This window comes from Canis lupus, chromosome 21, assembly GCF_003254725.2.
Source record: "Canis lupus dingo isolate Sandy chromosome 21, ASM325472v2, whole genome shotgun sequence".
NCBI lineage: Eukaryota > Metazoa > Chordata > Mammalia > Carnivora > Canidae > Canis > Canis lupus.
The window spans coordinates 7,155,618-7,299,300 of NC_064263.1; the positions used below are offsets into that span (position 1 = coordinate 7,155,618).

At 39.4% G+C, this 143,683-nt stretch overlaps 3 protein-coding genes, 2 long non-coding RNA genes and 10 other non-coding genes across 61 annotated transcripts; 11 read left to right on the forward strand and 4 right to left on the reverse strand.

Moving 5' to 3' along the window:
- Positions 1-2,296: 2,296 nt before the first annotated feature.
- Positions 2,297-21,853, reverse strand: C21H11orf54 (chromosome 21 C11orf54 homolog). 3 transcript variants are annotated; one of them, XM_035704180.2, is made up of 10 exons: positions 21,467-21,851; positions 17,757-17,964; positions 16,953-17,103; positions 13,147-13,245; positions 11,954-12,027; positions 11,675-11,776; positions 10,587-10,763; positions 9,746-9,895; positions 4,444-4,560; positions 2,297-3,492 (listed from the first exon to the last, which is right to left on the reverse strand). In XM_035704180.2, the coding sequence occupies exons 3-10, from the start codon at positions 17,038-17,040 to the stop codon at positions 3,319-3,321; spliced, it is 981 nt and encodes a 326-aa protein (XP_035560073.1). In that variant the 5' UTR covers positions 17,041-17,103; positions 17,757-17,964; positions 21,467-21,851; the 3' UTR covers positions 2,297-3,318. The 3 variants fall into 3 exon arrangements, with proteins under 3 accessions (XP_035560073.1, XP_025275078.1, XP_025275077.1); XM_025419293.3 differs by lacking the exon at positions 10,587-10,763 and having other exon boundaries at positions 21,467-21,853; XM_025419292.3 differs by lacking the exon at positions 17,757-17,964 and having other exon boundaries at positions 21,467-21,849.
- Positions 21,854-21,968: 115 nt separating this feature from the next.
- Positions 21,969-32,086, forward strand: TAF1D (TATA-box binding protein associated factor, RNA polymerase I subunit D). 39 transcript variants are annotated; one of them, XR_007404763.1, is made up of 13 exons: positions 21,969-22,123; positions 23,554-23,668; positions 24,403-24,778; positions 25,575-25,750; positions 26,255-26,315; positions 26,687-26,862; positions 28,015-28,048; positions 29,262-29,311; positions 29,528-29,562; positions 30,340-30,387; positions 30,731-30,763; positions 31,698-31,739; positions 31,979-32,086. XR_007404763.1 is itself a non-coding variant. In XM_049099135.1 (8 exons), exons 2-6 carry the CDS (start codon positions 23,631-23,633, stop codon positions 26,852-26,854), a joined length of 819 nt encoding a protein of 272 aa, XP_048955092.1. In that variant the 5' UTR covers positions 21,969-22,123; positions 23,554-23,630; the 3' UTR covers positions 26,855-26,862; positions 28,015-28,048; positions 30,340-32,086. The 39 variants fall into 39 exon arrangements, 8 of the variants coding, with proteins under 8 accessions (XP_048955092.1, XP_048955088.1, XP_048955090.1 ...); XR_007404786.1 differs by lacking the exons at positions 29,262-29,311; positions 29,528-29,562 and having other exon boundaries at positions 27,110-28,048; positions 31,698-32,086; XR_007404788.1 differs by lacking the exons at positions 29,262-29,311; positions 29,528-29,562; positions 30,731-30,763 and having other exon boundaries at positions 27,110-28,048.
- Positions 27,725-27,850, forward strand: LOC112642188 (small nucleolar RNA SNORA40). Its single transcript, XR_003125096.1, has one exon. It is a non-coding gene; the product is annotated as a small nucleolar RNA SNORA40 (small nucleolar RNA).
- Positions 29,083-29,213, forward strand: LOC112642185 (small nucleolar RNA SNORA18). The gene has a single exon (XR_003125093.1). It is a non-coding gene; the product is annotated as a small nucleolar RNA SNORA18 (small nucleolar RNA).
- On the forward strand, positions 29,357-29,428 carry LOC112642191 (small nucleolar RNA SNORD5). Its single transcript, XR_003125098.1, has one exon. It is a non-coding gene; the product is annotated as a small nucleolar RNA SNORD5 (small nucleolar RNA).
- On the forward strand, positions 30,130-30,268 carry LOC112642181 (small nucleolar RNA SNORA8). The gene has a single exon (XR_003125089.1). It is a non-coding gene; the product is annotated as a small nucleolar RNA SNORA8 (small nucleolar RNA).
- LOC112642183 (small nucleolar RNA SNORA1) lies at positions 30,505-30,639 on the forward strand. The gene has a single exon (XR_003125091.1). It is a non-coding gene; the product is annotated as a small nucleolar RNA SNORA1 (small nucleolar RNA).
- LOC112642180 (small nucleolar RNA Z40) lies at positions 30,940-31,012 on the forward strand. The gene has a single exon (XR_003125088.1). It is a non-coding gene; the product is annotated as a small nucleolar RNA Z40 (small nucleolar RNA).
- LOC112642184 (small nucleolar RNA SNORA32) lies at positions 31,361-31,486 on the forward strand. Its single transcript, XR_003125092.1, has one exon. It is a non-coding gene; the product is annotated as a small nucleolar RNA SNORA32 (small nucleolar RNA).
- Positions 31,772-31,900, forward strand: LOC112642182 (small nucleolar RNA SNORA25). Its single transcript, XR_003125090.1, has one exon. It is a non-coding gene; the product is annotated as a small nucleolar RNA SNORA25 (small nucleolar RNA).
- Positions 32,053-84,908, reverse strand: CEP295 (centrosomal protein 295). 7 transcript variants are annotated; one of them, XM_025419285.3, is made up of 30 exons: positions 84,741-84,908; positions 80,313-80,446; positions 79,113-79,313; positions 72,659-72,783; positions 71,851-71,944; positions 70,056-70,151; positions 64,448-64,588; positions 61,813-61,996; positions 61,428-61,592; positions 59,214-59,435; positions 55,040-55,132; positions 54,787-54,890; positions 52,721-52,855; positions 52,149-52,246; positions 48,763-51,940; positions 47,132-47,300; positions 46,853-46,996; positions 42,602-42,754; positions 39,051-39,148; positions 38,415-38,517; positions 37,832-38,002; positions 36,888-37,027; positions 35,600-35,771; positions 34,369-34,991; positions 33,577-33,717; positions 32,941-33,013; positions 32,670-32,834; positions 32,482-32,587; positions 32,312-32,402; positions 32,053-32,227 (listed from the first exon to the last, which is right to left on the reverse strand). In XM_025419285.3, exons 1-30 carry the CDS (start codon positions 84,874-84,876, stop codon positions 32,189-32,191), a joined length of 7,494 nt encoding a protein of 2,497 aa, XP_025275070.1. In that variant the 5' UTR covers positions 84,877-84,908; the 3' UTR covers positions 32,053-32,188. The 7 variants fall into 7 exon arrangements, 5 of the variants coding, with proteins under 5 accessions (XP_025275070.1, XP_025275071.1, XP_025275072.1 ...); XM_025419286.3 differs by lacking the exon at positions 37,832-38,002; XM_025419287.3 differs by lacking the exons at positions 32,312-32,402; positions 32,482-32,587.
- On the reverse strand, positions 38,605-38,674 carry LOC112642186 (small nucleolar RNA U2-30). Its single transcript, XR_003125094.1, has one exon. It is a non-coding gene; the product is annotated as a small nucleolar RNA U2-30 (small nucleolar RNA).
- On the reverse strand, positions 38,854-38,933 carry LOC112642187 (small nucleolar RNA U2-19). The gene has a single exon (XR_003125095.1). It is a non-coding gene; the product is annotated as a small nucleolar RNA U2-19 (small nucleolar RNA).
- On the forward strand, positions 62,176-63,873 carry LOC118351838 (uncharacterized). The gene is made up of 3 exons (XR_004807983.1): positions 62,176-62,238; positions 62,346-62,442; positions 63,759-63,873. It is a non-coding gene; the product is annotated as an uncharacterized LOC118351838 (long non-coding RNA).
- A 16,065-nt stretch (positions 84,909-100,973) lies between the features above and the next one.
- Positions 100,974-107,493, forward strand: LOC112642011 (uncharacterized). Its single transcript, XR_003124975.3, has 4 exons — positions 100,974-101,067; positions 101,783-101,903; positions 103,487-103,653; positions 104,449-107,493. It is a non-coding gene; the product is annotated as an uncharacterized LOC112642011 (long non-coding RNA).
- The last annotated feature ends 36,190 nt before the right edge of the window (positions 107,494-143,683 follow it).

Genomic DNA, 143,683 nt, shown 5'->3' on the forward strand with positions numbered 1-143,683 from the left:
TCATGCCTGAGTAACGGAGAATAGGTCATACTTTAAAAGATTAAGAAGCAGGGAAATAGTTTCAGTCTGAGTCCCTGAAAGGATGTTATTGGTCTTAATTTCACAGAGGAGGATACGTTATTTTATATTACAAAACTCTAATTTAAGGACTTACGTATAGAATTTATCATTGATGAGAGATAGAAACAAAAAGTTTCACCTTCAGGCTGGGACGCTGACTTAACAGCCTCCATAGCTCTGTGAGCATCAAATAGATGCTGGCTCCTACATTCTGAAAGGGTCCTGTTGACTGCCTTTACGTTTCACTCATAGTTAATATCAAGCTGATTGATAAGCACCAGGGAAATCTGGCAAAAATAGTGACTTTTTATCTTTTTTTTTTAATAAAGATTTTATTTATTTATTCGTGAGAGACACACACAGAGAGAGGCAGAGACACAGGCAGAGGGAGAAGCAGGCTCCATGCAGGGAGCCCGACATAGGACTCCAGCCTGGGTCTCCAGGATCATGCCCTGGGCTGAAGGTGGCGCTAAAGCGCTGAGCCACCGGGGCTGCCCCTATAATCTTTGTTAAATGAAAATATTGCTATGTACTTTTTAAAAAAAAAAATTTGTTTATTCATGAAAGACACACACACACACACACACACACACACACACACACACACACACACACTGAGGCAGAGACACAGGCAGAGGGAGAAGCAGGCTTCATGCACCGATCCTGATCTGATGTGGGACTCCATCCTGCGACTCTAGGATCACGCCCTGAGCCAAAGGCAGATGCTCAACCACTGAGCTACTTACGCAGTTATGCGTCCCTGCTATGTACTTTTGATAACATTGTAATTGATATATTTTTAAGATTTACATTTTTAACAATTTCTTACTGGTATGAAGAAATGCAACTCATTATTATACATTGATTTAGATTTTGGAATCTTCTTAAATTCAGTCTAGTAATTTCACTATAATTTCTCTTGGGTTTTCAAAGAATCAGTCATGTTTTCTGCCAAAAAATTGTGTTTTTCTTCCTTTTCAGTTATAATTCTTTCTTGCTTCCTTTTCCTGGCTAGAACCTCCAATAGTTGATGTTATTAGGCATACTTGTTATATTTTTTTAAGATTTTATTTTTTCAAGTAATCTGTACACCCAACATGGGGCTCAAACTTACAACTCCAAGATCAAGAGTTACATGCTCTACCAACCAAACCAGCCAGGAGCCCTATCACATTTCTAATTTTAAAGTGAATATGGCATTAACATAGGACTGTAAATACATATAGCATCAACAAAACTGCTTCTTAGAGCATGCACTAGGTGTTAGCTGCATAGAGTCAGGTGATCGTATTTTGTTCAAAACAACCTCCTTCTTGTTTCATCAACATACTAAATCTCCTCCTGCCTGTGCACTTTTAAATCTGCCAGGAGAGATGTTTCTCCAAATAACTTCATGGCTCACTTTCATTTCTTTTAGGTCTCTGCTAAAATGTCTCTTTATCAGAGTCTTTTCCTGATCTTCCTAATATAAAAGGTGTAGTAAAGAGTCGGATTCCATTTTTTACGTTTGACTGTGGACATCTTTTAAGCCTCATTCCTCCCTTTTCCCATTCTGTTCCATGTTTGATGAGCAAGCTGATAAGCCAGCTGCTCCTTCTCTGACACTTGTGGGAAACTTAAACTCCATGTGGAACCATAACCCTAGCCCTAATCCTTCACCACCATAAAAACCTCAAACCAGTCTCCTTTCCCTGTTTTCTCAAGCCATTTTTGGACCTACTTGGTAGCTGTCCTGCTTTCCCCAGAAAGCCTCATTATTTGAGCAGTAATCCCTTTCAGACACCCTGCAGGGTGTGCCTTTATCCATCTTGACATCCAAATTGAGTTTTGGGTGGTAAGTCCATCCTGTTTCATGTGAGATGGAAACAACAAAAGAGTCTCCTCCTTTACAGCCTGTCCTGTGCTTTTTCTTCACAGGACTTAATACGACCTGTCATATATTTGTTGATTGTTAGTTTTCCCCCCACTATATAAATGTCTGAATGATAGAGCTCAGCATCTGGTGAAGTGTCTGGCATTATCTTCTACACACTCATTCATTCAACAATTATTTATTGAGTTTTTACTTTGTCCAGGCACTGTTAAAGGCATTAGTACTACACTAGTAAACAAAGCCCTTACCCTTATGGAGCTTACATTCCAGTGGGCAGGGGAGGTGTTCAATACGCTTTTGTTAAACCAATAAACAGTAATATTTTTTTCTGTCTGGAGGTAAGATATTAAAAAGAAACATCACTGTGCATATAAAATTTTTATTTTCAAATTGAGGCTTATTTAAAAATAACATTTAGGAATTTATATTCACAGGTCCTGTTATAGGTAATATCCAAAGAAGATAATCAAAACACATTTTTTTGAAGATTTAGTATATGTTTAGTATTAAAACTAAATTTTGTTACTAAATCTACACAAGGTTGGCATTAGCAAGATTAAGATTAGACAGTAGATTTCTGGCTAATGATTATTATAGACAAATATTCAGGAAAATTTCAACAATTACCATCAGTAAAAGAACATAACTTTTTATTTTACAAAGGACGATTATGTTTAGCAATAACCTCACTTATAAATTAAAGTATACTCATTTCAGTGCTGTATTTTGATGCTGTTTCTTTTCCCTTTACTTCTGGCAAATAATTGATATGGTACAATGCTTCCAATTGGTAAGCCGAACAAAGGAGGCATCATGGCTAACTCCCTAGTTGCCAATGTTTGTGAAAGGCAAACTGCAAACTTCTGAGTATGATTCAGCCCCACCAAAAGGGGTAAAGTTGCTTCCTTTGCCCACCTTATTCCATGAAAAAGAGTATACTCTGATTTCTGAAATGGATTTTTTAAAGTTCAGTACTAAGATTCAACAACTATCAACATTTGCAACCCTGATTTTTCTAATACCCAGAAACATCCACTTGGGAGTTTGAGACTAATTTGAAGAATTTAATAATGTAAGTGATTACCAGTAGATGGTAGGAATAATCACAATTCCTGACTATGTTTTTATTTAAGGTATAAACATAAAACTGATTTTGCTGTTATTAAAGAATAAAAACGAAGAACATTTTCATTATGTATCTTTGTTCCCAATAACTTCTAAGATATATCCATGAAATAATACAGAGTATAAATGTCAACATACCTTCCAGTTAAAGGCCAGAAAAATGGAATTTCAGTAGTGAGATAATTTCTATTGAGTTTTATATTAGCATCAATTGGTGAGTAATAAGTTAACCTTAGTGAATTATTTCTCTTTCATTTGATTTAATCTCGGCCAAATAAATGAGTCTCTTTTGGTTGATCAATGCGATACAGAAACTCTGCAGGCAAGAAGTATCCAAGATATTCCACTGTGTCTGGGGTTGTATCTTGATGGTAGTGTCCACCTTCCCCATGATGACTAAAACAGTGAGTGTGCTCCAAACGCAAATCAAACCCCTAGGACAACAGACAAGCTATTGGTCAGTTTTCAAAATATTTTGGATAGGATTCATTTAAGGGGGAGGGAGACCTTTTTATTAATATTACCATGGTTTATATTTTATTTTTAAGTAAATAATATATTCACTTAATTCAAAATTCAGAGGGTGGAAAGGGATATTAACACCTTAAAATGTGTCTATCCATCTCCTGCCTTTACTACTTACTCCCTTTCCTTGCAGGCAACCAATGTAAACAGTTTCTTATGTATCCTTCCAGAAATATTTACTTTTATCATTTTTACTCAAATGGTAGCACCTTGTATGTACTGTACAAGTATTTTTTTTTTCATTTAACAATATAGCTTGAGATCAGATTATAAAAGAGCTTCCTTTTTCTTTTATACCTGCATGGCATTCTATTTTATGTACACACCACTTCCCAACTGACGTTTAGATTATTTCCAATTCTATCACATTAATGCTATCATGACTAACGTTTTAACTAATAATTTTACATACTTATGCATATATTTAAGAACAAAGTCCTAGACATATCTGTAATTGCTAGATAAAAAAATATGACTAGTCATTATTCTGGTAGATACTTTCTATGAATTGGTCTATATCATATCTTTTTCTAGTATGTAGTATTAAAATATAATGAATAGTATAATAAGCAACAAATAGGATAGAAGACATGAATCCTGGTCCTAATTCTACTGTTTAATAACATGACTTTGGGTGTTAGTTAAAATACATGTACTTTCATTTGCTCAAAGGTAGAATCAACCCTGCCCTAACTCATAGGGTCGTTAGCCACCTGCTGTCTTATCTTCCAAGATAATCCTAGAGACTGCCCTAGTTCTTAAACAAGAACACAAAAAGTACCTTATTTTAAAAGAATATCCTAAAAATTAAGCATTATCACTCTATTATACTGCAATATAAAAGATGGACATAAACTTACCGGGTCTTTGGAGACAAAAACTGGCAGACAAACCAAAGGAGCTCTCATCTCATAAAAGTGCAACCATTTATTCACCTCTTCATCAGAGTTCAATGGGCAGGAAGAAAATTCTGCAGGCTACAAAAAAAGATCATTTGAAATATATAGAATATTATGGAGAGTTAAAATTTTAAATTATATATAACTTCATGAAGTTAAAAATTTAAGCCTTCCCATAGATTTGGTTATTTTTAGAATCAAAACAAGTTACACATCCTAGTTTTCAAAATGATCATCAACTAAGTGTATAAGCTAAAATGTATGAATGAATAAACGAAGGAATGGGTATATTACTATCTTTTAATTTTTCATAGCTTCTTAGTTTTATTGGAAATACATCCTCATCCTAATTTTAAGTCTCATTACTACTACTGGTAGATGGGTAGGGGGAGGGAGAAGCAAGGCATTTGAAATTGGCAGAAGCATCAAAAAGAATAAAATAGTAAGGAATAAACTTAATCAAGGAGGCAAAAAACTTATACTACAAAGCATTACTGAAAAATTTAAAGACTCCAATAGGAGCACCTGGGTGGCCTAGTCCGTTGGGCAACCAACTGGATTTCGGCTAAGGTCATGATCTCAGGGTCTGGAATTCAAACCCACATGCAGCTCCCCATCAACACCCCTCCTTGATCTTCCCCCATGGAGCCCCACAAGGAGGGCTCTGCAGAGTGCCACAAGGAGCCCTGAGGAACAGCAAGGAGTCTCCTTCTCCCCCTCTCCCTTTGCCCCCAGCTCCCGCTCATGTGCATGCACACACATGTGCACTCTCTAAAATTAATCTTAAAAAAAAAAGATTAAAAAATAAAAATTCCAATAAATGGAAAAATATCCTGTTTATGGATTGAACTTGATATTGTTAAGATGTTAATACTACCAAAAGTGATGTAAAGATTCAACACTATCCCTATCAAAATCTCAATAAAGTGTTTTACAGAAGTAGAAGAATCCATTGTAAATTTCATATGGAATCACACAGGACCCCAAAGAGCCAAACCAATTTTTGGGGAAAAAAGGAAGTTCAAAGTCTAATACTCCCTGATATCAAACTGATTACAAGAAATCAAAACAGTGACACTGGCATAAAGACAGACATAAAGATCAGTGGAATAGAGATCCCAGAAATAAACCCTTGCATAGACAGTCAAATAATTTTCAATAAGGGTATCAAGACCATTCAGTGGAAAAAGGATAGTCTTTTCAAAAAATGGTGCTGATGTATAAAAGAATGAAACTGGACTCTTAATTTATATATAATATATATATACAAAATATATATATACAAATTATACATGTATACAAAAAGTAACTTAAAATGAATCAGACCTAACTCTTAAGAACATACACACACACACCTTGCGTGTGATTTAATATATATATAATTGTGTGTGCATGTATATAAAATTGTGAGATATATATATATATATATATAAAACTAATGTTATTCAGGCTTGAAAAGGAAGGAAATCCCACAGTTTGTGACAACATGGACGAACTTGGAGGACTTTATGCTAAGGTGAAATAAACCACACGTAGATAAATACTGCATTACATCATTTATTGTAATCTAAAGAGGCCAACTTAGAGAAACAGAGACTAGAATGGTTGCCAGGGGCTGAGAGTGGGGAAGATGAGGTGTTGGTCAAAGGGTACAAAAACTTTTCAGTTATAAGGTGGATAAGTTTCAGAGATATAATGTACATTATGGTAACTACAGGCATACCTTGGAGATACTTTAGGTTCAGTTCCAGACCATTGCAATAAAGTGAATATTGTAATAGAGCAAGTCAAACAATTTTTTTGGTTTCCTAGTGCATGTAAAAGTGATGTTTACATTATACTGTAGACTTTTAAGTGTGCAGTAGCATTATGTCTAAAAAAAGTACACACCTTATTTAAAAACTCTTTATTGCTAAGAAATGCTAGCAATCATCTGAACTTTCAGTGAATCATAAACTTTTTGCTGGTGGAGGGTCTTACCTCAGTGTTGATGGCTGCTGGGTGCTCAGGGTGGTGGTTGCTGAAAATTGGGATGGCTCTGGTAATGTCTAAAAATAAGGCACAGTGAAGTCGGCCATACCAATTGACTCTTCCTTTCATGAATGATTTCTCTGTTGCATGCAATGCTGTTTGATAGCATTTTACCCATAGTAGAACTTTCAAAATTGGATTCAATCCTCTCAAACCCTTATAGCTGCTTTAGCAACTACATTTATATAATATTCTAAATCCCTTGTTGTCATTTCAATAATCTCCACAGCATCTTCACTAGGAGCAGATTTCATCTTAAGAAACCACTTTCTTTGCTCATCCATAAGAAACAACTCCTCATCCATTAAAGTTTTATCATGAGATGGCAGCAATCCAGTCCCATCTTCAAGCTCCACTTCTAATAATAGTTCTCTCACTGTTTCCACCACATCTGACATGACTTCCTCCACTCAAGTCTTGAACCCCTTAAAGTTATCCATGAGAGTTAACTTCCAAACTTCTACTTGTTATTTTGACTTCTCATGAATCACAAATGTTAACAGCATCTAGAATGGTGAATCCTCTTCCAGAATGTTTTCAATTGACTTCGCCCTGAGCTGCCATATAGCTATAGCCAGCTATAACCTTATGAAATATATTTCTTAAATAATAAGACTTCAAAGTTGAAATTACTCCTTGAGCCATGGGCTGCAGAATGCATGCTGTGTTAGTGGGCATGAAAACATTCATCTCATTGTACATCTCCATCAGAGCTCTTGGGTGACCAGGTGCATTGTCCATGCGCATGAAAGGAATATTTTTTTCTGAGCAGTAGGTCTCAACAGTGTGCCAAAAATATTCAGTAAACCATGTTGTAAACAGATGTGCTACCATCCAGGCTTTGTTGGTCCATTGATAGAACACAGGGAGCGTAGATTTAGCATAATTTTTAAGGGCCCTAAGATTTTCAGCATGGTAAATGAGCACTGGCTTCAACTGAAAGATACCAGTTGCATTAACCCCTAACAAGAAAGTCACCCTGTCCTTTGAAGCTTTGAAGGTAGGCACTAACTTCTCTTTACCTGTGAAAGTCCTACATGATATCTTTTTCTAATAGCAGGCTCTTTTGTCTACATTGAAAATCTGTTGTTTAGTGTAGCCACCTTCATTAATTATCTTAGCTCGACCTCTGGATCACTTGTCACAGCTTCCACAACACGCTCTGCTTCCTCTTGCAATTAATTGTATGTTAGGGAGATAGCTTTTTCCTTCAAACCCATGAACTATTCTTCTGCAGCTTCCTCACCTCTTACAGCCTTCATGGAATTGCTCTGGATTAGGCTTTGGTTTAAGGGAATGTTGTGGCTAATTTGATCTTCTATTCAGGCCACTAAAACTTTACCCAAATCATCAATAAGGCTGTTTTTGCTTTCTTATCATTTGGGTATTCACTGGACTAACATGTCTAATTTTCCTTTAAGAACTTTTTCCTTTGTCTTTATAACTTCACTATTTGGAAGGAAGTCTAGTTTTTGGCCTTACTTGACTTTTGACATGCCTTCTTCACTAAACTTAGTAATTTCTAGGTTTTAATTTAAAGTGAGAGAAGTTGACTCTTCCTCTCCCTTGAACATTTAGAGGCCATTGTAGCATTATTAACTGGCCTAATTTCAATATTGTTGTGTCTTAGGGAATAGAGAGGCCCAAGGAGAGGGAGAGAGATAGGGGAATGGCCAGTTGGTGGAACTGTCAAAACATACCAACATTTACTCATTAAATTATTCATCTGATATGGACACAGTTTATGGTGCCCCAAAACAATTATGATAGTTACATCAAAGATCACTGATCACAGACCACTATAACAAATATAATAATGGAAAAGTTTCAAATATTGCAAGAATTACCAAAATGTAATACAGAGACAGGAAGGGAGCAAAAGTTGTTGGAAAATTGGTGGCAAAAGGCTTACATGATGCAGTGTTGCCACAAACCTTCAATTTATAAAAAAAAAATGCAGTATTTGTGGAATGCAATAATGTGAAACACAATAAAACAAGATATGCCCATGGTTAGTAATGAAATATTATGTACTCGCATTTAAAAAAAATCCTACAATTATTTGGTATTTACAAATAAATTTATCTATAATTCTGTTTTTAATAATTTGGAAAATTAAGTATTTTCACAATGTTGTGTTTTTCTTTGCAAAATTAGCTGGCTTGCCATTTAGAATTATCAGGATGGGGCATCAGGGTGGCTCAGTCAGTTAAGCATCTGACCTGATCTCAGGTCATAGGACTGAGCCCCATGTTGGGCTCCACACTCAGGACAGAGTCTGCTAGGGATTCTCTCTCTCCTTCTCCCTCTGCCCCTCCCCCTGCTCATGAACACACTGTCTCTCACTTTCTCTCTCTAAAATAAATAAATAAAATCTTTTAAAAAATACAATAAAAAATCAAATTATCAGGATAAAAAACATTAAAATCACTTTTTTGATGATTTTATTGATAAAATGAAAAGGAAATTGAGTTGTAATTACTTTTATACTATTCATTTATTCACCTCCAAAAAAATGATTTTAAAACCTGAATGCCCTAGGTCTTGCTTCATATAGTATTCCATCCTTGATGTCTTATAAACTTGTATAATCAGCCTGTAAGATTATAATTTTCATAATGAGTCCTTTCCCCAAAACCATCATGTTTTTTTGTTTGTTTTGTTTTTTGAGTGCAAGGAGAATGAGAAAGAGAGGGAGGAGAGGAGGAGAGGGGGAGAGGAGGAGAGGGGGAGAGGGGGAGAGGGGTGGAGAGAGAGAGAATCCCAAACAGGCTCCACCCAGCACAAAGCCTGATGCTGGGCTTGATCTCACAACCCTCAGATCGCAACCTGAGCCGATAACAAGAGTCGGACATCCAAATGACTGAGCCACCAGGCACCCCACCACAACCATCTTAATAGCAAAGTCTATGTATGGAGTTTGGGATTCTGGCAATAAAAATGATTATCCATTTCTAAGGCTTATATTCAAGTCTATCTAGATCTTAAAAGCAAACACAGTGAAAAGAAACTTCTAATATATTAACATGAAAAAGGACCCTAGTTAGACATTATCTCACAATATGATTTACAGTATTGTTTGTTATTTAAGTTTTAAAGTAATACAATAAGAAAAGTATTCAGGGTGTCTTTAAGGGTAGAATTCTCCATTCTACTAAATTCTATTATAAATCCTAAGATCTTAAGTATGTGCACATACATACCCACATACGCATGCAACGAAGGCCCTTACCATTATGTGAGTCTTTGCTTTTCCCTTCTCAATTACGAAAGTCCCTCCCATCCCTACAGGTTTATCTCCATAATGTTTTTCAAGAGTCTGTCTCATACAAGTCACGAAGTTAAGTTTTCCAGTTCTTCTTTTGGCTTTCACCTCAATGACCTAGAGAGGATATAAATATGCACACCATTGTTCTAAGCTGCAAAATATTATGTGGATAACTATCAAAGTGAAGCATATAATCAAGACCTGAGCTGAGATCAAGAATCAGATGTTTAACCAACTGAGCTACCCAGGTACCCCTTAAACATATCTTTTTAATTCACTACCTCATTTCTCAAAGTAGCTAAAGTAGCTACTCTATTTAAAAATCTGAGAGTTCTCACAATTGCTAACACTGTTATCATCTTTTGGTGTTCTAATAGGAAGTAAATACGAAGTTTCCTAAGCTCCTTGCTATATTTTGCTACCACCATTTCAGTCTAGATCAACCAACATCCGATCCATCAGGAATGAGCAAACTACCTACAGACTAACTAGGGACTGGCATTATCTATTTACTTCAACTGCACAGCTCATATGTTTGACTCACTCCCCCATGAATATTGTTACCTTTTATTCCTCAGAAAAAAAGGTATTGCTTACTAAGTATTCCTAACCTCAGTTTTAAATAAGACTTCCACCTTGCCTGTAGTACTATAGTAATCTTTCATAACTGGGTTAAAGAAATTTGACTTAGCTAGTTTTGAATTAAGAAAACCATATTTGTGACAATAAAAATTCAACTTTTTTTTAGCTATCTGAGAACTTCTGGAGAATACTGTGTTTTGTGAACAACAACAAAAAAAGTCACCTTTCCAGGTTGGCCCTCACTGGCAAAAAGATTAGCCAGTAATGCACACCCAAAATCATGGTATTTCTCACTGTATTTCTCTAGCAGGCACCCTCCATCTGCAGGGTTAATATGGGCAAAGTAACTTCCATTCATTGCAGGTTTATGTTCACTTCCTATTTGAATAACTGGCATAAACTGAAAAGTAAAATAAGAAAGTAAATTGGTCAACCCTGGCATCAATATGCAAAGAGAGTATATTGAGTAACATAACAAAGGATCTTATCCTTGACTTTAGATATTTTATATCAGAATCTAGTAAGAAAGCATGAAGCATGAAATATTTAATTTTAGATTCAAGATGTTAAAGATTTATAAACAACAAAAAATTGAAAAAATATCTTATAAAATGTTCACAGTATTTCTTAGTTTCTAGAACATTGTAAATTGTGCTTTAAAATGTCTGTCTTTAGATTTTAAACTTTTTTTTCTATATTGAACACTGGGTAAATTATATTCATCTTTCTACAAAAGAACTTGTATGATTATTGACTAATGGTTACATCAGAAGAGGTGAGGGGATAGGCAGAATGAAGAGGTCCTTCATTCTTCTATTTAAGAGATGTGAAGAAACTTTTTTTTTATGTTGTAAACATACTAACATACAGAGTAATAGATAGTACCTTTTGTAAATAATCATCATACCACTGGCATAGGGCCTTACTAAGTCTGAAAGAGGGAACTGATGAGATCATTAATTATTCCATTCATTTCATCAAAAGCTCCTCTTGTATCAAAAGAAAAAGAACTATAGTGAAGCTAGGAATTCTCTGATGTGTAAGGATTAAAATTTTTCACAATCCAGGGTTCTCAGCAGACTATATTAGGTCTCATTTAACACTGAGTGCATACCCTGAGAAAATGTGAAATTAGAGGTTAGTGCTATGCTATAGTCAAAATCTGTATCACACAGTACTGAATCTGTAAAGAAAGATGACATCGACCATTTATAATACATTCAGAAAGCAGACTTTCTGATAGGGCAATAAAAGAAAAAAGATAAACCAAATGTCAAATCAATAAAATAAAATAATTATATGAATGCGGACCTCAGCGTTGAACCCAAGAGTCTGAAATGGGCCTGCTCCTGCTCCAAGAATAAAAGCTCCAGGAAGCTTGATTTCTTTTGCAATCTTATTTAGATCATAAACCTATATAAGAAGAAAAAATATTATTTAAATAACTTAAATCTCTTGGTTTATTATTTTTGAATGAGTCCACTAACCCTTCCTTGACACACTGGTCAATGGATCTTCTAATAATGTAAAGAGAATCAACCCAACTTCTTATAATCTTCATGTGAATGTGAGGAGTTAAAGTATACTTACTTTTTCTTTATTTACAAGAGGCAATAAGTAAGGCACACCTCCTACTTCTGCAATTCTAGTTTTCCCACAGATGCCTAAAAAAAAAGAAGTCATCTTAAAAATAGGCAAACATCTAATTTAAGTATAAAATGTCAAGAGACACTAATTTAATTTATTAAGAGTATGTAACTTCTCCATTCCCTCGGTTTTACAAATAGCAGAGATTGGAAGATGAAAGTAGTTATGATCCCTATCCTATTCTAATTACTTGTGTTTCCAATATTGTCATAACCAAGCCTGGCTTGATATAGTTGGTAGCATAAAGGCAATAGAAAGTTGATAATAGAGCAAGGCTAGAATTGAAGCCAAAGTTTGGATAGGATGAAATTTCCAGAATTAGTCTATAATGACCTATTCCTTTAAAAATCTGTGCTTTTAGGGGTGCCTGGGTGGCTCAGTGGTTAAGCATCTGCCTTTGGCTCAGGTCGTGATCCCGGGGTCCTGGGATCGAGTCCTGCATTGGGTTCCCCGCAGGGAGGAATATATAGATGGAAATGTCCTGTGGACAGCTGGAATTACTGATCTGTAACTAAGAAAATGAGAGACCTAGGTGAGATGTGCAGATTTCAAATTCTTGTAGCCAAATAGTAATTTAAAACCAGCGGATTCTATGAAGAAATGCAGAGATTGTAGAGTAAGAAGAGGCTGAGCAAAGATTCTAGAAAATGTCAGGATTTCAGAGCCTGCCAGAAAGAAAAGGAATCAAGGAAAATGAAGAACATAGAAGTAGGAAAGGTACCCAGGAAGTACAGGCAAAAGAACCAAGGAGAGAGAATGTCAGGCAGCAACAGCCAGATACTATGTAATATGTTAGAGATCAGATAATACTAGTAAACAAACCAAAATCGTTGGTGACTTCAATAATACCAGTTCATTTAGAAGCTACCTAACAACATTTATAAGACATCATTCATATATAAACATACATATATAGCTTCCTTAGTGTTGCAATTTAAAGGCTTACAAATTATTTATTAGAAAACTCTTTGGATGACAAGAATTAAGATTAACCTTTTTTTGCCTTCTACTGTGTTTTCTGATTTCTTAATTTTAACTAATTTATTAGTTATTTAGTGAGGAGAATAGGTTACTTTTATAATTGGTTTTCAGAAAGAGATTAGGACCAAAAACAGTAAACTGCAAAAATCGTTTACCTTTTACAGGAAAGGTAAATGGCTCCTTAGTCAGATCAGGGCAATCAACCACAGAGACCTGGACATCAGCAAAGTTACCCTTTAGCCCCTTCTGCAGAACTGGTAAAGACAAGGAAAAAGGTTATTAAACATTAGGTGAGGGACATCTGAGTGGCTCAGCGGTTGGGCGTCTGCCTTGGGCTCAGGCCATGCCCTGGAGTTCCAGGATCAAGTTCCACATCGGGCTCCCTGCAGGAGACATGCTGCCCATGTCTCTGCTTTCTGTGTGTCTCTCATGAATAAATAAAATCTTAAGGGATCCCTAGAGCCTGCCTTTGGCGCCTGCCTTTGGCCCAGGGCGCGATCCTGGAGACCCGGAATCGAATCCCACATCGGGCTCCCGGTGCATGGAGCCTGCTTCTCCCTCTGCCTATGTCTCTGCCTCTCTCTCTCTCTCTCTCTCTCTCTCTCTGTGACTATCATAAATTAAAAAAAAAAAAAATTAGGTGAAAATTTGCCACCATATATCAAATCTTCCCTCAACATTTTGGGTATCATGCTCCCAATCTAAACTTGTATTTATAAATGTTGGGGTGGGGGTGATGTGCATCTAGCTAGCTCAGTTGGTAGAGCAAGAGACTCACTTATCTTGGTTCAAGCCCCAAGTTGAATGTAGAGCTTACTTTAAAAAAAAAAAACAAAACAAAAGAGAGGGCAGCCCCTGTGGCCCAGCGGTTTAGCGCCACCTTCAGCCTGGGGTGTAATCTTGGAGACCTGGGATCAAGCCCCATATCAGGCTCCCTGCATGGTGCCTGCTTCTCCTTCTGCCTGTGTCTCTGCCTCTCTCTCTTTCTCTCTCTCTCATGAATAAATAGATAAAATATTTTAAAAAAAGGAGAGAGAGGGGGAAATGGTCTTCTTAATGAATAGAATTAAACATTAGATAAACAATTAATCACATGTGTTATATCAAATACCTCCATACAATACCTCCATAAAAATCTCTGTAAATCTGTAGAGATTTAAACCACTGAAGATAAACAGTAAAGTGGGTATTACCTCCCTTTTGGGGAGAGAATTCCAAAGACCTACAGAAATGTATATATTTAAACTGTTAGAGGGACCCTGGTGGCTCAGTGGCTGCCTTTGGCTCAGGGCGTGATCCTTGGGATCTGGGCTCCCAGGAGAGAGCCTGCTTCTCCCTCTGCCTATGTCTCTGCTTCTCTCTCTCTGCGTCTCTCATGAATAAATAAATAAATAAATAAATAAATAAATAAATCTTTTAAAAAAATAAACTGTTAGAAAGTAAGCAATTACATGTAACAACTTCACTGACACTTGAAGACGAAATGTTGAGCAAAAGGAGTAAGACACAAAAGAATATATATGACTTCACTTATATGTGCTTCAAAATCAGGCAACTAATCTAAGGTGATAAAAGTCAGAACAGTGTTACCTCTTAGGGTAGAGATATTGACTGGAAAAGTAAATACAGGAAGGAGTCTTCTGGGATGCTGGAAATATTTTATATCTCAATCTGGATGGCAGTGACATGGGTATGAACATGTTAAAATTCATCAAGCTGTACACTTAAAGATCAGTTTGTGTTATTGGAGATATGTTATAACTCAATTAAAAAAAAAGCAGAAAAAGCAAACATATTTCAAAGTTATAAATCTAGGAGCAATGAACTTCTCTCTTTCTTTTTTGAGATGGAGAGAGGAGGAGGAGGAAAGAGAATCTTAAGCAGGCTCCAACCCAGTGCAGAGGCCAACATAGGACTCTATCTCATGACCCTGAGATCATGATCAGAGCAGAAACCAAGAGTTAGATGCTTAACTGAGCCACCCAGAAGCCCCTAAGAGCAATGTATTTCTTTTTTTTTTTAAGATTTCATTCATTCATTCATTCATTCATAGAGACAGAGAGAGAGAGAGAGAGAGAGAGAGAGAGAGAGAGAGGCAGAGACACAGGCAAAGGGAGAAGCAGGCTCCATGCAGGGAGCCTGACGTGGGACTTGATCCCGGCGTCTCCAGGATCACAACCCAGGCTGCAGGCGGCGCCAAACCGCTGCGCCACCGGGGCTGCCCAGAGCAATGTATTTCTAAGGGTGATAAGTTTTCACAAAAATTTCTCTGAGAGTAGTTAGCCATTAGTTTAGGTTTTATAGAATCAGATTCTCCAAAACATGAAGCCGTCCTAAATCTAGCCATGTAGACATCCCATTCCAGATGTTTGAGTTAAAACATTATCTACACGAAAACAGAAACCAAGTTGCCTGGAAAATTCTCCTCCCTAAACTGATGACTGCAAACTTATGAATATATAAAGATTTCAGCATGTAGAAATACAGTAAAATCTATTTTTTTAATCAGTTACAAAGAGACAAAATTCTAGCTATAGTATTTTCTGTAAAACTGAAAATAAATTTTAAGCCAAGAAACTCAGATTCCGTTTCTACTTTGTTCTGAATATGTCCTGTACATATAGAAGGAACATAAAACATAAACACTTAAGAGAAGATAGATGTAGAAAGGCCCTCAAAGAAATGATTCCTAGCTGTCCTGTCATATCAGGGAAAACAGAAAGACAAAAAAGAGATACAGGCAAAGACTACTAGTAATACAGATTGTTGAGCTGCCATCCAAATTAAAGAAAAAATAGGAAGGTCAGAAGCAGAGAGCCATAACCAAGCAAAACCTGAGTATACTTCTTGACCTATCAGACATACAGATGAACTGTCAGGATGGGTGCACTTTGCAAAGGGTGGGTTTTATAGTTACCGTCAGAATAGAACCAAAAGGTTGTCAAACAAATGTTAGCTTTCTGACGGGCTACATACATAGTTTTGGGTTAGTACTAACCCAAAGTATCCTGGTTTCATTTCATATTCCTATTTCTATTTACTTTTTCTTATCTATCACCCCTCTAACTAATTTTGTGAAGCTGCCTTAAGTTCTTGTTTGAACAAGGGGAAATGCATAAAAATATACACAGAGAAATCTAAGCAAGTTCACTGGCAGTCTATCAGAGACAGTCTATCATAGAGAAAAAGTAGTAATGTTAGGAAAATGATTAATATGCCACAGTAGATTATATATTTAAAGAATACTGTGACTGGTAAGAAGTTAAAATTGTGTGACTTTTTGGGCATCACATATACTTAAATCTTCGATTACTATATTCATTTTCATTCTGTAAAGTTGGTATCTTAACAAGAATCTTCAAATGGTGAGTTTAGTTTTTTTGGGGGGGATAATTTTGGACTCTGAACAAAAATAGTACAAAGAGGGGCACATGTGTGGCTCTGACAGTTGGGCATCTGATCTTGGTTTTGGCTCAGGTCAGGATCTCATGGGTCATGGGATGGCGCCTGAGGCTCAGCGCCACTTAAGGCAGAGTCAGCTTGGGATTCTTTCCCTCTTCCAGGTGGAGACCTACTCATATTCTCTTTTTCTCTCTCTCTGAAATAAATGAATAAACTTTTTTTTTTTTTTTAAAAAGGACAAAGAGGAAAAGGAAAATGAGTTCTTAAAAAAAAAAGATTTTATTTTTTTGAGTGAGAATGAGCTAGAGCGAGAAAGAGCAAGGGCAGAGGGAGAGGGAGAAGCAGACTCCCCACTGAGCAGGGAGCCCAAAGCAGGGCTTTATCCTGGGATCCTGACCTGAACCAAAGGCAGACGCTTAACCGAAGCCACCCGAGTGCCTCAGGAAAGTGAGTTCTGCATTGAAAATATTATTGCACAAATCATATCTTAGAATGTTTATATTTTTAAATTTTTTCCTTAGAACAATCTCAAAATACTTAAAGTTAATAATTTATTTACCTACGACAAGCTCCTCAAGACTTGGCACATGAAAAGAATACTCAACACAAGCCATTTCTTTCTTCTTTAGGTGCAAGACTATACCCATAAAGCTATGGCAGGTCAGTGATCACAAGAGTTGGTCGTGCACCATGCATGAACAGTTGTTTCTCTGGAAAGGAACACTGAGAGTTTAGTTATATAAAAAGGGCAAAAGGGCATTTACTTTTCTTTCCTCATGGAAAGGCAACCAGTGTTTCCTGTATTTAATATTCTAAGTGAGAAATGCCCAAGTAACCTTTTTTAATACTGATATTTTAAAGTCAACACTTCAAACAGACAAAAGGAAACGTCAAGCTAAGAAGGCACAATTCATTTTCTTTGGTGGTATATGTGGATTGAACATGCAGTTGTCTGATGGTTGGTCTAAGGAATGTAGGTCCTGAAGCAAAAGATAGTTTTAAGGGTTTATAAGTAACTGTTTAAATGGTTGTTGATAGTAGTATAGGACACTCAAATAATTCGCTCATAGATAATTTGTGTTTTCTCTTCTATATATGACATTTGGGCTAACACACAAGTTTCTTAGACTATATATTTTACAAAAGAAAATTTAAATGACTAAGAGAAATGCACACTTCTACAAATGAATAGCTATTGAAATTTAAATTATTACTTTTATTTACAAATAAATAAATATACTTTCTTGGTAAGCAGCTTTCACGTCCAATTATTCTGATAACCTAACCAATTATAGTGTCAAAAATATAGGCTAAGCATATTTTACAATAAGTAGACATATATACACAGAGATTAGTACCTTACCTTAAGTGTTCAGGTGAGAAGATATGCAAGCAGAGAGAAGTAAATAAAATGAAGAAAAAAAAAAACTCAGGGGGATCCCTGGGTGGCTCAGCGGTTTAGCGCCTGCCTTTGGCCCATGGCACGATCCTGAAGTCCTGGGATCTAGTCCCGCGTTGGGCTCCCTGCATGGAGCCTGCTTCTCCCTCTGCCTGTGTCTCTGCCTCTCTCTCTATCGTGAATTAAAAAAAAAAAAAAATCTTAAAAAAAAAAAAAAAACTCACGCAAAAATAATGTGAGATGGGCAGGGAATCCCACTCAATAAACTGCAACAAAAACTGCAGGTAAAACTTTTTTAAGAGTGTTTCTAAGAGCATTATTCTGATTCTCATTAACATTGTTAATGGAATACCTTATTAATTATTAATCTAGGGACACCTGGGTGGCTCAGAGTTTGAGCATGCATACCTTTGACTCCGGGCATGATAATGCAGTCTGGGATCGTCAGGCTCTTGCAGAGAGCCTGCTTCTCCCTCTGCTTATGTCTCTGCCCCCCCCCCTTCTCTCTGTCTCTCATGAATAAATAAATAAATTTATAAAAAAACGAACATGGGGTAGTGGAAGGGGAGGTGGGCAGGGGATGGGGTGACTGGGTGATGGGCACTGAGGGAGGCACTTGACAGGATGAGCATTGGGTGTTATACTATATGTTGGCAAATCGAACTCTAATAAAAAAATATACAAAAATAAATAAATATTTTAACCCAAAAAATTAATTATTAATTTCAATAGTCTCTGATACAAGCTTATTTACCAACTGAAAGGTGGTCTTTCAATATCACTTAGAAAGTCCCCCCACCCCGGCTTTTTTTAATTTTCCAAAGATTCACAGGTTTCTTAGAAACTGGTTTTCTGGTTTTGATGACAATTTTAAACACATCCTCCACAAACATACTACCTATACATTTAGGACTTAACATTTACGTAAGAACTTCACCAAATACCAACTTTTAATTACATGATATGCACAATCTAGTCTCCCAAATAAAATATCTACTGTTGATAATGGGTCCCAAGTCCTATATAATCATATTTCAATGATCTCCAGTATATCTTTCAGTTAAATAATCTATAACTGTTCAGGAATGAAACATTTTAATTTTTTTGAAATTAGTTTCAGATGGACAGAAAATATAAATATTCTTACATATTCTTCACCTAGATTTTCCAAATGTTAGCATCTTATATTTTCTTTATAAAAAGGTACTAATTAAGAACATGTCAACATCTGCTCAATACTATATATATAAGGAAAATAAAAGCACTCTAGGTATTTCTGTTTCTAGTAGAAATAATAAAGACAAGTTTAAGTTAAATACAATTCTTTGCCATTTTTAAAGGTTAGATTTGTTTGTTTGTTTGGTTTTTCCCCCACGAAAATAGAAACAAAGTCCAAACCTGGGAGGCTACATTTGGAGAACTGGTTTGGAAATGTAGACCTTCAGGCAAGCCAACATCCCAGAAGGCAGTGTGGTAATGTGTGTATAAATGTGTTTATGTAGGAGGGAGGGAAGGAGGTTGGAGTTGGAGTGATGAGAGAAGGGAGTTAGTAGAAGGTTCTACTATATGGGGCACCTGGGTGGTTCAGTTGGTTAAGCGTCTGTCTTCCGCTCAGGTCATGATCCCAGCATCCTGGGATCAAGCTCAGCATTGGGCTTCCTGCTTGGTGAGGAGCCTGCTTCTCCCTCTGCCTTTGCTCAAGCTCACTCTCTCTCTCTCAAGTAAGTAATAAATATATAAGTAAAACCTTAAAAAAAAGTTCTAATGTAAACTCAAAAGTGGCTCTAGGAGGACGGCTTTGGGCTGTAAGGAGGTACAGGATATTCACCCTCCAGCTTCAGTTACTGGGAGTCAGTGGCCCAGAAGTTGGGTCTGGAGAATGGAAGAATATAAATGGGACGCAGTTGGATAAGTGGAGCTGAATAGACAATGCCTAATGGGTAGACCAACTGTAGCAACCAAGCTGATAACTACTGACAGCACGCTATATAACCCATACTATGTTAGGCATTTTACATTCTCTCAGAACCTCTCGCACTGAATAGATATTATATTTCTTTTACAAAAGAGAAATAGGCCAGAGAGAATATCCTATTTACTTGAGATCCTTCAGCTGTTAAAGTGGCAGGAATAATTAAAAACCAAACGTAGCCCACTCTAAATCCAGAACTCCTCACATTATACATTATTATCTGTGGGTTAGCCTGTGATAAAATGACACATTTCAACTCCTAGAAGACAGAATTTGTACAGTACCATCTTAGAGCTCTCAGAGTTATCATCTGTTCACTTTGTTTCTTTCACCTAGGCTGTGATCTCTTTGAAGACAGGACTGTGGTTCTGTCTTCCAAGTGCCTTCCTAGTGGGCACCAGTGCAGCCTTAATTATTTATCGAAAATTTACAATTTATCAGACTCATAAGTCTCTGGGATAGGACTGGCTTCAGGGGTATGCAAGTAGCATAATGTGCTCAGAATGCCATTTGGTTTAATGTTGTCACCACCCTGAAATTCTTAACTTTATATATGAATTAAAAAAAAAGACATTATTAATTTGACAGAGAGAACAAGCAGGTAGAGGCAGAGGGAGAAGCAGGCCCCCACCCCGTGGAGCAGGGAGCCCAATGCAGGGTTTGATCCAAGGACTCTGACCATGATCTGAGCAGAAGGCAGAGGCTTAACAGTCTGAGCCACCCAGGCACTCCTATATTGAACTTTTAGGACCAAATGGGATAAGGGAGGATGTGCAGGATCAGAGGCCAGGGGGGCAAAGTGCATGTCCACTACTATCCCTTGCTACCTCATTCACATAAAGCATTTGTGAAACCCCATAAGCACAGGAATCTGGTGGACCCACCATCTGTGGGAGTTCTGTGAGACTCAAAGGCCAGAGATTCCATAGTGTTGGTAGAACGTGAATACATCAAGAAGAAAAAAAAAAAAGGAGAGATGATTTGGTTTTGTGCAGTTTCCATTGTCCTAGTAAGAACAAAATACATGGGGCAGCCCCGGTGGAGCAGCGGCTTAGTGCCGCCTTCAGCCCAGGGCGTGATCCTGGACACCCAGGATCCGGTCCCACGTCGGGCTCCCAGCATGGAGCCTGCTTCTCCCTCTGTCTGTGTCTCTGCCCCTCTCTGTGTGTGTCTCTATGAATAAATAAATAAAATCTTAAAAAAAATAAATAGCAAGTTTCTATTAATAATAGCATAATAATAAATCAATAGTGTTATTGGTTGAAACACCATGACAAGTCAAAGGAGATCCTAGAGAAGAAAGGAGGTAGCTTCATTTTAGGACCTTTAGGGATTAGGACCTATTTGAGGGCCTGGATTTTCATTTCGTACTGAGGCTCAGAAATAACAGAGCCAGGCCTGCTCCCTCATAGGGCAGGCGTCAGACATGCCCTCCCGGGCCAGGCGCTTCCAAGTGTTTCACAGACTGTGCAGATGCCCAGAGGACTCGACCTTTATGCCTGGAATGTTTTCAATATTTAGAGTGAAACGGAGTGAAGAGACCAGATCACTTTGAAGGTTCCTTCAATCCTGGGATGGAGACCGACCACGCAGGGCGAGGCAGCTTTCCAGGCCTACCACTGACCCGAGGTCTGAGAGTGGACACAGCGAACCAGCTCGTTCCTTTTTAAGTCCTGCAGGGTAAACACCCACCCAAACTAACCTCGTTTAAACCGTTTCAACGCCCGGCAGCCATTCAGGGGACTACGGAGTCAAAAACTCTGAGGGAAAAAAAGCCCTCCGCCGGTGCCTCGCCACAGGCTCCGGTGGGGAGAGCGAGCGAGCGAGCGAGCACGACGCGCCCGGGGGCGGGGGGCGTGCGGTGAGCCACGGAGACGCCGGCGTCCAGTCAGCGCACGCCGGACGCCGCCACCGACGCGCACACTAGAGGGAGGGCGACGTGGCCGCCGCGAGACCCAGCCGGCGCCGCACTCCCCGCCGCGCACGCCGCGCCCGAAGGCTCCGAAAACCCGCCGGCTCGGCAGACGTGAGACCCGGGCAACAGCTCAGTCGCCGTCTCCTCGCAGCTCTCGCCCACCCAGCTGACTCGGCCCCGCGCGTGTTCCGGTCACCTGCGGAGACGGGCGTGGCCACGCCCCCGAACCCTTGGAGCCGCGGAGCGGGCCCCTCCTCCTGACGGCGCTCAGGCCCCGCCCCCCGCCGCTCGCCCCGCCCCCGCAACGCCAAAATGGCGCCCCGGGCCTCGCCTCCTCCCATTTTTCACGATCCTCGCGGCGTCCGATTGTTCTCGCGAGATTTCGGGCCCACTATTAGCTGGGTCGCGGGGAAGGCCTTCCTTTCCTTCCGCGTGGTTGTTGAGGTAGGCGGTCGTGGCGCGTTGGGGTGCTCGGGACGGGTTGGGGGTGCTGAATGCGGGCCTCCGAGGCCAGGGTTGCGAGGCGCGACTACGCCGCAGAGGCCCGTGCTGCGCCGGCGCTTGAGGCGCAGGCCGTTGGCCGGGGTGGGTGGGGAGGAAGACCCGACCGTCGGGCTGGTGAGCTAGGCAGGGGCCCTGCGCTGCTCCGGACGCTGGAGCCGCCGAGGGCAGGCCCCAGGGTGATGGGCGTGCTGCCTAGGGTCGGGATGCAGGTGGTCGGGACTACGGACAGGTACACGTGGCCTCCTGCCGGGTCTTGGAATAAGGCGCGTTTCTTGGGGAATGTTTTGTGAACGGTTTCCGGGAAAACGGTTTTTGAGTCAACTGTGTTGTAATAATGCGATCTGTCTTAAAGATCTGCAATAGGAAGACAGATCTAACCTCCAGTATACCATCAGTGCCATTGCCCCCAATATTTGTTAAATTCCGTGTTTGAGCATTTATCTCATTAATTCTTAGATCTTTGCATTTTAAAACACTACCAACCAATCCTAAGATTACTGTGAGTCCGTCGGACAGTTTGCAAATCTCCAAGATTTGCGTTGACCTTGATGTTTTTCCGTATTTGAGGTATTTTGCCCTTTTATCCTAGGGTTTCTTTCTTCATCACTCACTTGTCCTTCTCAAGCGTACTAAAGACTAAACACAAAAACGGAAGAACGCCGGCATCCTCTATAAGGGAGATGCGGTAGTGAAACAAGACTTCTTTGGGGTTTTTTTTGCCCATTACTCTTAAGATCTCCCAAGGAGATTTTGAAAAGGGAAACATAGGGCACCATTGTGTGGTCTGTGAGCATTACACTGAAAAGTTTGAGAATTCAGGACTTAAAAAGTAATATGCCAAGGAAGAGGTTGCACGGTGACATTGATGAATCGTGCATAGGGTGAATGAGAAGAGGCTACAAATGGATATCCAGGATTTTTGATTGAGGTGGTAAATCGTAATTATTTTTCCTGGTATGCTGAGGCAACACTGCCTTCTGGCTTTGAGTTATTCCAAGGAGTTTACGTCTGCTGCTGCCTTTGGCCATTAATTGTACGTGAATACTTGTACATACATGGTTAGTAAAATTACATTTTGTTTTATGAGAAGATGTTTAATACTCTTTATGGAAATGACAGTATCGTTCTGGAATCTTAATCCACTGGATAGATTTAGAAGACAACTGAAATAGGGAAGCAATTCAATTTCCAGATTTTAGAATTTGATTGCAAAATGATAATTCTTATGTAAAAATGTTATGGGCTTTGTATATAATTTTGCCTTAATTTACATAAAATGGCATAATACAACTACATTAAATTTTGTATTACTGGGATGCTAGCTGATTCTGTTGGCATTTGTTCAGAGACTACATTTACTGAATTTTCAGAACTCTGAAGCAAACAAGTGGTGAATACAATTTGGAGAGGACTTGGGAGAATAAGTAACGAATTTTCTCAACCTATAATGGCATCTAATTCAGCTGTAGAAATTGACAATGAAAGGTAAGTGCCTTTTTTTTTTTAATTCACCACCACCACTAGATTTTTTTACTGCAAAACTGACTAAATTTGACGATAACCTTTGTATTACTGGGTAAGCAGTAAAGATGTTTTTCAAGAATTAGGAAAGAAAAGGAAGGTCTTCAGTTTTACACAGGTCTTCAGTTTATTTATATAGTTAACAGTAGGACACGTTCTTAACCCAGGGAAACAGAAGAATATTCTCTGGGCTAATTTGATCTCTTTCTGACTAAATCACTCCTAATCTTAAAACAGGAAAATGGACATCAGTGGGGAATATTGCTTAAAAATCAACTGGTGATAATGCACATTATAATAGTGGTCGCAGGTAATATATACATGATGGAAATACCTAGTTACTGGGAAATCAAATCAGCGTTCCTCCTGTTTTCAAGTCAGAATCTATCTGCTAGGCTACTCTTGCATTATATCAAGCAAGCTCTAGCAGTAAACAAGACTGTCTTTGGAAATTAAAGTTAACATTATTTCTCTTGGAAGATCATTTTTTGGTAAGTGCTATGGCATATGGCACATGGTGTTACTATTTTAAGTAGCCAGAACTAAGGAGTTGGCTTAGTTAGTACTGAGCCCATATTTTTAAAAATTATTCTGAACATGTTTTCCTGCTTTTGGTCTGTGGGAGAAAACTACATTATGGTAATAAGCATTTGGTAATATAAAAGGGTGCAATTAATTTTCCCCCTTTTTTTTCCTAGTGATAATTCTTCTGGTAGCAGCTTATTTAAGACTCAGTGTGTCCCTTACTCACCAAAACAGGGGCAAAGAAACCCTATTAGAAAGTTTGTTCGTTCATCTGGAGGTGTTGAAGCAAGGGATTCATCTAGTGACTCCTCTTTTGAACCAAGACCACTGACTTTAAAAGCTATTTTTGAAAGATTCAAAAAAAAGAAACGTAAAAAGAGGAAATATAAGCCAAAAGAAAGACCAAGGGGAAGACCAGAAGGAAGAAAAACCACTAGACGCTCCCAAATAAATAAGAAACAAGTTAAAGACAAAGGATCTGGGTTCCCATTTTTAGAATCTGAGAATGTAAAAAAGCCATTACCATGGAGAAAGATTTTAAGCTTTGAGGTGAGTCAGTATTTTATATGTAGATACACATAGCTAAAAGTCTAATCTGACTTGTTGGCCACTTTAAGAGTTTAGGTATGCCAAAAATTGAATCTGTGACTTTGATAATATTCTTCTGTAGTGACTTAACTGCCACTTCAAGACCAACCCATCCTTTAGCACAGACTTCACCTGGGTTTCTGGGTGGATTGTTAGCTGGTATATTCAGTGAATATACCCATATATGAGGTGCCTCAAGGCTGTTTATATAAAATCCCTTGGTCTCATCAGGTCATTATAAACATCCCTCAAACTCAAGTGATTCCAGGTGTTCTATAGTAACCTAAGTCAAACCCACCCATATCTTCCATGTGCAGTGGCTTTAGTAGAGGTCATCTTATACTGAATATTCGATTTTTGACAGAATTGCCTCATAACTTAGCAGTAAATTCAAGTATTTGAGTTAAATGCTTGCATAGTTTATAACATTTGCTCTAGAATTGGTGATTTCAAAGAATACTCTCTAGCCTTTTATGTTTTAAGCTGATTATATGAACATTAAAGATTTGTTTGCATTGAAAATGTTTTTAGAAATTCCCAAACCAGATTTGTGCTTAGTTTTTCTTGGTATACCAATTTAGATAAATTTGGTAATGTGCTGGGTAGATAGTCGATTCCTTTTACAACCAGCATCTGGTATATGTGACCCACATATGGAAGAGCGAGTAAATTAAGATCACTTACAGAGTTTGGTGATCTTGAGACATGAGAGAAAATTTTATATTTTGTAAGACTATTAAAACTGTTTGATATTCAGCAAGCGGTGGCAAGAGGATTTTTCAACTACCTTGAAAAATTGAAGTATGAATACTATCTCAAGGAATCCTTGAAACAAATGAATGTTGGTGAAGATTTAGAAAGGGAAGATTTTGACAGTCGTAGATACAAATACTTGGATGATGATGGATCTCTCTCTCCTATTGAAGAGTCAGAGTAAGTTTAATCATGTGACATATTTTGTTGGTCTAGATTTTATTGAATTAAATCTGTTTTTAAATTTGAATGTTGGCGCACCTGGGTGACTCAGTGGTTGAGCATCTGCCTTTGGCTCAGATTCTGATCCTGGGGTCTGGGGATTGAGCCCCACATTTGGTTCCTGTGGGGAGCCTGCTTTTCCCTCGGCCTATGTCTGTGCCTGTCTCTCTGTGTCATGAATACATAAAATCTTTAAAAAGAAAAATAAATTTGAATGCTAATTGTTCCATACTGTTAGGGATTTGTCTGTACTTGAATCGTGATGTGAGCACATACAGTAAGCCATGTGGGCTGTAGTTGAGCTTGGTGCTTGAGCCATCTATTTTGGGATGTTATATACATGACAACATAATTATTCTCCTTACTAGTATTGCTGCTTCAATTGTATATTAGGACTGTATACTACTAATTGGGTTGTAGAATATTTTGTCAGATGAGTGAAGATATATTTTAATGTTACAGAACAGTGGAAGAGGCTGCAACAACTCTTGAACATGATGATGGATGTGATATCAAATTGGTGGTAAGTGACATTTTTGTCCCATTTCATTTTTGGAGGATAGCAGTTCTGTGGGAATAATCTAATCCATTATTGTCTGAATTTAGTTCTTGAAAGGTGCCATGGATTTGTTGCAGGGAATGTAAAAATAAAAATAGGGGTTATTTGGATACTTGATGAGAACACAGGCTTTTCAGTAGTGTTAATAAGTTAATAGGTTAAGTTTTGCTGTTAGGATGTCTAATTAGGATTTTCTAATGAAAAAATAAGCTGAATTTAATTAGGTTTTTAACATCAGGTCTTAGTCACCAAGTGATTTAAGTCACCTAGAGTTGTTAATGTGTAACTACTAAAGCAGTAAAATTTAGTAATTAATACTGATCTTTTTTATGCAGGACAATAATGAATTCATAGTAAGTTCTGAAATACCAAAGAAAATGAATCTGTATTTAGGACAAGAGGAATATACTGAAGAAGCTGCTTCGTCTAAAAAGAGAGCATCAAAATCCAAAAACATGGGACAGAGGATAGAATGGTCTGAAAAGGAAGAGATAGGAATATGAATATTAAGGTAAATGGGAAACAACTTTTCATAGAAAGTAAAGGTGATAGATGCAAATTACCTATGTTGGTGTAGTGATAGAACCTGGTTAAGGAGAAAAAAATCTCTGAACAAGTTTATGAAACTCCTACAAAAGAATTATTAGAAAAAATATTTTAAAACAGTGAAATTATACATGTAGAAAAAATTGAGACTTGCCTAGCACCAAATAATAAGTAGAAGATCTTACTGTTTTGTCTATATTTATTTATTTCAGAGTTTGCAAAAATCCAGACTTTAAGATATGGAAGTTTTTTCCTTTGTGGTTCTATAGTAGCTACTTGCTACTTTAATACTTGGTCTTTATCTCCATACAGACTCATTCTTTGTAAGCATTTTAAAAATTCTTATAATTTACAGTGACTTCTTTCAATCTGTTGTAAATGGAAGGATATTTGAGCATTCAAATTAAAGAAATTAGAGACTGTAATCCTGGAAACCTTTATTATGGTAATCACTAATGATGGACAAACAACCACAACAATCGATTCCTCCAAGTACTTAAAGCCTTTTATGTTTTGTTTGTTTGTTTTAACATTTTACTTATTAGAGTAAGAGCATGAACGTGGGGAGAAGCAGATTCCTTACCGAGCAGGGAATCTGACACAGGGTCCAATCCCAGGACTCCCAGGATCATGACCTGAGCCAGGCAGGCACGACTGAGACCATTTTGATCACGGTTATTCAGACAACAGAGACCTTTAGAGTCGAATGTATAGTACTGTAATAAGCACTTATAAGAACTAGTTAGACTATCTCAACTACTACTTTCTTATCACTACTGTATATTGCTAATTAAATTATGCCACTAAATGTCTAGGTATTTTAGGATCGCACTTGTACATGTTTTTGTTTAGCTGTGAACAAAGACTTAGACTAAGTGCAAAAAATAAATCCTCTTTTGCAACCCAGAACTCATGGCTCAGTATGAGTTTTGATACAGATAAGAAGGAACAACATCCCTAAAACAGATTAAAGTGATGGTAGGGGTATTGACAAACTGAAGGTAGTTCCTAGGCTGTAGAACTACTAATGGCACAGATAAAAGGTTAATGTCAGCTATGTTGAATTGGTATTCTAATTTTAACATTGACATGAAACAAAGATGCCTTCTTTTTTTAGGCTTTTCACTTGAAAACAGTGTCTGGACTTAAAGGTATGTCTTATGCTTTAGGTGAGCTTTTGTATCGCATTTGTTTAAATGTACTTTGTCAGACAACCTAAAACCTCCACAGTTTTTTTTTTTTTTTTTTTTTTAATATTTTATTTATTCATGAGAGACATAGGCATAGGGAGAAGCAGGCTCCATGCAGGGAGCCTGATGTGGGATTCGATCCCCGGACTCCAGGATCACGCTCTGGGCTGAAAGCAGGTGCTAAACCGCTGAGCTACCCAGGGATCCCCCTTCCACAGGTTTCATTCCTGAAAGACATTTTTCCAGTTTTAAATTTCTGTTTATAACATGATTCCAGAAAAATGAATTTTAGGGTTCACACATTTTCTAGTGATAAGTGCAAGCTTCAGTTTACTTGCAGGAAAAGGTGTCTATGAATTAAGTTTATAGAAATCAGAATACTGGATACCTGTTTTATGCATTTATTTTATTTTAAAACTAATGCATCAAAAAAATAAAACTAATGCATCATCTAAAATGAAGTGTAGGATTTAATAGTGTGATGTTAGAAATGATAGAGGACACAAGATTTCCTAAATCTGAATGATGCAAAGGTTAATTAGAAAGCACTCAATTTATCTTCCAATAACTTCCTAAATGGGAAAAACATAAATACAGCCACATTAATATTTTCCTGTATTTTTAATAAGTGATATCAAATAACTATAGCTCTCAGATGAGGCAGAAAATTAAATTGGTATAATCTGGAATGTTCTAGATAAAACATGATGTTAGTAGAGTTTGCAAAATCAAGACTTTAAGATGTGGAAATCTTTTTCCTTTGTTGGTTCTCTATAGTAACTACTTGGTACTTCACCTTTAGTACTTGGTGTTCCATCTCCGTACAGACTCAGACTCCTTTCTGTAAACATTTAAAAAAATCCTTATGTAATTAGTTTATGGAATGATTTCTTTAAATTTGTCATCAGTGGATGGTGCTTGGCTTCTTGCACAATTTCGAACTCAGAGCAGATCACAGTTATTTTTGTTGTAGAATCTTTAAAAAATGTAAAGGGTTTGAGGTCTATCCCGATGGGGCTTTTTCTGTAGACCTACATCGTTGGAAACGCCTCATAGAGTATATGTGTGGTTTCCTTTATTCACAGAACTATATGTTAGATCTGTGGGAAAGAACTACAAGACATCTATCTGCTAAAACTCTGTGAAAGACCTAATCGCATCTTTTAAATCTTAGGTATTGGCGTATCCCAACAATCTGTACAGTTCTAGGGTGTGATAGTTTAGGTAAGTTTTCATTGGGGACAGTGTAATCTTTGGGGTACCATTACAGTTCACATGATGAATTTAACTGTTCAACTGCTGAATGATACAGACATGAACTAAAACTTAATTCTGACAGAGCTGATCATAGCTAAAAAAATAATTTGGATACTAACATATTTTTAGATTTTAATCAAACTTAAATTGTCTTTAATCTTTTATTTGGTATTTTATCTTTAGGGGTGAATACGATTTGAACTCATTCATGTTTAGAGGTAGGTGGAATGTATAATTTCTGTTGAAATTTTTTTTTCTGTTGAAGTTTATTAAGGATCCAAAAGTTCTGAAAAAGTAACAAGTGAGTAGCATAGTCTAGTGTTATGCAGGAGTTAATTTGATATGCAACAGAAGTATCTAGATCTTATACAGAATTGGACAAACTGAAAAGACTGCTTATGTATAGAGAATAACATGAAAATGCCCCTCTCTTTGAATCTTTATTAAGCAAGTTTTGTGGTTCATCCTAATAATGAATATCTGGATACGTTGCAAATAGGGATATATTGGATTTTCTTATTTTGCCTAATAGCAATCTGAGCAACTGTGATCCTGATTTCTAATGCATGATTTCTTCTAGTGATTTGACTTAATAGTTCTGTATGTACATTATATAAAGATAGGAAAGATAACAGGAACTAGGTTTACAAATTAAGATGCACATAAGATGGAATGATAATTAGGAATAAAGGTCAAAATACTTTATAAGAACTAAAGTTTCTTGAAGTTTCTCAGGTAGTAGCATTGCAGTCTTGAGGTAGAGGGGTTTACAGTTTAGTCAGGATTGCACTGCATGGTATCTGCACTTAGCAGCTCAGGTCCTGCTGGGTGTTCAAAAGACAGTGCAATAGAAATTCAGTATCTGGCATCGTTGGTTTTCTTGGCTTCGTGCATGTTAAACCTGGTATTTTTATTGAAACAGTATTCCTATAGTTTTTCATTATGTTCAGTTTTGAGGTACTCTTCAAGAGGAACTAATGCTTCTCTTTTTCTAGGATGTTTGAGAACCAGGAAGATCATTTATCTATTTAGACCCTAAATGGGTAAGGCTTTCTATCTCTTGCTTCTAGTGGCTGCTTTCTTTTGGTTGGGAAAACAGCAGGACTTCTATAAAGATGTAGAAGCCTTTGTATAGATTATAAACTTGAGAATTTTTATAAAGCCTCATTCTAGATGGTAATGGGCACTGTCCTTCATGGTGTCCAGAAATTGTTAATGTGGCTACATTGAGACACAGGTTATGCTTCCATCACAGTAAGTTTATTGCTGTGGTGACAATGAGGCCTGTAACATTTTGTTAGGCTCATGGGGTAGAGTAGAAGTGAGACCTTTCAGTATTTTAGGTCATTTGCCAAAATAGCAATCTGTACGTCTGCAATTTTCTAGGGCTCTAAAGAAATTGGACCTCAAAGATTACAGGTGAGATTTCCCTTCAAAAGCCCTTTGTTATAGGAGATGGAATCCATTTACTTACTTAATTTTGCAGCAGCTAATTCTAGTGGTTCATTATCTCACCACTTTAAAAAAAAAACAAAACAAAACCTAGATGTTATTAAAAGGACACAGTGAGTGTTTATATGGTTACCAGTGATTTGTGATGTTATGATGACAGGCAAAATGTTCAACTGCTCTGAATGGGCTGAATGAAAGTAGCCTTTCTGAACATCCATCTAAATGTAAAAGTTAACCATGAATAGCTACTTTTGGTGTTAATTATTACAGGGCGTTTTGTGTCAGGGTATGAATGCAGATGTAGATAGTCTTAATTTGTTCCCACATTTAAATGAACTGAATTAAACAATTATTCCAACTGTAATTTTTAGTGTGGAATTTTCAGCACATAAGTAATACAGAACTGAGTTTTGGGATACTTTGGAATCTGTATGTAATTAACTGCATTTTGAAAAATTTAAACTTTAAAATTTTCCATAGTGGGGAGTTTTTGAAGTATGTCCATATTCAAGTGGAGATCCGAGAAGACCTCTGGCAAGTTTATTCTGTATTTTAACCATATAATGGTCATTACCAAGGCTTTGAGAATGCAGTTTCTCATTTGCTGTGGACATGACCATAAAAAAATTTTCCCGTTAGGTTTTCTTCCTTTTTGCTAGTTTGCTAGCATTCAGCCTATTGGGAACATTTTTACCAACCTCATTCTGTTTCCACTGCCTAGATCAGCATTGTCCAGTACAAATTAACACAGGCCATAATGTGATTTGGTAGTAGCTATATTTCAAATTCTCATCTGATTACATGGCTAGTTTATTGAACAGTGCATGCCTAGATCTCTACTCTTGCAGATGTCTTTTGCTTAATCCTTCTGTTAACAATCATGCATGTTCCTGTTACATAGGACAGTGACAGCTGTGGATTGAACAAAAGTTTGTTTTAAAAGGTATGTGCACATTTGAAAAAATACCTTGCAGTAGGTCATTTCAAAGAGGGCTTGTGGGACTAAAACCAAGAGCTCTTAACGCTGTGACCAAATATTGGAGTTCTCCATAGGATGTAATAGTTACTCAATAGTGCTATGTTTTTTCCTGAGGAGATACAGGATTTAGCTGCTTCTATGACTAGTCAAGTGGGATTAAGAAATGACTCCCAAATTTAACCAGTGTCTGCTTTCGTCCTCAGTGCTATTTTGAAGATCATCACTCTGGCTTTGGTGGAACTATGGTGATTGGCGGCAGAAGGAATCACATGTCAAATATCTTAAATAAAAATTTTATTAACTTTGTCAAATATCTTAAAAATTTATTAATTTTAAATAATTTTGCCTATACCATACATAATTTAAAAAAAAACTTTACACCTTTAGTAGAACTTTACACCTTTAGTAGAAAGTCAGCACGTATTTTTGGCTCGAAGTCTCTCTAGTGTTTTCTGTAGAGGAACAAAAATTAAATGCAGTTAACAGCTGCAGTATACCCTAGACGTGGAAAAATACCTGTAGAGGACCTAGCTCACCTTATGAAATTCTTTTGCCCTTGCTCTGTTTTGGGCATATACATCTTGCTTTGCTTTCTCTTCCCTTTTCTGTTTGACTTCAGCTAACTGACTGTAAAAAGTTCACAAATTTAGGACACACACCTTAGGAATGTGAATTACTATTCATACACACATACATACACCTCTACCTTAGGGCTCTTTGATGCATGAGGGCTTGTGCAGTCTTTCTGTCTTCAGGAAGTGACACTCTAACCTTAATCTTATTCACACCCTTCAGGCGACTCACAGCTGAGCCTGAGCAGAGAACAAGGGACTTGGCAAACATTGCAATGCTACATTCTCTTGTGAGAACTGATGGAGGTGGTGTGGAACATACCTATAGGTTTCTCCTTAACTGTTTTGATTTGAGAATTTTCAGAAACACGAAATTTATTCTTTATTTCTTTCTGTCTCTGGGAGGATCTCTCCATAAATGGCTTTTTCCTCTTTAAAAATGCTTCTTGTAAGCTCCCAGGAAGAGCTGTGATGTTTGGAGGGGTTTCTGTTTTAAAAAAAAGATTGTGGGCAATGTGGACACTGGAACTGAATAGGGAACTCCCGCTGGCCCCTCTGTTAACACTAAGCATCTCAGACCCCCTAAGGCATACCTGCGCACAGGATTACTGGCTCCTCCAAGTGGTGTTCTGATAAGTCTGGGTAATCTGAGGTTGCTGTACTCACCTAATTGCAAAAAAATTGTAGATAAATTTAGCACTGTTCACCTCATTGAACAGAATCACAAGCATAGGTTCTAGACCTTTAATAGTTTCAAACCCCTGGTTCCCTTTGGTAGACAAAGATGAGGTCTTAGGGGGAGGTAGATGAGTGCCTACTCTTAATCCCATGTCCAACAGACTTTATCTCCTGTTCTACTGCCTTCACTGCCTATCTTCCAGAGCTCTGCTGCCTTAGAACATTTTTGGAACAAATTCATCTTTTATTGAATCCGTTCATTCATGAGTCCCAACCCTTCCAAGTTCTGAGATGAGGTCTATAGCATAAGATAAATGTCTTTAGGACTATTATTAAGTGGCACAGAACAGTGCTATTGGGCAGTTTAAGAGCCTGTCCCCTTTTCCTGTTCACTTTGTAGTTGATTGCATTTGCACTTAATAAGGGAAAGATACTGTCTGCAAGCAAAAATGTAAAAAATGCCATGTGGAAAAAACTTGTTTCCTTATTCTCAGCTATAGGTTGCTGTATAAATGAGGTGTGTTCATATTAAAGGGAGCTCTAAAATTTACCTGAGAATTGCTTTTTGCCTCATTTCCTTCCTTTTCTTCAAGGGTTAAGTTTGCAAAATCCATTTCAGCAATACTGATATCACTGGTGCTTACTAATGTAAGCTCTGGTTCTTCCATTATACCATGGCCAGACTCTGTCTCCTGTGCAATAAAATTCAAAAGGAAACCGTATCCAAAAACAGCCTTAAGACATTAGAAATGTAAAAATACAGGTTACAGAGGAAGGTCTCTGAAGACCAAGGTGGTGCCTCTCCCACCCCCTTTTTAGAAATAATTAAGACTTTGGGGATACGTGCAATGATTATTATAAGCCCAAATGCTTTACTGTAGGGCTATGCAGATACTACAAATGCAGATTGGTGGGGCTCTGCAGAACCTGTGAGGGTAACCTATCTAATGAGAGCAGTAGCTGGTGGGCTGCAGCCACACAGAGGCCACTGCTGCAAGACTACATTTTTAGAGGGAATTTAATTACTGAACAAAAACTGCAAAAAGGCCACCTCTGTGGCCTAGAGGTCACTCTTGTTGGTCTCAATATAATTTCTATCCTCTGTTTATCTGTGAAAGGGCAAACAATACTAGAAGGTAAAAAGCATATTCAGGCGACTAGTTGAAACCAAGCACATTAATCCAATGCAGTGCAAAGAGGCTGAAGCACAGGCCAAGCTGCTTGAAGATGGGTGTGTCCACTGGGAGCAGGAGTGTTAACAAGTTGCTTTATTGCTTCCCTTGAATTTTGTTTCAAGTCTTTCCTGGAAATGAATTTATTTACATACAACAGATTTCACTTACCCACACTGGAATAGAGCTCTGTAATGATCCAGAACTTAAAGCAAGCTCTGATTGTGCTACTTGAGAAAGATTTTTGATTTTTGGAGTTTCTGCCTTAGTTGAGTTCTCAAAATATTTTTCATTCTGAATAGAATATGGTGCCTGGACTGAAGTTCCCATCTCCACTGTTCTGTAGGGACAATCAATTTCTTCCACATGTGATTTTATATTTAAAACCTCATGGGGTTCATTTTTGTTTCCACTGAATCCCCGACTTTCTAACATTGTATCAATCCCTCTTTCTGATAGTTCTTCAAAATCCAGTCTTTCTTTTCTGCCTTCTGGTTGGGTTTTTATTGAGCACTCACTAGAGGTAGACCCACATGGAGTGCTATGCTGTTGACTTAAGGGAAGAAATACATTAACTTCATCAGAGGAACTGAAGACTGAATTCTGCACATTTCCTACAGAAAGCTGGAAATGAACACTTTTTTTCTTATTTTGCATTATTTCAGAGTAGTGATTTTCCATGCTTTGGGAAGAATCTCTTGCTTCAATGCTAAAAATAACTGGTAGATCAGCATGCTGACTCCCCTCCTGTGAAGAAAATTCTGGCAGAAGCTGTTGAAAAGATTGTTCAGATCCTGCAAGAAATAATCATAATTACAGGATGTGAAATCTGGATACAGATACAATCTCTGATAGTTGACTAAATTGCAAGTAATGAAATAAGATTACTTCCTACAATTTGAGGAGTGAAAGCTGATGTATGTATACATGAATAAAAAACTAAGAGGATGGTCACAGTGATTTTCAAATAACTACCGCTCCCACCATGTTATCTTCTCCTAGTCTAATAAAGAAAATATAGTTGTTAGACATGATGAGGATTCTTCCCTAAGAATTTTGATTTTAATAATAGAACTTAAACTAAAATGTACATGTTTCGAAAAATATGTACATATATGTGTGTATATATAAAATCTGTACAAGAAGTTTTAGAAGGATACTTAAAACTTAACCATAAGGGTTGAGGTAAGGAAGTTGAGTAACAAGAGGCAGCACTTTTGCTTTTTATTTTATCAAGTTCAGAACTGTAAGATGCAAACAGCATTATTATTTCTGTTATCGAGATGAATACACAGAGAAACAGAAGTTGTAACACTGGAGATGGGTGAGGACAGGAGCAGAGACACACCAGGAGCTGATAGGCACAATTTCCAAGGAAAATAGATTATAAACTTAATCATACCCTCAGTATCTGTAGCAAAAATCTGAGCTGCAGCATGAGCCAAGTGAGGATCAGGCTGCTGGTTCAAGCTTATATTAGAAGAATTCAGGCTGGTTCTCCTCAGTGCTGTAAAGGAAACAGTACTTTTGGATGATAGAACAGCATGGTGGCTTTCACATGAAGAATCTGAGTTCTGATGGAAAAACAATAGAGAATATGGATTATGTATTATCAATTGAGTCAATAATCCTGTTCCTATGATACCTTAATAACCACATAACTTTCACAATAATTTGCTATTTAAACCCAATTCTTCCATTTCAGTTAATATGAAAGAGACTTAAAAAAATTATTTAGGGGTGTGGGTGGCTCATTTGGTTAACTGTCTGCCTTCAGCTCAGGTCATGATCCTGGGGTCCTGGGATCGAGGCATCAGACTCATTGCTCAGCAAGGAATCTGCCTTTCCCTCTGCCCCTTCCCTTGGGCTCCTGCTCTCTCTCAAATAAATCTTTAAAAATACACAGATATATATAGATAGATTTTAAAAATTAAAAAATTATTTAGAAAACAAACTGCAAATTAATCAGATAGTTTAGAATATGAGGAGATCATTTTTGAAAAGCGGGAACTATTATGTACGACAGCCTGAGATGTTAGGCTATGGAAGCAGAAAGACCCAGGTTTGAATATCAGCTGCCTGATACAGGAAGAGGCTTTAAATTTCATAAAATTAATAATAATAAAAATGTTCTCAAGCCTTTTATGGATTATACTCCTTGTATATGGAGATACAATGAGCCTGTAAGCCGCTGGAGATACGGCTTACAGGATAAAATTCTAGTACAGCTGGTTTTCAATCTTGGTTCCACATTAGAATTGCTTGGGGAGCTTAAAAAAAATTCCTGATAACCTAGGCACTCCTAGAGACCTTGATTTTTTTTTTTTTTTTAAGATTTTATTTATTTATTCGTTAGAGACAGAAAGAGAGAGAGAGAGAGAGAGAGAGGCAGAGACACAGGCAGAGGGAGAAGCAAGCTCCATGCAGGGAGCCCAACGTGGGACTCAATCTTGGGTCTCCAGCATCACGCCCTGGGCTGAAGGTGGTGCTAAACCTTCTCGGGCTGCCCGAGACTCTGATTTAACTGGCCTGGGTACAGCCTGGGCACAGCCTGGACATTGGGAGTTTTAAAAGCTTTCCACATGATTCTAATTAGCAGTGAAGGTTAAGAACCATTGTTCTGTTCTAACAGAAGGAAAGATAAAGTATTTTTGAAAATTCACAGCAATGAAGCATCTACATTAATATACCTGGTAAAAGTCTCTGCTGTCTTGAGAAATCCCAGAGTATGATGATGATATGTCAAAATCTGGATGTGGTTCTAAGGGTTTAAATAGCTGACGATGCAAATTTGGAAAAGTGTGTTCCAATTCTGGAAAGTCAAGGTCAACTGTTGTAATTTTGAGAAAAAAAGAAAAAATTTAATTTTAGGTAACTGCAATTTAACAAAATTACTTCTATTTTTTCACTGCCAGCAGATCCTTTCAATTAAGTCCTATCATTACACCCCACATTCAAAAAATAAGGCTACTCTCAGTGACCAAAACCTTTGACAAAGTTTCCATTTTTACTAGCTCCAAAATCTTATGAGGTTAATTAGAAGAAGCTATATGATCACTGCTTTACTATAAGCTTTGTTATTCTTACTTATTTCATTTTAGGATCAATGATTTCAGAGGAGAAAAAAAGAAGAAAAGTTCACTGTATAGGATGTTATAATGGGCCAGGAATTGTGCTTCATGTGTATTATCTCATTTAATCTCCAACATCCCCCTTTTAATAGAAGATGGAGTAAGTAACCTGCCCATGGTCTCACAGCTAATCAATGATCAAACTAGGGCCTCAAGGTCTGATCTGTGAACTCTTATTCTCTATTGGCAATACTGCCTTGGTTGTCAGAGTTAAGTTTGCACTGGTAGAGGAAGATTTTCTCATCTCTTCTACAGGTTCTTCAGTCTAATTGGTTCCAGATCCCCTCTCTCACAAATGCCCTCAACTGTCTTCCACTTTCTATGTCATAATTGCTGCAGCAGTCCATAAAAACACGAAGCTCAAACACTCTTTAGAACTAAAAGGATGGAAAGTTATACAAAAGTACTGTTCAAAATAATTTTAGCCCACAGGTCTGTTTTTTCAGTCATCAAATTTGCTTCATTTATGTGCTTGTCCATCATCTGCTGCATGTGTGTCTTACCAGATGTAAATTTTTCCAATGCAGGCAGCACAGGTTGATGAACTTCCCCAGAGTCCTGCCGTTGATAAATAACTTGTGATGAGGGAACTATAGAACTTAAAATATTGGTTTCCTTTTCTTTACCAGTGGCAGATTCTTGTTCCCTGTGGTCCACATGCTCTGAAAATGACCCTGAAAATTCAGTTTAATGAAAATACTTAATGGCTGGCCACAAAGTTCCTTAGAGACACACTTTGGCAGAGAGGCAGAGCCAAGATACACTGACGAGGGATCAGAGGAACTAAGAAATCTGCTCAGAAAGATTCCCACTGAATGGGAAAAGGTGATAATAGCAGATAATTTTCAAAATGTTGCTGGAGATCCACAGAGCATCCCTGTGGGTCTACAGGCCTGTGACGTCCAGTCATGTTTACGGAGTATCATACTGTCCACTATTCTCTCAGGCATGAACAGTTTATTTCTGAGATTTAAAGAAACAATTTTTCAGCATACTGTGACAAGCTCTCAGTGTTTGCTCACCACTGTATTGATCTCAGCTGATGCTGGCCTTTCAATTTATTTACAAGCATGCTGATGTTATTACCTGGATCTGTAAGGCTCAGATCTGTGTTCTCATAACTTAAAAAGCTTCCAGTAGAAATAGTTATTGACAATAATGGCTCATGATAAATCTCTTCTGTTTCAGCCTAAAAATGAAGAGGAACGTTACACTACAATGTAAGAAGTAATAGCTAGAAAAAACCCAAATCAGCGACATTAGTAATGATGAACTCTGAGCTCAGATCAAGTGTAGAAACCTTCATAGTTGTAAAGATCAGTAGTAAAACCTTTTCATCATTGCTCAGAAATCTACACACAGATTCCCTCCCCACCCCCCAATCTCATTCATCAAGTCCTCAGTTATACACGGTCACCTTTAAACACATACACACACACACACACACACACACACACGCACGCATGCACGTACGCACATACACACCTCCAGCCATAAGCCCTTATTGTTCTAAATTACTTTTGCTTCTCAGAACTAGAGAGATCATGCATCAGGTAGACTGGAAGGTCTTCTGATGCTCAGATTTGGCTATTTTCATCATTGATCCACTACAGTAAGAGCAGATCTCAGAGAACACAGACTTCAATATTTTACAACTTCTATAAACTAAAACATGAAACCAAACAGCTCTAACCATGGAGTACACATTAAGACACTACTAACATTATCTGGCTTCACAGCTGGACTCAGATATGTATGTTCTTCCTCCACAGCATAACTTAATACAGCATGATTCTCAGCCACAGTCTCCTTGACCCTGACTGAAATTGGAGGGAGGGGGGAAGAGTTTAGATTATTACAAGTCAAATTCCTAGCACCAGAGGGTATCATTTCTATTTTCTTTCATATTTTGCTTTGTAGAATTGCCTTATCCTAGACCAAAAAAGAAACAAAAACATTCATTTTATTATTCATTAAAATGTCCTAGTCAGCACAATATGCTTTTCCCTGGAAAAACTGTACTTATTACTCTACAAATAGAAAATTACCAGTATGATGGGAAATGCTTTTGCTATTAAGTGAAGCAAGAATATTCTATTAATACAGTATGATCTCAAAGTTGAGAAAAATGCATATAAAAAAAGACCAAAAACCACAATATATAGAAATTATTTTGTCTCACTTAATAATAATTCAGGTATCTGAGTTAATTTTTCCCTTACTCCAAGAGCCAACATTTATGAGAGAAAGCTGGTCAAAGTGTATAGTTATCTGTGGCTCTGAGATAGAATAAAATTAAAACTGTGCCACCAAATATATAAACTAAAAACATGTGTCTCATTATCACCATGACTTTAAGAGATATCACACACATTAGAAGTATGTTTTTTAAATGTTTTTGTAAGAAATGTTTTTTCAAAGATAACCCAGGACACACACATAATGTATCTGTATTTATAAAATAATATCTATATTATGGATAATGAGGCAGAAATAAAAGTAATACTGAATATTATAAGTACAACTTGTTTTTAAACTTTTTTTTACTATCTTCTTTTTCATTAAAAATATATTATTCTGACCTGATATAACCAATAAACTGTTACTTGGTTTCTTCTATACATGCTAAAATTTTCAGTAAAGAAACTAAGATATGGTGCAATTTTACAGTAGTTATTTTTTTTTAGGCAGTTCATTCCAAAAGCTAGTTGGGAGATAAGAAGCTAATCTAGGGTTTATCAATTAATAATCATAACTATACTGTTATCTGTAACAGATACCCTCCCAGGGGGAGGATTTGGGTAGAGTAAGAGGTGAAAAATAAAAATGAGAAAGGAATAAGGTCAGAGTTATTTAAAACGTTGCAGAATTCAGTGGAGAGGTTGCTGAAAGAGAAACAAGTATCACCAGTATGAGATTACTGAAAAGGGGAAGCAGTGTCATGAAAGCAAAGCCTTGAACAGCCATCTTCCTATGATATTGAAGAATTTCCTGCTTTCCTTCAGAAGCAAAGCACCATTTCCTGCCTTCCTACAAAAGCAAAGGGTACAGAGCTTGATTTTAGTGATACCACCTTTATAAAGCTACTAAGAAATCAAGGTGAGGTAATGAGGACCTGAATAAAGAGGAAGGAAGGGAACAGAGAAGTAACAAAGCTGATACCTTCCTTTTAAATACGAGATAATATGAATGTAGGGATGATTATAAGAAAGAGAAAAGCAGCCTGAGAGCTAAGAGCTGACCTGTCCTTGGTGTTCTCCCATTAAACATGAAAATTTCACAAAATACCAATACCTAAAAGGTTATTTTGTGACCATGATGGATCAAGATGGAAATCAGGCTACCAGTACTCATGTCTGATTGTAGACAAAACGATGAGTATTATCACAAAAATGACCAAGCGTCTCCTTATCCTGGCCTGAACTGAGACAGAAAGTTTAATTTTTATATATTTTTAATATGTCAAATATAATTAAGGATAATAATTTTCAAAAAAGATGATTTATTTGAGAGAAAGAGAAAGTGAGAGAGAATTCCAAGCAGATTCTGTGCTAAGCAGGGAGTCCAATGCAGGGCTTGATCCCATGACCCCAAAATCATGACCTGAGCCCAATCCAAGAGTTGAACGCTTTATTTTTTATATTATTTTTTTAAAAGATTTTATTTATTTATTCATGAGACACACACACACACACACACACACACAGGGAGAGAGAGGTTGAGAGAGAGAGGCAGAGATACAGGCAGAGGGAGAAGCAGGCTCCATGTAGGGAGCCTGACGTGGGACTCGATCCTGGGACTCCAGGATCACGCCCTGGGCTGAAGGCGGTGCTAAACCGCTGAGCCACCTGGGCTGCCCCAAGAGTTGAATGCTTAACTGACTGCACCACCCAGGCACCCAAAGAATGATAATTTATAATAAAAGCAGTATGTACTCATTAGCATTTCAGAAAGCACCAAAAATTAGAAAGAAGGAAAATTCCTTCTTTTCCTGCTATTCATAACCAACCACTTATTGCACTTTGGTGTTTTTCTTGCCTTTTTTGGTAAGAGTAATGGCTGCTTCTTTACCAGTTATAGCTTTCATAAAGTTCATTCCGTTATTCCTACCTCCTGGATAATTCCAGTAATGGAACTGCCCCTGTTCCGTTACTCATAAGCAATGCCCCACCCTCCTTGAAGCCTCCCCCAAATCACCTAATACAAGCCCAAATCTTCTAATACCTGTACCAAGACACTTCAGAGCTCCCTGTCCCAAGCATTCTACCTCACTGCACCAAGTCAGAACACTCAGCTTTGTTCAACTATAGGTATGTTCCTATCCCCTTTAGCTAGTAGACAATGACAGGTAGAGTAAAAAGGAAATAAAGGTATTCATTGGCTAAATCTAAAAGAAAGTTAACAGTTTTATTTTAAAATGTTGGCTCTCTCTCATCTCTCATTCTATTGAACTATAGTGACAGCTAAAATAAAAAACTCTGGTTAGAAAAGATAACTACTTAAGATACCTTGGAACTAATGCGGCAGTATGAACTAGAACTACGCTTTGTAGGGTAAGCAATATTACACATATAAAACAGTTTTACACATGCAGAAATTCAAAGAGATTAAAAAATTAATACTGGTCGTGCTTGGGAGGCAGGATTAAGTGATTTAACATTTTTTCCCTTATAACTCTTTTCCAAATATTTTAAACACAAAGCATGCCATTTAGAATGCCACAGAATATTTTAAACATAATATTTAGTAGTATTAAATATGGACTGTTACAAATAGATTAAATACATAATTTGTAGAGGTTGCCAACTGAAAACCTCATACTCTCCTATATTTCCTACTAGCATTTATTTAGTAAAATAATTTAAAACCAAATTACTAGTCTCTAAATAAATTACTAGTCTTCACTTACCTCATTCTACTATTTGTGTAAAGAAATACATGCTTTTTGTAAAAAACATACAAACAAAACAAAACCCCAAAACAAAAAAACCTATAATACATGAACATATGAACGAGAAAGTGAAATCCAGACTCCAACAAAGGTACTGTACCTTTGGTGATTATCATTCCAGACAATTCTCAATGCATAAAGACAGTTTTACCACCTTCATTTAAAAAGTACAAAGGACTACACAGTATAGATACACTATAATGATTCTATTACCAACCATCACTAGAGTTATTCACCATTTCTTATTACAAATTACACTATAATAAATATCTTTTGTCTACATCTCCTTGCACACAGCAATTCTACTTCCTATTTCTCTCACCTGCTTCATTGGGGTCATCACCACAGATGTTCTCCTGGGCAATTGGGTAAAGACAACCAAATGCATCACAGTCCAGTGGGCTGCCAAATAAACTTTGTTCTCGGCTTATTGAGACCCTTAGGGGGTCCCTGTCTTGATAAAAATCTGGTTTACCTGGGAGAAAGAAAATATGGACTCATTAGATTTTCACTTATGTTTCTAGAGTTAGTTCAAATGAAAATAGCAATTTAGATCACAGGTAAAAATCTATGTAGCAAGAAAAATAATAACCACTTATCTTTCACTCAGGCCTTTAAATTATTTCATTTTGATTTTACTAACTTTTTAATGATAGTCCCACTTCCAACACCAAATAATACTTCAGTATTGACCAAGCACAGGAAAAAAATGCCTGGAGAATTCACTAACCATTAATAGTACTGTAAGGTATAATGTGTTCACACAATAAAGTAAAAAAATAGCCAGAGCTAATCTGTGGTATAAGAAATCAAGATAGAGGTTTATCCTGAGAGAATGGAGAGACAGGAATTAGGAGGACATGTATGTGGAGTTCTCTAAGGTTTTAGTTCTTGACCCGAGTGGTGGCAACATGGGGATGGCTATTATAGTGGTAATCACTGAAATATAACACTTAGGATACCAGGTATTACATAAGGAAAGTGTGCAACAGGGAATTGAAAACAGGGAGAATGTTTAGAAATATGTACGTGGAACACATCCATCCCATCTCCAAAGGTCCCTGTCCCTCAACATCATCCCTACAGGATACTAAAGGTTTATTTATTCTCTGGAGAAATGGAACCTAATACACTCTGAAAATAGGGGCCTTGGAACTGAAAAGAAGCAAGGGTGGGAGGAAGTGAAAATGCCATAAGGAAATCAGGGGTTCTCAAGTCTGCACCTCAACATAGCAACAGCCAGACTTGGATCAAGCTTGTGAGGATCTTCTCTTAAAGAAACTAAACTGTGAACAGACTCCAGGAAAAGAATCCCAGATACTAAATGGAGGGTACCCAATGAGAAACCCCCTTTCCTAATGAAATTCAGCAGGAAACAGGTCCCGCCCCTTACAGAATTTCTAATTCGCCTTTAGCATCCCACTCAAATATGCAAGACATTAGAGAAATGCTCCTTAAAAATGGGAAACAAAAAAGGAACAAAAGAATTCAGACAAATGGAGAAATATAGGAACCCAAACAAAATACTATATATATTCAGGGTAGGTAATATGTTGTATTTGTGAGACAACAGCAGGATGCTATGAAAAAGAAAAAAAAAAAATCCCCAAACAGGAAAAGAGTAAGCTTTTAGAAAACAAAATTTGATAGTCAAATTGAAAATGCGTAAGTTAGAAAAAAATTGAGGAAATTCTTCCAGAATAAAAACCAAAAACAAAAGAAACTAGAGAAGAAAATCGGAGGATCAATATAGATCCGTGTCTTTTTTTTTTTTTAAGATTTTATTTATTTTTTTAAATATTTTTTTCTTTATTTATTTATGATAGTCACACAGAGAGAGAGAGAGGCAGAGACATAGGCAGAGGGAGAAGCAGGCTCCATGCACCGGGAGCCCGACGTGGGATTCGATCCCGGGTCTCCAGGATCGCGCCCTGGGCCAAAGGCAGACGCCAAACCGCTGCGCCACCCAGGGATCCCTAAGATTTTATTTATTTGAGAGAGAGAGAGGAGAGAAAATGAGCAGGGGGAGGGGGAGAGGGAGAACAAGAAGCAGACTCCCCACTGAGCAGGGAGCCCAACAGGGAGCTCCACCCCAGCACCCTGGGATCATGACCTGAGCTGAAGGCAGATGCTTTAACTGACTGGGCCACCAGGCTCCACCTAGCCACAGATCAGTGCCTTTCAACATGGCTTTATCATCAGCTGCCTAAGGAGTCTGTAGCCATTATTTTTGGTCTAAATGCCTCCTACCTCTATGAAATTTTAATAACCACAGATATACTGTTTATCTTTTTATGTATACCTGTGCTTTAATATATAAAGAAAGACTTTTTCACCGCCCCAAGAACTGACATAGGTCCCCCAATTTTAACAGGAAGATGTTTCAGAGAAACTGGTGTGATCTCACCTTCTATTAGAGGTATGTGATAGAAGTATTAGTGTGAGAAAACATCCAACAGAAACTTTAAGCTAATAAAAAAAGGAGAGAATTTACTATAGAAAAGAAGTTTTACAAAACAGAAAGAGTATTATAGTACACTAATTTTTTTTAGCAGTGAAAAATAATTACACATTAGCATGAGGGTAATTTAACTTGATTTTTAAAAACTCATTGCCAAGCACTACGGTAAATATACGAAACACATAAAAGACTGAAAAGTGGCTGGTAAGGTTCAGGGGTAATGGGTGGGGAGGGGCAGGAATAACCTTTTAGCACTGTTTGTCTTTTAAAACTACTTGCCTGTAATATTTTGACTAAAAGTTTTACCCAACGTGTGATAAGGGCTAGGATAAAAGCTCCAAAGGCTCATGAGAGGGACACTTGATCATTCAGGCCACGTTCACCAGAAAAGGGACACTGAACCTCACTCTTAAGATCATGAAAGGCCTGGAAGGTGAAGCTGGAGACTGAGACTTAATGCAGACTTATTCCTCAAATCAAAGAGAAGACCAATGAAGAGTCTCAAACAGGGAGATGCAAGGGAGATTAGGGAGATTACTCCGAATGTACCATGGAGAAAGGAGAGTACAGCTAGACTAGAAGCAGGAAGACTTGGGAAGCTATAGTAGCCACTCGAGAGAGAAATGATAGCCTGCATTAATGAGTAGGAGTGGCAACAAGCAGACAGATGACAGAACTGAACAAGGAGAACTAAGAATTGGTGATTTTTATGGGGTGTCAGAGAGAGAAAGACAAGGGGAATGTTAAGATTTACATGTAATTGCTTGTCCCTGAAAAAAGGCTCAAGGATAAAGTGGTGAGCGAATATATAGCTTTTCCTTTTAGACAAGATGACATTTTTGCAATCTCAAACATGATTCGATAAATCATAGGAATCAATGCTGAGAATTTCCCAACGCATATTCTAAAGCAGGGAAAAGGACTAATTCCCATACAGCTGTGGTTTGCCAAAAAATGCAAAATAGGAGAAAAGCTATCAAAGCTGAGTAATAAATAAAATTATTATAACCTCCATAAGATAAGAAAGGGGACTGATTCTTAAGAGTTACTCTGAATCTACCTTTCTTAATTTTTTCAGTCAGAAACAAAGGCACAATATTTTATGGCGTAAGACCAAAGCAGCTGTTAATAATACACTTCTAGATACCTTTCTAGTGACAAAACTAATTCTCCCCCTTAAAAAAATTTGCTTTGGGGCAGCCCAGGTGGCTCAATGGTTTAGCGCCGCCTTCAGCCCAGGGCCTGATCCTGGAGACCTGGGATCAAGTCCCACGTCGGGCTCCTGCATGGATCCTGCTTCTCCCCCTGCCTGTGTCTCTGCCTATCTCTCTCTCTCTCTCTTTGTATCTCTCATGAATAAATACATAAAATCTTTAAAAAAATTGCTTTGATAAATTTGATGAGTTATTTACTTGAGTCTGAAACCTAAAAATAATTATGAAATTCAAATGGAGATATTTACTAAAGATCGCAGGGAAGAATTTTCCTAGATAACTACATTCAGGGAGAAGTACAGAGAAGAAATATTCCTGCTTATAACTATCCTTAAAGCATAATCATCCTATAAAAGATACAAGAGCAGTGAAGGTATTCAAGTTGAAAAGCAGGAAAGAAAATACAAAGTTCCTCCTAAAGAAACAGGTTTATTTATAAATATTTTATTTATTAGAGAGAGAGAGAGAGAGAGAGAGAGAGAGAGAGAGTGCATGTGAACATGATTGGGGAGGGCAGATAGGCGGCCTACAGAGAGTGTAGGAGAAGCAGGCTCCTTGCTGAGCAGAAAGCCTGACCTGGGGCTGGATCCTGGGACTCCAGGCAGATGCTTAACCTACTGAGCCACCCAGGTGCCCCAAGAAACAGGTTTAGGAGGCAGATATGAAAGGAAGTAGAGGGAAGCAAAAGTGTCAGAAGCAGAGGATACTGAAGAACTTTTGTCTACAGGAAACAGGTTTTCACCATCTACGAGAAACTAGTTACCTAATGTCACATTTAAGTCCAAAGTTTAAATACTATTCATGTAAACCATTTTTTTCTTTCCTGAATACTCACAGCCTGTTTCTTCAAGACAAAAAAATTAACATCGTGAAAAAATTTTATCAAACCATATATTACCTAGTACAGAAGTTCTGCCACTTGCTGGTGATTCTACCTCTGGTATAGCACTAAGTTCATGTTGGTTCAAGTCCAATCCACATTTAACTTTTGCTACAGGGGGCTTTGAGGATCTCCTGCCCAGTTGCTTGTCCAGAAGCTCGCCTATCAAGTCAGTGACAAAGTCAGGCATAGTACAAATCTGTTAACATACTACAAACTTTTCCTCAGGCAGCAAGTTGAGGGAGGCGAAAGCAAAAAAATAATCAGGATAGTTACAATAGTATGCAATTATCTTACCACTCTGCTTGGTATCACTCTCTCCTGAAAGCAGCTGATTATCACCAGAGTTGCTCCTACTTGCAGGACTAATGCTTCCCTGATCACCTTCTGCTAGGTCTTGGAGTTGAGGAAGCCACTCTCTGAGCTTCTGAGTTTCTGTGTCATTTTCGGCTTTGGGCTTACTTATCTGAAAAAGTGGACAATTAAGGGTGGGGATGGCATAGGACAAGGATCATGTGAAGAATTCATTAGATGTGTATTGCTCTTCTTAAATTAGAACCTCAACCAAATAAACAGTTCCATCAATCACACTATTACAACTTTAGAGATTAAAAAATGAGAAATGCTTCTAATACTGAAAGTGATACTTCCATTGAAAAGTATAGGGATCCCTGGGTGGCGCAGCGGTTTGGCGCCTGCCTTTGGCCCAGGGCGCGATCCTGGGGACCTGGGATCGAATCCCACATCGGGCTCCCGGTGCATGGAGCCTGCTTCTCCCTCTGCCTGTGTCTCTGCCCCTCTCTCTCTCTCTCTCTGTGTGACTATCACAAATAAATAAAAATTAAATAAATAAATAAAAATAAAACATTTAAAAAAAAAAAAAGAAAAGTATAACCTTTCACAGGGATTGAACTTGAAAACTTAGCCTCCACTGTATCTTTCAGTAAGACATTACACTTGGGTACACCCCGTTTCCCCCCGCTTTTCTTTCCCCATTACTTTTCCATAAAAAGACCAGGAAATCCCTAGAACTTAAGTTCTCTGAGTTCAACTCAAGCTTCTCTTGAAAGCCAAAGGATTTACAGAATTTTATTTAGGCTAAATCTGAGATTTAGGAAGTGGGCCTTTTAAAATAAAATGGACACATTCATATTCAGAATATATGCCTCTCCCCTACAATGAAACCATGAATGTCAATGTGACCGAGCCAGAGTCTTCTTATCAATTCAGTAACAAACAGCAGGTCTAACTGCCCATCAGTCTAAAATCATGCCAGTTGTTCAGAAAAGGTGGGTGATACTGTTACTTAAGGAAAAAGATGGGACTAATTTTGATTCAAATACAAACGTCAAGCAAGTGGTAACAGAAAGCACAAGATGTGCTATTTGCATAAAAGAAATTCTGCTAACTAGTCATTTTGCAATTTCATTTTACGGTATGGTAAGCTCACAACCCCTTATAATAAAACTTCAAATGATAATCTATGTGGTTTTTTTTAAGATTTTATTTATTTATTCGACGGGGGGTGGGGGGGGGAGAGAGTATGCACAAGCAGGCTACCCTGCTGAGCAGAGAGCCGATTTTGGGGCTCGACCCCAGGTCCCTGGGATCATGACTTGAGCCGAAGGAAGACACTTCATGGACTGAGCCACCCAGGTGCCTTGATAATCTACGTTTTCGATGGTGTTTGCATTTGGCTATGTCAAACTACTGCTCAAAATCAGTTGAGCTTCAAGCAAGTATTAACCTTATAAACACAAGGTAAGGCAGACCAATTTTTATATTTTAATTTACATTGTTTAAGGTAGAAAATTAAAGCAGTTAAGGTCAAACCACTTAGTCTCAATATTAAAAAAACAAACATCTAGTTTGTCTGAGTCATGTTATCTCCATTATTTAATTCCTAGGTATTTAAATTTAACACATACCTGACTGGATTTAAAGAACTCTTTCAAAGTCTGTTGATGTTTCTGTATCTGCTGCTGTAGTGCTGCTTGTCTCTGTACAAGCAATTCTTCTTGGGCTTTCTGGCTATACTGCAGAACTTTCTTCTGTAGATCCAACTGCTTCTGAAGTTCTATATTATCTTGCTGAGTTAGGACAGGTTGTGAAAGACACAGGAGTCTATCTTGAAATTTGGGGATCCCAGAATTGCTTGAAGGAGCTGCATGTTCACTCTTAGATGAATACAATTCACAATTGTTTTTAGATTTAACTTCAGCAAAAGGCAGTGGAATAAATGAATGGTCTCTTTCCATGGGTAAAAACAAAGAGGGAATAGCATGCTCAGAAGATTCACTTTCAGTCAACTGTGTTTGTCTGTCTGACAGTTCTTCCCCACTCTTCTCATTAGACTGTATCACTTCCCTCTGCAAATCCAATTGTGCTGTCAAAATATCTTGCTGAGGCAGAACAGTCTGTGATAAACTCGAAAGTCTATCTTGGGATATTGGGGTCTCAGGATGACTCGAGGGAACAGTATTGTTACTTCTGGCTGTAAGAGGCTTTTGGATTCTTTCAGAGTCAGCAACAGGCAGTGCTACCTGGGATAATGATGAAGAGCCAGTCGGCGCAGATGATACCCTTTTCTCCAATTGACTTAGTCTTTGCATAATTAATTCTTCTTGGACTTCCTGTCTAGATCGAATAGTTTTCCTCTGTATCTCTAACTGCTGTTGAAGTACCTTCAAATCATCATGGTGAGGTTGGATAAAATGCTCAGAAGGTAACTCTTCCTCAAATTTATATTGGCTGGGCAAAACCAATTCTTTTTGGGTATTCTTGCCACACGGAAGGGCATTTCCTTTTGGATCCAAGTGTTCTTGTTGGAGTGCAATCAGGTAATCTCTTTGAGGTAAAACAGGCTGTGATAAACCTCTATCAGTTAATCTTGGTATCTCAGAATGTCTTGAGGAAGCTGTATTATCACTCTTAGTTGAACAAGGTTCTTGGATTCTTCCAGATTCACTAAGACGTAATGAAGCAAATGAATGCTGTACAACTGAGGGTAGGAAGGAAGAGGTGCCAACCTGCTCAGGAGATATTCCTTCCTTCCGTTTGTGCAAAAGTAATTCCTCCTGAGCTTCCTGTCTAGATTGAATGATAGCTTCTCTCTGTGTAGCTAATCTTTCTCCAAGCGCCTTCAAATTGTCTTGTTGAGGCTGGATAAGTTGGGATAACCTCAAAAGCCTATCCTGCAACTGTGGGATCTGAAGATGGCTTTTACTATCACTCTCTGTTGAAAGAGGTTCCTGTGTTGTACCAGACTCAGCAGAAGGGAACGAAGTAAATGAAGGCTGTCCTAACTGGGGTCCGAATGAGGAGTCAGTTTGTTCCGAAGATACATTTCCTTGGGTGTTCTGGCTAAAATGAAGTGCCGCCTTCACTCTGTCTGGCCATTCTTGGTGTCCCTCCAAGCTATCTTGTAGAGGTCGAGTATGTGGTGAATATCCCAGAAGTCTTTCCTGAAATCTCAGGATCTTTAAATGGCTTAAGGGGACTGTACCATCACTATTGACTGACATAAATTCCTGGCATCTTTCAGACTCAGCTACCTGGGACAGGGATAAAGAGGTGCCAGTCTGTTCAGGAGAAATTATTTTTTCTAATTCATGTTGTTGTTTGTGTACAAATTCCTGAGTTTCTTGTTCACCAAGCATTACCCTCTGCATGTGTGACTGTTCTTGAAGTGTCAAATTTTCTTGCTGTGGCAGGTTATGCTGTGGAAAACTATGAGAAACATTCTGAAATGCCGGGGTTACTGGATGACTGGAGGGAGTAACACTCTCCTTTTCAGATAAATAAAAGTTCTGAATTCTTCTAGGCTCAGTTTTAGCAGGAGTTTGTGAAGCAACTAAACGCTGAGCAACCACTGGTGAAAATAACAAACTCCTCTGTCCAGACTTACCGTTTCCCAAATCCCTTTGTCTATGCAAAAGCAATTCTGTCTTGGGTTCATGGCTAGCCTGAAGAGCATCCCTCTGTGTAGTCAGCTGTTCTTGGAGCAACTTCAAACTATCATGCAAAGGTAGGAAGTGCTGTAGGAAACTCAAAGACCCATCCTGAGATTTTTGGTTTTCAGACTGGCTTGAGAGAAGTCCCTTCTCACTCTCGGATGAATACTGCTCCTGGATCTTTCCAGAATGAGTGCCAGCAGAAGGTAGTGAAGTAAATAGGTGCTGAGCTACCTGAGAAGGGAGAGAAGGGGGTTCAGTCTGTCCAGACCCTATTCTTCTACCCAGTTCACTCTGTTTATGTACATGTAATACTTCCTGGGCTTCTCGCCTAGCCTGAAGGCTATCTCTCTGAGTATTTAACTGTCCTTGGAGAAATGTAAAATTATCTTGCTGTGATAAGACCGGCTGTGAAAAACTCAAAAGCCTATCTGGAAGTTGTGGGACCCCAAGATGGCCTGCGGGAACTGCAGTATCACCCCAGGTTGGAGAAGATGCCTGGATTCTCCCTGATTCAGCTCTGGCAGAAGGCAGTGTAGCAAATGAATCCAGAGATCTTACTGGAAGGGATATAGAGAGGCCAGTCTGTCCTTCCAGTTCTTTCTGTTTGTACAAAAGCAATTGTTCCTGGGCTTCCAGTCTTGACTGAAGAACTTCCTTTTGTAGGTCTAACTGTTCTTGGAGAGCCTTCAAATTACCCTGCTGGGCTATAATACTCTCTGAAGATGGCAAGGATTTATCCTGCATTTGGCTGAATACAGAATGACTTACAGAAACGGTACTTTGCTTAGGCTGTTCCTGTGATTCCAAAGACTGCTTGGCTAAAACATCTGAAGTGATTAATGTGTCTGTTGTTGTTTCTGCCTGTCTTTGTGGAAAGAGACTCTGTCTTGGAACCTGAAAATAATCTGGTTCTAATTCGGAGATCTGTGAGGATGGTATAGGTTGATATTTATTAGGACTCAACTTGGGTCTCTGATCTTGATCCCAATGCTCTGATGTAACAGTGGGTCTTTCAGGTTTCCGTGGTAATACTGATATAAGAGAATCAGTTATTGATGAAGTAGCTAACACGGATGGGTACTTTCCTTTTAACATGGTCTGATATTCGAGTAATCGTTTCCTGGCTGTTTCAACAGATTGTCTATGAAACCTACCAAAAACAAACATAAAAAAAAAAAACCATTATTCTTTCTTGATGGAAAAAATGCCCTATATTCTCAAGTGTCTATGCATTAAAATTAACAAACAGCAATTTAGGATTGGCCATTATCATGATGCAAAAGGAACAACATTCATAGTGATTTCTGGAAGATGCAGTCACACTCTGTATCACATATAAATTATATCCTAGCAATTACCTGTTTTGTTGTAAAAGCTGATGTTGATAGTTACGAATCATCTGCCTATGATTCTCTTCATCGGAATTTATAGTGCATGGTCCTGGAGCAATACCAACCTAAAAGACAAAGCTACTAATTAAAAGGCAAATCCAGAAACAAGTACTAAAGTATTTTGTGCAAACTGAAGTTCTATAATTATAAACTTTTGTATAGCTTTATTTTTTTTTTACAAGAAAGACTGGTACTTCCATTATTCAGAAATGAAGTGATCAGGCAGCCCTGGTGGCTCAGCGGTTTAGTGCCGCCTTCAGCCCGGGGCATGATCCTGGAGACCTGGGACCCTCCAGAAACTGAAAGATGAAAGCCATTAGATTTGTATAAGCTTATAAGGTATATACATATACCTATGTCTATCTATACAGATACACACAGTGTTACAGTGTATCTATACAGATACACACATACACACATACAGAAAAAAATTACCAAAGAAAAATTAGAAATACATTTTACTTTCCTGAATGCTATGACTGCTCATATGTTCGTATCCCCCGACAATCTATGTAGGAATGAGATTTCCTGTATCCTACCCCAGTCTGTTGCATTCTCCTTTTTTCTTCTTCCAGCTGAGCCCTGAAGCGATCAGTTTCTAATCGTAACTTCTGTTGTTCAATCTGTTCAAGTAACTCCAACTGCTTTTGCTTCTGCTCTTCTATTTCCATTATCTAAGTAAAAAAAGTACTACCACTCTATTATCAATAAACTCATACAAAGAAAAGTTTTTATGTATAACATTGAAAAGAAACAGATCTCCTCACCAAGAATGCCAGTTATCTGAGAAGGAGGTAGTAATGTTTTATGTTATTGCCACTACCAGAGGGAGGAAGAGGGTGAGATGGGAAAAGGGGAAAGGGGGAAAAGGGGAAAGGAGAGAAAGGGAAGGAGAAAACAAACACTGCTTCTTGTGAGAGCACAGAGAAAGCTTGCTCAGCACTGAAGACTCCCACCTCCAGAGAAGCAGCAGATGATGCTCAGCCAAATCCTATGCTCTCATCTTTAATTTTACAGAGTTCTCAGTAAGAAAAATTGACTGAATAAATTAAACTCTCAAGGCCTTACAAATATTTTGACTTCTTAGGAATACCCATCAAGAGGTGTGGTTATCTAGAGGCCAAATAATACATGAGCAACATTCTGCATCTTCTGTCAGGTGTGAAACTGACGGGAAGACAATGGCACAGGGATGACACATAAACTCTAGTATTACACACACACACACACACACACACACACAGATCCAACCAAGTATTAGAATATGTCAGAAGAGCTCCAAGTTTCGTGAGGACAGGATTGAGTCTGACTGGTTACGTGCTAAATCCAGCACCTAGTACAATCCCTGGAACATACATAACAACACATAAATATTTACTGAGTAAGTAGACCAAAGAATGTATACAAGTTTTATTAAGAGGAACACTTCTACAAGAGATAATGAAGAACGATCTTGTTTTTAAAATAAAAAAATGTCTCAATCTGGTATTTTACCTATTTCTAATCAAGCAAGAGTGGCTACAGCTGAGTTCTTGTCTGCAACTTCCTTACTTTGCCTTACTCATAGGAGCCACTGAACTTAGACCATTTACAGTTCTGTATTATCTCTAGAACTACAATGTTAATAGTCAATAGCTGCATGTGACTATTAAAACTCAAATGAGGGATCCCTGGGTGGCGCAGCGGTTTGGCGCCTGCCTTTGGCCTAGGGCACGATCCTGGAGACCCAGGATCGATTCCCACGTCGGGCTCCCGGTGCATGGAGCCTGCTTCTCTCTGCCTCTCTTTCTCTCTCTGTGACTATCATAAATAAATAAAAATTAAAAAATAAAAAAATAAATAAAAAATAAAAAAATAAAACTCAAATGAATTAAAATTAAATAAAACTGAAAACTCAGTCACTCAGTTGCACTAGTCATATTTCAAGTATTCAATAGCCCATGCAGCTAGCAGTTACCATACTGGACATAAATATGGAACATTTCCATAACCAGTGAAAGCTCTATTGGATAATACTACTTTAGAATACAGATTAGAAAACAACTTATCTGAGAAGAAATACTGGTCTATAGAATTCTTACTCCCGAGCTGTTTTTTCATAAAAACTAGGACTATAAATCGACTGGCTTAGTAGCAATTAACCTCTTTCAAGGTAATCTGTGTTAAAAAAAAAAAAAAAAGTCTGGTATTAAAGCAGACCATAATTACAGTTAAGAAGGCTGAATCAACAATTTTTCTTCTGAAATAATATTTAAAAAAAAAAAAAAGCTTTTGAGTTTATAAAGTCTAGCTGATTTCACCAAATATTTATAGAGCCCTTAGTATGTATAAAGCATTGCACCAGAACCTACGTAAACAGAATTTTCGAAAAGACCGTCTGTCTTTAACAAAAAGTATATACAAATACAAATACAAAACAAAATGCAGTAAGGATCAAATGAATAGTGTAAGCAAAGATGAAGTATTCTCTATCAGCTGAATGCATAAGACAAGACAGAATAAGTAGTACCAAAAGTAGCCAGACAGTAAGACAAATTTCACTGATCAAACAAAATTATAGAACCTAGAAGAAAGAAATCTCTAAAAATAAGAAATTTCAGATTACCTGTTTCTGCCTTGCTGCCATTCTAATTCTGACTGCTTCTTCTTGAGGATGAAGTAGAATTGAACTCTGAGCTACAGCTGGGATAGGCTGAACTTCCTTTATTTCTAAGAGAATTCCCAAATCAAAAATTAAATAATTTAGAATTCTGACACTGCCATAATTCTCTTTACTCATTTATCACAAATGTAATTTTATTAGGAAAAAAATGTTAAGGTAAGCAAGCTTAATTTAAAAATGTGATAAAAAGAAATACCTTGTTCCCTTTCAGAGTCTGTATCCATTGAAAGTGGTTTCTCTTCACTAGTAAGTGGTCCAGAATCAACTGTTAAAGTATCACTTTCAGCAACTGTAATGGATACATTATTACAAACATATTATCACTGTAACCTTAAATGTGAACAAAGCAACAAAAACCTGCATTCAGATTAACAATTCAATTTTGGTCCATCTGTCACATTTAGTTAAGATCCAGTCATGTAGTTAAGATCCAGTCATGTTCCAGATGACCACATACTTATCCATTAAACTTAAGCCTCATTTAAGAAGACAGATGGGAGACTAAAATTGTGAACCAAAAGGAAAAAAATGAAGAATTGATTAAAAAGGTTTACTGATAGTTTCAAACACAAGGGAAAAGCACAGAGGAATAGAATAAACAAGGTACCTAAGTTCAAAAAGAGAAGCTTAAGGACTGGCAATGCATCCCTGCCATTTTTGGATATAAGGATTTTTCTTATTTCTGAGATCAGAGAAGGAAGTTAAAACAGTTTCTTGGATCGTATCAGGGTAGTCAGGAACTCTGCATCAAGCATTCACTCACTCACTCACTCACTTATTCTACTTATGTGGTACACACCGGGGATACACTGACAAATTTTAAAAAGCCCTAAAAGGAGGTTTTACAGGGCAAGTGGGATGACAGAAACATTAAATAATCATCTTAAGAAAAAATTACAAAACAAGAAACTGCTAAGTGCTATATAAAAGAAATAAAGGATTAGACAGTTGAGTATCACAGGAGAATCTGAATTAGACTAAGGGCTCAGGTGAGATTTGTTTCAGGAAATGACATTTAGGCAGACATCTGAAAGGCAAGGAGGAATCAGCCAGGTAAAGAATGTGGGGATGCACAGGAATGAGTATGAGGTGTGGCCAGACAAGGGAGAGAATGAATGAAGCAAGATGAAGCTGGAGAAAGCCTATTCATACAGAGACTTAAAAAAAAAAAAAAAAAAATGACTTGGTTATGGATTGACAATGAAAGAGCCTTGTTTTACTGAATTCTGAAACCATATTCTCTCCTACTTTGTTGGCCACTCCTTTTATACTGCCTTTGCTGTCTGCTCCTTCTTTAGTCATCTTCTAAATACTGGAGTCTTTCAAATGGTCTCATAAGCCCTCTCTCACCAAATTCTTCCCCCTAAGAGTTCTTCTATGTTCATGGCTTTAAATATCATATTTACATCTGAGTTCCTAACTTACCTCTCTTGTTTTAAGCTACTCAATCCAACAAATACTAACTGAGCATCTGTTATGTATAAAGCACTGGTCCAGGCCCTGGGGATACAGCAATGAACAAAGCCTAATTCCTAACTTCAATGGCAATTATACTGGAATTAGAGGATATACAGTGTCGAGTGTCAAGACAAGCAGCAAATAAGCCAAGAAAGTAAATTTACGGTCCAGGAGATGCTGGTAAGAGCTATGGAAGGAGTGGACGTTAAGAGCAATGGAGAAAAAGAAGGGTAAAAGGGATGGGGAGTGAGGGGTATGGGAGAAGGGGAGTGCAGAAACTTGCCATTTTATACAGAGTGAATAGAGAAGGCTTTGCTTAGAAAGCTAGGTCTCAGCAAGTATCTGAAGGAAGTGGGAGTACTGCATAGAAATATGCAAGAGCATTCAGGCCAAAAAGACCAGCAATTTGTAAAATCATGTAAGTCACGTTTGCTATGTTTGAGGAATAGCCAGGAAGCCAGCGCCTATGGAGAGAGGTTTGGGAGGAAGGTGTGGTTGAAAATGAAGTCAGAGAGGCACCCGGATGGTTCAGTCAGTTAAATGGCTGCCTTTGACTCAGGTCATGACCTCAGGTCCTGAGATCAAGCTCTGCTAGCCCTGCACTGGGACTCCCTGCTCAGTGGGGAGCCTGCTGCTCCCTCTCCCTCGGCTTGTGTCCTCTCATTTATACATGCTTTCTCTCAAATAAATAAAATCTTAAAAAAAATAAAAATAAAAATGAAGTTAGGGAAACAGAAGTTGAAAGAAATGGTGGGAGGCAGTGTGTGTGGGCATAGATTATATAAGGCTTTGATGCCCCATAAGCACTTTGGTTTTAACCAAATGAATTGGGTAGTTGTTGGAGGGCTTCCCCCAGAGGAATGACATGAGGGATTAATAGGATGACTCTGGGATTAGAATGCAGCAGGGAGGTGCAAAATCTGAAGATAGGGGCAGCCTTGGTTGGCTCAGCAGTTTAGCGCCACCTTCAGCCCAGGTTGTGATCCTGGGGAGCTAGGATCGAGTCCCATGTCAGGCTCCCTGCATGGAGCCTGCTACTCCCTCTGCCTATGTCTCTCTCTCTCTCTCTGTGTCTCTCATGTATAAATAAATAAAATCTTAAAAAAAAAATCTGAAGACAGACCAGTCAGGAGGTTACTGCAAGGGTCTACACTGGACAAGAAACGTAGCTTAAGCTAGGATGGTAGGTGTTGAGAATTAGTTGGAATGTGGATAGGTTTTAAGGGTGAGGCCAACATGATTTGTGATGATTTGGATGTAGGATATAAAAAAGGGGAACTAAAATGACAAGCTTTTTGACTTGAGCAAGAGAATGTTATTGCCACTTGCTGAAATGTGGAAGGATGTGGGAAAAGTGGGGTAGGGGAGGGATATTAAGAGTCCACTTTTGGAAAACTTTAAGATGTAACTACAAGGGAAGGTGTCAAATAGAAATCTAAATGAGTGGAGTTCAAATAGGTCAAGGCTATAAACACCTGAGGTCATCAAAATAAAGATGGTAATGTAAAGTTATGACATGAGCATTTAACTAGGGAGAGTGAAAAGATCTGAGAAACAAGCTCAGGGTACAATGACTAGTGGTTATAGAGATGAGAATAGCAGCAAAGGAAATCATGAAGGAGGAGCCATTAAGTCAGGAAAACTGAGGGTGGTGTCAAGATGTCAAGTGAAGAAATTAGTTCCAGAAGGTTTCCTGTTGTACTTAGGATAGAGTCCAGAAACTGGACACAGACTATAAGTCACTTCTTTCAGAAGCCTGGTAGCAAAATACTTCCATACAAGTCCAATCACATTAAAAAAAAAAAAAAATACAGAGAACAAAACTCTAAAAAGAAAAATCAAAGAGGAATTATGTCATCACAACTCATTTGTTAGTCTGTACCTCCAGATAATGTTCTGCCTTGACCTTTATAACTTCTGGAAATTTATTTAACAGCTTTTTTGTCTACCCAAAAAAACCTTCTTTAAGAGTAACAAAGAAACCAAATATCTGGTGGTATTGTGAAAGAAACAAATAATACAATGTATTCAAAAGCTGTTAACATGTTCCTATTCTTTGATTCAGTAATTCTTTTAAGAGTTCTTCTTAAGGAAATAAAGATGTAGGCTGACTGCTAAATGGATGCTCACTATAGCACAAAAAATAAACTAAAACTGGTTAATTTTGGTTCCTCAGTTACATTGGACTTTATATAGCCGACCCTTGGAAAATGTCAGTTAGAAGCCAAACCCCCCACTTACGACTTTTAACTCCCCACTTAACTACTAATAGCCTATGGTGGGACGCCTGGGTGGCTCAGCGGTTGAGCGTTTGTCTTTGGCTCAGGGCGTGATCCGGGGTTCTGGGATTGAGTCCTGCATCGGGCTCCCTGTGAGGAACCTGCTTCTCCCTCTGCCTGTGTCTCTGCCTCTGTTTCTCATGAGTAAATAAATAAAAATCTTTAAAAAACAAAAACTAATAGCCTATGGCTGGCTAGGAGCCTTACCAATGACAATGTCAGTTGATTAATACATATTTTGTATCTTATATGTATTACATATGATACTCTTAAAATACGTTACTTTTTAATTTTTTCTGTAATTCTAGGCTATGCAGTTTCTCTGTTTTTTCAAATTGTCACAAGCTCCAAAAATCTTCTATTTATGCAGAAAATCCTGCCTATAATTGGACCTATGTAGTTCAAACTCATTTTGTTCAAGGGTCAATCATATATACAAAATACTACTATGTTAAAGTGTCTGGAAGAAGGTTAATGAAGGTTTTTAACATTTACTGCCTTTGAAGTAGCAGCACTATGGGCTTTAAGCATTTTCTTCCTTTTGACCACCATTCTTTGATTTTTCAGGAATGAACGTATTTTTTAACAACTCAGAAAGGGTCTGTGTGTTATGAGACTCTTGGAGAGAACCACCTTGTTCCTGCACAGAGGATAATGTTCTCTCTTCGCCAAAAGTCGCTCCTGATTCGACTGTTGGTGCTTTACTCTCTGTTTCACTAACAGTTGTAGTCACTTCACTTTCATCCTCAGACATGGATTTAATAGTCCAGAGAGATTTTTGGCTTCGGATCTTATTTAGTAATTTTTTAAAAAGAATTTTTGAAGGGACTTGGTGGGTCTTTACTGCCAAGGGAACTAAAAGAAAAGAAAAAAAACCTTATTTAGGACCTGTTGTATACTAAGCAAATTATTCTATTATACTTAGTAACCACCACAAACACTAGTTAAGATAAAAGCACTTTATATCTCTCTATTTTTCACTTATAATTTAACAGCACATACAATTATATTTGACCCCAACTGCAATTTTACAACTAGGAATAATTTTCAATTTAAATTTAAATAAAGGCACCAAAATTCAACTATTTCTCAACAATATGCAACACCAATTTCAAGCTTAAAAATTTATCACAGAGAATGTTTATTCTGCTTGCTAATGATGACAGAATGCATATCACATAATTAACTGATGCAAGATTAGCATTCAAAATATGTTCTGGTCCTTGGGTGGCTCAGCTGTTTAGTGCCTGCCTTCAGCCCAGGGCGTGATCATGGAGTCCCGGGATCGAGTCCCACATCAGGCTCCCTGCATGGAGCCTGCTTCTCCCTTTGCCTGTGTCTCTGCCTCTGTGTATCACTCATGAATAAATAAATAAAATCTTAAACAAACAAACAAAATATGTTCTGTAAGGTTTTATACTCTATCCTAGAGAGGGGTCCCAAATATGGTTCTGCACTTCTTAGTAGGCTACAGAGGAAAACATTACTAGTTATAACCTTAAAGCCAGTCAGGTACTCCCAAATTATTCTATCTGGAAAAAATTTCTCCCACCTATCTCCATAAAGAGATATCTTCAGTTAAAAAAAAATCTTTTAAGTTATTTCCCAAACATCCCCCACCATGGGTTGATAATACAACACCAAAATTCAGCATAGTACAAACAACTCTCTAAAAGGACAAAAACTGTGTTGAAAATACATAGTTCTCTGGTTTAATCAAGGAATAAAATTTAAGAAATCCACTTAAGTTGAAAACTGGTAAATTCTAGTTTTGTCTGACATACTTCTTAAAAAATACTTTCTAATTTTAACTTACAAACAATAAAATACACAAAATCTAAGTGTACAGCTTGAAAAATTTTACATATACCTACGTAACACCATCCAGATCATTATGTAGAACATTACCAGCACCTACTAGGCTCCCTCAGGCCCCTTCCTACTCAATACACCCCTAAAGATAACCACTGTTCTAATCTCAAAACCAGTTTAGTTTTGTCTATTTACTTTTTTTTAAACTTCATATAAATATGGGATTATACTTAGGTATTCTTTTCTGCCTGGCTTCTTTCAATCATCATTAGTCTGTGACTCACTCATATTTAAGAAATTTGTTGCCAATATTTTAAAAAAAGGATTTTTAAAAATCAATGGGATTCTTAGATTCTTTTGAAAAATCAAGAGAGCTGGCAAGATCAAGCGAACAATTCCAAATGGGATCAGCAGGAGCCAGAAAGTAACTGTTCCTTTGGATAAGGCAAGAATTGCAATTCTGACAAACTAGAGATTTGAATAATATTCCCAATTAAAAAATTAAAAAAGGTGGGTGAAACAGTAAAAGTATCTTTGGTGATTTGATTAAAGTCTAAAGATAATGCTGAGCCTTCACAGGAATTCAGAATTGAGCATCTAACTCAGCCTAAAAACCTTCAATTATATGTTCATGTGAACAAAATGACTTTTCTGGGACAACTGGGTGGCTTGGCGGTTAAGCGCCTGCCTTTGGCTCAGGGTGTGATCCTGGAGGCCCGGGATCGAGGCCTACATCGAGCTCTCTGCATGGAGCCTGCTTCTCCCTCTGCCTGTGTCTCTGCCTCTCATGAATAAATAAAATCTTAACAAAAAAAACAACCAAAATAAAAAAAAAAAAAAAACAAATGACTTTCCTCCTATGTATATGAAAAGGATTTTAATGATGGAAATCTAAAAACATGGCTTTTTTTCTTCCATCACTCCCCCTAGTATTAGTCATTTGTTTGGATTAAATTAGATCAGATTTTCCTATTGGCAAATTACTAGCATTTTTCTATGAAATATGGTAATATTCAGGTCAGGAGGAGTTTTTACCGTCTGCTTCACTAGAACATATTGTTTCGGCTTCTGTCACCGGAATGCTTTCAGTTTCTCCTAACTTTTCTTGTTCCATTGAAAGGTCCAGTTCTTCATCTTGGATCTGATCAGTCACAGTGGGCAAAGGTTCTGGTTCAAGACGCAAAATCAGGTTTCCTTTCACTTTTCAATAAAGAAACAGAGATAGGTTTCCATTCTGAAATGACTAAAAAGAACTTCAGCATAAGATTTTAAAGGCCATTACAATTTCTAAGTCTAAAATATTAGGACCACTTTCAACCTGGGAACTTATCCCAACATAGAAACGGCTTCATCAATACAAATGTATTTTCCCACAAAAACACTTAAAAGCATTGTTGAAAGTTTATTAAAAGTGTCTTACTCCTGTCTGCATTGTACATGTCTTCAAAGGCAAATTCCAGCTCTCTCTGCCAATCTTCTTTCATCTCACTGCGTTTGTACGGAAGTTCAACTAGTTGTGGTGGCATCTGTGCTACATTCTGCCTCCGATGAGCTAGGTCCTCTTGTTGTAGCCGTTGGAGTTCTTTCATTAGTTTCTCCTGAGTCTTCAAGAAGAGAGGGACTTAGTCAACAACAGTTCAGTCACAGACTGCAGACAGTAACATTTACAGTAAGGGAGAAGTGGGGAAATCATGAGAAACAGGGACTAGAGTTCCCTCCCAGCCCCTCCCCCGTATTCTGTCATAAAGACATTAATTATATGTTCAAAAAAAAAGAATTGAAAGCCAGATGCCATGTGAGATGCTAAGAACACGGTCTCACTCCTAGCCTAGAGATCAACAAACAGGTAATTAGTAAAATACTAATTACAAAAGTATTAGTATTACAAAAGGATAGTATGTTTAAACCACAAAGCTTCAAAATTGTCTGCTGCTTACAAATCTCCCTTCTCAGGATGGTTGTGAAGTGACAGTCTATATAAGCTGCTGGGGCTCCTGCAATGTTCTCTGTTCCAGTTCTCTCTGCAGCCACCAGTATGTAACAGTCCCAGGTAAGCACCAAGACCCAGAGTGACTGTGGCTTAACAGATATTTCTTGTTACTTCACACTCTTATGAATTCCCCATGATGAAAAGGGATCTGTATGTACCTCTTTAAGCTTAAAAAGTCTGGTTAATATGAAAGTTTAATAAGTACAGTGTTTTAGTGAGGTTATCTAATTAAATTCTGGTGGTGCAGGATAGTGAAGGAAGATAAGAGAAGACCTCTCCTCTCCTGAATTGAGGATGAGATAGACGGGGGTGAAGAGGATGGAGTTCAAGTAAGAAACAATAACTGGAGCAAGAGGCATGGAGATGAAGGCATGGGGCACTGAGAAGAGTACACTGCTCTAGGATACGGGTAGAAAGGGTGCGGAGGATGATTAAGAAAAAAAGATATTACTGGAGAAGCAGGTAGAGGCCAAATACTAGTTACAACAGACACTAGCAGGAAATAAGATCCCAAGGCACAATGGGGTCTGTAGCAAAAAGGCTCCACAGGGAAAAGGAAATCCCCTACCAGTGGTGAGACTGCAGGTTTTGATTACCATTCTCATGTAAGAGACACTAAGTCTACAAAAAGGGCAGAAAGCCTGTGTAATAGTGTTTGCCAAGTGATAATACACACATTACTTAGTCTTCTGTTAAGTTTTACAAAGTCATTTCTTTTACAATAAGATTCAAATGATTTCACTGAATTTACTTCAAAGTTATTTGAATAAATATACTATTTCTGGCTCACTGAAAGTATGACATATTATTCTACTTAAATTATTTTATAATAACAACTACTATCACCATTGACATTTGCTGTTAGTTTATGTAATTCCAGGCATAATTCTAAGGGCTTTATTAAATTCGTTTGTCCTCAAAAACAGACTATAAAACAGAATTCAGAGATGTTAGGTAAATTGCCTGAGATCAATCAGTTAAGCAGTGAGGAAGGGAGAAAATACCAGGCAGCCTGTGGAGTCTACCTTCTTAACCACTACACATACTGATTTATGGAAGAATGTGTTCAGTTTATGATTGCTTTTCACATTTTTTTCCTATCAATTTAAGTCTTAGGTAAGAATTACTGGTAATAATTCAGACAATCAGCTATTTTAGTCATAATTTACTCCCAGTTTATAAAATCTAAAACTTTAAGGGAGGTCATGTATAAATTAGTTAAAACTATACCAAGGAACTTTAAGGCTTTTAAATTCCCACAGAAATACTTAAAAGCTCACTCTTCACATGAGTGTTTGAAACATTCACATGTATTAGTAAAATACAGAAGAAATAATTTGACTTCAAAAATGAATCATTTTTATGTTATCTTTCAGGATAAACATGAGAGAAATGAAGCTAAAAGTATAAAGCCATATATATTGTATAGCTCTGGGACAGTTTTTCAAAGCTTCCTGAGAGCTAGGATCATGACTCTACCTTTGAATCAAGACTCTGCAAAGCCAACAAATGCTCTGCTTAGTAAATATTTAATAAACAGAATCCTAAAATTTGCAGAGCACAAATGCAATTCATTTTTTTCAAAAGATTTTATTTATTTATTCATAGAAACGCAGAGAGAATGAGAGGCAGAGACACAGGCAGAGGGAGAAGCAGGCTCCATGCAGAGAGCCTGACGGGGGACTTGATCCAGGGTCTCCAGGATCACACCCTGGGCTGTAGGCGGCGCTAAACCGCTGCGCCATTGGGGCTGCCCAGAAATGCAATTCATTAAAAGAGAGAAGTAATTTCTTTTCAGGTCATTTCTGGCTGATTAAGATATCTAACTTTTAACAAATTCATCACTATAAAAACTTTTAGAACAGTAACAGACAATGTGAGAACTGATTCACTCAGTCTGAATTTGAAACTGGAAGTAAAAGTTAGGAAATTTGAAATGGCATGAGTCAAAGACTGTTATTTTCACATTCTTTGTAACCTCTGTACTTTGAAACTAGTTACTCATCAGTAAGTTCTAAAGTCTATCACTCCATCTACCAATAGTGGTCCCAGCCAGAATTCTTACTTGAGCCAAATGTATCTTCTTCATTGCTTGGAAACCCCGTGTGTGTGCCTTTTCATGCTGTTCCATTCTCTCCTGCGCCACTTGTTTTTGCCATTCTTCTCTTCTTTTCGCTTCTTCTTCAGCAGCCAAATGAGGATCTGGCTAGCAGTCAATTAATAACATTTTAGACAGTTTTAAAAATTGTGAAACAATGTGGTTAACTAAGAAACGACTTTAAAATCATGCTTTCCTACTTCTATAAAATTAAATAAGAAGAGTTGTATTTGTAAATGCCCACAATTACCAAATGCAGATATTATGAAAAATATCAAACTGTTAGTGGAAGTTTGAGAAGTTAGTTCATTTTATACCAGATTATTCATACCCAGTCACATTTCTCCATCGTTTTAAGAAACCTCAGTAAAACAACAGTGCCATAAGCACAAAGCTTGTAGTTTAAGAAACCACAGACATCAAAGGTCATTCAGGGAAGCAGTGAGATTTGTCTTTGGTTTTCAGTCAACATCTGCTGCTTTTTGACTTCAAATTCAGGAAGGCCAAATCACCAACTACTTTAATACAATTTATGACTTCTAAAACTTGTGCATAATCAACAATTATGTGGCTGTACGGTCAGCTGTCATTTCACCAAGCTAATAATAGCAAGTAAGCGGGAGAAGGGCACATAACCTAGATTTCCTATTATGCCTGAATGTTCACTTTCAAATGTGAGTAAGCATTCCAAAAGTAACTTTAAGTAAACCTCTTCTTATGTACTTTATATGTTGAAATTCTTAGGTGAAATAATGATGACTATGAAAGCTATCATAGTTGACCCTGAATATGGGTTTAAACTGTGAATCCACTTATACATTTTTTTTTCTCCAATAAATACATTGGGAAATATTTGGAGATTTGCAACAATCTGAAAAAACTCACAGATGAATCATGTAGCCTGGAAATATTGAAAAATATTAGGGTGCCTGGGTGACTCAGTTGGTTAAGTGTCTGCCTTCAGCTCAGGTCATGATTCCAAGGTCCTGTGATTGAACCCCACATCAGGCTCCCTGCTCAGTGGAGATCCTGCTTCTTCCCCTGCCCCTCCCCCTGCTTGTGCTCTCTCTCTCAAATGAATAAATGAAGTCTTTAAAACTATATTGAAAAAAATTAAGAAAAGTTGGATATGTCATGAATGCATAAAATATATGTAAGTTATTAACCTATTTTATCATTTACTGCCATAAATACATAGAAATTATAAAGTTAAAATTGATCAAAACTTACACAAGCACAAAGATTCAAAGTCATAACTCCATAAAATTCACTATAGTACCTACTGTACTACTGTTAAAATCTTTTAGCCATGTCTTGTTGCTATTGCAGTGAGCACAAGTATTTCATCAGCCTAGTGTCACAATTCATCTCTCCATAAATTGCATATAGTGGTAAAAAGTGGTGTCTTGTGGTTCTTGTGTATTTTTCATTGTGTTAGTGCAATACTCTGAATGACATCATGGGACCCATACAAAGTACCACTAGCAATGCTGGAAGTGCTCCCAAGAAGCAGAAATAAGTCATTACAATACAAGAAAAAGTTGCATTGCTTGTTATATACTATGGATTGTGGTTGGCAGCTGTGATTGCCTGCCATTTCAAGATACATGAATCCAGTGTTAAGGAAATTAAAAAAAAAAAAAAAAAAAAAAGACATTTATAGCTGTAGTTACAACAACAGATATGAAAACTTTGCACTTTTTACAAAATAAGTTTTTATCTCATACTGAAAACCCAGCTTTTCTGTCGGTGCACAATTGCTACAAGACAGACACGTATAAACTCTAATATGATTCAAGAAAAAGGAAGCCTTAAAGCAAAAGGAAGGTGAAAGATTTAAAGCTGGAAAATTTAAAACAAGTATAAGATGGCTTGACAATTTTAAGAGATTTAGCTTAAAAAACATCAAGATAACAGGAGCTACAGCTTCTGCTGACCAAACAGCAGCAGTTTCTGAGGTGTAATTAAGAAAATCAATGAAGGGAAAGGATAGATAGCAGCCTGAATAGGTTTCTACTGCAGAGGAAAATACTCTATAGGGTCGGGGTGGGGGCAGCCACAAAAGGCATTTATTAGTAAGGAAAAGAGACGAGCACCAGGGGTTTAAGGCAGAGGGATGGGTTAACTCTTGTTTTGTGCACACGCACAGAGATTTATGATCAAGACTGACCTTATCTATAAAGCTGTAACCCTCGAGCCCTCAGAAGGGAAACGATAAACCTCAGCTGCCAGTCCTTTGGTTGTACAAGAAGGCCTGGACAACTAGAACCCTTTTTCTAGATTGGTTCTATAGGTGCTTTGTCCCTCATGTCACGTAGTACCTTATGGCCCTTGATCTGGAGGCTAAATTAGAGACGTTGTGTTTGGGAGCAGGTAGACCACTTCAACACCTTCAATATTATATCCCTGTTGAGCCAATATTTATGCAAATCTACGTAACACCAGGCAGAAAAACAAAAGCTAGATTAAATCAATACTATGGTCTCCAAAATATTTATAAATGAAATAACTCTTAGGAACAATATTTCATTTATGCCATGAAATTTTTAAGAAAAAAATTGTTTAGAAATTCGTCACATCATTTTAGGGTGAAGTAATAGCAGAATGTCAACTCTGCTTAACCAAAATTTTAAAGAAGAGAAAAACTTCAAAATATAATTCACAATAAACATATTCACTTCAAACACAATGATGTATATTAAGGATATGAAGAAGGTAAAGGGTTAGAATGACTGCCCAAACTTGAAAACAAGATTTTACAAGAATTTTTTAGGAAGACAACCCTTCATAGATTTGTGTTTATCTAAAAATTCAGATAAAAATCTAGTTGAAATAAATGTTATATTTATTATGTTGTTAAATGTTATATTTTATAGTTGAACTCAAAAGGTATATGAAATTTGCAAAAACTGTGAATCAATCCCAAGCAAAAATTCTTTTTAGAAAACATGTTTCTAAAAAAACTTTTCCATGAATTACACTCTGCAGTTCATGAAACAGTAAGTGATATTATTAAATATGCTATTTCTGCATCCTGTACATCAGACATTTGGACAGAAATCTTTTTAAGTATGACAGCAGAGTAAACTGATGAACTGTTTCTCCTTTACTTGTCTACAGTAAAGTTTCTGCTTTACTTGTCTACTTCAGTGGGTCTCACAGCAAACAATACAGTGCATCTGATTGGAAAAATATATCTAGGATAAAAAATCCATTTTTAAAAAAGATTTTAATTTTTTATTTATTCATGATAGACAGAGAGAGAGAGAGAGAGAGAGGCAGAGACACAGGCAGAGAGAGAAGCAGGCTCCACGCCGGGAGCCCGATGTGGGACTCGATCCTGGGACTCCAGGATCACGCCCTGGGCCAAAGGCAGGTACCAAACCACTGAGCCACCCAGGGATCCCCAAAAAATCCATTTTAACAAGTTCTATGCAACTGTCATTGACAAAGGAACAAACACAAAGAAGGCCATGAGTAATCTAGAAATTGCAAGCATAGTCTATTAGTTGTGTTTAGAAAGTAAACATAACTAAACATAATTCAGAGAATAAGTGGCTCTAAGTGGGGATATAGCAGGCTGACTGATTATCCTTCAGCCAAAGACAAATTTTATGAGATTTTAGAACTACTTTATCAAGATATTCAAGCAAAACACGACAGTACTTGTACACGTTAAAAAGGCTGACCGAAACGTGAAGATAGTTCATTTGCAGAAAGCTGCTAAAGAAATCACCAACCATGTATGCCAAGTGTGCAAGTATTTTTTATATAATACCTGCTGTAAAGATCCTATCGTTCTACGCAGAAAAGAAGCTAAATTATTGTGCACGTGATATAAGCCTAGATGCAGATTAAAATTCAGAGGTAATTTTGTTATCTGGAAACCAAACACATTGCTCCACTGTCACATTTTAAACCTGAGGCTTAAAAGGGGCAGATTTTTCTTAAGTAATAGTATAAAGAAAATAACCAAAATGCTTTAGTTTGTGGGACTGTTTTTATAAAACTGCATTCTGACAACTGATCTAATCTTCATTTCAGAGACAGAAGAGGAGAGAGGTCTTCAGTTACTATCAAAGATAAAAGTTTAATATCTTACTATAGGACCATGCGTGGTACCCTATACTATGGCTAGGTAAAAACAAGTTTTTGTTCACCAATGTTACTTGAGAGAGAACATCTATTTGGTAGTGCAAACTATAGTGCAGTAACCACAAAAGCAAGTTAGCCACAGACTGAAGTTATTATTTGTGTTATAATAATAATTTGTAATAATAATTTACAATTTTAAACAAATCAAGATTTATTCTTATTTCTTAGAAGTTAATTCTACGGTTAAGAATACTCATCTTAGGTCTTGACTGAAGAGTGATTTTAACAACTGCCATTAAGCAGTTAACAAAAATGTGTATTTGCTGCATTCTAAACTCCACAGGAAAACTATATTGTTTGTTTTCCTAGTAGTCAAATATACCCAATATGAAAAGACAATTACAAAGAAATAGCAACTTCAATAACAAAGATCATTTATCACTCTTGAGACTGGCAGTAATTTCTAAACCATAATAATCCATACAAGGGAATGGATAAGGGTATAATAAGATGGCCATTCTCATATGTTGCCGATACTTTTTATTTTTTTGGAGAATTCTTATTTTATTTTATTTTTTATAAATTTATTTTTTATTGGTGTTCAATCTGCCAACATATAGAATAACACCCAGTGCTCATCCCGTCAAGTGCCCCCCTCAGTGCCTGTCACCCAGTCACCCCCACCCCCCGCCCACCTCCCCTTCTACCACCCCTAGTTCGTTCCCCAGAGTTAGGAGTCTCTCATGTTCTGTCTCCCTTTCTGATATTTCCGACTAATTTTTTCTTTATTCCCTTTCCCTTTATTCCCTTTCACTATTTTTTATATTCCCCAAATGAATGAGACCATATAATGTTTGTCCTTCTCCGATTGACTTATTTCACTCAGCATAATACCCTCCAGTTCCATCCACGTTGAAGCAAATGGTGGGTATTTGTCATTTCTAATGGCTGAGTAATATTCCATTGTATACATAAACCACATCTTCTTTATCCATTCATCTTTCGATGGACACCGAGGTTCCTTCCACAGTTTCCGATACTTTTTAAAGGCAATTTAACAATCCATATCAAGTATCTGTATCGAATGTTACATAGTCTGGAACCAGTACTTTCTCTTCTAGAAGTCCACTCTAAACATACCTCAGAGTTGCAGACAAAAATGTACAAGATTATCATGTTTGCATTATTTACAGAAGAAAAAAGAAATGAACAAGATAACAATGGTTAAATCTATGATGAAATATTAAGTGCCTATAAAAAATTACGCTTTGAAAATTATGCATATATTTTTACATATAAAGGCTATAATGAATTCATTAATGGATTAATCACATTACTTTTTGGTGATGGAACTTTAGTTGTTTTTCCTATAGTTTATGTGTATAGTTTCAAATTTTTCACAAAGAACACGTATAGATATAACTGACTTCAATGAACAGAGAAATAAAGTGAGGATTGTGAACAACAGTAAGTCAATCACCTGCTTTGTGTCCATCTCTCTATTCACAAAAGTGCAAAGATGATGATAGGTGGAACTACCAGTTTTCACATTAGATGTTGTCTTTAGATCAATGTTCTGAAAAAGGATATAGACAATGGATTATTAGGTTAACAGTATTAATTTTCAATTAAAGCTTGACCGGATAAAAAAAGGAATTTTGTATTTAATCAATTATCCTTATTCATTTTTCTCTACAGCATCACATGTTATATTCCCATTACTCTGGAATACAGGTTTAAAAGCTAGAGTATACAAGAATACTAACTCTGTGATGCTGTACAGTTTATTACATCGTTCTATACTGAGAGAGAGTAAGACAAAAACAAGCAGACACAATGGGTGAAGCCCGACTGGATTCTGGTTTAAAAAAGAAAGAAGTTGTAAAATAAAACAGTTTAGGGACAACTGGGGAATCTTGATTATGGACTGTATATAAAGAAACCAATGTTAATTTCCTTAGTGTGGTACTGTGGTTGCATAAGAGAAAATCCTTATAAGGAGCATAATGAAGCACTCAGGATGAAATGTCATCTCTACAATTTACATTCAAATATATACAGTCATATAACTATTTGAAATCTATACACATGTAGAGATGTAAGCAGCTACTCATTGTACTTTCCTTTTAACTTCTCTGTATTTTAAAATTCTTCACAATAAAAAACCTACAACTACACATTTGCACATAATTCATATTTGCCAAATCACTTACACAGATAATACTCTGCTTTATGTAAATATTTGACTTGACTTGTTAGGAACATTAGGAATTACAATAAAGGTCACCAAAAAGCATCATGGATAAACTACTGCTTGCCTTTTAACACCATAGTGAGGGACTGACTGAAATCTGACTCTCCCATTTGAATCTTGTTGGATCAAATGTGGCGTGGCAGATGGCTCCACATAAAAGGGAAGGCTGATAAAATCAAAGGCTTAAGAGGGCAATATCTGGTACTTATGTTGATCTTACATACATAAAATATACTTGTATATATAATGAAATTAGATATCCCCTGTTTATGGTTTTTTTTTCACTTCTACTTTTTAGATTAAAACAATTAAAAAAAAATTTTAAAAAATAAAATAAATAAAACAATTATGTAATTGTGATAATCACCCAAACAGCCATTTCAATAACTACAACAAGCTACTGTAAAACAAAAGAACACCTTTTAAAAATAATTTCCACTTTACTTAATGTTTTCCCAAAAAATAAGCCCCAGGTCACAAAAGCACACAAATTACTCACATAGAGAAATAGATTTCTCATACACTTTATGTATAACCTGGTATAAATTTATCTGAACCTAACTTCTTTACCTACAAAATAGTAACAATTTACAACACTCAAATCTTGAAAGTGGAAAAAGTTGATAGGGCAAATAAACTAGATTTTTTTCCCCCAAGAGATAAAGATAAAAAAGGCCATTTCTAATTTTTTAAAAATAAAAAACATAGTTTTTGAACCTAAAAAACACTAAGACAATTGGTGAAAACTGAATATAGACTATTAGACATCAGGAATATTAGTGCTGGGCTTTAAAGAAAAAGTACTTATACATCAAAAATACATATTAAAGAATGGGCAAAATGATACCTAGCATTATTTTTTTTTCTAGCATTATTTTTAAGTACTCCAGACATATTCATGTGTTACCTATAAACTTAAAAATTAAGTTTAAACAAATGATATTTTGACCTGCACTCTGAATTCTAATAGTAAAGAGGAATTATTACAATCTAGTTCTTCTCAACACTCAAAGCAATTCACCTCAAAAAGACTTGGAGGTGGTGGTGGCAGACTTGTAATTTTGGCAGATCTCTTTTTTTCCACAATCAGTGCTTCCTTTCGAGCTGCTATATGCCTTGAAAAACAAGAGATGTCCTAAATTAGTCCCTCAAGTAATATTATAGCACAACCCTCAGGGTCTGAAATACAGAAGCCACAGGATCTAAGAAATGCTCCAGTTTGATCCCACAAGCTCAAAATGCTGTTTAATAACAGTCTACATACACTGAACACAAAAGAAAATGTTTACCAAGTAAAAGAAGTATATCTTTAAAGACATAAAGCCCTACAGTGAAATTGACCCAACACTAACATTTCTTTATTTAGAATAGTATAGGTAAAAAACTAGAAATGTTGATAAAGATGGGCCACTGTACAGAATGAGCACTGCTGACTAGTAACAGGCTCCATCATCTTTACAACATGCAAAAATGATTTGCCAAGAGCCTAAACCTCTTTTCATGTTCTTAATTGCACTGATTATTCTTTCTTTTTTTTCACACCTAAGGCAGACAGATTTGGGGGGGACGTGCATTTTGAACTAGCCATATATTTCTACAGAAACTAAGTAATTGCTGAAGTCATAGGAGAAGAGAAAGTTTATGTGTTACTTTGTGCACCTAGGTAAACCACACCTCTACCACATTATTACTAAACCAAGTTTAACAAACCAATGGATATACCATATGACTTATATTTAAACCTGCTTAAACAGAATCCAATGTACTCTCTACTTCTAGCCATATCAAATTTCAGTGGAAAATGTGGTAAAAAATCATTATGACTTTACCAGGTTTTTTGTTTCATTAGTTCTTCTTTTTTATTTTTCTGTAATTTCAGAGCCTCTTTGTGCCTCATTTCGGCTTTTCTTTTTCTTTCTGCTGCCCGTCGGGCCAGAGCATTCAAATCAGGTTCCTAAAAATGCATATTATTTAAAATGTTATATTAAACAAGATTAAAATGCCTAACATAGAAATAATAAAATGTGCCTCTCCAGTCAAGGCACAATCATGAAGATATTCAAATGACAGGTTTGGGAAAAGCTGCATTAAAGCATAAAGTTAATGGTGGCATAAAAAATCAAATGTCACAACCTAAGGCTATTACTAAAAATACAGATTAAACCCAGGAATCAAGGAACATATTTCATTGTCACATACTTTAAAAATATTTATTTTCCTCACTAATTGTTGATATCAAAGACCTGCCTTCTCTGGAACCAGGTTATTTGTTTTGTGCGACTATCCCTGGGTCCACAATCTAGTCTTTTCCAAACATAATTCACAATAAACAACACATGGTCAGTGAACAGTCTTAAAGTTCTATTTTGTCTCTCTGAAAGTCATCAAAGAATTTTTACTATTTGTGAACAAAGTCCAAATATATACACATTCAACTATACATGTTTTAGAGTTATGAGGAATTATAATAAAATGGGAAATCTGAATTCACCCCAATGGATCTGTCCCAAATGCTTGAAACAAACAACTTCTAATTCAGAAAATTATTTTATTTACCCAGATAGTGATTCACCCCAATGGACCTGTCCAAAATGCTTGAAACAATCAACTTTTTAAAAAAATACTTTATTTATTCATTCATGAGAAACACAGAGAGAAAGAGGCAGAGACATAGGCAGAGGGAGGAGCAGGCTTCATGCAGGAAGCCTGACATGGGACTCGATACTAGGTCTCCAGGATCACGCCCTGCGCTGAAGGCAGTGCTAAACCGCCGAGCCACCCAGCTTGCCCAAAACAATCAACTTCTGATTCAGAAGGTTATTTTATTTACCCAGATAGTTAAGGACTGGAAGAGAATAACTGCAGTTTAAACACCATATGAACGCAGATTTTACCTGACATGACTCTTACTAGGAAATACATCTAGCAGCACTATTGAATTATATTAATATACAAAAAAAATTGAGGCAGGTCTGCCAGACAATCCTGACTTGGAGCATCCCTGAACTCCAGCCTGTTCCAGTTTAGTCATCTTGCCAATATGGCCCCAGCAGAGACATCTGAGACCTCTGGTCCATGCCCAAGCCCAATCTGGTTGTCCCACCAGGGTGATCCCTTAGTGTAGCACACCAGGGTCCTGTCCCACAACTGTACCAGCCCCTGCTGGCTAGCCAAAGCTACCAGGCACACTCAGTCTACAATAGGGACATTCCTACATAAGGCCACTCCCTCAAGACCAGGAGAGGGAGCTGTTCCACTTAACTCTCAGAAATAAACATAGAAAGTCAGACAAAATGAGGAGACAGAGGAATATGTTCCAAATGAAAGAACAAGGCAAAACCACAGTAAAGGAACTAAACAAAATGGAGTTAGGCAATATATCTGGTAAAGAGTTATAAGTAATGATGAGAAAGATGCTCACCAAATTTAAGAGTGGATGAATTCAGTTAGAACTAAGACAAAGAGAGAGAAAATATAAAAAAGAACCAGTCAGAGTTGAAGAATACAATAACTGAAATGAAAACTACACTAGAGGGAGTCAATAGTAAGTGGAAGGATACAGAAGAATGAATTACTGAGCTGGAAAACAGGGTGGTGGAAAGCACCCAAGCTAAACAGCAAAAATAAAATATAATGATAATAATTTTATTTTATTTTATTTTTTATTTTTTTTAAAGATTTTTATTTATTATTTATTCATAGACATAGAGAGACAGAGAGAGAGAAAGAGAGAGAGAGAGGCAGAGACACAGGCAGATGGAGAAGCAGGCTCCATGCCGGGAGCCCGACACAGGACTCGATCCTGGGACTCCAGGATTGCTCCCTGGGCCAAAGGCAGGTGCCAAACTGCGGAGCCACCCAGGGATCCCCCGATAATAATTTTAAAAACGAATAGATTAAGGGACCTAAGACACTACCAAGTTTAATAGCATTCGTGTTATAGGGATCCCAGAGAAGAATAAAGGCGCAGAAAATGTGAAGAAACAACAGCTGAAAACTTTCCTAACCTAGGAAAGTAAACAGACTTCCCGGTCCAGGAAGGACAGGGAGGACCTAACACCATGAAACCAAGGAGGCTCACCCCAAGACACAGAATTAGAATGTGTCTAAGCCAGGGTAACAATATCTATTATCAAACAAAACAGACCTTAAAACAGACTATACCAAGAGACAAAGGCACTACATGATAGAAAGGGATCAATCTGACAAGAGGCTATAACAATGGTAAATATCGAGGCACCTAACATAGGAACACCTAAATATATAAAGCAAATATTAACAGACATATGGGGAGAAAGTGACACTAATACAATAACAGTAGGGGACTCTAACAGCCACTTACATCCACAGATCATTCAGATAGATGGACTCAAAATATACAGTGATTACATTCCATCAAAAAAACCAAACCAAAACAAAACAAAAAAACAGAAAACAAAAGCAGAATACATTCTTTTTGAGTGCACATGGAACATCCCCCAGGATAGATTACATGTTAGGCCACAAAACAGTTTCAATAAACACAGTAAGTCAAACCATATCAAGAGCTTTTCTGACCACAACAGTATGAAACTAGAAATCAATTACAAGAGAAAAAATGACAAAAAACAAACACATGGAAAAACAACATGCTATCAACAACAAGTGGGTAACAAAGAAATCAAAGAAGAAATAAAAAAAATACTAGAAACAAATGAAAATGGAAACAATGGTTCAAATTCTTTGGGATGCAGCAAAAGCAGTTCTAAAAGGAAAGTTTATAGCAATATAGGCCTCTATCAAGAAACAAGAAAAATAAAAAAAATAAAAAAAAAAAAAGAAACAAGAAAAATTTCATATAAATAACCAATTTTACACCTAAAGAACTAAAAAACCAAAAGCAGCAAAGCCCAAAGTTAGTAAAAGAAATAAAGATCAGAGTGGAAATAAATGAAATAGAGATTAAAAAAAAAAAAAAAACCCAGTATCAATGAACCAAGCAGGTTCTTTGAAAAACAGCTTGGTAGACTCATCAAGAAAAAAGAAAGATCATTCAAATAAAATTTGAAAGAGAAGTTACACCACAGAAAAACAAAGGATTAGAAGAGATTGCTATGAAAAATGATACACCAACAAACTGGGCAACCTAGAAAAAATGGATAAATTCCCAGAAACAATCAATTGTCCAAGACTGAATCAGGAAGAAATAGAAAATATGAACAGATTGATTACTCATAATAAAATTGAGTCAATAATAAAAAAAACTCCCAACAAATAGAGGTCCAGGACCAGATGGCTTCCAGTGAATTCTACCAAACATTAAAAAAAAAAGTTAATACTGACCCTTTCTTAAGCTATCTCATAAAATAGAAGAGGGAGGAATGTTTCTAAATTCATTCTACAAGGCCATAATAACCCTGATACCACAACCATAGAGAAATTGCAGAAAAAGAAAATCAAAAAAAAAAAAAAAAAAAAAAGGAAAATCACAGGCCAATATCCCTGATGAACATAGATGCAAAAATCCTCAACAAAATAGTGAGCAAACTGAATTCAACAATATATTAAAAGGATCACTTACCACAATCAACTACAATTTAGTCTACGAATGCAAGGATGGTTCAGAAACCACAACTCAATTAATGAGACACACATTAACAAAACGAAGGGCAAAAACCATATGATCGATTTCAACAGATGAAGGAAAAGCATTTGACTCAACAACAACCATTCATGATAAAAACCCTCAACAAAATGAGTGCAGAGGGAACATATCTCAAAAAAATTAGGCATTTATGAGAAACCCACAGTTAACATCATACTCAATGGTGAAAAGTTGAAAGCTCTTCCCCTGAGATCAGAAACAAGACAAGGACGTCTCCTCTATTATTCAACATAGTACTGGAATTCCTAGCAACAAATCACACAAGAAATAAAAGGCATCCAAACTGGAAAGGAAGAGGTAAAACTGTTACTATTTGCAGACGACATGGCTTTACATACAGAAAACCCTGAAGACTCAACCAAAAAGCTATTACAATAAATTCAGTAAAGTTGCAGACACAAAATTAATATGCAGAAGAAATCTGTAGCACTTCTATACATTAATAACAAAGCAGAAAGAGAAATTAAGAAACAATCCCATTTACAATTACACCACAAGGAATAAAAATACTCAGGAATAAATTTACCCAAGGTGAAAAGACCTGTACTCTGAAAATTAAAAAACACCGATGAAAGAAATTGAAGATGATACAAATAAATGGAAAGATAATCAAATGTTCACAGATTGGAATATTGTTAAAATGTCCATACTATCTAAAGCAACCTACAGGGCAGCCCCGGTGGCGCAGCGGTTTAGTGCCGCCTGCAGCTCGGGGTGTGATCCTGGAGACCCGGGATCAAGTCCCGCGTCGGGCTCCCTGCATGGAGCCTGCTTCTCTCTCTGCCTGTGTCTCTGCCTCTCTCTCTCTATCATAAATAAATAAAAATTTAAAAAATAAAATAAAATAAAGCAATCTACACAGTCAATACAATCCCTATCAAAATATCAGTAGTATTTTCCACAGAACTAGAACAAATAATCCTAAAATCTGCATGGAACCACAAAGACCCCAAATAGCCAAAACAATCTTAAGAAAGAACAAAAAAACTGGAGGCATTACACATTTCAAACTATACTAAAAAACTACAGTAATCAAAACAGTATGGTACCAGCACAAAAACAGATAGATCAATGGAACAGAATAGAGCCAAGAAATAAACTGCGACATTTATATGGTCAATTAATCTGCGACAAAGGAGGAAGAATATTCAATGGAGAAAAGATAGGCTCTTCAATAAATAGTGTCAGAAAAATTGGACAGCTATATGCAAAAGAATAAAACTGGACCACTTTCTTATACCATACACAAAATTAAACCAAGATGAATTAAAGACCTAAGTGTAAGCCCTGAAACCATTAAACTTGTAAAAGAAAACATAAGTAGTAATTTCTTGGGAATCAGCCTTGGCATTGTTTTTCTGGATTTGTCTCCTCAGGCAAGAGAAACAAAGCAAAAATAAGACAACTGGGATTACATCAAACTAAAAAGTTTTGTCATAGCAAAGGAAACCAACAATAAGATGAAAAGGCAACCTACTGAATGGGAGAAAATATCTGCAAATGATCCATCAGATAAAGCATTATTATCCAAAATATATAAGTAACTCATACAACTCAAAACAACAAAAATCAAATAATCCAATTTAAAAATAGGCAGAGGACCTGAATAGACAGTTTTCCAAAGAAGACATAGCTGGCCAACAGACGCATGAAAAGATGCTCAACATCACTAATTAGAGGAAAGCAAAACAGAACCACAATGAGCTACCATCTCACACAGTCATAATGGCTAGTATCAAAAAGAAATGAGGTTATAGGAAAAAGGGAATCCTAATGCACTGTTGATGGAAATGTAAACTGGTATAGCCACTGTGGAAAACAGTACAGAGGTTCTTGAAAAAATTCAAAATAAAAATACCAAGCAATCCAGTAATTCAACTGCTGGATATTCACTCAAAGAAAATGAAAACTCCAATTCAAAAAGATATAAGCAACCCCATGTTTACTGCATCATTATTTACAATAGCCAATGTATGGAAGCAGCCCAAGTATTCACTGACAGATACATGGGTAAAGATATGGTGTATATACACAATGGAGTATCACTCAATCATTAACAATAATAATAATAATAATAATATCCTGCCATCTGTAGCAGTATGGATGGAACTTATGCATAATGTGCTAAAATAATTCAAAGACTTGTATGTGTAATCTAAAAAGCAAAACATGAACATTCAAAAAATAGAAATCATCTAGTAAACCAACTAATAAACAGAATAAATTGGTGGTTGCCCACGTGAGTTGGTGTGAGACAAGGGAAAAAGGTGAAGGGGATTAAGAGATACAAACTTCTCATAAAATAAATAAGTCGTGGGAATGAAAAGTATAGCATAGGGAATATAGTCAATATTATTATAGTAACTTTGTATGCTGACAGATGGTAACTACACCTATCAGGTCGAGCACTGCATAATGTATGTAATTGTTAAATCACTATGTTGTATACCTGAAACTAATATTATGTATGTCAACTATACTTTAATTTAAAAAAAAATAACTGTAGAAAACAAAAAGAAGTTCAGGCTGGCCAAAACAAGTTCTATACATGCATGTATACTAAATATACATTTAATAAATGTAATTTACTTTTTACCAATGCCACTACCAGACAGGTAGTCAAATAAGCATTCACTTACATTTTCTTTGGCCTGTTGGTGTCCTTCACCCATAGTTCTTAAACTTGCCAAATACAGTCTTTCCAAGTTCTTTATTTTCTGAGTTTGTGATTCTTTCCATTCTGTCCTTAGTTCCTCTGCCAAACGAGTTAATTGCTGACTTCTCCTCTGTTTTATATCCTCTCTTATCTGTAAAGCAATATCTCTTTCTTGTTCTCGAACCTAAGGAATGCATATTTAACAAATTATATGAAAAGAAGCTTACTTCAAGTTTTTTGAAAAGCTTTTTGTAAATAGAAACTTAAGTGAATTCTCCTCAGGTAGATCAATTCTCCTGAATATTCAGGTATTAGATGAGGTCTACATAGTAAAAAAGTCAAAACCTCAAGACTACTTCTAAAGTTCTTTAACTTATTAGCTATTATCTTCTCCTCCCCAACCCAAGCATTAACAGGACTACCATTATCATTTTAATAACCTATGACATTAAGATATTAAGGAGATCAGTAAAATTTATAGCCCAGTTGTATATAGATAGCATTAGATGAGAAGTTCATATATGTGATACATCATCCCCAATTCTAGACAGAATGGCACCTAAAACACACTTCACAAGGGCTTAATTATCTTACTCTGAAAAGACTTCTAGAAAATAATCTACAACTGCTAAATAAATTTGTTTCAGCAGCTAATTCCAGTAAGTTTTCTTCAAAGCCATTTTAATCTTTCTTTCTTTCTTTCTTTTTTTTTTTTTTTTTTAACGATTCCATCCATTCATTCATGACAGATACACAGAAAGAGGCAGAGACATAGGCAGAGGGAGAAGCAGGCTCCATGCACGGTGCCCGATGCGGGACTCAATCCCGGATCTCCAGGACCATGCCCCAGGCCAAAGGCGGCGCTAAACCGCTGAGCCACTGGGGCTGCCCCATTTGAATCTTTCTAATCTAATCTTCATCAGTTATACAGCATAGTTTGAAAAATGTTTAAAAAACCATTTTCCAATAATTATACAGTCAACTAATCCCTATTCTCAAATTATTCATCTATTTACCATTTCAGCCTATTTTCAACTTATTTTTCAAATTTTCCTAAACTAGTTAATATACAAGAACCAGGATTCTTATAGAGCCAGAAAAGGGTTTTAAAATTCTACTGTAAAAAACACTAATAATTTGGGGAAGACGAAAAATATGAAACCTTGTTCCAGATGAATCTTACCTGCAACAATCTTAGTTTTCGTCGTCTTTCATAATCTTCCTTTAAAACGTGAGCTTCCTCATTAGGACTCAATCTCAGCTTGCCAGCGTTCACTACCTTTCTTTTCATTTCTGGATACTTTAAATATAAAGGTTCTGAATTTAAAAAGAGAAAGACAAGAAAAATGTCTATTAAAACTAGCAGCAAAGATTAGAGCAATTTTTAAAATACATTTAACATGGCATTTAAAAGGTTATATACGCACAAATAATGTGGGTAAACTGAATCCAACTTATATTTACAAATAGCAATTAAATTCAACACTTAAATCAGTGACTCTTGAATGGAGAGAAGGGGTTAAGTAGAGGGTGAATCAGAAGTCGCCCGCCACATGAGAGCAGTGTTGCTTACCTAGGGTATTTGGAACCTGGCTTATTTCTGATTGGGATTTCCAGAATTTACCCAGCTTAAATGTAAAAAGGTACAAAGACGTCAGATTAGGTCATGATCTCAGGGTCCTGGGATGGAGCCCCACATCAGGTTTCCTGCTCAGTGGAGAGTCTGCTTCTCCCTCTCCTTCTGTCCTCCCTTCTGCTCATGCTCTCTCAAATAAATTTTTTTTTAAGTGTTAGCAGAGAATAAATGTTTACAATTTTACACTTTAGAACTCTGATAACTTGTTCATAACCAGCAGGGCTGCTGTCATTGCAAAAGCCTCCTGGAACCTAGTTTCAATTCCCAGTCTGTTGTGTAACACTTGGTCACCAAGTGGTCACCGTATAATATGGAATCACACCAACTCCTCAACAATTCTTTAACAATTACAATGGTGTGATTTTTTAAAGTCAATGACTTGAAAAAATTTCTCTGAGAACAATTCTGTTGTTTGTATGAGTCAGGTGTTTAGGTTCTTAGATTTATTCTTTTAATGCCATTGACATTCTGGTGTTCTCTCTCCTCCCTAGGCTGTAACATGGATACATCTTTCTGAAGTTAGTTTAAACCCCACTTCTTCATGAAACTGTCCTCTACTAATCTTTGTTTACGTTCCACCACCTCATTCCTGACTTGCCCACCTATAATGTGTTAACCTTTACACTCAAAGAGGGACGAATCTAATGTCTTGTTATTACCTTCCTCTAGTTTTTCATCAATTACAGCATGCCTTTTCTAGCTAGATTCCTAATAACTGAAGGACAGAGGTTATAGTTTTACTTTAAACTCAAATTAATTTAACAAATGACAACTATTGGGCAGTATAGTTGTCCACATACTATGGATGGATACTGTTTTGGGCTAGGAGCATTTAAAGTAATCTAATGGGGACTACAGGTCTCTGATGCCAAACAGAAATGCAATTGCTTGCATTTGAAAATATTTTCCAGTAGGTAAAGTAACAGTAGGTCAAGTGCTGACTGTCTTCCTCATTTTATAAATGAAGAATCAAAGGCCTTTTGGGTTATAGGTCTTAACCTAATAGGATCTACTAGTAGATCCAAAGGAAGAATCTGGTTTCCTTGTTCCATATGGCTCCTAACTTTCTGATATGCTAAAACATGTGGAATGAGGAAATTTTTGTTTAAATTGCTATTTTTTGCTAGTCGGGACTGATGAATAAGGAAGGACTGAACAAAGGAGAAAAAATGAGCAAGATTAAATTCAGTCTTCACAGTTTTTCTGACGGTCTCTGAAAATTCATATTCAGACTATCAAAACTAATTCCTGATAAATCTCATAGACCAAATGTCATGGGGGAAAAAAGGAAAAATAAGAACATACTGTAAAATTCCATTTATATGAAGTTCAAAAACAAGCAAGATTACTCCATGATGACAGACATTAAAACAGGGCTCACTTTTCTGTAGGTTAATGACTAGGAGGCAGCACAAAGGAGCCTGCAGGGATGCTAGAGATGGCCTGTATTTTGATCTGTGTAATGATTACACAGGTATATACATATGTAAATATTCTTCAAATGATAGATTTGTGAACTTTTTTAAAGATTTTATTTATTTGAGAGAGAAAGAGAGAGTGAGAGCACAAGTAGGGGGAGCAGCAGAGGGAGAAGCAGGCTCCTCATTGATCAGGGAGTCTGATGTGGGGCTTGATCCCAGGACCATGACCTGAGCCAAAGGCAGATGCTGAATCGACGGAGCCACCCAGGCACCCCTAGAGTTGTGTATTTTATTTTATTTATTTAAGATTTTATTTATTTATTCATGACAGAGAGAGAGAGAGAGGCAGAGACACAGGCAGAGGGAAAAGCAGGCTCCATGCAGGGAGCCCGACACGGGACTCGATCCTGGGTCTCCAGGATCACACACCCCAGGCCAAAGGAGGCGCTAAAGGAGGCGCTAAACCGCTGAGCCACGCAGGCTGCCAGAGAGTTGTGTATTTTAAAGTTACAGTCAATAAAAAAGGGGAAAAAATTTCATATTGTTTTGAGTATCTATCATCTCATTAGCTTGAGGATGATACAAAAACACACATTTGTTACTTTTACCTCCTGAGATGCGGTAGAGTAACTTTTCTCTTGCATATAACTTTCTTAATTGTTAAACTTATTTGGAAATAATTTCAGACTTAGAATTCCCACATACTCTCCCTAGCTTCTCTAGACGACAATCACAGCACAATGATCAAAACCAAGAAATGGACACGAGCTCAATAGTTTAACTAATCTACAGACCTTATTCAGATTTTAAGTATCCCACTAACACCCATTTTCTGAACTAAGATCCATCCAAGGACAATCCATTGCTTTCCACTGCTGTATTACTCTGGGTCTTCCAAGAAGCAGAAGACAAGATAGGATTAAGCCTACAAAAATTTTATTAAGAGAAAGGTCTGTGTGAGGGAAAATGGGAGGGAATAAACGCTGGAAGCTTTTCAGATTTCCATGCAAATCTGACACTGAATGAATGTCAGTGTCATTCAGTCACTGAATGTCAATGTCAGGGAAGGTTGGGTAGATGACTGCCATGCAGTCTAAAGAAGATTCGGTAAGATGGCGGAGTTCTTAAAGGAAAGTCCCTTGCTTCTCAGGAAGAGGTCCGCCTCAGTGCCCATGCCATTCTCAGTCATTGGCCAGAAACAGCCTTTGGGAAGCATCCATGCAAATGGGTTTCAGAATATACAGAAGCTGAGGTCTGTGAATTACATTCTCATGGTTGTTGAAATTGTCACCCAGTTATTTTGTAGAATGTCCCTCCACTGGGATTTGCTTAATCTTTTCACATGGTTAGACTAAGATTACACATTTTTGGCAAAAACACCACAGAAGTGAAGATGTGATGATGCACCCTTTCTCGGCACATTAAATTATGTTAAGGTGTCTTACTACACTGGTGATGTTTATTTTGAACCGTGGTTAAGTGGTGTCCACAGTTCTCTCCACTTTTATAAGTACCCAGAGAGACAGTTGAGGCTATATATAAATATCATGTTTCTGATTATACCTTTGCTCCTTCGTATCCACTGAGGGTTGTCTGAAGCATTAACTACAGCGTTTACCAAAAAGCATTTTCTTAAAAAAAAAAAAAAAAAGCATTTTCTATTTCCATTATCCCTTTTACATTTATCAACTGGAATCCTACTGTTAGGGAAGCATTTCCCCGGCTCCTCTCTTATTTGTTAAATCATTTTAAGTTCCGTGTATTAATATTATCCAATAACAGAGAATACTAACTTATCTTTCAAGATTTTTTGTCCTGAGGATTAAATGGCACTTGGCATTTCGTAACCACAAAATACTAAGAAGATGTGTGTTCAAGACTCATCATGACCACCGACAAGCAGGAAGACACTGGAGAAGTCTCAAATTACTATGGCCTCATTTTCTTAAACTACATAATGGGAATCATAACACCGTCCCCAACAGGTTGTCCTGATGATCACGTGGCTTAATGTGAAACTGCCAAATACTCAGAGTGTACCCCGATGTTTTAAAAGCTCAGTTTGCGGCAGGGCTAACTACCGGACAAATTAAAGGTGAGAGACAGCAAAAAAAGAGCACGCTCTCTGCAAGAAACAATTCCAGGCAGTGCTCTCCAAGGGCTCCCAGCTTTCAGGCCACGTCTGCGGGGGTCCCGGGGGAAGGGCAGGCAGGAAGCATCGAGAAGCGCCTGCGGCCGAGCTCCCTCCGAGGCCCGCGGGGCCGCCCCGGGTCAGGAAGCGCGAGGGCCTCGCGCGACCCCCACCCCCGCCCCGGGAGGGCGCGGACGGCCACACGCGCCTGCGCCCGGGAGCAGCCCCTCGCAGCAAGCGGCCGGTGTGCGTCCGCGCTCGCCTCCCCTCCCCGCACGCTTCCCCGACCGCAGCCCGCCGGGGCCGGCCGGGGCCTCAGAACCGCGGGCCTCTCGGCACCGCTGCCTGAGGAGCACAGCCCCAGCTCCTGGCTCCGGGGACCTGTGCACGCCCCGGCGCTGGCAGCCGGCGTCCGCCACTCACCCGAGTACCAAGGGCCGGGAGTCAGGAACCGCAGCTCACACGGAGAAGGCCCCTGCGCCCGCGGCCCTGCAGCTCCCCAACCGCCGTCTGTGCGCCTGCGGGGCAGCCATCGCCGAGCGCCCGTCACTTCCGCCATTCAAACGGCCCGCCAATGGCGGGGCCGAGCCGCGGGCATCGGCCTGGTCCCGCCTCCCGCGAGGGCCGCCGGGAAGGCCGCGCCGGGGGGGGGGGAGGGGGGAACCCGCGCATGCGCCAACCCCTACGTGCGGGCCCATTATTCCTCGCAGCTCCCCGGCTGGGCTCTCAGGTGTGCTGCGGTGCTGCCTGCCGTGCCTCAGCTGTGCTCCGTTACGGATCGGGAGACGAGGTCCAGAAAGGGGGGATATTGGCCCAGAGCGTTGGCGACGCCTTTGATTTTAAGCCCTATTAGGAAGATGCCTCGGCATGTGTATCCCTTTGTGCACCGACTCTACAGTTCATTCGGGGCCGTTATCCTGTACTTAGTGTCCCATGGCCCTCAGGAAGGGTCCAGCTCGCACACCGGTGAATCAGATCGTGGCACTCTGTGCCTCCGGAGAGCCAGTACATCTAGAACATGTCCCAGGTTTACTTGCTACAAATAACCTGGCATCAGAAGGGGATGAGTGCAAGTTCATATTTATTGAACAATTATCATGTGCCAAGCACGGTGTGGGAAGTGCAGGGGAGACGGACTATCCAAGCCCTATCGTAGATTTTGTAGCCTGGAGGTAAAACATAACAAAAAGAAAAAAAATTAGAATATGGGGAGTAGGGAAGACAGAAGTTGCTGACATGATCAGATTTGGCTTCGTGGTGGAGAAGAGGCCAGAGAGGGTGAAGGCTGAACACTCAAGGCAGGGAAACCAATTAGGAACTACTACAGGAAGTAAAAGGTGATCGCAACGAGAAATGGAGACAAGTGGGTATATTTAAGAGGCAAAGAAGGCCAAACATCAGAAATTGGTGGTTACCTGGTTATGGAAAGCAAAGGAGAGGGAGAGATCAACCATGACGCCTAAGTTTTATGTTTGGCCGCTGAGTGGATGGGGGTAACGTCCTGCTAGAACTCAGGAAGAGGAGCAGGTTCAAGGGGGGAAGTAATGAGTCAAGCTTTGAATATTTGGAATTTGAGCTATTTATGGGACATCTAGACAAAGGAATTGTAGAATATTTAGGGGGCAAAATTAGTAGTGCTGGCTAAAGATTGCATGTGAAGTTGAAGGAAAAGTTGAGAGTGAAGGTAACTTCATAGGCCACCAACAATGTTAATGGTGGTGCCATCAACCAAGGGAGAAATCAGAAGTCAGTGAAGTGGGCAAGGTGATGAGCTCAGCTCTGGACGTGTTGAATTTTTCTTGCATTGTGTGATTGCAATAAGTGGATGACTACAATGGTAGACAGCCCACAGAATCGTGCTAGCATTTAGACTTGGGTTTCATTTCCATATAATTGACAACCAAAGCTATCGTAGATAAGATCATTTAGCAAGGATTTGCAGAGTGAGAAGAGCAATGACTAAGGACCAAACTCTAAGGAACATCAAAACTTAAAGGAAATAGGAGAAAGGAACTGTCCAACCAGTACATGAAGAGATAATGTGATTCCCCACCCCACCCCCAGCTTTGCAAACGAGGAAGCTAAGTTAAGGGAATTTCAGGGACTTGGCCAAAAGCGCATGTAAGTGAAGGCTGGAACTAGGACTAGAATTCATGTCCTTATCCTAAATACTAGAATTTTTCCTCCCTCCCCCCCTTCCCATTTCCTGTCACGTTTATCTTGATGAATTGCATTCATTCATTCATATACTCAGTCTTCAACATCCTCAACATAGACTCAGAGATACCCTCTTAAACCCAACAAAAGATGTGCCCATTATTTCATGCTGTGGGCTAGGTTTAGTGCCCACCATGTTTTTCAAAAGCACCTTGCACATTTTCCATCATGGCATTTAGCAGTTCTTATTGCAATGAACTATAATTTATGAGGCTCGCTATTGATTAGACTCTGAGTTCCTCAAGAACTAGTAGTACATTTTGTTCAGTTGCTGACCACATAAATCTTAAATGTTTGCTGAGTGGATGATATGCTCCACTTCCCCAACCTGCACCCTGGACAGAAATTTTACAACTGGAGATTTTGAATTAAGGCTTGTTCTGTTTTTAATAGAAGGCAGTAAGGAATCAAAGCAAGCCCAGTGGGCTTAGAGTCAGAGCATCTGGTTTAGCATTACAACGCTGAGCCTTTCTAACTGTAGGACACTAAGCCAATGAGCCCTAGTTTCTGTTTTGGTTCTCTATTGTTGCCAACCAAATGACCCTAGAATGTCCACAATGGCTCACTCTTTGTGGCTGGCAGTTGACTCTGGCTATCAGTTCAAAGCTTAGCTGGAACTGTTGAGTAGAATGCTTTCATCTGGCCTTTCCTTGTGGGTTGACTTCTCAGTAGTTGAGTTTAAGAGGGAGTACTCTAAGTGTGAGCATTCCCAGAGAAAGAAAGTGGAAGGTGGAGGGCCTTTTAAAGACAAAACTAATAAGCAGTTATAGTAAGACCAGCCACATTTTATTAAATATCATAGGGCAAGCCCAGATTCAGGTGAAGGGAAATGAACTCCATCTCTCAATGGAGAGGGTAACAAAAAACTTGTGGACATCTTTAATTAATCACCATTATTTTAGTAATACTTGATGTGCCCTCTTGACAGGTGGTTAAATTGTGAGAGCACTTTGTAAACTCCAAAGAGGTATAGCCATGTTATGTAATATAGTAGCTATTTTATATTTTCTCTCTAGCAACTTCCTCTCCGGGTATAGTCCCAGCCCTCCAGGCCACAGGGGTAGTCAAGTGGCCCAGACTGGGCAAATTACAGTCGTCTCTTTCCCTTGCCACTGGAATTGACCCAGAGATGAGTAAATGACCTAAATTGGGCCAATCAGAATCTTTTGCAGTAGTTTTTCGTACTGTGGCCATCAGGGATGAATTTTTTCCTCTCTGGGCGTATCTTAGAGTATGAAACTGAAGCTTCCCCAATGAAGTTCCCAACATGTGGTCCCCCACAAGGCAGTCTGAAAGAATAAGATTGACATTCATCACAAACACAGAGAATCCTGTGTTCGAGTCCCTGATCCAGCCCATTCTCCAGCTTACTCATAGAAGCCATTAAATTCCCCCTTTTATTTAAACTGCTTTGAACAGGAGTTTCTTTTTCTTTCTCACATTGAAAGAGGCTGTAGGTCTATATTTAAGTTCTCATAGGCAAACAACATCTGGGAATCTTGGGAAATAGTATAAAAGAATAGTTGGCCTCGAGTCCAACAGCCTGGATCTAAATTCCTGGTTTGAAAACTCTGACCTTGGGGATCCCTGGGTGGCTCAGCGGTTTAGCACCTGCCTTTGGCCCAGGGCGCGATCCTGGAGTCCCGGGATCGAGTCCCACATTGGGCTTCTGGCATGGAGCCTGCTTCTCCCTCCTCCTGTGTCTCTGCCTCTCTCTCTCTCTCTCTCTCTCTCTCTCTGTCTATCATGAATAAATATATAAATAAATCTTTTAAAAAAATAAAAATAAAAAATAAATAAAAACTCTGGCCTTGAGCTGGTTCATGAATCTCCCCAAAAGCCAATTTCCTCACCTTTAAAAAGGTGGTAGTAATAGCACTCAAAAGGCTGTTATAAGGCTTAACACTCTTAAGACATGGTGTCACAAAGCATGTGACAAATGGTGTTTGGCTTTTATTTTAATACATTTATTTCAGACCACAGGAGACAAAAACGAAAAGAGAAGCAAAAGCAAAAAACCCTTTCAAATGTGTCCATTGGTGTTTTGAGTTTAATTTTTTAATTAGATCATTTTGTATTTTATAGGCATAGGTAGAGGTATGTGTATTTACCTTCTTGAGTGTTGTTCTACCACTAGGAATGAATGTTAATATGCTGTGATCAAGAGGAAGAGTTGCCCAAGGCAGTAATGACCTCATGTGACTGGTTGCTGTGTAATGCTGCCCCTCCTCAAAATGCAACTGGAGTCTTTTAAGATTCGAGCCATTTAATATATATCTCAGATGGTAAGAGTTCCACTGTTCTGAGTTCGCGTGAATCTTTGTCCACATCCAGTATGAGTGACTGGCATTACAGTGGTGGTGGGTGGGGGAAGGAAGGGACTCCCTCAATAACTCTTGCATATGAAATCCAGAAGAAAGGGAATCATAGAAGCTGCTTTTAGGGAAACAGTCTTGAGTGATGGAAGGTAGACAGGGCCACAGTGACCCCCTGGCTGAACACAGACAGGTCTATCACGCGACCCACCTCAAAATATTCATAGGCCCTAACCAACCAGGCACAGGTATCAAAAAAGGGGTAATTCCATATATTGCCATAACTCCTCATCTTCCCCCTTTAAAAACAGCCCTCACTCATTGCCTCTCCTCTGCTGTCCTACCCACCTGCTCCCTTGTGGCATACTCAATAAACTTCTTTTTTAATTTTTATTACTTTTTAAAGATTTTATTTATTCATCAGAGAGAGAGAAAGAGAGAGAGAAGCAGAGATACAGGCAGGGGGAGAAGCAGGCTCCATGCAGGGAGCCTGATGTGGGACTTGATCCCGGGACTCTGACTTCCCTGAGCCGAAGGCAGATGCTTAACCACTGAGCCACTAGGCGTCCCGATTCAATAAACTTCTGTCTCCTCTGTTCCGCCTCTGGTGAATTCTTTCACCTTCTGTGCTGAGGGCTTCCACCTGATTGTCACCCCACATTTGGGGGGCTCCTTCTGATAGACATCCCAATTAAACACCACAGGAATCTTAGCAAGAACAGAAATAATCAACCATCTGACCATCTGCCAATTGCCCTCTCTCTCTCTGGCATAAACACCACTAGCGTTTAATAAGTAATAATATCTCAATGGGATAATTTAAAGATGCTACCAGCAGTCATATTAAGAGTGCCCAGCGGGAAAGGAAAGATGGGCTGGGAAAGGCTTTTAAGAGCTATAAATATTTTTTTAAGGTGTGTGGATACTTCTGGGGTGGTGAGGAATTGGGCCATTTATTTAAGAAGAGTGAGAAATGAGAGGAGAGTTTGGGAAATTGGTTGGTTTTGTTTCATATTTTAAGTCCTTTTTTTTAGCACATTGCTAATATAATATTTATTAATATACTAATGTTTATTAATCCATTAGCATTAGACTGTAGCTACATACTTTAAAAGAGGAAGAAGTTTAAATAAAAAGTTGGGGTAAGGAGGAGGAGATTATTTACGACCTAGAAAAGTAAACAGCAGTTGAGGACTGGTGGGAAGAGTTTTGCAGATGGAAGAAGATGGGTTTGAACTGCTTGACAAGCAGTTAATCTCGCTGAGGCTCCAGTCTCTATAAAACAGAGAAATACCCAGCATTTATTGGGCACATTATGTGCCAGGAATCTTACAGAGCAGTTGTAAAGATCACATTTTAAAAAGTTAAGATTTGGGGTGCCTGGGTGGCTCAGTGGTTGAGCGTCTGCCTTCGGCTCAGGTTGTGATCCTGGGGTCCTGGGATCGAGTTCGGCTCCCCACAGGGAACCTGCTTCTTCCTCTGCCTATGTCTCTGCCTCTTTCTCTGTGTCTCTCATGAATAAATAAATAAAATCTTTTTTTAAAAAAGTTAAGTTGTCAGGATCCTACATAGAAGCATATCCGTAACAATAAAAAGTCATACTACAGGGGCACGTAGGTGTCCCAGTTGGTTAAGCATCTGCCGTTGACTCAAGTCATGATACCTGGGTTCTGGGATTGAGCCCCGTGTCAGGCTCCCTGCTTGCTGGGGAATGTGCTTCTCCCTTTCCCTCTGACCAGTAGTGGCAGGTGAGGCTTACAACCTGGGATTTTTCTATTTCAATTCCACCTGGGGAGGAATGTGGTAGAAATTATTATATCTGCCACTAGAGGGCGGATTTGTCAAATTTTGAAATGTTTCCAGGCAATGGAGAAGCTGTAGGAATTTTTTTCTTGCTTTCACAAATCCCCCTAGCTTAGGCAAGAAAAGAGACCAGGGTCACCAGAAATAGGAAGAAACAAAGGCAGTGCCAGTGGTATTGATACGAATGGGTCCCCCTCATCATCTTCTTCTTAAAGCGTGTATGGCACAGTGGGCCTTCCCTAGGGAAGCAAAGAGGTAGCACACCCGGAAATAAGAGCCTAGTATACTATCCATATGTCCAGATGCCCATACGCAGGCACTCTACTAGGCATTTTACCTATATTATCTTCTTTGGTCCTCACAACAGCTTTCTGAGGCCAAATTTTTAAAACATTATCTTACAAGTGAAGAAATAGGCTTATTAAGGTTAAAAATATTGCTCAAAAAATATTGCTCAAAACTAAGTAGCTAATAAATGGCAGGCTTGGGATTTGAATAGATGTTTGTGGGGACGGGTTAAATGGGAAAAGGGAAAGTCTTGATATTCAGTCTATGAATTTGAGCAGTAATCACCATTCAAAGCCTCTAAGAGGGCTTCAGGGCAGGGCATTTTTTGTCTTATGGTAGCAGCTGTAAGTGGAGAAAATACCATTTAGCAAATTATATATTTTTTAAAAAAAATGATCAGTACAGAATATCTAAAGAATGAAGCAAAAACAACTTTGAAATCTTATCATCCACATAAAGCACTTTTAGTCATTTTTAGTTAGGATGATGGTATGTTGGTTTTCAATTAAAAAAAAGATTTTATTTATTTGCGAAAGAGGGAGATTGAGGGAGAGAGAGCATGAGTGCAGGGGGGCAGGGGGGAAGTGGGAGAAGCAGACACCCCACTGAGCAGGGAGCTAGACATCAGCTCATGATCCCAGGACCCCCGGGATCATGACCTGAGTCGAAGGCAGACTCAACCACCTGAGACAGGCACCCCACGCTGTTTTTTTTTTTTAAGATTTATTTATTCATGAGAGAGAGAGAGAGAGAGGCAGAGACACAGGCAGAAGGAGAAGCAGGGAGATCAACGTCTCCAGGATCACGCCCTGGGCTGAAGGTGGCGCTAAACCGCTGAGCCACCCGGGCTGCCCATATATTTTTTCTTTTTTAATTGTGGGTATGTTATCATGTAGAGAAATACAGGATCTTTACTATCAATATTAATGATTGTGTTTTATTCTATTGTATTTAGATCCCTTAAGTCACTTATCCAATTCCTTTTTTAAAATTTAATTTAATTATTTTTTTAAAGATTTTATTTATTTATTCATGAGAGACACAGAGAGAGAGAGGCAGAGACGCAGGCAGAGGGAGAAGCAGGCTCCATGCAGGGAGCCTGGTGTGGGACTCGATCCTGAGACTTCAGGATCATGCCCTGGGCCGAAGGCAAGATGCTCAACCGCTGAGCCCCCCAGGCATCCCCACTTATCCAATTCCTATTGATAAGCTTTTCATTAATTGTCAATTTTTGGTTACCATTATAAACAGTTCTGTAACTTCTACTTCTATCCAGAGGAATACTCACTTTTGTTAATTGGATCTTATCTTCTATCTTATCTCCCTAAATTCCTTTGTCGATTCTTCCTCTCAGCCATATAATTTCTTTAGCAACCAGATATCAGATAATCACTCTCTTTTAAAAAATATCTTCCCTGAGGTCACTCCACCTCTGGGCTGCAGCTCGTTTTCTTTCCTTACCTAGACACCTAGAATTCTTTTTTTTTTTTTCATATCAGCATTATTCTTTTTTTTAATAATAAATTTATTTTTTATTGGTGTTCAATTTACCAACATACAGAATAACACCCAGTGCTCATCCCCTCAAGTGCCCCCCTCAGTGCCCGTCACCCATTCACCCCCACCCCCTGCCGTCCTCCCCTTCCACCACCCCTAGTTCGTTTCACAGAGTTCAGAGTCTTCATGTTCTGTCTCCCTTTCTGATATTTCTTACCCATTTCTTCTCCCTTCCCTTCTATTCCCTTTCACTATTATTTATATTCCCCAAATGAATGAGAACATACACTGTTTGTCCTTCTCCGATTGACTTACTTCACTCAGCATAATACCCTCCAGTTCCATCCACGCTGAAGCAAATGGTGGGTATTTGTCATTTCTAATAGCTGAGGAATATTCCATTGTATACATAAACCACATCTTCTTTATCCAGTCATCTTTTGATGGACACCGAGGCTCCTTCCACAGTTTGGCTATTGTGGACATTGCTGTTATAAACATCGGGGTGCAGGTGTCCCAGCATTTCACTGCATCTGCATCTTTGGGGTAAATCCCCAACAGTGCAATTGCTGGGTCGTAGGGCAGGTCTATTTTTAACTCTTTGAGGAACCTCCACACAGTTTTCCAGAGTGGCTGCACCAGTTCACATTCCCACTAACAGTGCAAGAGGGTTCCCTTTTCTCCGCATCCTCTCCAACATTTGAGACTAGACCACTCCCTTGCACCATACACAAAGATAAACTCAAAATGGATGAAAGATCTAAATGTGAGACAAGATTCCATCAAAATCCTAGAGAACACAGGCAACACCCTTTTTGAACTCGGCCACAGTAACTTCTTTCAAGATACATCCACGAAGGCAAAAGAAACAAAAGCAAAAAATGAACTATTGGGACTTCATCAAGATAAGAAGCTTTTGCACAGCAAAGGATACAGTCAACAAAACTAAAAGACAACCTACAGAATGGGAGAAGATATTTGCAAATAACATATCAGATAAAGGGCTAGTATCCAAGATCTATAAAGAACTTATTAAACTCAACAGCAAAGAAACAAACAATCCAATCATGAAATGGGCAAAAGACATGAACAGAAATCTCACAGAGGAAGACATAGACATGGCCAACAAGCACATGAGAAAATGCTCCGCATCACTTGCCATCAGGGAAATACAAATCAAAACCACAATGAGATACCACCTCACACCAGTGAGAATGGGGAAAATTAACAAGGCAGGAAGACACCTAGAATTCTTGAGAGAGCTGTTTATACTTGCCAGCCTCACTTTTTATTCCCTCTCTTTTCTCCTGAATCCTCTCCAATCAGATTTTTCTCCACAAAATGTTCTTGTCAAGGTCATCACCAGTTGGTGAGGCAGTGGTTGGTCCTCTCTCTTTATCTTTCTTTCAACATGTGACATACTGACCGTTCCTTTCTTTCTCAGAATTCTTCACTGGCCTTCTAGTAAACCACTTTCTTGGGTTTTCTCCTATTTCACTGGTCACTGACCTTCATTGGCCACTGTCACCTTTGCCTGTTTCCCCTTGCCCTCTTGACCTCCAAATTCTGGAGCAACCCAGTGTTCACATCTCAGACCTCTTATCTGTCTATATTCATTCCTCGGGTGATCTCATCTGGTCTCAGGACCAAATACTGTCTGTATGCTTAGACCTCTCTCTGAATTCCAGATTTCTAGTCCAACTGCCTACCTGATGTCTAATAGACATCTCAAACTTGATGAATTGAAAGTCCTTCATTTCTCTGACTTAATTTCATCCAATCTCTCCTTCTACAGGTTTTCCATCCCAATAAATATTATACTTTTGAGCCAAAAACCTGAGACATGCTCAACTCCTTTATTTCCCTTACATCTCATATCTGTTAGGAAAGCCTCATGGCCATACCTCCAAAATATCTAAAATTCAACCACCTTCAACCACCTCCACCGTCCCCTCCATCATCATATTTCAGCTGGATTATTATAATTACAACCTAAGTCTTCGAGCTTATGCCCTTGCTCACTTCCACCCAGCAGCTGGAGAGAATCTTTGCAAGCTTATATCATTGACCCATCACTGCTCTGCTCAAATTCTAATTCTGATTCTGCCTGTTTCATCGATAGTAAAACCCCAATGGCCTTACCATGGCTGACAAGGCCCTGAGTGGTCTCAGAGCTCTGTCCTATCGGTTTTTAGGTCTTTACTCCTCCCTCACTCTGCTCCAGTCTCACTGGCCTCCTCACTGTCCTGCCTTTGCTCTTACTGTTTGCTCTGTCTGGAATCATCTTTTGCAGATATCTCTACTGCAAAAGATGATTCTCTACTTCCTTCAAGTCTTTGTTCAGTGTCTCCATGTCAGAGAGACCTTTCTAATCACCCTGTGAGGAGCAGTACATTCCATTGACTATTGCCCTTATTAATATTATTATTATTTTTTGGTCATGCTTTACTTTTCTTTACCATTATCACCACCATCACCACCACCACCACCACCACCCACACACACACACACACACACACACACACAACAAAACACACATAATTTATTTATTTGTCATTTGTCTCCCATAAGTATAATGTATGCTCCTTGAAGCAGGCATTTTGCCTGTTTTCTTTTTGGCTATACTCCTAATTCCTAACCTAATGCCTGACACATATAAGGGCTCAATACATATCTGTTGAACAGATGAATAAATATTCATCTTCTGGTGGAATAATCTCCATAGGGTAGATTTCTGGGAGTGAGATTACTGACTCAAAGTGTATGAATATTAAAGACACATTTGACACATTCGACCAATTTATATTCCCATCAACAGAGGACCTGACAGTGCCATTGACTCAATTACTATTAAAAAGGGATTTGTCAATACTTTTAATCTTTTATAATCTCATAGGGAAAATATTTTCTTTTCACTTGTATTTTGGGATTATTTGCATATTTTAGGCATAGATTTATTGACCATATATACATGCATTGTTTGTCTGAAATCATAGATTGTTCTTTGTCTACATTTCTATTATGAGTATTTCCCTTACTGATTTGTTTTTGTGTATGTGTGTGTTAAATCTCTTTGGAATTACCAACATTTTTTCCAGGTTTTTGTTTGTCTTTCATCTTTATTTTAGATGTTTTTGACAAAAAGAAGTTAACAATATATTATGCAGTCAAATTTATTCATTTTCCCTGGTGGTTTTTTATTTCTCCAATAAGAATAAAGTTATGTGATGAATATTTGAATATTGAACCTGCTCAGGCTTTCTTGTCGATGTTTACTAAGGACATTCTTTTCTTGTAGATAAATTTCTTGCCAAAGTATTATGAATCCAGGTAGAAGGAGGTGGTATAGCACTATCTGGCCCATTAAACATACAGTTCCAGGTCTGGGGAGTAGGAATTCTGTACCAAGGCAAAGTGCCATAAAACCAATTCCCTGGGGAGTTCATGGAAGTGTGAGCTGACACAGCTGTTCAATATCTATGCATAAAGCCTGTGCCAGAGAGAACTTTGTGCAGCTCCCGGAAGCTGTGCGCTCATTGTTTTGCTCCAAGGAGAGACATGCAAATGAACATTAAGTACACAGTTCTGGAGAATGGGAATGATTTACCTTGACAGGTTTCCCAGATTTCAGGAGCATCAGCTGACGTATATCTCACAACATAGTGGTGCTATACTTATGCACTGGACAGATGTCATCCCATCCACCCTCACCCCATGTGCATTAGGCACTAAAGAGGTCATCAGGAGCCAGAACAACATTTTCTAGTCCCAATATAAATTATGAGTTAACTCAAACTAATGTGAGTGGAGATAGAGCTTCCCATCCATTGTACCACGGATGTGTTACTGTGTACAGAGATATTTCTTCCTCCCTGGTCCTCAGGGCTGCCAGTATGGGGCCTAGGTGGCCTGAATTCCCAAACCTTACTCCCTGTAGGTCCTGTCCGTGTGCTGGCCGCATGTACATCCTCTGGGCACTTGTTCCAAATGCAGCAATTTGAGCCTCACCTCAGAATCTGCATTTTCACAAGCTGCCCTGATGATTGCCCATTGCCCAAGATAATTGATCTGGGCTTGAACAATCCCATCCTTGAACAATCTCATGCAATGTATAACTACTATCATTATCTGCTCCTCCATCATGAAAACATTTGGAGAGCACTGACTATTATAATCAGAGCTGGAAAGAATTTCAGCTAATGGTGCTGTTGCTGCTGTTGCTTTCTGGAAAAGTATGGACAATACTTAGCACTTGATTTTGTTGGCTTTGTCCTCATCTCTCATTGTTCACATATAATATAAGGCTTGTTCCTTTCCAATGAGACTATAGGACTATTTCATCTTATAACATCCCTCAATATTTTAGTCCCATAAAGCAGGGTTATTGCAAACTTTGCACTGGAATCACTGGGTGGGTGGAGATGTCTTGTTACAATGCAGATTCTTATTCAGTAGCTCAGAGATTCTGCATTTTGAGCAAGCTTCCAGGTGATGCTGATACTGCTGGTCCATGAACCACACTTTGAGTAGCAAGATTATAGAATGTTCATTTGACCCTCATATCAAGCTTATGAGGTAGATGGGCCAGATGTGATCCTCATTGTTTACAGATAAGGTATTTGAGAAGCATGGAGCTAAAGTACCACGTCTAGGATCCCATAGCTATTAAGTGATGGAGTTTGACCCCCTGTGATGTTTGCTTTTGTGACTTTTCCTTTACTCATTAAGGAGCTGGCCCTATAACCGATTGCTAGAGCAGTCTAGGGGCTATGACTAATATTTTCTCTTTTCTTTATTAATGGCCATGACAGACACTATACTTTAGACTGGCATCATAGTGTCTTAGCCTGTTTGGGCTGTTATAACAAAATACCATAGACAGAGTGGCCTATACACAACAGAAACTTATTTCTCACAGTTCTAGGGGCTGGGAAGTCCAGACAAAGGTACCAGCAGTTTTGGTGACTGGTAAGGGCCTTCTTCCTGGTTCATAGATAGTTGCCTTCTTGCTGTATCCCCACATGGTGGAAGGGGCCTAGGAGCTCTCTGGGATCTTTTTTTGTAAGAGGCACTAATCCCATTGATGGGGGCTCCACCCTTATGACCTAATCACCTTCCAAAGGCCAAATTCCAAATACAATCCCCTTGGGAATTAGAATTTTAATGTATAAATTTTGGGGAAGACACATTCAATATATAGCTATCATGAATAAGAGTTTTGTCCTAGATGGCATTTTGACATTGTCTCAGTGGACGCAACATAAATTTCATCAAAGATATTTATAACTTAAAAAAAAATTTTTTAAAGAGAGTACAAGCACTCATGAGCTGGGAGGAAGGGCAAAGGGAGAGAAAGAATCCTGACCAGGCTCTGCACTCAGCACAGAGCTCTATGTAGGACTTAATCTCATGACCCTGAGATCATGACCTGAGCCAAAATAAAAAATCAAGAGTCGGGCACTCAACCAACTGAGCCACCCTGGCACCCCAAAGATACTTATAACTTCAGATCCATTGCTTCTCAATCCTGGCTTACTTGCCATACTTTAAAAACATAGATTTGTAGGCTTCACCATAAATATAGTGAATCTAAGTCTTTGGAGGTGGGAGCCCAGGCATCTGCATTTTCAAAATCACCACAGGTAATTATAATGGCTGATCAAGATTTAAAAAATAAAAACAAAAACAAAAACAAACCCACTGCTTTAAGGCACCTGAGTCTCTCAGTTGGTTAAGTAACTGCCTTTGGCTCAGGTCATGATACCAGGGTACTGGGATCAAGCCCTGTGTCGGGCTCCCTGCTCAGCAGCAAGTTTGCCTCTCCCTCTCCTCCCTGCTTGTGCTGTTTCTATCTCTGTCTCTGTCTCTCTCTCAAATAAATAAATAAAAAATCTTAAAAACCATTGCTTTATCTTTTCATCCTTTCCCAGTAAATTCTTGTACAGTTGCCCCTGCCTCTCTTATCCACAGGGGATATGTTTCAAGTCCCCCAGCAGGTACCTAAAGCCACAGATAGTACTGAACCCTGTATATGCTATGTTTTTTTCCTATACATACATACCTCTGAGAAAGTTTAATATATAAATTGGGCACAGAAAGAGGTTAATGACAGTGAGTAATCGAAACAAAATGATTATACTATGCTGTAATAAAAGATGTGGTCTCTCTCTCAATGTATCGTACTATATAGTACTCAACCTTCTCATGATGATGTTCAGTGATAACAAGCCTATAGGGTGAGATGAAGTGAAGTGAATGGCAAGGCACTGGATGTAGTGTTAGGCCAATGTTGACTTTCTGAGGATAGGTCAGAAGGAGGGTCACCTAGTTTCAGACTGCAGTTGACTACACATAGCTGAAACCCTGGAAGGTGAACAATGAATGGGGGGATGACTGTCATGGAATAGTTAACGCTTAGTTGGGATTTACTCTGTCTGGCCTTTACTCAAAGTGTGAATGGAGGACCAGCCGTACTGGCTTTGCCAGGGAGCTTGCTAGAAAAAGTCAGAATCTTAGGCTCCAACCCACATTCACTGAATCAGAATTTGCATTTTAAAAAGATCCTGGGTGATTCCTAGGCACGTGGAGCTGGGGAAGTCCTGCTTTGCATGCACAATCTCCTTGTATTTTATCTTACAACACAGTGTGGAGTTGTTTTTCCAACGTATGGGCATTGGGGTCTAAGGAGGGTAAGGAGCTTGCCTAAAGTCACATAGCTAGTATGAATTCAAACTAGGTCCCATCTGACTCCAGAACCTGGGCTCTTAACAGATACACTAGTGAGTTTCACAGTTTTATGCTCCAAAGATTTTCCTAGGACACTTATTAAAAATATTGATCCCTATACTTCCTTCTCAGAGATTCTGATCCAGCTCATCTAGGGTAGGGCCCAAACATCAGCATTTAAATCCACCCAGCCTAGGACTTCAAGGCACGTGGTTACAGAGAAAACAATTTGCAAAGCACTGCACTTTACTTTCTGAATGTGCTTTTGGGGCGAGAATACATAGAATACATTCCCAAAGCACTTCAAAATGAGGGCTTGGCTGATGATAATAAGCATATTTCCCACCTAGATGGACCCAGATCCCCTGGAAGCCTCTGGAACCCATGCCAAGCTTTGGGAGAGAGTGTGGAGGAGTCCCACTGCAGCCGAACAGAGGTACCAAGGCAGGGGTTTGCTTGGATACCAGACAGAATCCCAGGGAAGATCTGGGATCTATTTAAGAACAAAACCAAAAGCTTGTGATTTTTCACAATCTACAAAATTGAATGCAGGCAGGGATGTTGGTTACCTTTTTAAATTTTTATTATGGTTTCATGTATAATTTAGATCCCTGGATGACGGTAACTCCTGCTAATAAATTGTGTACACTCTGAACACAATAAAAATCAGCCAGCACAGCAGAATCAGTCTGCTCAACTGCCGAACCCTTGGGGCATGGTTAAAGAACGATGGACAAGAACTAGCCACAAAGGTGCAGAAGCTCTCTCCCCTCCAATTTTAACAGAATATAGTTTCTAACATACATTTTTTTTGGACACAACACTCTTCTTCCAAAGAGCTCAGAGTGTAACACATATTCGCATTCCTTTCCTTTGATGATTGCCTCAAAAGTGAGCACAGGCATTGACATGAACAGAACTAAGGGGTAGAGTAAGTAGTAGCAAATGATTTTGTAAGATCCACCATTCTGAGTCCATTCATTCATTATTGTACTTACCAGCCTGCACTGAACATTTATTACACTCTGGACACTTAGTAGTAGTAGCTACGGAATGTATCATGCCCTCCATCCTCCTGAGGTGTGGGGTGAGGGTAGGAGGGAAAATACTGAAATACACAATTTTAACACATTCACTTAGGGAAGGAAATGCCTCCTTAAAAGATACCTACTTGGAATTTATCTGTTGTCATAAGAGGAAATGCAGGGCTTAGAAAACGTGGTAACAGTGAGCAGACCCTATTTTGGAAAATGCCTTCTTGGTGTCAGACACAGTGCCCCCAAATCTCTGAACCCCAGACTTACAGGCAAGGAGAGGAGCCCCAGAAGGGTACATGTGTTCCCAATGTTACACTGGGAGACCATGGCATAATCAAGACATAGGTTTGTTACATCCTAGAGCAGTGGTCTTTCGCCATTGCCACTGTATTTTCATGGTTCAGAAAGTGATAAAGAGAAGAAAGGAAAATCTATACATGAAGAAAACTTGACATAGAAAGTAACACTCTCATGATTACTGCTGGGTTTTTAGAAATTCATTTCTGTAGTGCTGGATAGTTTGGTAATATTGTAGACAAGTGGATGGTGTGGGTAAGGCCAGATGGGTGATTTCCTCTTATAAAGCCTGAAAAAAAGACCCATGCCCTCAGATTCCACTATAGTTGACCAAAGAAGTGCCTTGGTATCATGTAGTGTGTTAGATTCTGGGAAGAGATTTTTGTTAAGGAACTTACACCCAGAAAAACAGATGGAATCTAGGGACTCAGAACGTTACATACTGTTGCCCGGGCACTGAATCATCATAGAATACATGAGTATGTTGCTTTTTCCTGGCTGATGGGTCTCTCCTTCCTTTCTGAATATCATGGTGTGCTGTGGCTGGAGCCAAGTCTGGCAGTCTGTCTGGTAGTCTGTCTAAAGTTTCTATGAGTGGTAGGAATCCAAGGAGGTGTGAATCAATTACACTACAGTAACAAATAAGACTCCCCAAATCTCGATGTTTATGATAACAAATGTGTATCTCACTCTGTCTGCCATGGGTCAGCTGCCACTCCATCCCATACCTCCATCCTGAGACTAGGCTGATGGAGTTGCCTCTCCCCAGAACATGTCCTGTCATTGAGACAGGAAAATGTTCGTAGGGTCACTGCTGCCCACTCTTCATATGCTACGTGAGCCCATAGCTACTCTGGAGTTCCACAGGGAAGGCTTTTATAATCCTCTCTCAGGGATTACAATCTCTCTCAATCTATTACAATGAGTAAAGAGTTCTGAGAACCAAATTTGGGATCTAAATTCAGAGGTCAATTGCAGTTGAGACTAAGACCAGAATCAGGAGGGAAGACCAGTGAGGCTAGAACCTACCAGAACAGGAAGAGCGTGGGGATTTGGAACAAGGGTGAAATCATGTGTGATTACCATGGATGGATATCCTGGGTCATTAGATATCACTGACCAGTGACTGGCTGGGACTTGGGAAAGCTGGCTGGTTTAAAGTTCACAAACATGCAGGCTTGGAGGTCAGAAGCCATTAGGGTCCATCAGGGAAGTGTGAACTATTCATTTTGTGTTTTGCTTGGATCAGAGCTGTCCTTTCCTTCTCTTCTCTTTTGTTCTCCAGACACTGATCACCCTGGGGAAACTGAGGCAGCATGTTACACCAGTAAATGGTTCTAGAACACTTCCCATGCCTACAGCCTTAGAGGATCTTTTTTAGAACCCTGAATGCCTTTTTAAAAAAGGTAACTTATATTAGAAGCCTTCTAACTCACTTTAAAGGACTTTTGATAGAGATGGTACAGTTAGACAAGGCTTGCCAATAATGACTGGTCTGTGATAAATAATGATTTATGATGAACAACAGTTAGGATTGTTAAATTACCTTTGTTTTCCCATTATCTGGAGCAATATAAAGCTAAACTCCACTATGAAGAGGAAAAAGGCAAATAATTGGCCCAAGAAGGCGATCAAATCAAGCAAAGGAACACAGGATCCAATTCTTCTCCTTTTAGATATTGAGAAAAAGTGTGGAGTGAATTCAGTTCAGCACTCTCCATGTACTTTTATTTAGTGTTCACCTCACTAGTGTGGGACTTTTCCCTCCTGGGAGGCACCCAGCACCCTCTTGTACCCCACTACTTAGGTTTATCTCTCAAGGCAGGGTGTCAGAATTTAAAATTCTCTCTCTCTACTATCGAAATTACCGTTCAATTCCTTTGAGAGACTTAAGAGCATTAGCTGAGGAATCCATGGATAAACTAATTCAAACTAAAGTGCAAGAGACTAGTGAATATATTAACCCTTTCTAGGAAAATTTGCATTTCAAACTTCCCAAATACAATGCTTCCAGCTACACAAACACTGCCATAGTAGTGGAATATGAGGCAATGTGGCTCGCCAGCAGTGTGCCTTTTTGGTAGGGGGACTTTTCTAGATTATTCTCAGTCCCTTCTAAATACCTAGTGTTTATTATGCCCTCTAGTGTTTGTTAACACCTAGCTTGAAACCCAATTCCAGCAGCCCAGAAGCCAATGGCTTCTGCATAACACAGGGCCATTTGCAGCAAGATATTGTGAATTCCAAGTGTCTGTGCCTGCATGGCCAAGAAAAAACTAGTAATTATAATGCCCCGCATATTATCAGGCTCCATGATGATGAAATCATGAACTCCCAAGCACTTTCGCATGGATTAACATAGCTAATACTCAAAAAGTCTATGATGGACAGGGCAGGTTTGTTATCTCCCATTTTAAGGATGTGGAAACAGATGTGGAGACATTGAGTGACTTATCTGAGGTCACACAGCTAGTTCACCTTCCCATACCTTTCCCAGTGCTTTTTTTCTGAGTACTGCTCCTCCTTCGGCTTCTAGCTCTGCCTGGACTGTGGGTGCTCGGAGTTTGGGGCAGGCAGGGCAAAAAATGGCAAGATGGTGGGGATGATGTCACCAGTCAAAGCCCCATCTGACCCCAGCTAGGACCAGGCCAGCATTTTGCTGCAGGGCATCCCCTGAGCCGGCATGTGTGAGGGGGGCGGGACTGTTTTCCACAATAGTATTCTGCACCTGTGTGTGCATTGATTTCTTTCTCAAAGGTTCCATCTGCCTTCCATCTAATTATATTACTAATCTTCAACCCAGTCCTTTGAGGACTTTTATCCTTGTTCTATAGAGGTGCAGGTTTCCAGGGTGACCAGAAATCCATAGATTGAAGCCTTTCTCCAGCTTTCTTGTGAAGGTCCTTATCAGTGAAAACTTATTTTTTGTTATCTTTGCTTTCTGGATGCTGTGTCTCCCATAACTTTTCTTTTTTACTTCTACTTGCAGTTTATCTGTGAAGAACAATCCCTGAGAAGAAGCTGCTTTGTGCAAAAGAGGATGCAAAATAAATTACAGGCACCACGTCCTCGATGACAGTTCAAACAAACAACAGGACCAATGTCACCACATGCAAGTGCTCTGCTGTTGGAATCAGCAGCTCTGGGATAGTCTCGGTTTGTCAATCAGTAACTATGTGGTCCTGACTAAGGCCTGTAATTAATTGCTCCCATCTGAGTCTCAGTTATTTCATCTGTGAGTTGGTGAAATAACTGCCACATTCGTTTGTGAGGATTTAATGAGACAATTTTGCCAGGCAGGGCTTCTCAGACTTCATGTCATAGGAATCACCTGTGGGAAATGTAGGTTGAAATGTAGATTCTAAGTCTGAGGTTTTGGGCCTGAGTATCTGATTTCTGCCAAATTCCCAAGTGATGGGAATTGAGTACCACTGTCTAAAGAAATTTTGGAACAGCGTGCGGTGACAACTCCTCAATTCATCTTTCTTGATATTGAAGACCCTCCAAAAAATTCTGTTTAGATGGGACATTTATTGTTTTTTTTCCTTTACAGAAGTAATGGGTGGTATTTGTGGACACAAGGCTGACTCACATCTCTTTTCTTGGCTGACAGTCAGACTGATTTGCAGTGCCACGGGCTAAAGATTTGAAAATATCCCAGCATCCTACTGCACAGGCAGCTAAATTAAACTCAATACCCAGGACCTGCGTGATTAGAATAGTGAACTGTTCCAATCCACCTCGAAGATCTGTTGGTGAGGGAGTATAGTAGGAGCTGGAGGAAGCCAAATTTGGGAAGCAGAAACTGTATGGCAAAAAAAGAAAAATCCCACCAACTGTTTATATATCAGATAAATTGTTGTTTGGGATGGTGAGGAATTTGCTGCTTTTTGCCTTGAAGTATGATGGATTTTTGACCCAATGAAAAAATTTCTCTTTTCTCATTTGCAGAAAGTGGGCAAAGTCTTGTTACAGTCATTACCACGTCCCTCTGTATTCCTGTATCCAAACTCTTCATCCCTCCCCAGGGACTGGACCACCTTGGGAAAGGTTGTAGACCAACCATACTGCTAACCCAAGACTTTGTTGTCTTCAGAATGATGAATTAAAATTACACAGTGCTTTCTGATTTCAAAAGCACTTTCACCTATGTTATCTTTTTTGATTTGTATGACTACCCTTTAAGCGAAATAGTATTATCTCCATTTTCAGTTTGGAGAATTTATATGACATGTCATACTGAAAGTGAAAGAGCTGGAAGGCAAAACCATCTTCTGACCACTTATTTATTGGTCTTTCCACAAAAATATATCTGTCCTTGTTCTAGAATAAGACCAGTGCCCTGCTGGTCACTTACTGCCCTATACCTCAGTGAGATTGGTATCACTACATCATTTTCCAGGCACTAAATAAAATATACCAACATTAAGTGATTCATTCGAAATCATGCCACTTGTAAGTATCATGGCTGGGATTTGAACCTCCACCTGCCACTGCCAAAGCCCTAATGTGTTCCATCCTTCTAGTAGTTCTAAACCCTGGCCAAGAGTCTGATTGCCTGGGCTGGAGTAAGGGCAAGATATGACAGTGGTATGTTTCAGAAGCATCCCAGATGATCCTAATCTGTAGCAAAGTTTGAGAGTCACTGCCCCTTATGACTGTAACTTTCCAGAGTGCTTACAATATGTTTATTGAACTTGAAAGTTCCTGGGGAAGGCATGTAGACACATATGTGTCCATACATTGACATACACCTCTTCCCACCCCTCCACCTAAGTTACAAGGGATGAAGACTTCCATTCCACAGTGAACACTTTTTGGAATAGGAAATCCAGTCACTTGAACTCAGGAGTCACCTTATCTGAGCCTGAGGGCCTATTTAAATGTGACTGGGCAGAGGGAGGGAATGTGAGAGGGCTAGGAAGTTGAGTCCGAGAGGAGACACAAAGACAAACTTGGACATCTTTGCAGTTTTACCTGAAGTCAATGTGCCCCAGGAAGCAGCCAAGTCTTGGCAAGCAGCAGTGATCACTTAGACTAGAATCAGACCTTAATCAACCCAGCTTGCTGTAGCTCCTAAACATTTAGAGGTTTTAAATGCAGTACTTTTGGGACCTCTTCAAGGTAGTTCAAGGTAGACAATGTTTGTTGATTTCCTCTGTGTCATTGGTTCATTTAATAACTAGGAAGAGGCAGAGGCTCACTCTGATGTGGCGACTCCTTGGTTGATGTCTTAAAGCCACAGAGACCTTCTTCTGGATCCCAAATCTTAAGGGGATTGGTTGGGTAATTTCACCTAAACAGGAATAACACATCATAGCACATTGCCCCCTTTGCCATTATTATAATATAACTCACTTAACCGGAGCAAAAATGTTGGATCTTGACATTCCACCCAACAAGTCATAAACTAGGACTTCATCAGGCCAAAGAGAAGGTCAAGTGGGAAGTGTTTGAAGTCTGGGTATTAGCTAGAGTATTAGGTGGGAGGTGAGCCAAAAACCTACAAGAGTGGGATATCAGTGGACAGAGACCGTCAGAAGTCAGACGTTCCCAAAGTCCAGGCATGGGCCAAGGAATGAATGGGTAATTCTGGTTAGAAATGGGCTACAAGTAAAAAGGCTGGGGAACCACAGGAGACCAAGGGGCTCCCAGCTGCTAGGGTCAGAGACAGGCTAGAGTTCTCAGAGGTGAGGAATCTTTGCAGCTGTCTTGACAGAAGGGATGGCAGCATTTGGGTGGGCGAATGCCCAGAGATGGGATCTCAGAGGTGAGAAGGGAATGCAACTGCTCAGGACAGAAGAAAGTGCATGCTAAAGATGGTTAGGAAGCTGTTTCTACTTATTGAAGCAGAATGAATTCTTCCATCTACGTTAACCTTACTGCTGGATTTATATTGTGTGTGTGTGTGTATGTGTGTGCGTGTGTATTCTTTTAAATGTATATGTATTTTAGCAAGCTACCTCCCCAGCAGGTGTTGAAGCTTCCAGAGCAAGGGACTACAAGCTTGCTCACATAGGTTTGGCACTCAGTAGGTGTTCGCTTTACCGGATTCCTAATCCAGTATTCTTGACTGTCCTTCCCTGGAGGTTTCCACATGGATGCTCAAACCCATAGAAATGACATTGCTAAAAATTATTTGGGTTCTTTTGTTCACCATGGTCTCTGACACAAGGGTCACACTGGCATGCAAATCCATGGCATAATGTTAGAGACCTTGTGTATATGTTCTGCCCAAATATCCTAACAAAATAGTATTGACAACTGGTACAAGCTTGGCCATGTGCTTATGGTGCTAACCTGAGTTAATGTACTCAAATATGTTACCATCACCCCAGCTGATTAAGCAAAACCATCCCCAAGGATACAGCCCTTTTCATCTCAGTGATTGTAAATGGCTCTCTGATAGCTCCTGGTATTCTGCTTCTAGGTTTCTTATTTGGATCTCCCCCCTCCCCACCCCCCGCCAACTCCAGCCTGACAGTCTTCTAATGAGGTATGGCATTTCTTTTTTCTGATTCCCACACACTGGTAGAGCGAAAGCAATGCTGTTGGCTGCTCTGTCTTACAGGTTTTGTAAAAAAAAGGAAAAAAGAGAGGAAGAGTTGAAGAAAGAAAAGAGAAGGAAGTGCATAGAGAGAGAAGAAAGAAGAAAAGAAATATGGAAAGAAGGATGAGGGAAAGTAAGAAGGACAAATAATGTGAATCTTCTGGACAATTTGCATGTTGCCTTGTTCAGAAAGGTGTTTGAATCCTTCAGAGTTTCTCTTTCAAGCCAGTTCCCTGACAGAACTTGAATCAGGGGGGTCTGAGTGGCTCCGTAGGCTAAGCATCTTCCTTAGGCTCAGGTTATGATCCTGGGGTCCTGGGATCCAGCCCCGTGTCAGGCTCTCTGCTCAGTGGGGGGCCTGCTTCTTCCTCTCCCTCTGTCCACTGCTCCCCTTGCTTGTGTACTCCCTTTCTGTCAAATAAACTCTTTTGAAAAATAAAAGAACTTCAAACGCCTTCTCTGCCTCCATACAAGCTATAGGAAACTTAAATGATACACAGATACCTCTCTCAAGGCTTCTATTTAAGTTCTCTGTGGTGTGTATGTTCCTCAGTAGGGCTATGGAGACCACTTCAGAGTTTGAAACCAAAGATGAATTCTGTAATTTTTTTCCCAGACATAGCCCCTGCTCATGGTTTTGCTTTACTGTGTGATGGCTTAGTTGGACAGCTAAGAGGACAGTAATTCAGTTATTCATTTTCAGTTCATTGATTCAGGGGGCAAAGGGAAGAAGATGATTAACTTTTTTATGTCTTTTTTTTTTTTAAGATTTTATTTATTTAACAAAGGAAGAGAGCACAAGCAGGGGGAGTGGGAGAGGGAGAAGCAGGCTCCCCCGTGAGTTCTGGGCTTGATCCCAGAACCCTGAGATCGTGACCTGGGCTAAAGGCAGACACTTAACCAACTGAGCCACCCAGGCACCCCAACTTCCTTATGTCTTGATTGCTTTGTACATTTTGAAGACAGAAAAAAAAATCCTTTCCTCCTCCTACATAGCTTCCCAGATGCCAGTTCTTTTCTTTCCTCTCCTCAGCTTTTGCTGATCAGCCTTTGTTTCCAATTTGCTGCCCTCTTCTATTCTGGACTGTGCCTACTCTTAACCACATATGAGGAGGGCTTCTTTTTGAGGAAGAAGAGAAGCAAAATTTCCAACAGTGGAATCTGCAGTTGTCAGGACTTTAGCATGTGTGTTTTTGTGTGTGTATGGTGGAAGGGAGGAGTGTTGGGGGAAGATGTGATGATAGACAATGAGGAAGAGGCAGTGTTTGGATATTCCCAATGATTATTTTTCCCTGATTATTTTAATTCTGCTTCCCTCCATCCAGAGGGGCTCTCCAACCTTCCCTACCTGCTCTTCCATGCTCCCTTCCTTCCCTCAAGGATAAAGATGAGCTTGGCAGAGGATATAAATGCCATGTTACCTGGAAAACTCTTCAGTGAATGTGGAGACAACAGGAGGTGGTGTAGTAAGCAACCCAGAGAGGAAAAGAAGGTGCATTTTTTTTTTTAGGATTTTTATTATTTATTCATGAGAGACACAGAGAGAGGCAGAGACACAGGCAGAGGGAGAAGCAGGCTCCATGCAGGGAGCCCAATGCAGGACTTAATACTAGGACCCCGGGATCACATCCTGAGCCAAAGGCAGACACATAACTGCTGAGCCACCCAGACATCCCAAGGGTGCATTATAATGGAATTAGATGTGTAGGCTTTAGACACTCCTGTACTGAACCCCAGTATTGCACATGGTACCCAGGTAGTCACTTAACTTTGCTCATTTCAGCTTTCACATCTATAAACAAGAATAAATTAGATTATTTAGAGGATTTAGAATGCTATACATTTAGTAAAATCTCAATAAATGTCAATATTATTAGCATGAAATACCTGGAGTGCAAGAGCTTTGAAGGAGCAGTTTTTATTTAAAGATACACAAGCAATGACTTAGCAGCAACATGAAGAACACTAGTCTCAATGCCCCCCACTCTTGGGCCAGTTGTGAACACAAATGTGGGGCATGGGCAAATGCACTACCTCCATGCGAGAGGACTTCAGGGCGGTCTAGGGAGAGGCAGGTGAACAGTTAGTTGTTAAGGTTTCCCTTTTTAAAAAAATCATGCCAGCAGAGCCGGGGTGGAGGGTGGGGTGGGGTGGGGTGGGTAGAGGGGGCACTTAGGTGGTTCAGTGGGTTAAGCGTCTGCCTTCAGCTCAGGTCATGATCCTGAGGTCCTGGTCCTGGAATTGAGAGCCCTGTGTGGGCTCCCTGCTCAGAGGGGAGTCTGCTTCTCCTTCTCCCGCTGCCCCTCTCTTCTATGCTTCTCTCTCTCTCTCTCTCTCTCGATCTCTCTCAAATAAATAAATAAAATCTTTTTAAAATATCATGCTTAATATCTTAGCTTCAACTGGGTGGCCCTCAAAATCCTTTAAAATCTATTTAGAAGAAAAAACCCCACATGACAAAAAAATCTAAACTATATAAGAGGATTTAAGGACAGTGAGAAACCAGTCCTCCCCAATACCTCCCCTGCCCACTGTTTCCCAATTCCTTTCCCCAGAGACATCTACTACAACCACTTTCTTATATATTCACATGCATTCTAAATGTTCTAGTCTGTGAGACCCCTTTTCAGAATATCCCATTCTCCTTTAAGCCTGCGCGAAAAACAAACTCACATCTTCTCTTTTATACTTTTTTTTTTTTTTTTTTTTTTGAGAACTTCCCTAGTGTCGTAGCTGGTCCATTATGACCCAGCCTGCTGCTCACAAATACAGTGCACTGTGCTTTAGGGAGTGTCCAACATGAGAACGTAAAGTTGGGAGGAAGGTACTGGAGCTGCAAGCTGGGCCTGGGCTGCAGAGTGCACCACAACGGCCTGCCCATCCGCTCTTCCATGGGGAACATTTGCTTCCAGCTCTCTGATCTCTTTCCTCCCTACGGCCCAGACCTCAGCGAATAAGGTCATGCTAAGTTCTGCCAATATTGTGTGGTGAGGAGAAGAGAGGGAGAAGAGCATGCACGCTCAGGAGCGGACGGGCAGAGAAATGCGGGGGTGTTTCCTTCTGTTTAAGAGCCTGGAAAAGAGATCTGTAGGGCCAGGAGAAGGAAAAGCTCAACTGGAAAGTGAAAGGGAATGAAGAGCAGAGTGTCGCTCAGGTTGGTGAGAGCAAAGCTTAAAACATAAACGCTTTTGCTTCTGTTGCTCCAAAACTACCTAATCTGATATTCTTGCCAAAGACAACTTCACTTTTTCTGCCACTTCACATGACACTCTCCTCATCCAATGATATGGCATTTCCCGACTATTGATGTAGTAAAGAAGCCCTCACAGGGCTGCTCAGCCCATTTTTACAGCATGGTCTGATTTCACTGATTGTATAAGGTCGACTCATGAGAGACAAGTTGGAGAGCCCCGGAACAGATAAATGAATAGTCTGCTAAGCCATCCATTTAAAATGACAATAATAAAAATGTTAATAAACATCAATATTTGCACCATGGTTTGTGATTGCTTTTAACAAGCAATTCTGCTGTGATCTTTGAATGATTTCCTTTAGTAGATGACTTCCCTGTTGTCAGATTAGATCTTGACTCAATATGATTATACTTCCCCACCATGTGTGTGCTGAAGTTAAAAAGCCTTTTGGCTTATTTCCACAACTGAACTCAAGAGTCAGACTCCTTATGGATTTTTATAAGCGGTTTTCACCTCTGCATGATTTGGGGTGGAGATTGTTGCTGATTTAAATTAAAGCCCACTTAGAGGAATGACTAATTCAGGCCCTCCAAAAACCCATTTCTGGGCCAGAATTATCTGGGTGGGATCTCTGGACAACTACTGAGTAAATTACCTAGTTTACTTTCAATTTTATTTTCTGCTTCTTAGACATTGACTTAGTAGGCCACAAAAAGTTCTTAAAAAACATATTGGGTTGGGTAATCAAAAGGTTTTATTTGTTCTTTGATACCCAGTTTTCTCATCTATAAAATGGGAGTGATAATAACCCTTACTTCTCAGAATTATACATAAGATCTACATATGTGTGTGTGTGTATATACACATACACATATCTTATTTACATAAGGTATTATATACTAATTGCCTAGCATCATAGTACCTGGTATGTTAACCATCATTGTAATTACAATGCAGTGGTCCCCTGTAAGATTTTCCCAAAGTTCCTCAGTCAGATGCATGAAAACAGTAGGTTCAGTTTGGTGTTTACCTATTTTGAGATAACATAGTTTAACAGGTACCTGTACATCATGCAGACAGCAATTAATCAGATCACGTGTGCTACCAAATGATCTGCCTCCATGGGGTTCTTTTCTGTTGTTCCTTTTTGCTTGTCTACTTTACTGATGTCGATCTTTTACATTAGGGGCTTAGATGGGGGAGTGGGATGTTCTGTTTATTAAAAGGTTAACTTAAAATTAGTTATGAAGCCTCTTTTGTCCAAATTTATTGAAAATTATTTCCAACTGGATAAATTCATTTTCCCACCCTCAAACAGTTCCATGGACATAGAAATGTATCTTTCCTGGTGGTAGAGCTCTTTGTGTGCCTGGGTCATCACTCTGACCCACTTTTATCATATGGGTCTGAGAATATAAAAGCTGAAGAACAGGTGTTGGCAACCTTTGACTTGTGCCAGAGTTGACACCAAGACTAAATTTTCACTGGGTTTACTAGAACTATTTCTTATCCCATTTTGTAGTGTAGACCCTCAAAAAACATTTGTTAAATAAGCAGTAATTGTATGTTTTTTCCCCAACATACTTGGCCTCTCTTACCACCTCTCTCTCCTATCTTTTCCTAAAAGTGTTTAAGACAGGTTATAAGGACTTCTAAAATATAAAGAGACATTACTCTGTAGGAGATGTTACTCAAGGATAAAACAGTCTGAAGCACCTCTTCCCTTTCTCTCTGCTGTGTGGTCAACTGTGGTGGGGCCCGGTTCTGCAGCCACTGCTGATTAAATCAGGCAGCAGGGTGGGCAAAGTGTTGGCTGCACAGAGCTAATTGAATTCTCTCTTCCAGGAGAGAGATGGTTCTCAATGTTAGTAGGATATATCCTTGTAGAAACTTCCCTTCTTAGTTTGTTACCTTGGGTGGATTCTGCTCTTCACAACAAAATAATCCCTGATAAAATCTGAACATCAGATTTCGTTATAAGCTTTCTTTAGGATGTTCAAAGTCCAGAAATGCAGAGTAAGCTGATTTTCCTATAGTATATCAGCTACATTTTCAAATAACATGTTCAACCTCTGTGGGTACCTTTGTGAATGAAATACTTCTAAATTTTAAACAGTGGGTCCAATTCTAAACTTGAAAAAAATACAATAAATATAGAACAGAGTGGCAAAAGAAGTCTCAAAATACCAGGAAAATAGTGTATTCATTATAATTTTCTTCAGATTAGCAATCTGATATTCTATGGTGCATTTAATTTGAACACAAAGCCATATTAGTCAATTTATTGTCTAAAACTGTAACTAACATAGTGTTTAAAAATAAGTTTATCTTATAATTTTAGATATTTCAGACACCCTTTGGCACCCAATGCAAACATGAAAACTTCCTTGTTACACGTTAAGGAGAATGTCATGGGATAAAGCAGAATATTACCACTCAAGTAGTTATAGTCTACAAAAGAAATTTATTCTGAACATCTTCGTAAAATCTCAGTTTAACACAGTGAACAACATCTTCAACTACATCCTTACAGTAGCGCTACCACAAATTTTCCTTGTTTCTGGTAATATCTTCTAATACAGGCAGATGGTGATATCTCCAAGTGTAATTCAGGAAAAAATGCTTAAGAGTACAAGGGGTAGTGGGTACCAATCTCCTTTTATTGGCCTTGCTTCAGGACAGCTTGCCTGTTCCTTATTCAGTTCATCTCAAGAAATATTTATTGAGCACCTACTATGTATACTGTGCTAATTGTTAGAGATGCATATGTAAATAAGGTAGAGTCCCTGCCTTCATAGAGTTTACAGTCTGCCAGGGATTAGAGACAACCAAGAGAATGCAATGGTGACAGATAAAAAGCGCCTACTAGGTGCTAGGCCTTCACATCCATTATCTCTGTTAAGTAGATTTTTTTAAAGATTTTATTTATTTATTTATTTATTTATTTATTTATTTATTTATTGAGAGAGAGAGCAGAGTGAGAGAGCACAAGCAGGGAGGAGAGGCAGGGAAGGAGGGAGAAGCAGACTTCCTGCTGAGCAGAGAGCCTGATGTGGGGCTGAGATCATGACCTGAGCTCAAGGGAGATGCTTAACCATTTGAGCCACCCAGGTGCCCCAGATCTTTTTTTTGAAGTTTGTTTAAGTAATCTCTACACCTATTGTAGGGCTCCAACTCATGACCCCAAGATCAAGAGTTACATGCTCTTCCTTCTGAGTCAGCCAGGTGCCCCAAGTACATCTTATTATGCCCATTTTAGGTACTGGTGTTCAGAGAAGTTAAGTCAGGCAGGTATGGGATTTGAATTCAAGTTTGCCTGGTTTGATAAACTAGAATCCTGTGCCATCCAATATGGCAGCCATTAGTCATGTGTGGTCATTTAAATGTAAAGCAATATACACTAAAAAAAAAAATCTAAAATTTTGTTGTTTTGTTACACTAGGCACATTTCATTTCACATTGACAGCCACATGTGGTTGGTGGCTAATATATTGGACAGTGTAGATTTAGGATCTTTCAATTATCACTGAAAGTTCTATTGGCCAGCACTGGTCTAGACTCAAAGTGAGGGACTGACTCCATGTCAACTTCAATATCCTGAGCCCAGAAGAGATTTCCAAAACCTAGGAATCACTATAATCAGCATTGTTCCTTTTCCCTGAACCATCAGAAGAGAAGCTTCTGGATGAGGACCTATCCTGGCACACTCTTCAAATGTTGCTCACCTTGCATGTAGACATTTGGAGGTGAGTTGGAGATTTTTTTCACCACAGGAATTGTGGAGAATTAAATGAGACAATAAATCACATTCCTCAGTGTGAAGCCTGGCATATAGTAGAAGCTCAAGAAATGCCAATATGATATTAAAGAGTGTGGAATGTGGAGTCACAGGGCTGGTTTGAGGTCCAATTACCACTTTCTAGCCATATGGCCTGGACAAATCAATTTCTCCAAATCCCACTCCCCTTAATTTTAATTGGAGGTAATATCTGACCTTCCTATCTCAGAGGATTGTGATGAAGACCTTGAGCTAATAGATACAAAAGCACTCTCGTAAGTAAAGCCTTTGTACAGTGAGGTCTTATTTCTGTCCTCCTTTGTGCCCTGAAAAAATCGATTAAAATAATATATTCCTGATCTTAACTTGTTTACCAGGGACTTACCTCTTTTTTACTGAAAATAGAGGACCAAAAAAATATAATTATGGAGGGGCAGAATTACATGAGAGTACTCAGGTTTTGCTGCAGTAGAAAGAGGAAAGAAAATTGGACAGTGTGAGCCGGAAGAAATCTTTGTGAATTCCCTAGCAGTCAGGGCCAGGGCTGTGGAGATTGCCCAGGTGCGTATGGAGTAGTTGCTCTCCTTGTGTCTCGTGGTAGCAAGTCTAGATAGGCTTCATTTGGAGGGCTTCCATGGACCCCACTGACCACCTATGACTGCCCATGGCTACCCACACGAGTCCTAGAGAGCAAACATGCCTCGAGGGTCTCTGTTCCCTCCTAAATAGAGCTGTCTCCTGACAGCTCCAGGCTGCAGACTGCCAGGCTTATAGGAGAAACCATCCACGTTAAATCCAGCTCTTTCCGTTCAAGATGAAAAGCAATATTCATATAAAAGTAATTCAGGCTAATTATCACTTTATGAGGACTTTTAAGCCCACTTTTGAAAAAGCTTGTTAGAACAACTCCTTTTTCCCACATCTACAACTCACACTAGTAACCCCAAAGCCAGGTTCGTCTGCTGAAGGCCACTTCCTTCCACTCATGCCCCCGAGTCACCCAGATCATCACATCCATGTCACCCAGGCTTCCTCACTGCTTCCCAGCCCTGGTGTGGGTCACCTCTCACTGGGCTGTCTGCCTGTCCCCTTGAGGTACAGTCCTCCCAATAGCTTGCTGCCCCCTTTGTGTGGGCATCCACAGAGGGGTACTAGTGGGCAGCATGCACAACCCCTCTACTGTCCAACTCTTTCCTACCCACAGCACCATCACCCAAGGGTCAACGAGTGGGTGTGTCAGACATTACCAAAGAGCTAGTATAACTACAGGGAATTATAATAAATAGGCATGAAAGAAAAAGATCTTGGGGCACCTGGATGGTTCAATGGTTGAGCATCTGCCTTCGGCTCAGGTCATGATCCTGAGGTCCCGGGATCGAGTCCCACTTCAAGCTCCTGGCTGGGAACCTGCTTCTCCCTCTGCCTGTGTCTCTGCCTCTCTCTCTGTCTCTCATGAATAAATAAATAAAATCTTTTTTAAAAAGGAAATAAAGGAAAAAATCTTAAAGAAAAACTGCTAAGTGACCATCCTGAAAGACAATGGAAAAGTATGAATGAAGTCCACTCCTTCACAGGGGACCGCTCAGGAGCATCCCAATTCCCAGCTGTGATCTCTATCCCTAAGGGAAATGCATTCCTCCTGGGGAGCACATTTTTCTTCAAAGCTCCCAAGTCACAAAACCATCACCTTTTGCATAATCCTGCTCTTTCCCCAAAAAATGAGTGAGAAATATCAGAAAGGGAGACAGAACATGACTCTGGGACTCTTTCCTAACTCTGGGAAACGAACTAGGGGTAGGGGAAGGGGAGGTGGGCAGGAAGTGGGGGCGACTGTGTGACGGACACTGAGGGGGGCACTTGACGGGATGAGCACTGGGTGTTATTCTATATGTTGGCAAATTGAACACCGATAAAAAATAAATTTACAAAAAAAAAAAAATCCTGCTCTCTCCCCTTAGAACTTTTCTGGCTCTAAGATCAGTGCCCCTTGAGAAAGTTGGAAGTCAGAAACCCCTTTGGTACATTTCACAAAGTCTGAGTTGCACAATCTGGTCTCAAATTCAACAGAAAAGCTTGGGATGGACTTTAACTGCTCCCATCAAGTTCTCTTGGCCGAAATGAGGTGCACACGGGCTTCTTCAGTCTCCTGAGTGATACTAGGTGTAGCTATTAGGACTTGCACACTATACACACACACATATACACACACCCCAATCTAACTCCATATTGGAGAAAGAGAACATTGCTAATTGCAACATGGACCACTGAAATGCTCTTGCCCCCAATGAAGATAGAACATTATATCATCATGCAGAGGTTTGTCAGTCTCTCCAAGTTCCTTTTTCTTGTGCTTTCCCGGTACAGAGGAAACCAGACTCATCCAGGTGGCCATCTACCACCTGAAGGCCATCATTTGCTTACTTGGCATACCTGGCCAGATTTGGAAAATTCAGGTTTTTCAGTTTTTACTTCTGCTAGATGCTATCTAGTAGACCTTTGCTATCGGAAAGAACCACAGATTTTAAATAGCAGCAATGTATTTTCTCACAGTTCTAGAGGCTGGGATTCAAGGAGGAATTTTTTTCCTGAGGCCTCTCTCCGTGACTTGTAGATGGCTGGCTTCTCCCTGTGTCTTCACATGCTCTTCCCTCTGTACCTGTGTCCCAATTTCTTCTTACAAGGGCACCAGTCATATTGGATTTGGGCCTTCCCCAATGACTTCACTTTAACTTAATTACCTCTTTTTTTAGGATTTATTTATTTATTCATGAAAGACACAGAAAGAGGCGGGGACATAGAGGGAGAAGCAGGCTCCATGCAGGGAGCCCCATGCGGGACTCGATCCTGGAACCCTGGGATCAAGCCCTGAGCTGAAGGCAGATGCTCAGCCACTGAGCCTCCCAGATGCCCCTTAATTACCTCTTTAAAGAACTCATCTCCAGATACACTCTGAGGTTCTGGGGGTTAGGACTTCAACATATAAATTCTGGGGTTGGGGCAGGGAGACACAGTTTTGTTCGTATTTTTCTGGGTGCCTCTGAAAGCAGCAGCAGGAGGTGCTGTCATCCTTCTGTCCTAGTGACCCCTAGGGGCACCGAAGGATTAGAAAGGGGGCAGAATTGCTCTGGTATCTTCACAAACAGCCAATTCATCCTACACAGCTCCGATGAATGACTAATCCTTGTTCTCACCAGCAACGACTCACTGAATGCCCAATCTCCAAGAATGCCAGAAGATTCCCCATGACCTCTAACATCAATTTAAACTTGGATAATGAGTTTTCCTCTCCCTCTTTTCTTTTCTTTCTTTCTTTCTTCTTCTTCTTTTTTTTTTTTTTTTTTGTGCTGGAATAGTGCTCTGCATACTATGACTCCTTAATGGAAAGCCCTGAGTAGAGCGTATGGTGACGAGGCTTTGGAATCAAGGGGACCTGAACTGGAGTGGAAGACCCACCCCTTACAAACTCTGTACCTGCGGGCCATTCACTCGGGTCGGTTCCATAAACATCTAGCAAGCACAAGACCACATGCCAGGCATTGTGCTAAATCTGAGAAATGCAAAGATGAATAAGATCAAGTTCCTCTCTCCAGGAGTCTAGAAGAGGCTTACAGAAAAGTAAACAAGTAATTACTACTGAGCGTATAATAAGGGCTTTAATAGTGTTAAATGCAGGCTGCTGTAGCTAGAGTTCCGAGACACAGGGAAGGGGAGGTGGTGGAGGAGGTGGTTAATGCTTCAGCCAGTCCTAAAGGAGGAATGTAACCAGATGAAGGGAGCTAGGCAGGTGCAGGAGGAGGGTGTTCGTGGTAGAAGGGAGGTCACCACTCATAGCACGGGGCTAGGAACACCCAGCTCCCGGGCCTGTTGCAAAAATTCTTGGTGAAGGGTATATGCATAATGTGCCTAGCACAGTCCATAATAGGTGCTGCCAAACGTAGTAGAGGAGGCCCTTCCCACCCTCCTGTCCCTGCTATTCTCTCCTACTCTCCTCTCTGGTAATTCTGAGCTGGGGATTTAGCAAGCTTCCCCACGGTCCCTGTGAGTTCAGGGTCTGGCAAAGATCCTACTTCCTCCACTATGTCAAAACTGCTCATATTCCATGCATCTCAATTCAGAGGTTGCAAGGGGGATCTGGCCACCTTCTCAACTTCTCCCCACAGCACATAAATTATGAGTAAGTCCAGAAATGCAAACAGAATCACAATGGAAAGGTTTGAGTGTGCTGGTGCATGCACCAAATTGTTCTCTGCATGATAATTTCTATCACTGTAATTAGACTCTGTAATTAAAAATCACTAATGTTTCATGACAGCCTGCAATTGGATTTGGGACACAAAGGAAAAGGTTGGGGTGTGCTGACGTGGGCAGGGACTCCACACACGGAGTTGCCTGGGCTGGGAAACGGTGTCACTCTTTAGGGCCATTCACTAATAAAAGGAGCTCTCATTTATATATGGAAATAATGAGGCAAAGGAGCAGCTCGTTTAAAAAAGAAATCAGAAATCAGAAAGCAAAAAAACCCTACTGATCACTCAGAAAGCCATAGTAATTTACCTGCCTGTTTTCCTTTTCTGAGGAGATTTTTATCTCTGGTGGCATATACTCGTAAATTACTGAGTATAGCTGAAGTCAAAATTGGTTTTCAGCACGGCCCATGTCCATTTGACCCCTATGTAAACAAGAAGCCACACTGGATTTGTTCACACTTTGGGCTGTGTAACAGCTCCCAAGAAACCAGGATTTCTGTTTCCAATTGACCATGACTCCAGGGCTCACAGATCAGTGATGGCAGAGAATCAAAGTAGGATCCTAGCCCCTTTGTGGTGGTGGTAGTTGGGAAGCACTCCTCCTGCTTCCAGCACGCCGGCCACCTGCTGGGGGTGACCGGGACCTGTCCTCAAGATCCCTGACACCTGCAGCAGAGGGGACAAAAGGAAGGGAAACTTGGAAGAAATCTAATTCCATTCTCACCCTTGTTGGCATAAAGGGATTTTTTCCTCCGGCCTCTGAGAAGGTCTTCATCCTGTGAAAGTAAATTAGGTAGAAAATTACTTTTTGACAAACTTGACTGAAGCTGTGAAAGTCATTCTGCCTAAGTTTGAAAAGTGATTGGAACTGAAGGGTTCTTTTTTTTTTTTTCTTTCTTTTTTTCTTTTTCTTTTTTTCTTTCTTTCTTTTTTTTTTTTTTAAAGATTCTCTCTTCTTTTTAAAAAGCCGATGGCCCTAGGGGAATGAATAGGAATTAGGGTAGATGATGAATACTTTTCTGGCTTGTCTGATGGTGCTGGGAAGCCCTGGTCTTCATTAGCATGCCAATATAAAGGGCCCTCTTGAATTTTCTAGCCATCCTGGATCAGTAGGTAGAATTTTCTACTCTTTCTCATTGTAAAGTGTGTCCAGTTTAGGGATTAACCAGGCTTTTCAGCTAGTTTTGGGGAATACAACTGTCATATTTAAGTGGTTGTGCCTATGATTGTTATCTTCTGCTGGGTAACAAAAGCCCCCCAAATTAGTGTTTTAGGACAATGATTCCTTATTTTCCAGCTGGTGGATGGACAGGGCCAGAAAGTCCACAAAGGCCCCCCTCACCTGTCTAGGGGGTTGGTGCCTCTGTTCTCCATGTCAGCTGTCTCTCCACAGGGGGCTCATCCCTCAGGTCCTCCCCACTTCCAGAGTCCTTCTCACATGGCTGCTGGGGTCCGAGAGTGTAAACTCAGAGTGCCAGGCCTCTCACACCCTTAAGACTAGGCCCAGGAGTATCACGGCCACCACATGCTGTTGGTCAAAGCAAGAGACAAAGCCACCCAAGGATTTGGGGGAAATCATAAGGAAAGGGAAACTGACCCCATGTCTTGGTGAGAGCAGTGGTTTGCACAGTTAGGGTGGGAAGGAGGTGGTGGTAGCCATCTATGGGGACATCTGCCATGATGGTAAAATGCATCCTGAACTGATGCTTAAAAACGTATTCCCAAAAATTGAAGAATGTCAGTATTACTGAGTGGACTCTGAGTAAAGCTGATGAGAAGTAAGGATGACGAGTATAGTTATTATGCCCTCCACACCTCCTTAATGTGTGCTAGGCATGCTGTAGCATGCATTGCCTCCATAGTCTAAAAAACAGCTCTGAAAGGGTGGTTTTGTTATACCTACCTTACATATTGGGAAACGGAGGTTTGGAGACTTCGCAGCAAGGGGTCTTCGCAGCAAGCTATGCAGGATGCTGAAGGGGGGCTTGCTGCCTCTCTTTGCACCTCTGCTCCTACCGCATGTCCCTGCTCACTGCAGTGCCCCCACCCAGCTCTGCATCTGCCTCTGCCATGCCAGTCACACCCCTGTTCCCTATCTGAAGGCCTCTCATGCTGAGACTCTTTCTAAGCCTGCCTTTTGCTCAGTGACCAGATGTATAATGGCTTTTCAGTTAAACTTATTCCATCAAATATGTTATTCTTTGAAGTTGTCAGACTTGGCTCAACCAGTTAAAATTTTTCTTAAGAAGACATTTGGTGGGGCGTCAGGGTGGCTCAGTCAGTTACGTGTCTGTCTCCTGATTTTGGCTCAGGTCGTGATCTCAGGGGCATGAGATTGAGCCCCACATCAGGCTCCTTGCTGAGTGGAGAGCCTGCTTAAGATTCTCTCTCTTCCTCTGCCCTTCCTTCCCCACCCCCTACTTGCATGCTCTTTCTCCCTCTCTCTCTCTCAAAAAAAAAAAAAAAAAAAGAAAAAGAAAAAAAAAGAAGGCACTTAACCTAGAAAAGTCAAGAGAACTTTGAAGAATTTAGAAGGGAACTTGTTATGTAGTTATTAAGACTTATTATAAAGCTACATTAACTTTAAAATGTGGTATTAATGTCAAAGAAGACAATTGGAACAGAATAAGGAGCTCAGGGTGAGCACCACCCATACAAAAGAATGATTATGCCACAGGATAAAGTACAAACCACTGGAAAAAGAATGGATGCTGCCAAGAATGGCTGTGGACAACCAGTCACTTATATGGAAAAGCACAAAATTAGATCTTGACTTCGTATCCGACACAAAAATAAATTTCAGGTAGACTAAAGGCCTAAATGCAAACAGGTAAAAAAAAAATACGTGACCATTTCTAGGACTATAAGTTTTGAGAAGAATTTCTTAAATAAGACACTAAAGTTCAAACCTTCTTGAAGAAAATGATTAATTCAAGTGACATTAACAGTCAGCATCTGTAAGGTTGAAAATGCATATACCTATAACCCAGCAATTTGGGTTATGGGTAGATCTAGAGAAACTCATACATAGGCATGAGGAGGAATGCGAAAAGTTGTTCACTGACGCATTGGTTATGATATAAAAGATTAGAAACAGCCTAATTGTTCCTTAGTAGGGGAGTAGGAAAAATAAACTGTGGTTTATTCGTATAATGCAAAAATATTTAGCAGTTGAAATGAGTAAACCAAATTTCTATGTAGCAACATGGATAAATCTCAAAATCATGGTGAGTGAAAACAAGGGCAGGAGGGTGTGTACAGAATGATCCTTTCTATGAACTTTTAAATGTAGGAAATGACATCGAACATCTCTTTAAAGATTTCACTTTAAGTAATCTCTATACTCAATGTGAGGCTGGAACACACAACCCAGAGACAAAGAGGCACATGCTCGGGGTGCCTGTGTGGCTCAGTTGGTAAGCGGCTGACTCTTGATTTTGGCTCAGGTCATGATCTCAGGATCCTAAGATCAAACCCTATGTCACACTCTGCACTGGGCATGGAGCCTTCTTAAGATTCCCTCTCTCTCTCCTTCTGGCCTTCCCCACTCTCTGCTCTACCCACGTGTGCACCCACTCTCTCTAAATAAATAAATAAATAAATAAATAAATAAATAAATAAAGTTGCATCCTCTACCAAATAAGCCAACAAAGCATGCTGACATTGAACATGTTTTAATATAGCTATCTACATTTGGAGAAAAGCTTCAAAACATGCAAGGAGGATACACACAATGTTCAAAAGAATGGAAAAGAGAAAGGAAATGGGATTTTATATGTAGGGGGATTCAGTTCTATTTTTATGCTTTACTTCTAAAAAAGAATTTAGATTAAAGACGGCAAAATATTAATCTGTGTTAAATATGGGTAGGGGCAACATGTGCTTTTATTAAATTGCTATATGTTTCTCTTTCTCTCTCTTTCTCTCTCTCTCTTTAGAGGGAGGGGGGAGGCACAGAAAGAGACAGGAGAGAATCTTAAATGGGCTTCATGCCCAGTGCGGAGTCTGATGTGGGGCTCAATCTCATGACCTTGATTGAGATCAAGACCTGAGCTGAAATCAAGAGTCAGATATTTAACTGACTGAGCCACCCAGGTGCTCCAATTTCTTTCTTATATTTTTAAAAAGATATATTTTCAGAACCTCTAAAGAATGGTGACAAGGCTGTGAGATCCAGGTCAGAATGAGAGATATAGTTTGGAGAATGCAGATTGTCTTTGCGGTCACAGCCGTCAGCCTTCCAACCCAGGACCGTTTCCCTCAGACTCAACCCTGGTCCAGCCACTCTCTCTGTTTCTCTTTACTTGCTCTTCCCCTGACCTGCTCTGCTTTTGGGGACAGCTCCAAGCAGAAAATGTGTTAAGCCCCTGCTTGCCTCAACTTACTAATTCCACCTACCCAAACTCATTCCTACTTTCCTTTTAATCCTTAGACATTGGAAAGCCAGAGATGAATGATGATGATGCTGTTGAAGGAGAAGAAGTCCAGGAGGACTTACTCCTTGAAAATCTTTGTTTTTCAAGGTTGTGTCATCTATATTATCTCAGTGAATTTTCTTATCAAGCTTGTGGACAGAGCAGATGTTTTACAGAGCAGGTGTTTATGATAAAGAACTCGAGTCACTGAAGAGCTAAATCACTTCGCAGGGCATTAAAATGATTAGTGAGATGCCTGAAATTAGAACCTGGTCCAAAGTCCCAGTTTAAGGCTCTCTCTAAAATAATAGGTTGAGTGCCATATGTGCTAATGTAATATTATAGGTCCCAAAGCGAGTAATAGGAGGGAGTCCAGGGGCACCTGGGTGGCTCAGTGGGTGAGCATCTGCCTTCGGCTCAGGACATGATCCTGGGATCCTGGATCAAGTCCCACATCAGGCTCCGGGCAAGGAGCCTACTTCTCCCTCTGCCTGTGCCTCTGCCTCTCTCTGTCTCTCATGAATAAATAAATAAAATCTTAAAAAAAAAAAAAAACAAACTACCCACAGTAGTAGGTAGAACTGTGTCCCCACCAAAAGGGGTTAAAATCCTCACCTCCAGTACCTATGAATATAATCCTATTTGGAAGTAGAGTGTTTGCAGATATAAAGGGTGGGCCCCCTATCCAATGGCTGGTGTTCTTTTAAGAAGAGGAGAAGAGACAAAGATGCACACACAGGAAAGAAGGGCATGTGAGCACAGGCAGAGATTGGAGTGAACCAGCTATAGCTAAGGAACACCCAGGATTGCTGGAAGTAGCTGGAAGTTAGGAGAAGTGCACAAGGGATAGTTTCTCCTTCAGAGCCTCTTGAAAAATCAATGGAGAATCAATCAACTCTACTGACATTTTGATTGTGGACTTCAGGCCTCTTGAACTGTGAAAGAATAAGTTTATGTTGTTTTAAGTCAGTTTGTGGCAATGTGTTTTGGCTGCCCGAGGAAACAAAAATATTCACCAGGCTTGGGGTGATTCCAATGGAGGTGTTACCTTAACTGAGGACCAAAGGGTTGGGTAGAGACAGTGCCGGCAACATGTTCAGCAACAAATAACAGAAAACCAGCTTAAACAAATAAGGTTCATTTATTTTTACATAACAAAAAATGCAGAAATAAGCAGTCCAGGGCTTGTGTAGTTGCTCAATGCCATAGGTGACCCAGGCCCTTCCCATATTTCTACTCTGCCATTTCTAGCTCGTTGGCATCTGTTGTTCTCATGCTTGTTGCCTTATGATCACCAGATGGCTACTGAGCCACTCAGTCACAGGTCTGCATTCCAGGTAAAAAGAGGAAGAAAAAGGGAGTCTTTTCCAAAAATCACCAGCAGGCTTCTTTGATTTTAATGGTCAGAACTGGCTTATATTTCATATGGTTTTCCTAACTGCAAGGAAGGGAAGTAGGTATTTATATATTTAGGTTTCAAGCCTTTACAATAGAAGGACACAAATAAGAAGTTGATCACTGGTGTCAAGTAAGCCATTCTACAATACTTCTAAAATAGGGGTACCAGGTGGCTTAATGGTTAAATGCCTGCTTTTGGCTCAGGTCGTGATCCTGGGGTCCTGGGATCAAGTCCCACATCGGGCTCCCCGTAGGGAACCTGATTCTCCTTCTGCCTATGTCTCTGCCTCATTCTCTGTGTCTCTCATGAATAAATAAATAGAATCTTAAAAAAAAAAAACCTCTAAAGTACCATCATTTTAGATCAAGATCATCATTTTAGATCAGCATGTAACAAGAAAACCAAAATAACAGTAGTTTAAACATACAAGATTCTGAATGTAGACAATCTAAGGTTAAGGTTGATATGGAACATCTACAATCATCAAGAGAGCAGATTCCTTCTTTCTCTTCTTTCATCCTTAGTGTTAGCTTCTATTCTCATTGGGGACTCATAAGCCAAAGTGGCTGCTGAAGTCCCAGACATCACAGTGTCATTCCAGAAAGCAGGAAGGATGAAGGAGGGAGGCAAAATAGCACACCCTAGCCAACTGTCCTTCTGAGAAGTCTTCCTATCACTATCTCCCATTATATTTCATTGGGAAGTATTGGTGGAGGTGAAAAATATTGCTTTATTGAATAAAAACATGGCTGTCCCAGTAAGACAGTTTGATATTGGGTGGACAATAAACAGCTTCTTCCACACAGGGTAAGTAAATTTAACCTCAGGTGGCAATTTTGACTTATTTGGAGTGATTTCCTGGAGGAATGCAATAAAAAAAGATCCTGAGGCAGTTAATCTGGGCTCATTAGGATGGTTGATGATAAATCTTGGTCATAGTCATGAGAGCTGGGGTGTAATGACATGTATACACATGTCTTGAATTTGCTATTCCTGGATAGGTGGGGGATCAAGAAAAAAGAATACACTCTTATATCACTTCCCCTTGGAGCTCCCATGCTTGCACACAATGGCTGATGCTTACTGGTTACTGTGCAAGAACTGCCTATTGCATGGGTTCTTCTTCCCTTGGAAAGGGTGAAAGAAGGTCATTTGCTGGTGAGAGGGGTGACTATGTAGAGATGTACCTGTTTGCCAGCGCTGCCATAATAAAATACCACACATGGTTTAGTAGAAGAAATTTATTTTCTCTTGGTTCTGGAAACTTGGAGTCTGAGATCAAAGTGGCAGCAAGGTTGGTTCCTACTGAGGGCCGTGAGGGAAGGTTCTGTTCCAGGCTTTTCCCCATGGCCTGTGCCCAAAGCCTCCTCTTCTTATAAGGACACCAGTCAGATTAGATTTAGGCCTATCCTAGTGAACTTATTTTAACTTAATGACCTCTTCAAAGGCCCTATCTCTTAATATAGACACATTCTTAGGTACTGGGGGTGAGGACTTCAACATATGAATTCTGAGGGGGGCGTTGTCCAAGAAGATGCTTTTTCCCCTCTGACTGAACCCTGTTCTGTCTGATGTCAAAGACCACTGCAATGTAGGGATGTCTGTTTGGGGTGGCCACTGTGTGCATGTGTGTGCACACGTGTGCACAGGAAATGCAGTGAGTACGAACTGGGGGGGGGGGGGGACGTGGGGGATGGTACTCACCTCACAACAATTTCCTTAGTATTTGAAGCTATGGCTGTAGCTATACTATCCACCCTCGTTATTACTTATCTATTTACTTATGTTTAAATAAACAGACCTTGCCCTACTAATCATGGGAATATTATAAGCACTTGGCTTAGGCAGGAGCAGTTATAATCTATCATTCCCCTGTTTGTGTAGATTGATCCATGCATAGTCAGGTAGCTCAGGCTAAGCCCTTTCCTGAAAGTTTCAATGACATCTGGGAGAGAGAAGTTCTCCTTCCTTTAGGACCATTAAGCTAGAAGGCTGTAAGTCCAGAGCAGCCTGTGTCATGTCCCTTGCCATGTGGAGAAATTCCACTTGCAATAAGGTGGATAAAGCCAAAATACAGAAAGGAGCAGAGACAGAGAGTCCCTAGAGCATCTGAGTCCCTGAATATGGGTATCCCTAAGACCAGCTCCATCCTTACCCTTTCATTGGCTATAGAATCCAATACATCCCCTAGCTTTGGATGGTGGAGTTGGGTAGCCATCCCTGGCAATGAAAGAATTCAGATAATTCCCTAATAGATGTAATATGAACACTTTCAGCAAACTTTCTATCTAATTAGTGGGATCATGAACCACGGACCAAAAGCTTGAATTTCTAGGTTTGTTTCTCAGGAACCCTTTTCAATTTGTGGTTTCCTAATTTTTAGTGAGCCTGTTTAGAGCAATAGCTAGCTTATAGCTGTGGGCAGGTGGTTTTCAGAGGAAAATATTGTACTTTTCATTGAAAAGATGTTTTGGGGAACAGAAAATAGGATGGTATCGATATTTTTTTATTGTTTTTAAGGGTGGTATCAATATTAATTCACATAGGAAAATTATTGTGTAAGGGTCATTTAAATATTTCCCTTTAAACTAACCTTATAGCTTTTAACCTTTTTTCTTTGCAGATGTGGAATTTCTTTAATGGGCTTCCAATGGTGTCCAATTCATGACTTCCCTTTTTTGCTGCCAACTCTACAATATGCAATACAATTAAAAAAACATTTACATCTGAGTGCTGATTATTAGATATGATGGCCAAATTATATTTTAGATGAAGCATCCCATCTAAATTAGCACACTTATCTCTCTGCTCCCAAAAATATTTATAAGAAAGCTTCATATTGTGACAAAATATGCAAATTCCATTCTGAGGAGGAGTGACATTGCTAATAGCAGAGAACAGTGGCCTGACAAGTCTCTTTTCTCACAGGAGCTATGTAGAAACACTTGCCATTGAAGTTTTGTTTGCCCTTAAAAGTTAATGAATTGCATGATCTAATAATAACTAACTACTTTCCTGCTGTCATAAAGCCCTTAAAGCATTTCACAATCAATTAGCAGCTCAGGGACGTCATTATTATTGGCCATTTTGCAATATGACTGTATTCAGAGTTAATACAGAGTAGATCTTACTGCTAAGCAGTTCACAGCAAAGCTAGGTTACAAGTGAAACAGGCAGGCTTTCAAGTTTATAGGTAAAGTTTTCAAAGTCTCACCAGCTTCCTGGCCAGGTTTTTTGGTTCCTTGCTTTTATTGTTCACATATTGCCTTTCTCATTACTCACGCACTTCCATTAAATCCAACGCTGGAACCGAGCTCTGGTGTTTCTTCTTTTCCAAGTTGCTTTGCTGCATTGCTGCTCTTGATTAAATAAGCTAAATGTGTGTACCCAACCGAAGCAAAGGCCAACACTGCATCATTATCCAGGAGATTTGGTTGGCATGGGCCAGCCAGCAAGCAGGGTGAGTTAGGTCAGAATGGATTTTAGGTTAAGGTCATGCTACACACCGTTTAAGACTCACAGGCCCAATCTAAACATTAAAATGGTGTGCCTGGGTGGCTTAGTGGTTGAGCGTCTGCCTTCAGCTTAGGGCATGATCCCGGGATCTGGGATCCAGTCCTGCATCAGGCTCCCGAGGGGGGTCTCTGGTTCCCCCTCTGCCTATGTCTCTGCTTCTCTGTGTCTCTCATGAATAAATAAATAAAATCTTTAAAAAAATAAAAATAAACATTAAAATGCCACCAGCTTTGGAGCCAGCCCCTTGAAAGGCTATTGAATCCCGATACAACTAACAATTTGCTCACAACAACAGGTTACCTGAGAGATGATGAAAGGATGCGGTATACTTTCCCTAGAATCTTCGGATGTGGACGATGCCTGGGACTTTTTGAGTTTGGCTGGTTGGTTTGAATCAAACACAGGCCAAATTTAAATAGCTCTTTATAGATCCACCTAAGAAGAGTTTTAAGGTAGCTTGAAAAAATTTCTTTCTTTTTTTTTTTTTTAAAGATTTTATTTATTTATTCATAGAGAGAGAGAGAGGCAGAGGGAGAAGCAGGCTCCATGCAGGGAACCCGACATGGGACTTGATCCTGGGTCTCCAGGATCACACCCCAGGCCGCAGGCGGCGTTAAACTGCTGCGCCACCGGGGCTGCCCTTGAAAAACTTTCTATACTTTACTTCTATTATTTGGAAGCTCTCAACCTGACTAGAAACTAGAAACTGAGTATCTTGTCTTATTGGCTAGTTTAAACCAGAAAGAGCCCAGGAGCCTGAGGTGCTCTCTATGAAGTGTCCCAAGCTGGGATATACTACTCAGCTTTCTTCTCTTGGCCAATCTCTGCCTTTAAGTGATAGAAAAGTCATGTTTTAGCAATCAGCGACAGTGTGGTAGGCTGAGTAATGGCCCCCCAAAAGATACTATTGTCTCAGTAGTAGACTTTATGAATGTTACCTATATGGTAAAAAAAAAAAAAATTGTTTTAAATTAAAACTTGCAGATGGGATTAGATTAAGAAGCCTGAGATGGGGAGATCCTGGATTATCTGCATTAAATGCAATAATTTGCATCCTTTTAAGAGGGAGACAGAGGGAGATATGACACAGATAAGAAGAGAAGGCAAAGTAAAGAAGAAGAAGAAGAAGAAGAAGAAGAAGAAGAAGAAGAAGAAGAAGAAGAAGAAGAAGAAGAAGAAGAAGAAGAAGAAGAAGAAAGGGGAGGAGGAGGAGGAGGAGAAGGAGAAGGCAAGGTCGCCACAGAGCCAGAGCTTACAGTGATGCAGAAGACACAGCCAAGGAATGTCAGTAGCCACTAGAAGCTGGAGAAGCAAGGAATTTGCTTCCTGAGCCTCTGGAGGGAGCATGGCCCCGCCAACACCTTGATTTTGGACATCGGGCCTCCAGAACTATGAGTGAATGAATTTCTGCTGTTTGAAGCCACCCTTTTGTGGTGATTTGGGGTAGCAGCCCTAGGCAAATAATACAAACAGGCTGGTGAAGGAATATGAGGAGGGGACGGAGGGGATCCACAGTTGGGCCGGGATCTGACTCACTTGAGGAACGCACTGTGGTCTGAAACTGGTTCTGAAGGACAGTCTCGGGCTAAGTGTTTGGTTAATTACTAAAGAAATTAAGGTAAGTCTGAGACTGAGAAGTTTTGGGACTCCCCAAAACTTTGATTATGCTCACACCACAGACTGTATCATCTCTTACCTCTGCTGTTGTGAGTTTGCAGAAATGTCAGATGCTAACGGTCTGTGGAGGCATGTATTTATTTGACTTTCTTTTGTCTCAGCTTTGCCTTTGAATAATGGAACTTCAATTTGAGTGTTGTTTTCTCTGTTTTCCTTAAATTCATTTTTGGTGGGATACTCTATATGGGCTCCTCGCATCATACAGGTGAATCAGGAAAGCCTCTGTTGCAACCCAGCATCGTGGTGGCCCTTTTGGGCAAAAAGTCTGGCATCCTGGGGCCTTTGCCTGCTGGGAGTGGAGAGTTTCCCCCCACATCAGACCAAGAGGTGTCAGCACCTGTGAGGCAGCTAGAAGGGGTGAGTCTAGGGCTGCGTGAAGAGGAACTGCTTGGCCATCCCCAGGTTGCGTGAGTTTGGATAGGAAATAACACATCTATGGCACAGGGGCTCTCACCACTGATGAGAAGCCCCTCCTGGAAAGCACTGGTTGTGCTGCTCACTCTTAGGGGCTGGAGGAAATTCAGCTGAACAGAACAAAGTGATTCTAAGGACAAAATGGCTCAATCAAGTGAAAAACGATTTCAGAACTGACATCAGCCTGACATTAGCAGCCAGGTTCTTCTTATTATCTGCTTTTGAACCTCAGTAGGAGAACTTGTCTACCTTTGATACTATAAGCACGATGCTTCATGTTTAAAGATTAAAGCAGCTTTCTGGCTTGTTAGAAAGAAATCACATGGGAATGGGTTTCACAGCCAGAAGCCGGGCTTCCTCAAAAGGATGTCACTCTGAAGTGGGAACATCCCCCCTTCATGAATATCAATAAAGCCCATGATTAATTCTTTCCATTAGGACCCCTGTCTCCCACTACTGTTATGTATAGGATTGAAACAATATAGTCTGATTACCATTGTGTCCTGTGCAGTTTAGACTGTAAGTGCAAAATGTGAAATGTAAGGGGTGTTGTTTTTTTTTTTTTTTCTTACATCTTGTCACTCCAGATGAGGATATGCTTTGGAAGTGGAATTAGAAACAATGCACCAGTAATTAAAGACTGGTGTCTTCCCTGAGACTAAAACATAGCCCACGGTGCCAAGATTTTGATTGGCAGTATGTAATTAAAAGTTGCTTTAAATGGTTACTAAACATCACCAGCTACAAAAGGGTGGGAGAGAGGAACCATTTTAATATCGGAATTTTTAAAAACCTAGACACATGAGGAATATGTGTAAAACATCTGATTAAACATTTAAAGTTAAATCTCTAGGGTGCACTGAAAGGGTTATACTCCACAGTGTCTGCTTTTTTGTTTACATAAAGCAATAATTTACTGTACACTGTATTTACCAAAAGCTACTGGCTAATATGTATAAATTTTGAGGGAATAGGGGGTCTTGAGATGACTAAATAATGGTATTTTAGAAGATAAAATCCAATATGCCTGGATTTATCCCTTTTGTTGTATTTATTTAATATAATTAAAACAATTTAAAAATATTAATTGATGATTTTACTAAATATGAATTTTACCTCAAGTAAAATTTTTAATTGTTGGTCAATTTGAGTACAATATTTTGGTGGGGAAGTGGAAGCAGCTAAGAGTGCAAAATGCTTCTCCTGCTCCCTGAGCAACATTTATGTGAAGGCCCATTTATTTACAAAAGCATCTCAGTTGCAATGTCACTAGGGAGTTGCCAAAATGTGGAGAAAAGCATTTTAAAGATTGAAAAAAAGTAAGTTGATTTAATATATGTATTTATGAGTTTAGAATAGTTCACATACTATGCTAGCGGGAGTCTGTTTTTGCTAGCAATATTACCCTTAATAGTCAAGCCCAAGGCCCGCTGGTTGTCCACATCCAGCGCACAGGCTGGGAAAAGGCGCTGCTGGCATCAGAGGCCACCAGGCCCTGCTCCATCCCTGCAGGAGATAGGTGGTGTTCCTATAACTGCCCTTACAGGGTGGCCGACTCTGAGCTTTCTTCTTTGGTACTTTAAGAACTCACCATAGAGATGGAACTTGACTGGCATCAAGTGAACAGGCATAGAAACTCCTGATTGGCATTGTTACTCTTCCCTAAAGAGAAACACGACAGGGCCCTGTAAGATGTCAGGTTGAGAGCATTTGGCAAATCTGAGCAGCTCAAGAGAAAAATGTTGCTAAATGAGTTCACAGCCAGCCCCTCGCGTCCCACCTTCTATTATAAATTGCTTTATAACTAAGGAAGAGGTGAAGATCTTTATTCCCATTGGAACAACGGAGGCTCCCTGTCAGGGCCTGATTCCATCCCGACTCTCAGATCAGCTATGGTGATGGTTCAGATTATTGTCTGAGAGGGACACGCTGTCTTTTTCAGCATTAGCAGTACCTGCTGTTGTTTCATCAAGCAACCCGCTCACCCATGGAAAAGGCTGGTGCTGCCGGTAAGTGTGATAGGAGGCAAAAGAAGCCTAAGCCATGGTCCCTACCTCAGGGAGCACTGAATCTGCTTGAGAAGACCTCACCTACACACGGTGCTTGTTTGCTGCTCAAGAAAGGAAGGAAGAAAGGAAAAAGGGGTAGTTCTGAAATAAAAACCATTGCTTACCATGTGATCCCTGTTCATTAGTTTTTACATTTAGGATTGATTTACGAGAGGTTCAGTGCTTAATTTTCTACACAAATGAATTCTTAGCACTAAAGAAACTATTTTATTTATTTGAGAGAGAGAACACAAGAGGGGTAAGGGACAGAGGGAGAGGGAGAAGCAGGATCCCAGGTGAGCAAGGAGCCCGGTGAGGGACTCGATCCCAGGACCCTAAGCCAAAGGTGGATGCTTAACTGACTGAGCCACCCAGGTACCCCTGAATTCTTAGCATTTTGAGAAACATTTAATACCTAGTAGTGAGGGTTCAGAACATTATACTACCAATATATATATCCAATACCTATTTTGCTTGCAACCAACCAAAGTATTTCCCATAAAAAGCTCTTCTTATAATTACATTCTCATCCTGATTGTCACAGCTGTAAAGTAATAGTCTTCCCACATCCACAAATTCTCAAGTTTCTGAAGAGAGAAAAATCTTCACCAGTTCTCTGCAGGTGCAGGAAGAAGGAGCAGAGCCCAGCAGAGATTGCCTTTAGTCCCACAGCATCACGAGTGAAAGTGTGTTAACCTCGTGTCTCCCCTCCCCTTTCGTGTTTCTCTGACCTTGCTGAATGTGAAAGGGGCTGAGCCCCCAGCCCACCCACAAGCAAAGGAGGGGTTTGACTTAACAGTTTGACTTAACAGCATTTGATTAAAATACAATTCCTTAAGAAGTTTCCTGGAAATAATTTCAAATTTACAGAAAGGTGGCAAGAATAGTACAAAGAACTCCCAAAGAGCCTTTACCCAATTCCCTAATCCCCTGACGTGATATTTGACCATATTTGCCCTGACATTCTTTCTTTCCATTTATATTTGTACGTAGAGGCTTTTTTGAACCTTTGAGAGTAAGTTGCAGATAGGCTGTTTCCTTATTCCCCCATACTTGAATGTATACAAGGACATTCTCCTGTATAACTATAGTATAGTCATCAAAATCAGGAAATAAACTCTGATACAGTACTTCCATCTAATTCCCAAGGCTTGTTCCAATTTCTCCAATAGCCCCAATCATGTCCTTTATTGTTGGGATCAAACCCAGGATCACATGTTGCATTTGTGGCCACATCTCATTAGTCAGTGCGGTAAGGTTCCAGCGATATGCTGCTACGCAGGCTCACTGGGAGAAAAAAGGAGCCCTGATTTGTAGTGGCTGCCAGTTTTTATGGCATCAATATTTCCATCCTGGCCAATTTCAGGTTACCAACTTCATGTCACTATCGCTGAAATGCCGAGTTGGGGAGAGGTGTACACAAATGATTCTCTAGAGGGGATCTGAGCCACTTTCGGCTGGCTCTAACCCACCACTGACTTCCTCTGTCTTTCCTCGTATTTTGTGACTGTGATGGGATGTGTTTTAAGAGCACAGGCCAGTTACTCTGTCCTTCATTTGGGGTTCATCTGATACTTCCTCGTGGCTTTCATTCACTTTATGAACTTCGTGGCAGGACTACCACAAAAGCGATGCTCTATTCTTTCCAATGCATCATGTCAATGTGGATTAGTCCCATTACTAGAGATGATAAAAAAGATACCCTCATTCTTTTAGCACGTCGTGAGAGAACGTCTGACCAGGTTTCTCCACTGTAAAGATAAATAGTATTTTATACTTACTTGATAAGCAATAAGCATTTTAGGGAGAGATACTTTTTTAAATTGAAGTACAGTTGACTGTAGGGAGATGTTTTGACACTGCCTAAATACCTTGTTCCTCCTTAATGTTTTACTTGCTAGTTTTAGCATCCATTGATGATCCTTGCCTTAGTCATTCCTTTTATGACTGCCAAATAGTGTTTCTTTAATTTTATCAATCCTTCATAATTATTGTTAGTGGTCATTCTACTTTAAGGCAGATCCTTCCATTTCCCTCAATTTCTTTATTTATATTAGCATGGACTCATGGATCTCTATTTCGTTCAGTGGGTTATAATTTGTTGCTGTCATTATTTATTTTGTTGCTGAAATACCGCGTATTTGGCCATGTTGAGCCTCTTCAAGATGGTGCCTGTGTTTTGTTGACAGATCTTCATCATTCTTGAGTTAGTCTTTACTTTCTGGTACAAATTGCCCAGGTGCATCTTGTACCTTTCCAGCCTCAGCTCTGGAACCAGCCATTTTCCAGGGAACCTTGGTTCCCACTATTTAGTGGCCAAGAGCTAGGTATTAGATGTGCTCATTCTCCTGGAGTTTTTAATTACTTCTAGGCCTTTTCAGACACATGTAGGAGACATATATATAGAGAGAGACACACACACACATGCGCGCACACACACACACATGCAATGTGATGGACATGAAAATGTTATCACTCAGGTCCTCCTTCAAGGAAAGACTTGTTGCTAAGAACTGTGTTGCCTAATGTTCCACCTTTCTGGGGGGTAGCCATCCCACATGTAGTGACTGATAAATGGAAGGGTGTAAAGCCTGGTGATTTTGGTGCAGTGAGGAGCTCTGACAGACCAAATGTGCTCCAGAGTGACTTGGGCTTGCTCTGCAGTTCAATGATTCCTCCCTCTGCCCAATTTGTTTCCTTCTACATGTTTTGATCCCTAATAAATGTCCTACACTCAAAACTTCATCTCAGTGTTTGCCTCCAGAGAAGCTAATCTATAGTGCCCGTGTGCATATGCACAGACATTCGCACCTATACCTATAAAGGTGTGAATTCCCACTGTCACTCCCAATGCCATCTAATCACCATGGGTTGATTCCAGTCTTCCCCTCTCCATCAGCACTAATATAGTTTCTTATTTGCTCCATTCCTCCATATGTAAGCAGTCTCCTGACCAAGAAATATGTCTTCCCACTCCCAGCCCCATCACCTGACCATTTAGTCTAATCCTTGGCCTTAGCCCTGCCGACATCAGCGGCGGTGTTAGTCGATTCCTCAGCACCGAACAAGAGGAAGGGAATCCAATTAATTTTGCAAGATGGAGGTTATAAAACTTCATATAAGTAATATTTTTTATTTGGTTTGAGTATAAATTTCAATAGTGTGTGATGCTTGTTTCCTTTTACTAAGGTCTACGAAATTCACATCATAGTTTCATCTTGTGTCAAATAGAGAAAGAGTTTTTAGAATCCGTATTCTGGTACTTATGATAGAAGATGAATGTCCAGAGAAGGCTCTATTGCTTTAGGATGTTGCCCTATAAAAATAGCAATTGTTTCCAGCTGAGACAGAGGTCTTTGCAGAGAACTGCCTTCCCCAGAATGTGTTAGATTTGAATAAATGGATCAGAAGTGGATCAGGAAAACAGAAAGATGGGATATAGAGTCAAGGAGTAGCTAGAGTGAGTGAGAACAAGGAAAATCAGGGGAAAGTGTGTAGCTTAATCTGGCAGAGAAAGATTCACGTAGGGGGAATGAGGAACATAAAAGCCTAAGAAGTTATCTTGCGGAGGATCCTGTCCATACTTCAGAATTTTATCATGCAGGCAATGGAAGGTTACTCTTCCTCCTTTGAGTGATAAAGATCAGTCTAGCAGCAATGGTCAAGATGTGTTGCTGGGAGAGAGAGCAGTTAGGCCCTTATTTCAGTGGTTTGCGTGTTGATGACAAAGGCACTGGTGGAGTTGGTGCATCAGTTAGGATCCAATTAAGGAGGCAGACTCACTCTGAGTATGTGGAATAAGGATTCAGACAGAGAAGATATTGTGAGAGAAGCTACTGGAAGGGGGAGTTGGAAGGTCAGAGAAAAGTCAGTAACTAGTCCTCCTGAAGCTCCTGAGTAGAAAAGTTGGAGCTTCTTGGGGAATCAGAGAGGTATGTCTGGCTTCCAGAGTGGGACCACGAAGGGAAGATGGTAGAAAAGTCTATGGAAAGTTGTCACCTCTGTGTAGCTCCTGCTTTTGTAGGTCTGCAGCCAAGCGTCTGGTAGTGGGCTTGGGTTATGTTTAGGCATCTGGGCCAGTAGTTGGCAAGGAGAGCTACAAGTCAAGTAGGGGAGAACAGGGACAACCTGGAACCCACCTGACCTCAGCCTCTGTCTGTCACCACTTCAAATCATGACCTTCAGAGAGTAATGCTAATTCACACTATCTTCCAAAACTTTCATAAATTCCTTGTGTTGCTCTAGATCCTCTGGGAAACAGAAGCCAAAATGGGACTAGCTATGCAAGAGACTTTTTAAGGAAAACATCCGTGAAGGAAAATGGAGAGAGAGCCAGGGCAGTAGGGACACTGAAAGAGCCATCAGACCACAGTACAGGTCTGATCCTAGATGAAGGGGAGAGAGAAGAAAGGAAGGTTAGATAGATCAATTCAGCTCTAAGAGAGTTTTCCAAAGCTACTGGGGAGTCCTCAAGCCAAAGATGCCATCTGAGGAATGTCCCATCCCCTGGGTATGAGCCTTTCTCAGTATTCTTGCCAGGCTCAGGCATTGGTTCGGTGGTTCACAGAAATGGTGGCCAGGTGCCTACATGGTGATGGATATTAGAGAGGAGCTGTTGGCACTGGTCAATTCACTCCCTCCATTTGGAAGTGGGAGTATATCAGATATTTGGAAATCATTCTCATGTCCATCATATTCTTCTCTTCATCAACTCTTACCTGGACCATATGGGAGAATGGATTAAGTTCTGGCTTAACCAAAGGAGCACAGTATGTACTAAGCTGCCGGCAGCAGCAGGGATGAGCAGAGGATTTGAGAAGTGCCTCACAAAGGCACAAAGTGGCAGGAGTTGGTGACTAGAAGGATGAAGGGTCAAAGAGTAGAATGAGGTCAAACTGTGTCTCATCTAGTCTCTGAGGTACACTCAAGAGGAAGAGAGAAGGAAGTTAGAACAAGAGCTGCTCTGGAGGACAGCTGACAAATCCAGTTCTAGACATGTTGAATCCGAGGTCCTGGAGGGAGATCCAAGTGGAACATTCTGACAAGCATCTGGGAACACTACGTAGACTCTTTGGGAGAAAGATTGGATGGCGACACAGGTAGAAGGATCAGTGGGAACCACGAGAGCAGGCAGGTTCTGAGAGACTGTAGGAGAAGACGATTTAATCCAGGATCATGCCCACACTTGGGGGACTTGAAGAGGAAAGAAAGATCTCTCAGAGATAGAAGGAGCGCGAAGGACTGTGATCACAGAGTGCCACCCACACTTCGAGGGAGGAAATAGAGTCTCAAAGAGGGAAACACCAGCAATATCAGTGCTCCAGAGAGGCTAAGACATAGTCACTACATTTGGGATCACAAGGTCATTTGTACATAATGTAATTTCCAATGAGAGGTAGAGGTTGAAGGTGGGTCTCTGGACTGTACGAAAGGAGTGGCGAGGTAAAAAAAAAAAGTGAGGGGGTGCATGTGTTGGCTAGTGGAGCAATTTGCCCAGCATTGAGAGCAAGTGAAAGGTTTTCAAGCAGAGGTAGACTTGAATGAAATTATATGCCCATAAGGAGAAGCCAGTGGAAAGAGGAGAGATTTGACATTATAATCAAAAAGAATAAAATCCAGAAAGAGACTAAAAGAAGTAGAATCAAGAACTCGAGAGAAGGAGTGGTTAGTGTTAGAAAAAAAGTCCTGTGTATTCTTTTCCCAGATACACAGCCCCCTTTCCTGCACCCAGCAGAGGAAATCCTGGACCTTTCACAGAGGGCCTACATATTATCTTTAAACTGGTTAGCACCACGCATTTTTTATTACTGACAATACCTCATATGCCAATCATGTATTTGCAAACTACAAAAAGCTTTTGACACAGTTTTGCTTATTAAAACTAACTACATGAAGCAATTAATAGAAATATCTTGCAACTCACTGGAGAAGAATCATCCATAGATGTCAGGATTCTGGTTTTTTAGCCCTCCATTAAATTTAAGGCACAGGGGCTTGTTAAACTGGCTCTTTATTTGGGGATTTGTGGAGTTAGCATATTCTGAATGTCTTCAGCAAGATAATTTAGGTAAGAAAGTTTGTGCCTATCTTTCTGTGCAGGTGACAACATTCCAATGAAGTATTTTACAGAGCGCAGAACACAGTCATTAATAACCCAACATCCTCAACAGTCATGCATATTTCTTTTTTACAACGAGCATCTTCTTTGGTAATGGCAGGACAGCAGTGTGAATATCTTGCCACATTGAAATTCATGAAGTACAATCCATTTTATGAAATGCACATAGAAAGACTTTCTGCTCTACTCTTTCTAAATTGCTGTCTCTATCCTTATAACTTAGGGATTTGGGAAATTCTCTCCTGGTAATAATACTTTAAAATGCATCTCCCCTGCTGTAAACCCATTATGTCGATTGAACTACATAAAAAATTCTTAAAATATAGCCTGCCTTATCTATGGAAGGATAATTATCTGTGGAGGTTGCCATGTTTAGAAGGAGCAGGGGGAAAGGACTAATGGCTTGAACGGAGGACCGTCCTGGGACTCAGCATCTTTGTAAGAGCAGCTAGGAGTACATGCTGTCAAAATACATCAGGCAAATCAAAAGATTAGAATCCTTCTTCTTTTGTAAGATGAAAGGGGAAAATGAATAAATGCATACTTGGCATTGCTCTGGTTCAGTTCCTTTCTCTAGGCTGCTCTGCCAAACCTTGTTTATTGAGACTAACTAGGGAGAAGAAATGTCTGATTTAGGGAATGTTTCCAAGGAAATGCACTTTTGGTACTTCGAAACGTAAATAGTAGCTCAGACCAGGTGTAGATATTGCCAGGTGGGTGTTTTGGAAGGGCCAGTTTTGTGACTAGAGATGACCATGATTTGTAATTAGCTTAGTGACTACGTGTACAGTAAGTTGATGCTTCTAAATTGTGGTCTTTCAGCAACAGCTGGGTGGCTCAGTAGCTTGAGTCCGACTCTTGGTTTTGGCTCAGGTCCTGATCTCAGGGTTGTGATATCAAGCTCTGCATCATGCTCTGCACTCAGCATGGAGTCTCCTTGAGATTGTCCTCTCCCCTTTCCCCTCTGCCCATCCCCCCCACATGCACACGCTTTCACTCTCTCTTTCATAAATAGATAACTAAATATCTTTAAAGTGTAGTCTTTTAGCACATTTTTTACTTTTCAATCTTCAATATTCTTCTTGTGACTTTGTTTAACCCTAGTAAGTAATCTTCCAGAAATAAAGTTGAGTCATGTCCTTGTTTCATGAATCCAAATTTAGTGGGACCACAATTATGTAGGGTTTATTTATATGTGTGTGTATTTGTACGTATGTTTTAAGCCATTTTTATTTTTAACCCAGGAGGGAAAAAACAAACATTCAGTGATAAGCCACAGTGTCATAGAAGTTCCAAGGGTGGTTTCGAGAGAAGTGAATTTTACCATTAAAAAAAAAAAAAAAAAAAAAAAAAAAAAAATATATATATATATATATATATATATATATATATATATATATATATCATGTTCCAGACACTGAATTAGGTAATTTCGTATTAGAATCCAGGATTTCTAAATCCCAGTCCAGGAACTGTTGTAGTCTGATCTAAAATAATCTTATTCTTATACTAAGAAAATATGCTTCCTTGAAAGACACAGAGAGGCTGGGGCTAGCCCTCGGGGTAGAAGAGGAATCAGGGTCACTTAGGTGGCAACCTCAGCTAGCTGAAACAAAGTAGATGACCCCAAATTAAGGCAAAAAAATTCACCCCCTTCACAACAAAGACTGCAAAAAACTCCGGAGGAGAATCAAATACTGAGCATGAAAACAGATGGCTTCAAATCAGCAAACTTAAGCTCATATACTTTTCTTATGATAGTTTCATGATTCTTCACTCAGAATCGATTTACTCTTATACTGGACACAATTTTAACTTGCTTGAATGACTGGTTTCTTAGCCAGGCAGAGATTAGAAGCAACCTGTTCCATTAGGGTGCTGCTAGTGGCAGCTGTAATTGCTCATAGAAGGAGGAGATAGAGTCTACTACGTCTAGCAGACGTCCAGACTCAATGCCTGCATGCAGATGATAAAGTGCTCCAATAATCCCCAAGTGTATTTCAACATTGTAGCAGAGAAATATGCATCTGACTAGTCAAGCAAAGATTAATTTATGTCCGATAGATTCATGTTAAGGTGGGGGAAAATATCTAAAACTTCAGAATGTTTGGGAGTAGAGTTTCCACTACATTTAGGTTTTATTAATAAGGGCCATTTTATTTAAGGCAGAGCCACAAAAAATGCTCTTTTCTCTTCTTTTATTTCATTCTTTTCCTCAATCATCTATTCATTATTTTTATCCATCCAACAAAAATCTATGTGGCTGAGGTGTTACAATATTAAGACATCAAGGAAATACTACCATTTTAGATGGCCTGATTTCTCATTGATGTTAAATCACAGGTCTAGCAACTCTGAAGACCCAATTGAAATCTGGGGAAATGTTTCTGAAACATTGATGAAAGAGAAATGAAGGACTTCAGAGCGTCCATGAGGAACCACAACCCAAGGCAGTTCTTTTGAGAAACGTTGAATTGTAAGCAAATGAATGTTTCTGGTCATGAATGCAGTGCTTGCGCATATAAACAGGTGGCAATGTTATCGATTCAAAAGAATAAGAGGGAAAGGGAATGGGGAGCAAACAGAAAAATGACAAGAAAGGACATAGATTAGAATAGAAGGATGAGGCAAGGTAAGTATTTATCAATGACCCCTTAGCTCAGGATACAGTAAATAAACTCTTCAACTACACCAAAATAGTTTAGTTTGACAACATACACAGTTCCGTTCAGCTACTTTACCAGATATTTTTTGAGCCCTACAATAGGGAAAGGCTGCTCAAGCTATGGGATCTATGAGAACCAACTAGTTCCAAAAATCTTTGGACATGCATACACATTCATTGTTTTTAGATAACATAACTCAAGTATACCATTTCCTTCTGATCACTCTCTTTTCTTTTCCTACACAGTTGGAAACCAGAGAAATGAAGTCTTACCCAAACAGCCAAGAGCAATTAAAACAAAACTGGTTCAACAAAACTGAAATCGGCTAACCTGATCTTCTTTGCCTTCACGAGGGGCCCTTCCTACAACAGCATCATTTAATTTCCACATTTATTAAGCACTTACTCTCTTTCAGACACTAGAAAACCTGCTTTCAGGCAGTACTTTGGCATCAGTTATTTATTCACTAATTTACAAATTTATATATTTATGTATGTATATATATATATATATTCTTTTTAAGCACCAGGCTAGGTGCTGGTATATGACCAATAAACTAGTTATATATATTTATAGCCCAAAAGTATACAGTCTATAAGTCAATGTGCTACCTTCCCCAGGGTATTTTCTCCATTTCCAAAATAAAAGCCTTCAAATTGGAGGAAAGGAAAAAAAATCTATTCATCTACTTTCTTAAGTTATGTAACGGGGGCCTGTAAATTAAACTGACATAAGAGAAATTAACAGGAGAAAAGGTATACACATTTTATTTAAAGTTAATATTTTAATTTGTAAAAAAAATATTTTAATTTGTATGCATGCAGAAGCTGTCATAGAAAAGAAATAAAGACCCAGAGAGGCATTAAAGACCTGGGGGCTTATATGCCATCTTAACAAGGAGAATACATTTGAAGAGACATAACAAGACAAAGGAAAAGAACTACTAGGGGCAATAAATTGATGAGGGTGTGTGTCTAAATATAAGGTTAAATATAATGGAAGATAAGGATTTTTCTATTAAGGTTTGTGCAGACTCATCTTGATGCCCACTATCTGCCTCCAGGCATAAGAATTGCTCTCCTCCTGGTATGGGAGATAGGAGGGGGAATGCCTTAGCAAAGGGAAATGTTTATCTGTGTTTAGGTGGACAGGGGGAGAGCAAATAGCTCTTTAGGTGTTTGCTGGTTCTTAATTGTCTGTAATTCAAAATACTCCTTATGCTACAGTGGCATTATTTTGGGGTGGCATATTCAGATCCCCTTCGGAACTTTATTGAAGGAGTCTAGGACAGCAGTTACTAGAGAGGAGGTGGGAGGGATTTGGGGCATGGAGACTGGATCTATGTGGATACTTTCCCAGCAGGATGAGGGAGTTAGGAAGGCAGAGGCGTTGGAGGGCTTTCTTCCTGGAACAAGTCACCGATCATCTGCCCAGCATACACTCCAGGTGACCCTTTTATGATGGCTTCATGTGGGCCAGTGAGCGTGCCTTCTTCTTTTGGGCTTTCCTTTGGCCTCTTATTCACAGAACTCTGTGGTGTTTCAGGGCCAGGGTTGAGCACCTCTTGTTCCCACTCCCCTTTCCATCTTCTCTGTCTCCTCCACCCCTCCACCCAGTGGGGCTGATTTCCTGGGTCTGCAGGCTTCTTTCTCCAAGGCTGCACACCTCCATTTAAACCTCAGTGCCTGTGGTCAAATGGCTTCATTTTCTAAACCTCAGCTGTCAGATGGGCCCTGGCCTATTTGCTGCAAGTCTCGGAGAATTGTATGTATGTGAAACTTCCACATAATAATAACTAATGTTAATTGAACACTTGGGGAAGGCCAAGTGCTTTTCGTAACCCCTGCCCCAGTTATCTCAGTCAATTGTTAAGAACAACGGTACAGAGTAGGAGCCATTATTACCAGCCTCTTTATGGAGAGGAGGGGAAGGGAAGGAGAGGAGACAGAGATGCCGGAGGTCCATGGTGATTTAGGTGCCAGAGCTGGGTTGGGGATGCAGTGTGCCAGTCTGCAGAGCTCTGGTTTGTAAACCACTGTCCTAGGGGCAAGCAGCACAGGCTCATGGTCTCTTCTTTCCTTGGAGTGTTCTCCAGTGACACCTTCTGGCAGCTGCCTCCGACCTGCAACCCCCACTGGACACTAACATGATGGCACCAGCCGTCCTTGGTCACAGTGGGGCTTGCTGTGATTAAAGCTTGGGGCTCTGGCACAAGAAAGGCCACAGGAGCCATGTTCTCAGGGGTACCCCTGGCTCTGCCCCCATCGCACCCCAGCAAGAGTTGCCAGTCCCGCTGTAGGTGTAACCATCTGAAGAGAGGCCCCGGAGTCTCTTCAAAGCAAAAACTCAAGGACACAGAGGCCTGGCACTCAAACCCTCCTCTTCCAGTCTGACCCAACCCCATGGATTAGTCACCTTGTTGTACACACTGGGGAAACTGGTCTGGGGAGTGATTTTCAGGTTCCAGGTTTGTTATCTCTCCTGAGAGCCGCTGGCAGGTATCTGATGACACTTTCTCCATGTAGCCCAAAGAGGAGAAACCACATGACACAAACTTCTGCTCAATATAAAGAAGACTTTTTTTTTTTTTTTTTTTTTTAAATAAAGCTTGTTTCTACCTATAGAATGGGCCACTCTCAGAAGGATGAATCCTGCCTGGAAAAGTGTGCAGGGCCCCACAAGGCTTCTTGTCAAGGGCACTGGAATATGAAGGCTAACAGTAGGAGCAACGTGGATTTTGAAATGAAATTGAGTTTGGGGACACCTGGGTGGCTCAGTGGTTGGGCATCTGCCTTCAGCTCAGGGCGTGATCCTTGGGTCCTGGGATCAAGTTCTTCATCGGGCTCCCTCCGGAGCCTGCTTCTCCCTCTGCCTGTGTCTCTGACTCTCTGTCTCTCATGAATAAATAAAATAAAAATCTTAAAAAAAAGAAAAGAAATCAAACTGAGTTTGGATCCCAGCAACACCACATGCTACCAGTAAGTACTGGACAAGTCATTTCCTCTTGCTGAGTTTCCTCCTATTTGAAGTGGAATAAGGATCCAGGAGAGGGTGAAATATTGACAAGTATGTGCAACCCCTTGATTGGTGCCCACACTCCACAAATGGTGTTTCTTTATTCAATGGACACTCATGGGGGCCTTTTTATGTGTCAGACACTATTC

Bases quoted from the DNA above. Each gene is read 5' to 3' on its own strand.
- C21H11orf54 (XM_035704180.2), bottom strand. From the start codon at position 17,040: ATGGGTATAGTCTTGCACCTAAAGAAGAAAGAAATGGCTTGTGTTGAG. The intron at 13,246-16,952 runs GTAAATAAATTA...TGTCTTTACCAG, and splicing joins TCTTGAGGAGCTTGTCGTAG to TTCTGCAGAAGGGGCTAAAG. The intron at 12,028-13,146 runs GTAAACGATTTT...CTTTTTTTTTAG, and splicing joins ATTTACCTTTCCTGTAAAAG to GCATCTGTGGGAAAACTAGA.
- TAF1D (XM_049099128.1), top strand. From the start codon at position 23,631: ATGGCATCTAATTCAGCTGTAGAAATTGACAATGAAAG. The intron at 24,779-25,574 runs GTGAGTCAGTAT...TTTGATATTCAG, and splicing joins GAAAGATTTTAAGCTTTGAG to CAAGCGGTGGCAAGAGGATT. The intron at 26,316-26,686 runs GTAAGTGACATT...TTTTTTATGCAG, and splicing joins GATGTGATATCAAATTGGTG to GACAATAATGAATTCATAGT.
- CEP295 (XM_025419285.3), bottom strand. From the start codon at position 84,876: ATGGCGGAAGTGACGGGCGCTCGGCGATGGCTGCCCCGCAGGCGCACA. The intron at 52,856-54,786 runs GTAATCTGAAAT...TTTTTTACTTAG, and splicing joins TGGCAGCAAGGCAGAAACAG to ATAATGGAAATAGAAGAGCA. The intron at 35,772-36,887 runs GTATATTAATGT...TTTTTCCATCAG, and splicing joins ACAGCAGAGACTTTTACCAG to AACTCAGATTCTTCATGTGA.